Source organism: Caretta caretta, chromosome 1 (genome assembly GCF_965140235.1).
Source record: "Caretta caretta isolate rCarCar2 chromosome 1, rCarCar1.hap1, whole genome shotgun sequence".
Classification (NCBI taxonomy): domain Eukaryota; kingdom Metazoa; phylum Chordata; order Testudines; family Cheloniidae; genus Caretta; species Caretta caretta.
Genome location: NC_134206.1, coordinates 75,333,659 through 75,477,837, shown reverse-complemented (window position 1 = coordinate 75,477,837; position 144,179 = coordinate 75,333,659). Strand labels below are relative to the sequence as shown.

The 144,179-nt window shown below is 41.3% G+C and overlaps 1 long non-coding RNA gene across 1 annotated transcript; it reads left to right on the top strand.

Moving 5' to 3' along the window:
* The first annotated feature begins 29,467 nt into the window (after positions 1 to 29,467).
* Positions 29,468 to 129,140, top strand: LOC142069617 (uncharacterized). The gene is made up of 7 exons (XR_012665544.1): positions 29,468 to 29,696; positions 85,948 to 86,175; positions 94,690 to 94,879; positions 102,654 to 102,799; positions 105,807 to 105,898; positions 123,839 to 123,929; positions 128,862 to 129,140. It is a non-coding gene; the product is annotated as an uncharacterized LOC142069617 (long non-coding RNA).
* Positions 129,141 to 144,179: the final 15,039 nt, after the last annotated feature.

The window sequence follows — 144,179 nt, the reverse complement described above, 5'->3', positions numbered from 1 at the left end:
ATCCAAATACAGGGCATGAAATGGAGGGACGGTTAAATGTTGGAATGTCATCTTGTCCATGTTCTGTGTCAAGAGGTCTGGGAAGGATTGGATACTGATGGGTGGGAAGGCTTACAGCTGGGGAAACAAAACTGAGGATAATCACTGCCCTGTCCTGCTGGATATTCCTGAAAACTCAAGGTGAAAGTAGGCTAGGAGGTGGGGGGAAGCATATTGTTATATGTCTTATTCACAAGTTTAGGAGGATATTGTTCCTGGTGTACTGACCTTGATCCGCCATTGGAACAGCATATCCTGCATTTCCTGTTTTCTTGTGACACAAACAGGGCCCAGGATGGAGGTCCCCATTGTCTGAATATGCTGTTTATCATAGAATCATATAAGGGAAGGGAAGGAGGGGGTCTGTATGGACCACTGATGCCGCATTGCATGCTCCTTCAGATGTTCCTTATGTCTACAATCTGGTGCTTGCTAGGTTCAGTTGGGAAAGGGGGACAGATTCTGCACTTGATGAAAATATGTGCTTCTCTGAGGCAGTATAGGCACCTCTGGTTGTTGGTTGTTGCTGACCAGAAAGGACCTAGGCATAAGATACAATTTTTGAAGCCTGAAATCCTGCTAGGGGACTTGGAAGGGGTTGTGAATTGTAGCTAACTAAACTAGACTAAATTAAACTAACTAAACTAGTCTCTATACTATACTTCAACTTCTAATCTGTAAATATTGTAAACATATTTAGAGATTAGAAGTTGAAGTTTCGGCTCCATGGACACTGAAGAGGTTCTGTCACAGACCATGTAGATGTAGAAAGGAACTGGAGAAGTGGTCAGTCCACAACACCCCTGATACTGTAGGTTCAGAGAAGGAGGGAAGGAAGAGTGCAGGTATGGATTAAAGGGCATTGTTAGCAAAAATCTTCCAGTATCACATTATGAATCACATGTACACATGCAGTGGAAACACATAGGGACCAGCACTGGAAGAAGACTAGCTATTTTAGTTCAAAGATCTTGCTGTACTTTCCAAAGTTACTTAAGAATTATTACTCTCATTTTACAAATTGGGAAGAGGGGTAGTTAGGTTGAGAGTCTTGCATAAGCTCACATAAGGAGATAGTGGCAGAGTCAGGAATGAAACACAGAACCTGACTGGAACACAAAAGTCCCTTTACACCACTTCATTGTAAGGGGATGTTAAATGGGTGTAAATAATTGCAAATGAGAGTCAGGTTTGGAACACTAGACAAAACTGCTCTACTTAGATGCAACATTCTTTACATAAATAACTGGCTTGTGACACATAAATTATCTCAGTATAATGCACAAAATAATAAAAGAGCAATAGGAAATCTGATGCTATAAATACATACAATATAATTTAATAACCTTTCTCCATTTCTATGATGTTGTATTTGTACCAACATTTTAAAATCAATAATTTTCTAGCACACAACACTAATATTTTTAAAGGCAAAGCATTCTTTTTCCAATTTTTCCTAATTTACCTTGTGGAACAAATCACTAATTAGATATGCATAAGTGTCTACAAGAAAAACAAAGACGATATTTTTAACCATGTTTTTGCTGGACACATAGTATGTTGCATAGAGAACAGAAATGATCAAATTTGGTGTCCCCTATAATCATTTGCCAGCTTGGCATAGTGGATCCTCCCTCTCACTTGGAAAGGGCCTTTAGTTTTGGGCAGGCCTAATCATGCCCATCCCAGTACCCACAATAGGTACACAATATACTCAAATCCTGAGAAAAAGGTGAAATGTGGTGTTAAAAAATAGTATAATCCAAAACAGATCAGTCATTAAAAAGGAATCAGGATTCAACATTCTAACCTTTATAATGTCAAAGGAAACCCATTAGTAAATCCTTTTTTGCATATGTGGAAAAACCTATACAAACTTTGTAACCTTAAACCAGTTTTCCTTAAACTGAGCCATTTTTTTAACCCAGCTTGCTGCATAGAGCTATGTGAGATCTACAAAATAAGCCAATTTTGAACAAAATGTGTTCAGTTGTGTTTGAGTTATGCATGTGCAAAATTTGAGATCAGAACATGATGGAAACTCATATGCAAAACTCAAAGATGGCTGAATGCATTTTACTTAAACTTTCAAAAAATAAATGTGTGGAATAGACCAAAAATAAAAGTTTAAGACCAAAAGGAATGTATTTGAAAATTTAGGAACAATTAAAGATTAAATTTATAATGGAAGTTGTATTTCAATCTAAATTATTTGTATAGTGATAATGATGAGAGGCCCATATCAGTTCTTAGGGTCTCATTGCTTTTGGGTCTCCCAGTCTAAATATATTACAATTTCCATATATGATGAGACACAATATGTGGATATAATAAGCAGACAGGGGAGCACAAGGTAACACTAAGAGGACAGTGATTATTGCATTAAACAACCATTGAATTATAAACTATATTGAGCTAAAGTTTCTATGATGGGGCTCCACCACCAAAGTGCAGCTTTCTCTGGGGTGGAGTGTGGCAGCTATTATAAAAGCACCAGGACACAGAAATGAAGGAGAGGAATATACGTGTGTTTAATTGTAAGTGACAGGATCTATGACCTTAGAACACATAAAACAACCCACACTCGGGTTGGATGGGTGGTCTTGTAGTTGTGGTGCTGGGTTAGCACTTAGTTAGAGCTGAGTTCAATTCCTAGACCTCCACAGATGTAGTGACCTGGGGTGAGTCACTTTGGTGTAGAAAAAGATCATTCCCTTTTGCAGAGGATTTGGATAGTTTGTAATCTGGTTCCCCCACCCCCAATTTGGAATGAAAACCAAAAATTTAGAAATTCTCCATGAATTTGCTCCATTGCTCTGGAGCAGTCTTCATAGAAGGCTACCAAAGAGCAGGGTAGGAGACCTGGTGGAAAGCCAGGCAGGAGCCCAACAGAAACCTGCCTGCCAGGATTCTGTCAGAAATTCATTGAAATTGAACCATCTCTGCAAAATGTTTTGCTCTTGGCAACTTTGCAAACTTCTTTTGGTGGAATTTTTCTGCCCTCTACTTAGCCCCCAATTCATCAGTGCACATAAGCACATGCTCAAGTCTTGTTGAAGTCAATAAACCAGGCCTTCATCTCTCTGTATCTTAGTTCCCTGTCTTTAAAATGGGGATAACATACTTCTGTATATCATGAGGTGTTGTAAGCAGAAATTAATTAATGTAAGTGAGGTGCTGAGGTACTATGGTGACCACATAAGATCTAGGCAGACTCAGTGCACATATGGGGAACCTGCATTCTTGGATCCAAGCTTGGGATGTGCTCAGGGAAAGTTCCACTGTGAAAGTGTCTCCATAGGGTCAGGTCTATCTGACCATCAGTGGAGGGGAAAGTCCCAGAAATGGTACTCACACAGAAATAACATTCTCCTACTACCTGAGAAGGGGAGGGTGTAACGGGGTCCCCGGGGTGTAACCCGGACTGTGGGACTGCTGAGCCCTCCAAACACAACAACCTGGGCTGACTCTCATACTGTGATGCTAATGTCAAGCTACACATCTCTGACAGGCACTGCACTTATACAGCCTTCCACAGGCAAGGATACACCCAATGTAGTTACATGAATGATCTCCCTGCCACTCATGAACCATCAACAGAGAGGCTCCAATCAATTCCCCCCAGCTCTCCAGCCTTTCATCCCAGAAATATACTGTCTTGCACTGATCAAGGTTCCCTTGGACAGTGCAAACTCGTTAATAAGTTCATCACTTCTTCACAGGAAAGTGGACATGCACCAGCCTTTGAAACCTGAGCTGAGATTCTCTTAGCACTTCAACCAAAACCACACTGTTTTAGGTAAAATGTAAAACAGGTTTATTAACTACAGAAAGATAGATGTTAAGTGAATGTAAGTAGCAGGCACAGAAATCAAAGTTGATTACCTAAGAAATAAAATAATTTTGCAGTCCAAATTCTAATTTAAACAGACTAAGCAAGATTTGGATCAAGCAATGTTTCACACTAACAGATGGTACAAGCAGCTTACAGTTCCTCAATATACAGACCGGACCACTTTCCAGCCTGGAACCAGTCTTCCCCAGTTCAAAGTCCTTGTCTTCCAGATGTAATTCCAGGTGTTGAAATGGAGTGGGGGGAGAGAAAGAGAGATCAAGTGACAATGTCAGTATCCCTCTTTTATACTTTCTTCCAGATGGTAGAAAGATCCTTGCTGTGACGTGGTTTAGTCTGCCCCCCTGTCCTACATGCTTTCTCCAAGAGGTCTCCGGGATAGTGAATTGGGTGTTGATGAGCCATTAACACCAATCTGGCCAGTGATGGGAACTCCTTTGTTTTAACTGAAAGGCTGGTTGTGGGGGGTTCCCAACCTCACAACATATTTCAGTAACTTATATAGCAATACTTCATAACTTCACATACAATGATAGTACATATAATCCAACAGGATATCAATGGTCATCAGATTAATACTTTTAAAATGATACCTCACAAGGCATACTTTGTACAAAACATGTCATAATTATATGATAGTGGTGAATATGGGGATTCCAGGGTGCTACTTTGAGGTACAGAGTGTCAAGAGGGGCCACTACAAGACTGTGTTCACTGATTACTCAGGACAACTTAAACGTAAGAAAGTTGGAGTGAGGTCAAATGTTTAGCAAAAGCGGTGATGGAGGCAGGTAGAGCAGGATTGTCAGAGAAGCTCGGCTAGATTTTTTCCTCCCTCAAAAAATAAAAATAAGGCAGAACCCATCTTCACTTATTGCTGACTAAGTCATCCATAAATAGTATCACTTCTCCACCCATGAGTATGGGTCCAGGGGCGGCCATTGTCCACAGACTTCTTTGATGGCATGACTCCTGCAGAAGCCATGCTACCCAAGGGCCAGTGGGGCTGGGAAGCATTGGGGAGGCCAAGGGGCTCTACCTGGAAATCACTTGTCTCTGAGAGATTTTCTGAGATCTCTGAATTTCTTCTTCAAGGGAACAAGCCCTAGACAAATGACTGGAGATCACAGGAAGCTCACTGAATTGAAACTTGAATTTCTCACTCCCTTTTGGTGGGGGAAATGTGACTCTATATAGTTAATCTGTAAGTGATGCTACATTCAAAGCAGGCTAAAGTTAACAAAGAGTTCAGGGATAAAAGGGTTAAAGGATTTCATTTTCTTAAAGTGTCAGCATGTTCTGTATTTTCCTCTTTCTATAGAATAAAGCAGTGCTTCTGTAGATTGAGTCAAAATTTTATTTGAACATTCAGCAAAGTAAATTATTACTTTGGATAAGGCTTTGTAGTGATAAGATGTTGGCTAATATACTTGATTAGAATTGAGTCAGCAAATAGTTCTACTTTCTCATTTGTAGGGCCTGACTGTATAGAGAAATAGCTATAAAAATGCATGAAATCTGCAGCAGAAATCTGGCAAATTTTGTGAAAACGTCTTGCATTAGGTTGTGTCGTATCCCACCCTGCCTCATGGTTTGATACAGCATAATATCATATAATTAAAGGAAAAGCATGTTTTAAAATTAACCTTTTTGCCCCATGAATAGTAGAAACACTCTCCATTACTGCTGCTCTTCTCAAACCAAAAAAGCAGTACAGCTTAAAATGTGCATAAATCTACATTTGCTTCTATTGGCTATACTTGCAACTGCTAAGGGGTAGTGTATTTTTGGGTAAAGACTGAGGCCTATGAAGTAGATTTACAAGAGGTCTTAGGTGTTACAATGCTGAGCTAACCTAACTTTTAGGCACCTTGCCACCTAATGCAATTCACAGCTTTGAGTTAGGTACCTAGGCTCCCTACACAATGCACTGGGAGAGTGAGGTGGTTAAGGGTATGTTTGCAAAGCATTTTGGTGAAAGCCTCCCAGCCCGGGTTGAGAGAGAAGGCCTAACAGGGCTTACTCTTGTGCTTTAAAAATAGTTGTACAGACTGCAATTTGAAGATGGGGTTTGGGCTTGAACTCTAAAGCCTACCCTAGACTTTACATCCTAGGCTCCAGCCTGAGCCACAACTTCAAAGCACTCTCTATACAACTATTTTTAGGGTATGAATGCAAACCATGAACCCAAGTTGGTCAACCCAGCCTGAGAGACTCGTTCCAAGATGCTATATATACATACATTAAGAATGGGATTCATAGAAGCCAGTAAAATGACTGCCTAAGCTCTCCAGTAGGAAATGTCAGGAAGTTATATATCTAAGTCCAGGCCACAGGGAGGCACCTCAGCGGTATAATACTTACCTCCCTCCAGTGAGGTTTCTCAATCCCCCCACAGTAGCCTAGTAGCCTAGCTACTAACTCTTACTCATTTGCATTCTGGCACCAAAAATACTACCAACACCAGAATACCTTCTGGATCAGATGAGAGAGGAAGGGAAACATGCAGTTTGTGAATTTCCCTGAGGCTTGGGTGCCAAGCAACTCAACAGTGTCAGATTTAGGCAGGTTTGTGCATGCCCACTGGTAGAAATTTGGTACCTTGGGAACTTTACGTGTGGAATTTTAGGCACCTACAGGCTTAGACATCAGCTGAACAGGGTTTTTGAGGATCTAAGTGGTGCCTAAATGTTTGATTTAGGTACCTAAATTCATTTTTGGATCTAGATTATTATGTTTAGCTGAGCTCTCTAGACCTGCCCCTCTGTACTGTATTTGACATTACAGGAAATGGAAGGGGGGGGGGGGGTGGAAGGGAAGCTTAAAAAATAGCATAATGGAAAATGTAATCTGCCAGGGCATTTAAAACTTACAGGAGAAAAAGGGGGTATGGTCCTCACAACTACATGTCACATAAGGCACCACAACAGCCTTTCTTAATATACATGTTTTGGTTTTCAGTTCAATTTTTTTTTTCATTTTTTCACTGAAAAGTCAGTTTTCCAAAGAAAACAAATTTCACACGTTTTCCTTTTTGTTCCTCCATTTTCACTGAAATTTTCCACAGGAAAATTCCATTTTCCTATCAGTTCTATATTGTAAAATTGTTGATTGGCACAATTGAGCCCTAATTGTGAGTGAGGTCTCTTGGCACTCAGACAATAAATAATGATGGTGATTTACAAGTTATTTCAAAGTAGGGTGGCCAGACAGCAAGTGTGAAAAATCGGGACAAGAGATGGGGCGTAGTAGGTGCCTATATAAGACAAAGCCCCAAATGGCCCCATATGGGACTGTCCATATAAAATCGGGATATCTGGTCACCCTATTTCAAAGTCTTCATGTTCAATAGTTCTGTGACGAACAACAACATGAAGCACAATAAGACCATTGCTTATGTTCATAAATATTTTAAAACAAAACTCAGAAGAAATCTTCAAAATACCCTTTATGTAACCACAGTAACATACCTTGCCTTTATTTAAAGAACTACAATCCACGAGTGTTTCACATAACTATTGTGTTGAGTTTTGTGTTGGATACATACTGAGATAATACCTGTAATGGTGTCTACATCATCTTTATTTTTATATTAATATTTTTCTTCATGATCACACTAATGACTATGTTTGTTCATGTACTTTGTCTCTTAAACATGCCTGAAAATATAACCTGTCTCACTGTCAGCCCCTTATAATCTCTGTATAGAAGTGTTGTAAGTTTCCTGACAATCGATGTTAAGTTGTACACTTTCTTTGTGAATTTTTAATGATTTTGTTTATTGATTCTCTTTTTTGTGTTCCTTGATCTTTCAAATTCCTTATCTTTTCTCAGTCCTTGCAATCTTTCTGATCTTTTCAGTGTTTTTATGATAATACTTTTGTTCATCTCTGTTTTTTTCTGACTTTACACCCACTGTGGTTCCTAATGTGTTCTTTGATGCCTTCTATCTTTGTTTGTGGAGCTTCCTCTTGATTGAAAGGGCTTCTCTCCCTCTCTTCATTATCCAGGTCTGCAGTGAAGTGACAACTGAAAACAAAGGGAGCCTTTCAAAAACTCATGCTTTTCTGATTGCAAATATTTTCCTCTCCACTGGAGACACACAAAATAGTATTGAAAACCTGAGTGAAAACAATAAAATATTTTATTCTAAAATAAATTATTTCCAAAATGTGGGGATTTGTCATGAAGACTCTGAGTTCTGGAACAAGGTCTGTATATCCACTTTGAGGGTGTAGGTGGTCTAGCAATCTGCATGGAACTTGGAGGAGAGGAACATACGTTGCAAGAGAGAAAAGTTTATAGAAGGCACTAGCAAGTCAGTCTGTTTGGACATGGCTTGAAGGCTAGCTGCAGTTGCAGCATATCTATAAATAGTCATCTTACTAAATAACCACTTTATATTTAGAAATATAGAATCTTCTTGTGTTATTACCTGGGATCCTAGTTTACCATGGTAACCTCCCCCCCAAATTCTCTGATTAAAAAATATAAAAATCCACATTTTCCCATGATTACCCAGCATGCAATGTATGAAACATCACCATGGCAGTAGTCAGTGTAGTGAAACTCACAGAAAGGAAGAGTGTAATTAACAGGAAAACAAAGCAGCACCCAAAAACTAGAAGGAACAGGCATTGTGGAGGGACGTAAACATGGAAACAAGAACTGAGTCTGTATACAGAGTCAACCTTGAGGAATCATCTACTGAAGCCCAACGATGTAATGAGCGCTAGGACACAGAAACAATTATAACACCATGCTAGGCAAGCAGTCCACCACAACAAAGAAGCCAAGGACCTGAGGTAAGTATGCACAGGTGAGTGAGTGTAACTATTTTAGCTGCTCAGTGCTGTGGTACACCAAACCTCTAAAGTACCAGTAGCATCCAGGTGTACCACAATTTGGAGACAAGTGTTGAAGGCACTTCAGCTGCTAGGCCCTTCAGGTATTAACTCTGGTTTGCCCCAATCAGCTGTCAGACACATGACTAAAGTGAAAGGATGTTTTACTAGGGCGGGCACAAAAGGGAAGGGTTGCAGGTACCCTAGGTACAGTGGCTTAAACAGTTACAACTCAAAGTGGAACTATAACAGTTTTTATTTGCGCCTCTGGGGACAGTCCTGTCAAGTTTAAGGCTTTCCAGGCCTGGTACCTGGGATGCCCTCTCCAGTCCCGGCTTTATTCAAAGCAAATAGGACCTTCCAGGTTTCCAAGACAGGATCAGGTAGTGTTTAGGATTAGGATAAGAATTAGGCCCCTTTCCACTAGCTCCGTGCCCTGCTTCCCCATAAATCTCACACAGACTTGTTCTGAGCTGCAGTATCTGACAGTCAGAGCCTGTTCCACACAGCTCCCTGGCTTCTGATGCAGCCTGCTGTGATGATTTGGGAATATGTCTGTATAGTTTATGAACTGTAAACTCTATGTATCTGTGTCAGGCTGCACATTGCATTTGGACTGTACAGCTTTTTGCTTTCTCTATTGTCTGTTACCTTTCATGTTGGGCTGAAGTCCCAACATGTAACGATACAGGGCTGACAATATAAAGTAGTTGACTTTAAGTACCGAATTGTTGGAAATCTAGTCATTCTAGACAAAAGACTGATCCCTGCCCAGAAGGACTGCTTTAGAGTAGGGGGGAGGACACCTTGGCAACAAAGTCAAATGGCGTGAAGTTGTGCTCATGTGAGGAAGCTGATAAGGGTGTCACCTGAGACAGGTAGCTGAAAGTTTTATAAGGACAGAAGATGGTTAGCTCACTGGCATCTTCCTCCAGTCCATGAGGGAGAAGCAAACCAGTATGTGGCAGCCTACAAGCCATACACTGAAGCAGAAGGACTCTGGACAAACCCACGGGAGTCTAACCCCCCAAATGCCCTGGATGATGAGGAAACTGAACCAGGGATATGCATGTAGTGTTTATTGTTTTATATGATCTGTACTCTCCTGTGGTTGAGATGATTAAGTAGAAGAGCATGAATGTGTTAAACTCTGTGCAAACTGTGTGTGTGTGTGTGTGTGTGTGTGTGAGAACAGGATTTCACCCTGAGTTCTGTTTCCCGTCAAAATTTCTTCCTTTGCCGAGGTGCAATAATTCATAGGTCTGCTGAGATTGTGAAAATTCTACAAAATCATCTATCCCCAAAGCCTCTGGTCACTGCAGAGCTCTTCTGCTTTTGTAAACGGAATCAAAATGGAAACAAAACATTTACTGATTATGTGGATGTACTACAGAAATTAACACCATATTGTGAATTTGAAGAGATTGTAAATGATACATTAAGGGGTCGGTTAATGTGTGGTATGCAAAATGAAGCACCCAAAACTCAGAGACTGACTGAGGCTGATTTGGTCCTAAAATGTGCACTAGCAATTGCTGTATCAATGGAGACAGGTACTAATGATGCCAGGGAGGAGCTGCAGCAGCACCATGTGATCTGTGCAACAAATAAACTGGAGGTCAAAGAGAAAGCACAATAATTGGTAGCAAGAATGGGGTCCTCCAGGAATACAATGAAATCGAGTTCAAAGCCAAAAGGATCATGCTAGATGCACAAAAGAAGTTAGGCATTGTGACACTAAGCTAGCTCCTTGAGCTGGGAATCACACCTCAAGCTTCAAGTGTGGACACAACTTTGTGTAATTTGCAAACTTTATCAGTGATGATTTTATGTTCTCTGACAGGTCATTGATAAAAATGTTAAATAGTGTAGAGCAAAGGACCAATCCCTCTGGGACCCCACGAGAAATACATCTGCTCAGTGATGATTCTCTGTTTACAGTTATAGTTGAGACCTATCACTTAGGGAGTTTTTAATCCATTTAATGTGTGGCATGCTAATTTTGCAGTCAGTGACTGCAGAGGTCCAGTAAAAGTGAAACTAAAGGAAAGTGCAGCTTTCAGCTACTGGAAAGGTGAGCAGATAATGGATTTCTCAGTTCAGGATCTGAAACTAAACATCAGGGGAAAATAAAAATAAAATAAAAACCTAGAAAAAAAAAAGGTTTCAAGTGGAGCAAAACATTTTGAATCTATCCAAAATTATTTTTGTTTTTTGATTAATTTCAAATCAAACAAAATATTTTGGTCAACTCAAAATCAACTTTTTCGGGTTTTTCATTTTGATTTGGCCATGTAAGGTGGGTGGAGGAGGGTTAAATTGGCCAAATTTGAAATTAAAAAATATTTTGACTCTTGACATTTTTTTCCAAACAAAACTATGATTGACTTTGACCCTAATTCAGCAAATAATTTTGGGGCCCCAAAAATGCATTTTTCAGAAAAAAAAATGTTGAAAAAATTTGGTCTAGCTCTAACTGTGAGTAAACTGTTCATTCAAAAGATAAGGATTAAAAATGTCTGGCTATTTGGGAACAATGCACTTGTTTGGTAGCTCAAGAGAGGACTACTACACATATACTGAAAAAGTGGAACAATATAAAATGGGTATTGGAATAACTGATGACAGAAAGGTGGCAGTTTTATTGAAACTGACAGGGTTAGACTACTCAGCAGATTATAGATTTTAACAGCTCCTATTAAACTAGCCAAAGTAATAGTGTATATTTATAAGTAGCCCTTACATGTGGTATATATTTAGTAAACATGGTTATTTGGACATGTGATTTCTTTATATCATTACTGTTGCACAAAGAGCGAAAGACACAACATATTTTTAACAGAACAAATAAATACAGATCTGACAACATACTAAGGAATTTAAGGCCAATGTTCAGATCATTTTTTCTGAGTAAAAAAATAGTAGATCTTTGAAAATCAATATAAGATGCCTTTTCTAACAATAACAGATATCCTTTTTGATAATACGATAAGAGGGATGTGAATTTGTTTAAGGAACCATATTGTCCATCTTTTCAGCTCTAGGTATTTCCAAATTCAGTAGACAAGGAAGATGTTCTTGGAGGACATTGCACGTTTAAGATATATTCTTGTAGGAACAAACTCATTCAACTCAAACTTTTTTGTTTTTGTTTTTTGTATTCTCAATTTCTGCCCTAGAACCATTGCTGGACTTCAGCTGTCAGACCAAAACCATCTCCCCTGCTGCAATGCAGAGAAATGATACTGTTTTCAGATATGAAACTACGTCTCAGTTCTATGCCCTAAATAGGTCCTCTTTTGTTGTTTTCTTATGGCTTTACTGTGTCACTTATATATAGCTCATAATAAGGACCAGTGAACAAAAAAATGGCCATATGGGGTAATACCAATGCTCCATCTAGCCCAGCATCCTGTCTTCTGACAGTGGCCAGTGCCAGATGCTTCAGAGGGAATGAACAGAGCAATTATTCAATGTTCCATCCCTTTCCTGTCATCTGGTCCCAGCTTCTGGCTATCAGAGGTTAAGTAAACCCAGAGCATGGTGCTGCTCCTTGACCATCTTGGCTAATACTCTTTGATGGACCTATCCTCCAAGAACTTGTCTAATTCTTTTTCACACCTAGTTATACTTTGGGCCTTTGCCACATCCCCTGGCAATGAGTTCTACAAGTTGACTGCGTTGTGTGAAGAAATACTTCCTTATGTTTGTTTCAAACCTGCTGCATATTAATTTCCTTGGGTGATCCCTGATACCTGTGCTATGTGAAGAGGCAAATAACAGTTCATTATTCACTTTCTCCCCACCATTCATGATTTTATAGACTTATCATATCCCCCCTAAATCATCTCTTTTCTAAATTGAACAATCCCAGTCTTTTTAACCTCTCCTCACATTGAATTTGTTTTATACCCCTCATCATTTTTTGCCCTTCTCTGTACTTTTTCCAATTCATATATATATATATATATATATATATTTTAGATGGAGTGACCAGAACTTCATGCAGTATTCAAGCTGTGGACATATAGTGGAAAATGAAGAAGTTTTGACCCCAGGCTAGGAAATCAGTCAGACTGGAAGTCACCTGATCCAGTACATTAAATGTGTACTATAAAAATAAAAAGAAAAAAAAAATAGAATTAAAAATTCTAAATTAAAAATCACAGTAAAAACGGACGAAGTGCTATACTAGAATCACAGATGTAATTGCTAAAACTACTAGCAGCTATTTACTTATAAATATGTTCAATGATTATTTGAATATAAATTAAATAGAATCATAGAATATCAGGGTTGGAAGGGACCTCTGGAAGTCATCTAGTCCAACCCTCTGCCCACAGCAGGACCAATCCCCAACTAAATCATCTCAGCCAGGGCTTTGTCAAGCCTGACCTTAAAAACTTCTAAGGAAGGGGATTCCACCACCTCCCTAGGAAACGCATTCCAGTGTTTCACCACCCTCCTACTGAAAAAGTTTTTCCTAATATCCAAATAGCACAGTGACGTCCATTTGCACAATGTTGACAAAGGTAAATGATGGTGTGTTAAGAGTAATAAAAATAACATTTTAAAAAGTAAACCATTAGAAGGAGCAAAACTATATTTAAAATGGATTACAAGAAAGGAACTGCAATTCAGGGAACTACAGCAGCAGATAAGACACATTTGTGAACTGCTGTGAGACTTTATGCAAACATATAAACTGATAAAGGATTCTTTTAAATACTCAGACTGTGTGACATATATTTTTTGGGGGATGTATGTAAAATATTTGACTGAATAAAGTCTCCTATAGCACCTCAGCACATTATATGAGATAGAGAGAAGCTGCTGTGTCTAAGCATTGAGTTGTCTGTGCCTTTAAGAACAGAGCCCTGGGAAGCAGATTATGAGACATACTCTCTTGGAGAAGGTGAAATAAAAAAGTCCCTCTTCCTCCTACCCTATTTTTGTTAACCTGGCAGGTACTTCATTCCATGGGGTAACTGTTACCCCTTCTGCATCTCCCTGTGCTGGGTTTTTTCCCTCTGTTCTCTGCCTCCCTTAGGGTTGCCAGGTGTCTGGTTTTTGACTGGAACACCCGGTCAAAAGGGGATCCTGGTGGTTCTGGCCAGTACCACTAACCGGGCTGTTGAATGTCCATTTGGTGGCACTGCGTGGTGGGGCTGGCAGGCTCCCAGCTAGCCTCCGTGCTGCGTGGCTTCCCCGGCATGTGCGATAGGCTTAGGGGCAGCCAGGAGGCTCTGCGTGCTGTCTCCACCCAGCCCGCAGGAGCAGCTCCCATTGGCCATGTCGGGGCAGGGGACGACCTAGTGCGACTCTCGAGTGCTCAGCAGGCAGCTGTTGAGGAGTTGTAGAGCACCTCTCCTGCTTCTGCTGGTCCTCTTCTCCTCCTTCTGCTCCTCCTGTGGCTGGGCTTGATCTGCAGCACTTGCCCCTGTGGCAACCCACGGTCTGTCATCCCATCACTGGCAGCCAGGAGTTAGAGGTATTTATCCCCATCTCCGAGTGCTGGGAATGGGGCTGCTGGAAGGGAGAGGAGGAGAATGAGACTGCCCCTCTTGGGGCCCTGTGGGGACTCCTGGGACCCCTCTCCTGTAGGGCCCTGAGAAAGTGTATGAAAAAGTGTCTCTGTGTAGGCAAGTGTGTGCATGCATGCATCGTATGTATTTGTGATCTTGGCTCCTACCCTGCTCTGGCCAGAGTCAATGGGCCTGAGATCCTGCAGGGAGGTGGGGGCACTAAACATTCCAGGTTCTGGCCAATGCTGCTGGGCCCAATCCTGTGGGCGGAGAAGGGGTTGACACCACTGGGCCCAATCCTGGGGGGGAGGGTGACACTGCGGGGCCCGATCCTGCGCTCTACCCCATTTTTGTGCCCCTCCTAGCTCTGCATCCTGGGTGGCTGCCCCATTTGCCCTACCCTAGTTATGGCCCTTTGTACTCAAAACAGTGGGTAAAGGTTATAAGGGAGAGTTGGGTACTCATCCTCAGTTTTGTGTGAAATTACATGTGCTCTGAGCATGCCTAGCAGATAGTGTCCCACAGGCAAGATAACCACTTAGCATGCTGACTTTTGTGGATCCTATTCTAAGGCACCTGTCTCTTCCCATGCATTGTGTGCCCAGGAGCCTAACTCAGGCTTTGTGGATCCCATTGTTGTTCCAGTTATTTTCTAAGCACCTAAACAATAGATATTGCAATGTTTAAATCATTTTGTGGATTTGGGCCAAGGTTCCATCTGCCCACCCCACAGTGCACCCAGAGAAAGATCAGACAGAATCTGACTCTTAATTAATGTGCAAGAGAGCTCTTTATGGAGATAACTAATGACTCATGAATTTTCTAGCTAGAAACACATACAAATCAGCAACCAAATATCTTTTCAATGCCCAATGATCATCTTTTTGGACATCAGGACTGTAACAACTCATTCTCTTTTTGAGAACTCAAGGATGGAAATCGTAAACCCTGGTACTCTATTCAACCCAGACTTTCTGCTAATTCAGTCAGTGAGAATAAGCTCAGCCACCAAAAATGGGCACTTCCTAAGGAGAAGAATACAATTTAATGTATTCTCAAAGAGAAAACTTCATCCAATGACGTTATTAAGGACATTGATTGGATGTACAGTAAAAGAGAAAAATGTCCTACAACAACAAAGTCAGGCAGCCTATAAATAAGGGATTAGATATTTTTCTGATAAATCAGGTGGTGAGTAACATTAAGCAGTTTATTATCAAACATTTCCATTATTGGCTACATGGTAACATTTTACTCATAGAAGAAATAAGTGACCTTGTATAGATAAACCTCCAAAATGAAATAAACTTCCCTATCTGTGAAGTATCTGTGACCTCAAGATAGGCTGTTTTAAGAGACACACAAAGTGGAGAGAAGTAGATTAGAAATCCTTGCTTTACCCCTGAATGTGCTATAACTTGACATGATCTAAGCAGAGAGACTTCAATGGAAATAAATGATAAAAGCAGCACGTGCAGTTTTGTGGATGTTTGCACGCCACACCACACATGGTAGTGAATGAATTTCTCACAGAGTCTTCAAGTTAACTCTCATCTTGCACGCTACAATAAATTAAAATAGTCCTTGTAACCTTTAGCTGCACACATCTTTACAAGCCTTTGTTTAATCTGTCACTGCTTTTTTAAGACAGGCTGCAAAACTACAGGGACCTACATTCAGTCCTGGAGTTAATGGGAGCTGAATTTAGACTGAACACTGAAAAACAAGCAGGACTGGGGCTGGCTAGAGCTTGAAGGCTTCCTATGTCAGTCATCGTCTCAGCTATTAGCTCAGGATATGTGGCCAGGAGAGACATAACCATGATGTTTTTATGTCTTGGTGGTTCCTAACTACTGGAAAGGCCTACTGAGGACATTCGCAGCTGGAAAGCATTAGAGTAGCCTTTAGGCAGGGACTAGCCCAGTGCCAGGACTCCATCAGAACTGGGGTAACACAAAGATGTCATGAAGCCACCTTCACATTCCTTTTCTCCTGAGCTATTCTGAACACTCCACAGCTGTAGATCAGGGTCTGGATGTAATATTTTAATTGAAATGTATGAATGCAGCCCTCACACACAGAAATCGGTCTAGTCCAGGGGTCTCAAACATGCAGGCCATGGGTCGCATGGGGCCCGCAGGGTTATTTTCTGCAGCCCGCCAGCTCCCCGTGGCACCCCCCCCCCACAATTACCTATAGCGGCTCCGGCCCGGCATGCACGGGGGCAGGGCAGACTCCCTACCTGCCTTGCCCCCGTGCCGCTCCAGGAAGCGGCTGGGACCTGGGGGAGGAGGGTCACAGGGGTCTGTGTGCAATGGGAGCTTCAGGGGAGGTACCTGGAGGAGCGGCCAGGGCAACACACAGACCCTTGTGCCCCCCTCCCCCCACCCAGGTCCCGGCCACTTCCTGGAGCGGTGCGGGGACAGGGCAGGCAGGCAGGGAGCCTGCCCTGCCCCTGGTGTGGGCCGGGCTGGACCCACTCCCCTGAACCTCTCCTGCAGCCGAACTCCCTGCCCTGAGCCCCCTGCTGCACCCCACAACCCTCCTGTACCCCAACCGCCTGCCATAAGCCCCTGCTGCACCCCACATACCTCCTGCACCTCAACCCCCTGCCATGAGCCCCCTGCTGCACCCTGCACCACTCCTGCACCCCAACCACCTACCCTGAGCCACCTGCCACACCCTGACCTCCTGCCCCACCCTGCACCCCGATCCCCTGCCCTGAGCCCCCTGACACCCCCCCCACCCCTCCTGCACCCCAACCCCCTGCCCTGAGCTCCCTGTTGCACCCTGCACCCCTCCTGCACCCCCTGGGAGCAGGGAGGGGGCAGAGTTAGGGGTGGGGATTTCAGGGAAGGGGTGGGAAGAGGCGGGGCAGGGGCAGGGCCTCATAGAAGGGGTGGAGTCGGGGCAGGGCTGGGGCAGCGGTGGGGGGTGGTCAGTGGTGCAGCTCTCGGGCGAATGTACTAGTGCTCATGTGGCCCTTGCAGTCAGTTGAGTTTGAGACTGCTGGTCTAGTCTGAGAGACATCCCTAAGAAGTTAATATTCTATCATTTTTAGAGGAAAATATGTTCACTAACTACTATGTTTCTGTAAACAAGAGGTTAGCATTTTTAATCTGTTCAAATTCATATATTCTCTGACTAGGTTTTAAAATAGGCTTTCATTTATTATTTATCCATGTCTGATACATTTGGTATGAATTGAATTGTTTTCCTACTTTAAAGTGCTCAGTACTTCAAATGTGCATGAATGTCAAGCCAGGGAAGAACCATTCTGCTTACTCAAGAAGGTAATACACAGGGTCATCTTGCTCTGGGGCTAGTGAGTACAGTTAATTATCCCTGCTGTTAATTCTGATGTTACAGTGGTAATTACCATGGAACATCTATCAAAATTATAGTGTGAAAACAATTTCATACTGAACTGATTACCACCTGGACTCGTCTGATTGTAATTGGTTAAGTAGTAGGCAAGCAAAGAAAGGAAAAAGTAAAACACAAAATAGTTTGCATCCGATTAGAGACCCCCTGAGGAATCAGTCACTGGGTAAACACAAAAGCCCTACAGTTATACTTTAGCAATGATACACAGTTTTTCATTCTGCAGATATATCCGTTTGTTCAAAATACATTTAATAATGATCTGGAAGAGAGAGAGAGCATACAGTGCAGAGCAATAGGGTGAACATTTAAAAGTGGCACAAAATCATTTAGGGCTAGATTCTGTCACCCTTTGAGGAATTTGTTGTTCCTGAAATACTATCACAGATTTCAATAGACTGTGAATGAAATAAGTTATCAATTACTCCATGTGAGTAGGGGCTTTGGGCCAGATTCTGGAAACCTTATTCAAGTTGATGAGCACTGACTCACACACATAGTCCCATTGAAGTTAATGAGCCTGCTTGGAAGAGTAAATTATAGATGACTCTGAAGCACTTACACAAGCAGACCCATTTGTGTGAGCTAGTGCTCAAAAACTTGAGTAAGGTTTCCAAAGCCCAGAGAGGTAGCACAATAGCAGGTGAAATTCATTGTTGCCAAATGTAAGCAATGCACATTGGAAAAAATAATGCAAATACCTTGTACGCTCCACCGAGTCCTTGATTAACTGTGGCAATTTAGGGGAAAGACCATCATTGTGTGCAGCTCAATGTAAACTTCCACTCAATATACAATTTTCAGGTAACAGCTGTGTTAGTCTGTATTCGCAAAAAGAAAAGGAGTACTTGTGGCACCTTAGAGACTAACCAATTTATTTGAGCATGAGCTTTGGTGAGCTACAGCATGCATGCATCCAATGAAGTGAGCTGTAGCTCACCAAAGCTCATGCTCAAATAAATTGGTTAGTCTCTAAGGTGCCACAAGTACTCCTTTTCAATATACAATGACAGTCGAAAAAAGCAAACTAACTGTTGGGATGTATAAGGAATAGGATGGAAAATATAACAGAAAATGTTATAATGCAATACATAAATCAATTATATACTCTCACCTGGAATACTATGTTCATTTCTGGTTACCGTATCTTAAAAAGATAGAGGAGAAAAATACATGGATCTCAGAAACAGGTGAGAAAAATGACTAGAGGCATCGAATGACTTTCATATGAAGAGAAATTAAAAAAGACAGATTGTTTCATTTAGAGAGGAGATGGATAAGAGAGGCTCTGACAGCAGTATGTGTAGGTATGTGAGAGAAGATAATTCAGGCATTCCTATATATCTTTTTCATAATACAAGAATGAAGGGACAGTAAATTAAAAGTAGTATGTTAAAATTGATAAAAGGAAATACTTTTTCATATGATATTGTGGCAAATTGCCGGTATGATTACGATGGGTCCCGCACGTCCTCTTCTTGTGGGGAGAGGGGTGTGTTCAAGGCACAGTTTTCTGCCCCTGAACTAGGGTATCCAATTTCCCACTAGTAACCCAGAGAAGGGTAGTGGAGAGGGAGGAACCCGGGCCAGCCCTCTACTCCAGGTCCCAGCCCAGGGGCCCTAGGGATAGTGGTAAACCACTTGAACTAGTGCTTCCTTGCCCTGGGCTACTTCCCTCTCCTGCTCTTCAGCTTGTGGGGCTTACTGCCCGCTCTCTCTGCACAAACCGGGTGTCTCTTAACCTAGGGTCTTGGTCTTCTAGCCAGCCACTGCACTTCTCCAAACTCTCCTCTACTTCAACTCCTTCAAACTGCTCTCTGCTCCAATGCCAAACCACTGCTCCAACTCCTTCCCCTGGCTGATTGAAGCAGGATTTTTTTATCAGGTGACTAGCTTCAGGTGCTCTAATTGGCTTCAGGTACTTTTAATTAATCTATAGAAACCTTTCTTCCCTCTACAGGGAATAAGGCTTCTCCCAGCCTGGGACTTACATATCTCTCCTATATCACTCTCCTGCTGCCCTCTGGCCTGGGCTTTCCTTGCTTTTTGTCCTTGCTTCAGATTCCCCCCTCCACCCCGACCGGGCCAGATGCTTTTTCTTTGTTTTGTTTTGTTTTTTGCTGTTTTGGTTTTTTTTTTTGCTGCCGTTTGAGTGCTGGTTGGCTGCCAGCTTGCCTGCCAGCCCCCTCACGCCTGTCCTCAGACGCTGCTATTGCTTCAGCTGCAACCCCCGGAGGAGGGGGGGAGGACTGCCGACCCGCTCCCTGGAGGAGGGGAGTGGACGCCCCCAGACCCAACCGTTTTGCTGTTTGTTTGTGGACCCGCAATTAATCGTCTTCTTATCTTTGCTTGGCATTTTTGGAATGCTCCACAAAGACCTAGAGAGAAGACAGCTGACAGAGAAATCGCCCAGGGAAGCTACAAATCATCATGGAGGGGGCCGTAAGACTGAGTAACTTTTGAACTGTACTCTCATGTGGGGGGAGTTTGACTGTGTCTTACCTGCGCTTGTAGGGGCACAGGGGGCGCGGCACGAAGCTGTCCCCCCCGGTCCATCGGTGCCCCTCCCACACTACTACAACCGTCACGGCCCCCCGCCATCCGTCCCTGCTGGCAACCTGCCATCTGCCTCTAGCGTCAGCTGCTTGCTTTGAATTCCATCATCCGGACCAGACACAACAGCCGACCAAACGAGACTCTTCGGACAAACACGTGTGGGTCCATGTCCCCCCTCCCCCCCCCGGACTGTTTACCCCGCAGTTTGCCCCTGTTACTGGACCCCAACTCCTGTTTCCTCCCCCGTCCAGTCTGATGCATTTGGCACCCCCACCCGCCTGCAGCCCAGCAGGGAGGAGTGGTTAATCTGCTTCCCCCTCCCCTCTCCTCCTTCTGGTGTCTCCCCGTCTCTCCCTGCTCACAATGGCGGGGAATGAGAGGGGCAAGGCCCCTGTAACAAACTCAGTTGCCCCTCCCTCAGCTACCCCCCTGCCCAACCCCCAAACCCGCCCCACCACTGCTGCCAAAACACCTGCCACCGCTCCTGCTGGGGCATCGGCAGCAGGAGGCATCGGGGCGACTACTGCCGCTGCAACGCCCACCGCCCCCCTAGATTCTAGGAAACCCCCCGCAGTTGGCCGGAAAGGCCAGGGTGTGAAGAAAGGAAAGGGCTCCGCTAAAACCACCGGACCCTCCATGGCAGGGGCTGTCCCCACCGCTGTAGCCTCATCATCGACCATGGCGTCCCTCCCCGCTGTTCCCTCCACCAGCTCTGCGAGCGTCCTTCCCCCGGCCCCCAGGATGTATGCCTGGGCGGTGGCAGCCCCCCGCACGCCTGCCGCCTCGTCATCCCGCCCACCCACGTCTCCGCTACCATCACTAGCGGCCGGGGCCCCTTTCCCACCATGACCAGGAAGCACGGCATCCGTTGCCTCCTGGTGCCCGCCTCGCCCCACGTGGAGACATACGTGCAGGCGTTGGCGAGGGTGGTAGGACCCACGGCTATTGTGGCGGCCTCCAAAATGCACAGGAAGGTTGTCTTTTTCCTGGCATCAGAGGCTGCCACCCAGGAGGCGGTGGAGAAGGGCCTGGCAGTGAGGGGGGTGTTTGTGCCCCTGGACCCACCAGAGGACCTGGGCGTTCTCCTAGTCCTCACCTCCGTCCCTCCTTTTCTACCCAATGCCGCCCTGTTACCCGCTCTCTCCACCCTGGGGAAACTCGTTTCTGTCATCAGCCCTCTCCCGTTGGGCTGCAACGACCCCACCCTCTGTCACGTCCTCTCGTTCCACCGGCAAGTGCAGCTTCTACCGCCGGCAGCGGCGCATGACGGAGAGGCGCTCGAGGGGTCCTTCCTAGTCCCCTCCCAGGGAGCCCGTTATCGGGTCTTTTACTCCACGGGAAAGGCCCAGTGCTACCTCTGCCGATCAGCGGGGCATGTCCGAAGAGACTGCCCTTTGACCAAGCGGGGAGGGGCACCCGAGACCCCCGAGACCCAGCAGGACATCGGCTCCGTCGTTGCCGATGCCCCTGGCTGCCCGAGATCTGCAACCACCTCTCCTCCTGCTTGATCCACCGCTGCTCCTGCCCGGGCCCAAGAGACACCTCCCCTACAACGCCCAGATGAGCGAGGGAGCCCCGCTCTTGCTGTTAACCATCCAGCAGAGCCTATGGAGGAGGGTGCAGCAAAGATATTACCGGGCATAGGAGAGGGCCTGCCCTAAGGAGAACCACCCTCCCATCATGTTGCCTCACCGTTACCCCCCCCCAAGCCCCTGAACCATTGCCTCTGCCCCCCGACATGACCCCTGCTAACCAGCCCCCAGACGATTCTATGGAGGGCTGGACCCTAGTCCAGGGAAAGTGAGGCAAACGGAAGGCTCGAGCTCCACTGCACCCATCCGATGCGGAGGCCCCCCAGAAGACCAGGAAGGGAGGCACTGACACTGAGCCTTCCGCTATGTCCACGAGCGAGATCCATCCGCCGGTGTCGGGAGGGGAAGACAAAACAGCACTGGAAGGTAGAATCTCCCCTCCATGGGAGACCCTCCCCTCCGAGACCCCTGAGGAAGCCCCTTCTGCCCGAATATCACCCGAACCCCCCGCAAACCTCGAAGCGACCGTCGTAGCGGGCGCCAGAGTGGAGCCACCCGGGGTGGCAGAAGACGACCTCTCCTCCATGTATGAGGAGATCGAGGCCCTAGGTTTGATCCCGGTCACCCAGGGAGAGAATGACCTACAGCCGGCTGGCCTCGATCTGGGCAACCTTACCCCAATCCCCCTTTCCCCATGCTCCCTCCCCCTAACCGCCTTCCCGGGCGAGCACCCTGCAGAAGGTGGTCCACCACCTGAGGCCATGGGTGCCAAATCCACCACAGAGCCTGCACCTAGCATCACTGGGAGCCCCCTCCCCACCCCCTTAACCCTCAAATCTGTTCGGGAGGCACCACCTCTCAGCTGCTTGCCTCCTGAAGCCCAGAGCCTTGCTTCTGCCCCCGCCCCCACTCCCACCCCTGTCCCTGCCCAATCCACCTCCTCCTGCAATGCTATTGCCACCCTGGGGTTATTTCCTTCCTGTTTTTTTGCGGATCCCCCGCAAGGAGCAGCCTTTGCATTTTCCTGCTGTGACCCATTAGGAGCTGCAATTTTCCCTCCGCCATCCTCTTCTACCCCAAGGCTTGAGACGGACCTAATAACTTTAGCCTGTCAGACGCCCCGTCGGTGGTCTGCACCCTGCCTGCCCGCCTAGCGGACTATGAGGCTGCACCAAGAGCCCCACCAGGGAATAACCCGGAAATCGCAACCCCACCCCCCCATGAGCTGCAAAAAGCATTGCAACAGTTTTTAGAAGACATCCATGGCTCCCGCAACAGGGTACAGCTAGCTCTCCAGCTATGGGGGGACTTTGATCAAATCCTTCAGGCCACAAGGGCCCTTATAAAGGAGGGTAAAGGGAAAGGAAGGCACGGTGCTGCGGCCTACGGGCGGGCCCGCAGCTTCCGTGACGATTTACTCACTTATGGGATGGGTCACGGATTGTTGCGCGACCCACCGGGGGCTGCGAACACCCCCGCCAACAAGGAACCCCCACCCCTCCCAGCCCTCCGCATGACGCCCCTCATTATTGCAACCTTGAACACCAGGGGCTGTAGGAGGACTCTCTGCAGGTCCCAGGTGCTCTCTTACCTTCGGGAAGGGGGGTACTCTGTGGTTTTCCTGCAGGAGACCCATACGGATCCGACCGCCAAGGACAGCTGGCTGCTGGAGTGTGGGGACGGGGTCTACTTCAGCCACTTCACGATCCGACAAGCTGGAGTGGTGACCCTGTTCTCCCCCAACCTACGGCCCGACGTGCTAGGGGTCACTGAGGCCGTGCCGCGCCACCTGCTGCATCTCCGAATCCATATGGAGGGGCTTGTGGTCAACCTCCATAATGGCCTCCCTCCGTGCAGAGAGGCCAGAGCCGGCCTATTGGCACTTTAACAACAGCCTGTTGGAGGATGAGGGCTTTGTGACATCCTTCCGGGAGTTTTTGCTGGCCTGGTGAGAGCAGCAACGTGCCTTTCCCTCGGCGCGGCGATCTAGGGAAGGTGCGCGCCAAGCTCTTCTGCTATGACTACACCCGGGGCACCAGCCGACGGAGAAATGCAGTGATAGAGCAGTTGGAACGGGAGATCTTAGAGATGGAGAGGCGTCTGGCCACCAGCCCCGAGGACCCGTTCCTCTGCGGAGCGTGCCGGGAGAAGCAGGAGGAGCTCTAGTCCCTCAAGGACCATCGGGCCCAAGGTGCCTTTGTTCGATCCCACATCCGCCTCCTTCAGGAGATGAATCGTGGCTCTCGTTTCTTCTACACCCTGGAGAAAACGAGGGGGGCCAAGAAACACATCACCTGCCTTCTAGCAGAAGACGGCACCCCCCTCACGGATCCGGTGGAGATGTGTGGGAGGGCCTGTGACTTCTACACAAGCCTTTTCTCCCCGGATCCGACCGATCCTGGCGCTTGCAGGGTGCTCTCGGAGGAACTCCCCACGGTCAGCGTGGGCGACCGAGACCAACTAGAGCTGCCTCTCACCCTGGCCGAGTTCTCGGAAGCCCTCCGTCGCATGCCCACCAATAAATCTCCAGGCATGGATGGGCTGACCGTGGAGTTCTACCGCACGTTCTGGGACATTCTTGGCCCAGACCTAGCCACTGTCTGGCCTGAGTCTTTGCAGGGCGGGGTCCTCTCTCTTTCGTGCAGGCGAGCGGTGCTCGCCTTGTTGCCGAAGAAGGGGGACCTCCGCGATTTATGAAATTGGCGTCCCGTCTTGCTCCTTAGCACGGATTACAAAATCGTAGTGAAAGCAATCTCACTGCGGCTAGGGTCCGTGATGGCAGACGTGATCCACCCAGACCAGACCTATACTGTCCCGGGTCGCAGCATTTTTGACAATCTATTTCTAGTCTGAGCTCTTTTGGAACTCAGGCGTAGAGATGGTCTGTCGTTCGCCCTCCTGTCTCTTGATCAGGAGAAGGCGTTCGAAACAGTGGACTATGGGTACCTCCTGGGCACTCTGCAGGTGTTTGGATTTGGACCTCAGTTTGTGAGTTTTCTCCAGGTGCTGTACGCTGCCGTGGAGTGTCTGGTTAGGCTCAACTGGTCCCTGACCGAACCGGTCAGCTTTGGGCGAGGAGTATGTCAGGGGTGCCCCCTCTCTGGCCAGTTGTACACTCTGGCGATCGAGCCCTTCCTCTGTCTCCTCAGCAGGAGGTTGATGGTGTTGGTGCTGCGGGAGCCGGAGCTGTGGCTGGTCCTGTCAGCATACGCCGATGACGTGCTCCTTGTGGTCCAGGACCCGGGGGACTTGGCGGGGGTGGAGGCTTGCCAGGCCATCTATTCGGCAGCCTCCTCCACCCGAGTCAACTGGGTCAAGAGCTCTGGCTTGGCGGTGGGGGACTGGCGGCGGGTGAGGTCCCTCCCACCCGCGCTTCAGACCATCCGGTGGAGCGTGGGCCCACTGCTCTACCTAGGCGTTTACCTTTCTGCCACGCACCCTTCTCCGCCGGAGAACTGGCAAAATTTAGAAGGCGGGGTGATAGATTGGCTCCGGAAATGGACAGGGCTACTCCGATGTCTCTCCCTCCAAGGGAGAGCACTGGTGCTTAACCAACTAGTCCTGTCTACGCTCTGGTACCGGCTCAACACCCTGGTTCTGGCCCCGGGTTTCCTGACCGACCTCCGGACATCGATTCTAGAGTTCTTTTGGTCAGGAATGCACTGGGCCCCTGTTGGAGTTCTTCATCTACCCCGAAGGAAGGAGGGCAGGGCCTGAAGTGTCTGCACACTCAGGTCCGTGTCTTCCGCCTCCAGGCCCTGCAGAGGCTCCTTTATAGTGCAGGTAGTTCGACGTGGAGCATATTGGCGCATGCCTTCCTGCCCCGTTTCCAAGGGCTCCAATACGACCGGCAGCTCTTTTATCTTTGTCCAAGAGGTTTTCCGCGAGTCCTCTCTGGGCTGCCGGTCTTCTACCAGGACCTCCTCCAGACCTGGAAACTTTTTTCTCCGTCTTATTCTCTATCCCTTTTTTAATGATTTCTAACATCCCGTTTGCTTTTTTGTCTGCCGCTGCACACTGCATGGACGTCTTCAGAGAACTATCCACGATGATCTTTCTCTTGATTAGTTGTAGCTAAATTAGCCCCCATTATATTGTATGTATAGTTGGGGTTATTTTTCCCAATGTGCATTACTTTACATTTATCCACATTAAATTTCAATTGCCATTTTGTTGCCCAATCACTTCGTTTTGTGAGATCTTTTTGAAGTTCTTCACAGTCTGCTTTGGTCTTAACTATCTTGAACAGTTTAGTATCGTCTGCAAACATTGCCACCTCACTGTTTACCCGTTTCTCCAGATCATTTATGAATAAATTGAATAGGATTGGTCCTAGGACTGACCTTTGCGGAACACCACTAATTACCCATCTCCATTCTGAAAATTTACCATTTATTCCTACCCTTTGTTCCCTGTCATTCAACCAGTTCTCAATCCATGAAAGGATCTTCCCTCTTATCCCATGATAACTTAATTTACATAAGAGCCTTTGGTGAGGGACCTTGTTAAAGGCTTTCTGGAAATCTAAGTATACTATGTCCACTGGATCCGCGTTGTCCACATGTTTGTTGACCCCCTCAAAGAACTCTAATAGATTAGTAAGACACGATCTCCCTTTCCAGAAACTATGTTGACTTTTGCACAACCCTTTATGTTCTTCTATGTGTCTGAGAATTTTATTCTTTACTATTGTTTCAACTAATTTGCCAGGTACTGACATTAGATTTATCGGTCTGTAATTGCTAGGATCACCTCTGGAGCCCTTCTTAAATATTGGCGTTATATTAGCTATCTTCCAGTCATTGGGGACAGTAGCTGATTTAAAGGACAGGTTACAAACCATCGTTAATAGTTCCGCAATTTCACATTTTAGTTCTTTCAGAACTCTTGGGTGAATGCCATCTGGTCCCGGTGACTTATTACTGTTACATTACTCAATTAATTCCAAAACCTCCTCTAGTGACACTTCAGTCTGTGACAATTCCTCAGATTTGTCACCTACAAAAGACGGCTCAGGTTTGGGAATCTCCCAACATCCTCAGCCGTGAAGACTGAAGCAAAGAGTTCATGTAGTTTCTCTGCGATGACTTTGTCGTCTTTAAGTGCTCCTTTTGTATCTCGATCATCCAGGGGCCCCACTGGTTGTTTAGCAAGCTTCCTGCTTCTGATGTACTTAAAAAACATGTTGTTATTACCTTTTGAGTTTTTGGCTAGCTGTTCTTCAAACTCATTTTTGGCTTTTCTTATTACATTTTTACATTTAATTTGGCAGTGTTTATGTTCCTTTCTATTTACCTCAGTAAGATTTGACTGCCACTTTTTAAAAGATGCCTTTGTATCTCTCACTGCTTCTTTTACATGGTTGTTAAGCCACAGTGGCTCTTTTTCAGTTCTTTTACTGTGTTTTTAATTTGGGGTATACATTTAAGTTGAGCCTCTATTATGGTGTCTTTGAAAAGTGTCCATGCTGCTTGCAGGGATTTCACTCTAGTCATTGTACCTTTTAATTTCTATTTAATTAACCTCCTTGTTTTTGCATAGTTCCCCTTTCTGAAATTAAATGCCACAGTGTTGGGCTGTTGAGGTGTTCTTCCCATCACAGGCATGTTAAATGCTATTACATTATGCTCTTTATTTCCAACTGGTCCTATTATAGTTACCTCTTGGACCAGATCCTGAGCTCCACTCAGGACTAGATCGAGAGTTGCCTCTCCCCTTGTGGGTTCCTGTACCAGCTGCTCCAAGAAGCAGTCATTTAAAGTATCAAGAAATTTTGTCTCTGCATTTCGTCCTGAGGTGACATGTACCCAGTCAATATGGGGATAATTGAAATCCCCCACTATTATTATCTCTAGCAAGCTTTAGTGAGTATAGGCAAATGGCGATTTACAACAGGTGGTAAAGCACCTCAAAGCACTCTACCACCTTGAATTAAACCTCGGAACAGTCCTGTGGTATGTTTTATTACAGTACACCCTCTATTTTACAGACGCATAAACTGATGTACGTAGACATCTAGGACAAAATTTTAAGGAGCTCAGATTTTGGATGCCCTAATGTTGACACCTTGGGCTTGAAGTCAGTGAGAACTGTGGATATCATGTGACCATTGTTAAGAATCACAAAAAAATCACCTTATTGTGACATTGAACAAAAACTTTTAATTAGAATGATAAAAATATTATTATCCCTAAAGCTACACAATCACTTCTTTACTGCAGAGCATCTGCCTAGAATTTTCCACAGACCCTTGTTGTCTGGCTTCTTGCTAGGTTTTAAATAAACTATACTCATTCTTATAGCAGGTGCTCAATATCGCAGAAAAATGGACCCTCAGAGTATGTCTGCATGGCAACTAGACACCCTCACATCTCACAGGGTCCTAGAGCCCAAGCTCCAGCCCAAGCCCAGATGTCTACACAACAAAGAAACAACCTTGCAGCACGAGCCCTGCAAGCCTGAGTCAGTTGGCATGGGTCAGTCATGGAGGTCAAGTTGCTGTATAGACATACCCTCAGTGTTTTAAACTTACTCCTAATTCCTTGTCCTGTGGTCCAACCAGTAGACTGCCTAAATATGCCAACAGTGTGCTTGAATTGTAACATTTAAATTTGACAGGTGCAGCAAAAAGGTTTAATTTGTTTTAAAGAATGCAATAACCAATGTAAACTTTTTCTAAGCTGGAAAATCTTCATCCTAGGAAGAGACTCAATTGACATTTCATACAGTTTGCAGTGTTGTTGTAGCCATGTTGGTCTTAGGATATTAGAGAGACAAGGTCGGTGAGGTAATATCTTTTATTGGACCAACTTCTGTTGGTGAGAGAGACAAGTTATAGAGCTCACACAGAGCTTTTCTGGATTTCTTCTTTAATTTCATGTAGTAACACCTACTGGTAATCTAAACCAGTGGTTCTCAACCAGGAGTACGTGTACCCCTGAAGGTATGCAGAGGACTTCCAGGTGGTTTATCAACACATCTAGATATTTGCTTAGTTTTACAACCGGCTACATAAAAAGCACTAACAAAGTCAGTACAAACTAAAATTTCATACAGACAATGACTTGTTTATACTGCTCTATATACTATATGCTGAAATGTAAGTATAATATTTATATTCTAATAGCTTTATTTCATAATTATATGGAAAAATTGATTACTTTCTCATTTTTACAGTAATAGTTTGCGCTGACACTTGTATTTTTATATCTGATTTTGTAAGCAAGTAGTTTTTAAATGAGGTGAAACTTGGGGTGGGTATGCAAGACAAATCAGACTCCTGAAAGGGGTACAGTAGTCTGGAAAGGTTGAGAGTCACTGATCTAGACTTTTCCTGCAGGAAAGCAAATGTTTTGACATGCTCTGCTTAGGAATTGTTTACATGATATTGCCCCTTTCTATGTTGCTTGCAGTAAGAGACTGGTTCCCATAAAGGCACAGATGATACTGTCTGTGATTTGATATGTGAATCATTTTGTATGATCAATATGAAACACTTTAATTGTAACAGTGAATTCTGTCTCTCTATGTTTTTGCTACAGTTGAGCTGCCCCTTCTTTTCATTTTTAAAAGAAATGAGTACTGAAAGAATAAATATTTCTGTCCTGTATAATTAGGGCTCACATGCTCAAAGTTAATTACTTCAAATATAATAATAAATTGGCTCAGTGCTAACAAAGCTGTCACTTGCAAACAATCTAAACTGAGAGGCAATCTGCACTCCAAGTTGAATCATAGACTTTCATCTCTCATCCCTGCTGTAGTTCTTTGCAGCCTGCATTCTGCCATGGCAATAAGAAATAGAAGGGAAAATCCTCTCTTGATCCTTACATTTCAGGAGCAATGGCTTACAATCTTATTTCTCATTGATGGTGCAAGACATTAATTATAAGATACATAGGAGAAAAATGGTCATAATGAGCAAGCGTTTCAAAGCAGCTTGGGAGATGGCTACTTCTGAAAGGTAATATTGAATACCAAAACCTAAGTACTGTTGTCATTTTCATTTTATGTTATGTAAATTGGGTACTGGGTTCTCAGGGGAAATCATGGAAGTGAAATTTAACATTCATCTCTCTTCTTAATCCCTTATTCACAATCCTACCGAGTTTCTCACAACTTTAAATGTGATAGTAACAAAAGTGGTTTGCTTGGTTTTTTACAAAGAACTGTACAGTTTTTGTTTGTTTCTTTATTTATTTTAAGTAATGCTGCTGGGCTCCTACTAGTTCCCACTGAGATCAATGGGAGCTATTGGATGTTTGGTGCTTTTGAAAATCAGGCCACACAGCTCTTTATTGAGCATATATATGCGTCGGTCAGTTTGGTTTTATAAATATGAACTATAATCAGATGACTGTGGTTCACCCTGCCTTACTTAATGCTGTATCAACATTCTTATGACAGTTCGTGAGTGAAGATAGTTTTTATATAAAATGCCGTGAAGTTATTTACCATATTTTGCAACTAGTTCTATGAATTAACCACTAGAACTGTATATGGGAGCATCTATTACCAGACAAATTAGTGAAATGACTTCTAGTGTGAGGGGTGCAGTTAGAGATGACTGAATATGTCCTTAGCAGACCAGTAATGATATTTTGATAATGTAGATAGAGCCCAGATAATGGGGGGGGCAGGGTTTTTAAAAATATATAGTCAATCAAAAATCCCAAGTGCTGAAGTGAATGCTAGTCTCTACATTAGACCCTAAATTTCAAATGATAGTAAATTTTGTGAATCTTACAGGAAACCATACTTATTAAATTTTCATGATTTAACTCGAATTCAGGTCACTTTAAGGTGTCCCTTTGTGGCCACCCAAAAATTCCAGCATCCCAAATCACTAGTTACTTTTAGAAATTTAAATCCAAATATATACTGTGTTCAAAAATGGAAGATAATCACAGAATCATAGAATCATAGAATATCAGGGTTGGAAGGGACCTCAGGAGGTCATCTAGTCCAACCCCCTGCTCAAAGCAGGACCAATCCCCAATTAAATCATCCCAGCCAGGGCTTTGTCAAGCCTGACCTTAAAAACTTCTAAGGAAGGAGATTCTACCACCTCCCTAGGTAACGCATTCCACTGTTTCACCACCCTCCTAGTGAAAAAGTTTTTCCTAATATCCAACCTAAACCTCCCCCACTGCAACTTGAGTCAGGTGGGGACTCAGTTGAGACAACTAATTGTCAGGTGTATTTTGGCAATCTTGAATGGCCATATGGTAATGTAAGTAAGGCCATCAGAATTCTAGTGAACATTTGGTTGGTCAAATCCCAGACCTGTTAACCTTCCAGCCATGCTGCAAAGTCCATATTTATTCCCAGGTTTCTTGGCCCCGTCAGATGGGTTGAAAGTTTCAGAAAGCGTTTCTTAGGAGTTCATTTTATTATTGTATTTGCTGGAGAATATATGCCACTTCGTATGTATAAACAGTCAATTGTATATATTTCTGCAATGGCTGCCTAGACTGTAGGATGTATGCCTATAGAGTTTTATAAATTAAAATAAATGATTAATTTAAACAAAATCAATTAAACATGGTGATGGATTTTCTAGTACAAGGAGCCTGTCGTCCTAATCAGGTGAAAAGTTTATCTAAATTGCAGCACACTGTAACCACCATATAAGGTATGTATGGAGCTTCATTAATGAAGGCAATTTAAAAAAAATGGGGGTGAGATTGGTTCTCATAAAAGTTAATGACTGTTGTAAGACTACTAGCTAGAATTAGACATTGTTGCAGCATTAGCTAGATTCAGACAGACTGGAAGAAGTGATCTGCAAGTTTCCACAATTCACTTTTATCTTGACCTGCAACACCCCTGCTTTTCCATTCCTTCACTTCCCTTAAGCAAAGATTGACAACCGTGCCAAATTATGACAGATTGTGTTGTTGATTTGTAATGTGCACTTTTCTTCCCCCAGGGACTATATAATTATAAGCATAACATAGCAATAAGAGAAACGAATTGGAAACCAAATCCTAAGGAAGAGTGGTATTTTAAGAGAATTGAGGTTCTAAATAGAAAGTAGGGATTTATAAATATAAAATTAGTTATAAGACTTAACTCAAACTGGTTCTGCAGCTTTAGACAATTTAGCACAATAAGCAGTCAAAATAAAATTCACCACTTCCCTGTTATAAAAACTTAATTAACAAAATATATTAGAGTCTCACTTATTCTCCATAGCCTGTTTATTTTGTGTGTATTATTTTCTAATGTTTTATCTTCCTATACTTTCCTCCCAAAGTCTGTTTCTCTCTGTCACCTAATGTAAGTTATGTCCATCTTTACATGCACTATTTAATTGTAGCTTTTATATTTGCCTTAGTCTCTCTTTTTCATTCTGTACATTTGTGATTCATTTCCTTTTCACGGCTGTATGCCTCTTTCTCTTTCCCCTTGTCTCTGTGTTTATCCACTGTGCTCTTTGACAACTCTATCTTTCTCCACTCTGTCTCTCCTGCCTAGTTTAGTCTCTTCTGCTTTTTTTTTTCTCCATGTGCTCTCATGTTCATTACCAGTTGTTTTTTGTCTATATCCTTGTTTTTCCCTTTGCTCTCAGCTCCCTCTATTTCTACCTCCTTTCATCTTTCAGTCTCTTAATTTTCCTTCCTTTGTGTTTTGTTTTTCCTAATGGAAATCATCTAGCAAACTAGTCCTGGAAATATGGTGAATTCAGAATATAAATGAAGTCTCATTCAAATGTTTCCATCTTAATACAGTTTTGCCAAACCAAGGAGAATGCTTATTGCAAGGACTGTCCATCTGCTGCTTATGAGAAAGGGGATGGACCACCATAAGCACACAATGTGAATATTTTCCATTTTAGTTTAATGACAGATACATGTGAACATCAAAGGGTAATAAAACCCAAAATGCAGTTGCTCATTGACATCTGATGATTGCCAGTTTATGAGTTTGAGCATATGTAGTAAAGCCTGACAACAGGAGCAGTACCGGTTCAAGAAAATAAGTCCCTCCAAATTCTTTAAACTGAGCCCGCTGACTGTGAGGCAAAAAATTCACTCAGCGACCTCCTACAATTCCATCTGCTTCAAATTCTTTTGCTTAGCAAGCTATGGAGTTGGGTATGCATGTGTGTTTCTTTCCATTGCGGGGTGATGAGGAAAATAGAATGTACCCAGATCTAGTGCATTTGTAAAGATCACTAGGGGAACAGTGGATGGAGTTCTTCTGGTAAAAAAAAAAAAAAGAGGATCGGAGAAAATGGGTCCAAGATACGTCTGTGATATAAGGGAGAGGCACCCTGATTTGCCACCAACAAGTTTTGCCCTTAACAATGTGCAACACCATAGCATGAGTAGGAAACCTAACACCAGAATTTCAATCTGCCCTGGTCTCCATGCTGCTGCAAATCTGGCTTCACTGTCTGAACCAGCCCTGAACAGGAGGTTTCTTTCTTTTTCTTTTTTTTTTTGCGAAATTCAGGCAGAAGGAGCTGCATAGAATGCATTGCTAAAAATATGTGTGATGCTCAGTAAATTAGAATGTTAGCATATCTAAGAAAATAGTTTAAATAGAATGGAATTTAAAAAATCTACATAGGGCCCAAAACAGAAAATAAAATTATATGTTGACAGGTGCTTATTGTTTCTTGGAATGCAGTTGACCAGTTGTACAGTATAATAGATATGGGAAGATAGTTTGGTATGTTCTCTATGGTATAACTTAAGAAAGTGCCTTATCTGATAGCTTGGTACCTTCGTTCTTTGCCTTTGATGTGCTGCAGTGATAACTAGACTATAAGAAATGCTGCATAGGAGAAACTATTTCCTTCAGGGAATTTAAAAATACAGATAATTCATCAGTGTGCCCCTCACAGTCAAAGTACTGACCTCCGAGAATGATTCATAAAGATGATTGCTGCTTAACAAGGCAGGTAAGGTGTTGGCTGGATATCACTAAGTAGGCTTTCTTCAGCAAGGGACAAGCTAAGTGTTACACGGATACTACTATTCTTTTTTTTTTTTTTAACCTCAAACAGAGTTGCTCTCTCAACTAGTGCCCAGATATATCTTTTCCCTATGGTCTTGATTTTGTCCTGGGATTCCTAATATTGCTCCTTCATAAGATTGCAGGATGAAACTTCTATCTAGGCCTCCAACTCTCCTGACTCTAACCCACTGTTTCCACCTCACCTCACCTAACATAAAATATAACCTCAGCCTCCCCCCTTAGACCTGAACTGGTTTAAGCTCCTCCCATGAGAAAGAACAGAGCTTAACCTCTTTACAGAAAATTTCCATGAAAATTGAATAATCACTCAAGGATGTACACAATGAAAACGGTAGCACTGCAAATCAACTCCCAAGGAATGGTTTTCTGCCTCAAGACTGTCTCTATTTGGTAAATATCATGTATTGCCAAAGAAAGAATGTGTATGAAAAATCGTTCAGAAAAGATCAACGGCAAAGTCAGAAAAGTGACCACATGGAATGGCTTTAGCCATTCTCTGTGCCATTCACCTTCCCACTATACCACTCTTAAGACATTCAGGCATAATACCAGCAAAACTTGTGGTTCGTCATGAGTGATAAAGGGATAGAATAGTTACTCTGTGAGTGACCTGATAATGAAACAATTTCACCCCAAAATGAGCTCCCCTTTTGGAGGATTAAACACAATCACCACAAGATGGCTCCCCAACTTCTCCAGATATATTGTTTTTCTGTCAAGCCACTCTCCAGTGAAGACATTGATTATCTTTTAGAAGTCTGGAGTATAACTGAGTGGACTAAGGATTAGAGCCTTGCCTAATAAAATAATAGCTATTTTTACATAAAAGCCCAGGAGATCTCTGTGAAAGGTAATTCTGTTACTTTAATTTCTGTACCCCATAAAAAGCTGTTATCTAGTTTGTGCCTCTGTTCATTTTTTTTTTCTAACAGACAAAGATTGGCTCAGAGAATTCAAACTGATTTGGAGTTTTAAGCCTCTTGCTTTTAAAGGCTAAAGCAGCTTATGCTCCTAAGATTTTTAAGTTTTTTAAGTACCGAGAATTTGAATGTCAGAGTTTTTTTATTATATTTGCTTGTCCTAAATTTGTGGAAAGTAGATATAAAATAAAAGGCCATGAGTCATGGTGTATGGTAAGCTTTGGACAGGATACAAATAATCTGGAATCAAAGTAGATGTATACTATTCTGAAAAAAACAAAAATAAAACAACATCATCTTCTCTCTTCTTATCTACCTTGACGAGATAGAGACCTTGCAATCAAAACAACTTAGAGATGTCATGATTCAGTTAGTTACAACAGTTTACATACTTTTTAAAACAAGCTAGCAGTTCTGCGTGAAATAGGTGTGGTGTTTCTCTGCAGCTATCTACCTCTGCTTGGAAGAGTAAGAACTAGAAAATGTATCATTACAAAATAAGTTGATAACAGAACAATATCTTAGTTGTGGCACTGGGTAGAAAAAGACAGACTTTTGTTTATGCAGTGGAAGAGTTTGTTTTCCTTATAAGATCAGATGCAGCAGTTCTGGAAACTTAATTTTTCTGATGAAGCAAAATGCACATAATTTTTATGCTTCTTTGAGTGGCAGGTTACTGACTGTTTTTGGACTTCCCAGGTAGAGACAGTGTTTCTTCTCAATAGCTCAATTTACCAAAATCAATGTACTTCATTCAGATTTACAAGGGGCTGGACATCCAGTTGTCTCTTTGTGAGCATGGATGGGTGCCTGTGCATGCCCGGAGAGAGAGATGATAAAAATGTAGATCTTTATTAGATTACTATATCACCTGGAATGACTCCATTTTAGCACCAGGAGGATATCACAAGTGGATTAGATGTGCATGCCAAAACCTTTTCCAACTTTTTTTTGGGGGGGGGGGGTCTAAAATATGTGTAACAAAATTACATATAGCTAACCTGGACCACATGCAATCTATTTTTTATCAAAACAATTATTAACTATGTGCTAACATTGTATTATGGTACAATCTCAATAACTGATAATGGGCCAACTTTTCAAATGTGGCTGCATGAAGTTAGACATATAAATCAGAGTTAATATATATAAATGTATATGTGACTGTGCATTTACCAAATTTCTAATCTGTTTATTTAAAAGTGTAACCTTTAGAATGTAAAGGTTTTTTTTCAAATTTGGGGATAACTTTTTAAAAAGCGTTTATATGGGTAAGCAGTCTAAATCCTACTGACTTTCAAAAAGATTTAGGCTCCTATGAGACAGATTTACAAACTATGTATTAAAACTGGGCAGGAGACAGGTTTTCCATCCCATGAACATTTTGCAAGATTTCAAAAAATGTTCCCATTGAAAATCACCATGCAAACATTTTTTTTTTTTATGATGGAATGAAGAGAGTCCAATTTTTGTAGTGTACAGTAGCTCCTACTACAATACAATCTATGCAGGAATATGCTGAGTAGAACTTTACAAAATAGTCATAGCAAATAATGTATCTAGTGAACTTAGCTTCTCTTCTGTTAATGAATTAATTTTGAAGAGACTCTGATTCATTTATTGTGATTCTTCAACAGGAATCTTATGTGAACACATTTCTGCCCCTTGGTTGCTAGTGAATAATCAAAAAGTTCACAATGATGTATTAATTCTTCATGGTCTGTGATTGGTCACCTATATCACATGGCATTTTTTTCTCCTCCCTCACTGTCTAAGTGAAACTTGTTAAATATCTGAAAAATGAATAGTATAGCATATATTTAAAAAAGTGAATACCATATGCTTTTATTGTATGCAGTGTTGTTGTAGCCATGTCAGATTCAGGATATTAGGGAGGCAAGTTGGGTGATATAACATATTTTATTGGACTAACTTCTGTGGGTGAGAGAGGCAAGCTTTCCAGCTTACTCAGAGCTCAGGTCCTGAAGAAGAGCTTTGTGTAAGCTTGAAAGCTTGTCTCTCTCACCAGCAGAAGTTGGTCCAGTAAAAGATATTTCCTCACCTACCTTGCCTCTCTAATATGCTTTTATTCACACTCTAATATTCATGTTCACATGAGAATACAGGCATTTAAAAGAAGATCAGCCATTGTTCATGCAAACCTAAAATTGTTTGACTAAATGTTTATGAATGGTACATGACAAGGGGCACAAATATAATAGAAGCATACAGCCGTTTAGTGTAAACACTATTTTGCAGAATTTATCTAGCTCTAATGCTTAAAAATCATCCAGTTGAAAATGTAGCCTCCTCTTCCTGCTGTCACAAAAGCTTTTCTCTAGAGCTGATTGGAAGGTTAACTAGTCTTTATATTTCATGACATTTGACCTGTTGAAACTCCCATGTACCCAATCAGTTCTTAGCTTTTGTTAATATAGAGGTAATGGGTTACAGCAGTCTGTTATAATATCCGGTTTCTGCTTCTTTTCAGGGCCTGTCTAATGCTAATTCTGAGGCAACCTTGTTTCACACATGTTACTCTCCCCTCTCCTTTCTTGTAATGATCTAAGTCACACACTCCTCTTTCTTAAACATCAAATAAATTGTGTCAACTGTGTCAAAGCTTTATTTCTTGAAGGTGAGGAAATCTCCTCTTCTTCAGGAACTTCATAATTGAATGAGATTCTCCTCTCTGGTGGGGTTTGTTTTTTTATTTGTCATCAGTGTTGAAGTACTTGTCTGATTTCTTCCTTTCTATGTTGGCCACATCTTCTCTTTTCTCTAGCTTCCATCTTGTTCTGAAGGTGTGTTATGACCTGAGTTTTTCACACCAACAACTTGCTCTCATTTCATTCTAAGCTGCAGTCAGTCAAGGATGTGCTAATTTATCACTCCCAACAGAAAATCGTGCTCAAAACATGAAGAACATTTAAAAGTAACAGGATCCCAGGAAGTCTAATACATTTCTAGTCTCAACTATTTTCACCAGTCTGTTTTAATTTAATGTTTATTTAAGTAGGCTGTTGCAGAATGTGATTATTGTGATTGTTTGTTGTTTTCCTTAGATCTGTAACTCTCTTGTTCTTTTATTAAGAGTAAAGTGTTTGTGTCTAAAAAAAGTTCCTTTTAAGTCTGTGTTTCTTGCTTTCCTGCCACATTGTCCCTGAAGGCTTTATCTAGAAACCTGAGCTCCCACAACCAGTACTATACATTTGGGAGAATGTATATAAGCAATTGGAGCTAGGGAGGGTTATGTCACTGGTTCCAGGGCCTACACAGCTGGATGGTAGGGTCCCACTCCCCAAGAAGGTGATCAAGCATGGGGTCTTCACCTGGAAGTGGGCCTGAGAGACCCAGAACTAGGAATAGTCACCAGTCCCTATCCCAAGCCAGAGGATTTAGAACCACACGGGAGTCAGTGTTTAGACCAGTCACAACAAACTGGGGTTCATCCAAAGGGAAGGACTGACCAGATTGTGACAATCCTAAGGCCAGATGGAAAAGAAATTTCAAGGGTCTTCCAGATTGTAAAAAGAGCCAGGGAACTGGGAAGTTCAGGTTCAATTCAAGATTAGATTGGCTACGTTAGTGTCAACCCAGAGTAACTCCATTGCCATTGCTAGAGCTACTCTGTGTTTTCATCAGAGAAAATGGAAATTCTGGCCCAAACAGAATGTTACCATTAACTTTAAAGGGTGCCATATTGGGCCCATTTTACACATATATTGGTTTGTCTAGAAATAGAAACCCATAGGGATAGTTATTTTTAAAAATAACATGCTAGATAACAAGCAGCATTCTAATGTGCTTGCATTCTTCCTCGGGATCATGTTCTAACCCTTGTTTCCTCTTCCCCACCCCCATTCTATAATACATACTAGAATACAATGTATAGCATAGGCTTAGTCTCACAAAAGGAATTATTTCAACTGTTGTTTGATTATTACATAGATTACACTCAATTCTGAGATAGAATTAGTAAGCTCCTTTACTAATGACTTCAACAGGACCAGGATTTCACTCCTTATTTTTAATAATTTTCAAATATATGAAATTTACAAATTTTGATTTTTTGACCAACTTGAATTAACCCCTTTGTTGTTCGATGACTTTTTCTGTAATATGACATGAAAACACGTACGTGTTGACGTATGCCACGAGTAAAGTGAGTGCTGCCCATGTGGCCCCTGGAAATATTTGTAATAATAATACTGTAATAATTGCAGTAATATTTGTGCAAGGCCCTCCAGCATTCCTTGTATGCAGCATTCAAGGATTTAAGTATTGTGGGTGTGATCCAGAGTTAATTGAAGTCAGTGGGAACCTTTCTGTTGACCTCAATGAATTTGGATGAGACCCTGAGACCAAAGATGGGATTATGATGAGACACAATCTTCAACATTAGCAAACCTGTAGCAATATGTCTTCAGCCTGAAGATTCATTCAATGAATTTATTGTTCCACAAGTGAACTTGGAAAATCAGTAAGCCTACTTCTCCATAGAGTAACTCCATTACATACTCTCAAGAATCTTGGGAATTAAGGGGTATTGTTTAGGGACAAAGAGTCATGTAGTTTCATGCCATCCTTTTGTTCTGTTTTGTTTTAAAGCAGAACTCCCCATTGAAATTGTTTTAAATTGTCTCTAGTGAATGATGAAAATCACTATTGCTGTACATTTTTTTCTCCTAATTTTGGAAAGTATGGGCTTACTTTTAAAACTCTTCAGCAAGGACTTTTTTGTGTGTGTGCAATGTGCTAGTAAATATGTGTGCAAATATTAACCCTTGGTAACTAACTATATGATTTGCAGTTTAATGAAAATTAGAAGCCACTCTTCAAGATCAAGCAATATGTTTTTTTTCAATTCCAAACAAAAATATGGTCCTAGATAAAATTTATTCTCGATGGTGACAGGTGGAATGTAACCCTCCAGCACCTGTCAGGGAAGATATTTCTTCATCCCCTTGGCATAATCCTTGACCGAAGACATTACAGGTAAACTCAGATTGGACTTCTCTTTCTACTCAAAATGGATTTCTCTTAGCATGAGTCACTGAAATTTACAGGAGTTCCTATAACTCTGCAGCTACTCTATCCCTGTTCCCATAGAAACACAGTACCTAGTATGGGAGATAGTGCTTTAAAATAATCACTGTTTCATGAAAGGGAAACAGGTGTTTGTAAAGTGATGATTATCTTAAAGCACCTGATCCTGTTTCCAGTGAGTCTGACAGCAGTTCCATCAGCATGGGAACAGGAGTGCTATCCAGCAGCAAGATAGATTAAAATCTTTTTTCAGTTCTCTGGCTAAAGTTCAGTGCTGCAATGCAAGTTTCCCCAGAGTTCCAAAATACTTCACAATCCAGTAGGCTCCTGAAATTTCAGCCTTCTTGATTCTGCTTTCCACTACAGCTTCTCTGCTGCAACAAAGTGATTTGGCATTCATCTGAAGGACAAATTTTCCAATGGAATGTTGGCATGTCTGTATGGCATACCCTATAAATAGGATAGCACTGAAAATAAGTTTTGATGAATATACCTAGTACCTCATGCTGTATTCAATTGGTTAACTTTGGTTCAAAAAGTAGTAAAAAACACATTAGGCCTGAATTACATTCTTTATGATTTCAAAATTCTCATTTGATTTATACAGTTATATAAAATTAGTTCATACTGTCTGAATGGATGAAATGGTGAATACCAAGCTCCAAATAAAGCTAAACATAAAATCTTAACATTCTTCTCCTAATTAAGAATTTGGTTGAGAGGTGTCCAAAAATGTATGTACACTAGATTCAAACTGTACTTTTAAAGCAACACATAGACCATGTGTACATGAGGAAAAAATGTGTATTTTTAATATACTAACATCTTAAAATCCTAGTGTAGAAAAGGAAAGTCATAGATTTAACACATTAACTGGCTGAAGTAAATCTATGTAATATGTGTTTAAAAATATACCATTTTACCTAGTGACAATAAGGCCATTAAGAGCCAGATTCTGTTGCCTTACACTTAATATTATCTTTCCCCACAAGCAGGTCCATTGAAAGCAATACTTTCAGTGGGAATACTTGTAGAGTAAGGTACTACTCACTGTGATTGAGGGCGATAGAATTAAACCCAAAATGAGGCCAAATCTCGCTTTTAGTGACACCAGTATTAATTGGGAGTATCTTCATTGAAGTCCCTAAGATTTCCAGCTCAATGCACTCCAGACTTATATCCATTTAATGGATAGCAGTATATGGTACAGTATTTTTTTTTTAAATTACGGTAATATACTGTGCCTTTGGAACATACAAATGGCCATGCCATGAACTGAAGAATGGGGTATTTTCATTTTTTCATGTTATTTTTATTATGGGTTTTGAGCTACTGTTCCTGAATACTGGAGTACAAGAAACATTATATGGCTTTTTCAAGTGATTAAAGGCTGAGATGTTAGATAACCACAAAAGCCATTTATTTTAAATATAGTCCACTTCTGTGAACATTATTCCTACTATGACATTATGAGTGATCAAAAAATCCGACATTTTAAAAATATATGAGCACTGATTTTTCTTTGAGGGTTTGAAACTTCATTGTTGAGACCTTGTTTTCAGATTATCCAGTTCTGTCTTTACTCAGATGCTGTGTGAATGGGTCCATGTAAGCCAGACAGAAATAGAGTTGACACTTGGGCTGTAACTCAGATACTGGGTCTTGGAATTCCATAATGATATGGGGTACATGTCTCAAGTGGGAGCAACATTTTGTCTTTTAATATTGAATCCTGGACTCTCTGTTTTTAAGGATTGTGTCCCAGGTACTATTTTCCAAATTCTGTGATATACCAAGGAAATTGTTTTAGCATCCCTTTCATAGCAAAAGTTTGAGGGCTGTTCTATTAAAATAAATATGGCCTTCATGGTAAGTGCAAGTAGTTCTAGAGTCCTTAATGTACAGGTAAGCAGTAACAGGTCATGATGATCAGCAGGTAATGTGGATGGATATTCAGTCAATAACAACAGAAAAATGGCTGCATGTATTCATGTAAGACAAATATTCCAGCAGACCCAGATACAAAAATTTCTGCAAATTCATACACTAGCCTGTTGAACTTACACAATCCTATCTAAATACTGTTTGAGAAGATATGACTGTTCAGACTGTTTTGGTTATGAGCCTGGAAATATAGTATTGTTTATCAGTGAAGCTCTGAAACTATCAGCACCCTTGCCGAGAAAGAGATTTTTGGCTAACTTTTGCTAGGTTAGTGACAATAACACTAGGAAAATGTTTCTTACAGAAAAGGCAGCCAGGTGGTTTAACATGAAATTAGATATGTTGCCAGACTCAGCAGATAACTGATAATATGATTGAAATTCAGGATACTTATAAATAGGAAACAGTGCCTGAAATAGAGTCTGGGTCACTGAAAAGCTGCTTTATACTGTGATGTCATCTGCATCTTACATTAGTTCAGAAACATTGATTGTGTCACAAGGATGACTTTAAGAAAAGGAGTACTTGTGGCACCTTAGAGACTAACCAATTTATTTGAGCATGAGCTTTCGTGAGCTACAGCTCACTTCATCTGATGACTTTGATTCACTGTGCCACTTTGGAACTTTTCAGTTCCAAACTTTTCACTTCTAGAAAAGAGTGGAAAAATAAGTCTCAAATATGAATTATTCAGCCTCTCCACAGCTCTGGAGAGCCCTGGCTGCATTATAACTAATATAGGTCTGTTGCATGAGGAAGCAAGATTTGATGAGCCTGCTGATGCGATCTTTACCTCTTACATACGATGTAGGTCAGCTCAGCAAGGCTTGCTGGTCAGAGCCAAAAAGGGGGAATTGAGAGGGGCGAGGGTAGAAGGATCTGCATGTTCATGGAATTGCTGTCTACATGCCCTCTAAGCATGAATGTAAGCTGAATGGAAACTACTGTAGCTGCAGCTTAGACCATAGAGTGGCTCTACTGCTACTGTGCAGAAGATGGGGATTTCTCAGCCTGCGTGACACCAGCTACTTGACCTTGGAAAGGAGAGGAAGGTTTCCCCTTAAGTGCAGCACTCAAGTATTTAAAACTAAGATTGAATGCCACTTTGGACAGGGATTCTCAGCATTGGTCTTACTGTTTCCTCACAAAAGTTGCTGATATGGGAGCCCAAGGACCACAGTAAGGACACAACTGTACTAACAGGTAACACAAAAGAGAAGTCCTGACTCCAGAGAATTCACAATCTAGGCTTTAGAGACGATGTAATATAACACTTCTGGAACCTTTTTTCAGTTTTGTGAAATTAGTTTTCTTATGTTTTTCACATATAGAGTAAAGGCAGAGAGGGTGCAAAAGAAAGAAGTTACAATGAGCACCTTCTAGTCCAATAATAAATACATTCTCAGGGTCAAATGTGCCCAACTCCCTGTGTGGGTGGATAGGGCCTCAGCTGCAGCAGAACTGATGAAGCTTTGCTCCTCAGTGGAGCAGAATTTGGGTATCCCACAAGGAGATCAGAATCACCTGTTTGCAGTGGAGCTCAGCTCCTCAGAAGCATCTTGTGCCCAATGCAATGGGGGATTGGGAGAGTGGGGATGGAGCTAGTGATTTTGTGACTAGATGGAACTGTCTTGTATTTCCAGCCTGGATGGAGTGAAGGGCAGACTAGCAGTGGGGGCTACTAGTGGCTTTCATGCAACTTTGGGGAAAGGTCTTTCACTCTTACCCCTTTGCCTGCCTTTCCAGAACACGGCCCTGTACCTCAGGCTGTGTACTGGATTTAAGTTTTGTCAATTTTAGAGGCTTATTAACAGCTCTTAACTACTTGTCACTGATAAATAATTAATGAGCAGGATACAAAATATTTGTAAGAATATTTTTTTTTCCTATCAGTGAAGATAAGGTATGAATCAAATACTTTACTATTCATATAGACGTAAAATGAAACCACAGAGACAAGGAAATGATCTGCTTCGTGCAGGGACATAATGTCCTTTCAGATATGCTCAGGTTATACTTGTTTCGGAATCAAAACAGTCAGAAATATACACACTGTAGCCAGGGTTACTCATTAATCAAGAATGCTTTAAGTGCACAGTTGTTTCAGGAATGAATGGGTCAGGGACCACAAACAAAGTATAGACCAATCAATCATATCTTAAATCACCATGAGCTGATCAATAAATAATAAAAGTGCTTTTAAAAAGAAAAAAAATGACAGGATGGTCTTGTGGCTGTGTCATTGGAATGAAACATAGGAGGTCTGGAGCCCTGCCACAGACTTTCTTTGGGGCTTTCTGGGCATATTATTCAAGCTCTATGAGTATGTCTACACTGCAGTGTAAGCACAAGGTTAGTGGGACTTCAGTCAGCAGACCCATGGTAAAGAACCCTGGCTTGAGCATTTACACTGTTTCTTAAGCCTACATTAAGACTTCTCTAACCTGTGCTCAAACCTGGGGTTTTGGTGTCAACACTCCTGCATACAGACCCAAGTCAAACCAACAATACCACAGAATCCCTAGCTTCTTCCTGAAATGTGCCCACTCTCGCCCCTTAACTATAATGCACTGTGGGAAAACTTTACTGCCCACCCTGCACGTTACAAGAAGTTTGAACAGCCCGCTAATGCAGTCAGCAGATCAGTGGGTTTTGTCTGTGTATTCCCAGCTCCCGGAACCAGCAACAATGAGAAAGTATCTTCTGAAGAACTTCTTTTGTTTGTGCTTTCACTCCTGTGTCAGGAAACCGGCAGGTGTGCTGGTGGTGCTGGTGGACATTATAATGGCATTCTATGTCCACCAAAGGCATCTGAAGGATTTAATGATGAAACAGCAGGCAGAGGAGGAGTAGCAGACAAAAGAGGAGGAATGGCGTGGCATGGCAGACTTGCACTGGCAGAATGCTGCTCAGTACAATTGGCATAACCGCTGATGCCCCCTATGTAGACTGGCATTTCTGCTGCCGGGACACAAGCACTGGCTGGTGGGATCACATCATCATTCAGACCTGGGATGGCCAGCAATGGGTCCAGAAGTTTTGCATGAAGAAAACTACATTTTTGGATCTTTGAGCAGTTTGCCCCCACCCTCCAGCATAAAAAGACACAACTGAGGACACCCTTGCTGTTTCAGAAGCAGGTTGCTATAATCAGCTGGAAACTAGCTACCCCAGGCTGCTATAGGTCCATTGCCAACCAGTTTGGTGTTGAAAAGTTGACTGTGAGTAAAGTGATGGCAGAGGTTTCTGAGGCAATCAGTTGTGTGGTTTACCCCAAGTTGGCTGGCATTAAAGATATAAAATGACTGGTTTTTTTTTTTTTTTCAAATTTAGCATCCTAAATCCTTTAATGGGATATTCTGTATCTGAAGTTTCAGAGGACGGTAACCTTTACTCCCATAATCTCACAAAACCAGGCCAATTTGCACAATGTTGTCATGAGACAAAATTACTTGAGGATCTTTGTTTTGATCAGTTTATGTGCTGATGCATGGAACTGTTTACCCCTTTTTCAGTGAGCATAATTACAAATGTTGTTATTGATCATAAAATAAATCCAGTTTTATAAATCCAGTTACTGGATTTAAATCTATGCTGGTGAGTTTTCCAGACTGACTATATACTATATGATGTATTTGCTTTTATTTGTTTTAAATTTGTTATTTTCATCTAGTGATCCATTATTTCATTGCATGACCTCTTAACAGTATTATATATGTGTATGAAGCATGTGTGTATGCATATCCACAGATGTTGTGGTGTGATACTTGTTCTATTAATCACATAATCTCATGTACCAGTGACCACTGCACCTATATAAATTCTTCTCCCCTGGGACTACTTCCAACATTCCTAGTCTCTGAACAGATCCCTATAGCCACCAATTTTGTTTTCAGATCAACCTTCCACAGAATTCTTCTCTCCTCTTCTTCGCTTCAAATCGGAAAGTTGGATGGGGAGGGTATGAGGCAAAGTTAAAAGCATGGTTCTAGAGAAAATCAGCATTGATCTTCCTTTTCAAAATCACTTACAGGATTTTCAGGATCTGACCAAGCAAACTTCCATGAAACTGGCACTGATAAATTGGACAGAATAGTCATTATGCATCTGATAATGCTCATCATGTATATTAATGATACACTGTCTCTCCTATATGAGACTCATGAACTGTTTTGTATAATGATTTTTTGGGGTGAAATATATCTTTTCCACAGTATGTCTAGTATATTGGCACTCTCAGTCCTCAATAACATTTGGAAAGAGTTGACTTATCTCCCATTGGTCTTTGAATAATTGTATTGTTTTTTGTTTGTTTGTTATTTTTCTAAGCACATAGAAGCTCTTATTCAGGAAAGCACTTAAGCATGTTCTTAAATTTAAGAAAGTGCATGCCAAGGTCCCACTGATTTCAAGCTAAGCAAATAAGCTTAAGTGTTTTCCTATACAGGGATGCTCTACTGAACTGGACTCAGAAGCTGTATGGCAGAGATTGCATTTCAGCTCACTTATTCATGTTGCACTCCCTGTCAGTAACTGGCCCAAGCCGGGGAAGCTAATGAACCAACCAGCAGACCAAATTTGGTGATGTATCTTGGTCACGTGCCACCTGAGCTACATTGTGCATATGCTAAGAAGAACACCAGTAGGGAAAGTGTTATTATCTCATTTCCCTTTACCCTTCTCTTTATCTTGCCCTTTATTTATTCTTTGTTTCTCACCCTGTTCACTTCTAATTTTGGAACAAAATGAGAAAAAAATCAGAGTCCGAACTCTCATGTTACAGATCAGAATTCAGTTTATGATGCCTTATGAGAATTTTTGAACTATACGTGGGGTTGGTTTACTCAGTACTCAGTGGTGGTTCAGGAGCCAAAAGAGCCACAGTAGTGTGAGTTTATTGTTTCATTTACTACAGTTCTATGTATTCATATTTAAACAGTCTGACAGGGGAAATATTTAGTGTTATATATAATTCTAACATAAACATGACCGACCAAGTATTTTTATTTTATCGGCTATAATTGGTTAATAACATAGTAAAAACATCTTGCTTGGTTAATAATTAAAGCCTAGAGTGCTGTATATCATGTGCTGCAAAGAGCCACAGGAGACACATTGAAGCACCACTTGCAGCGCGTGATCCTGAGTCTGAATATCACTGGTTTAAAGTATCACTCTATCATGCAGGGGTGGGCAATAATTTTCACAGGAGGGCCACTCCACGAATTTTGGTAAGTCATCATGGGCCACACATTTCTATTATATGAATGGAGATGGTGCAAGGTCTGGGAAGGAGTTAGGGTGCAGGAGGGGGCTCCGGGCTGGGGCAGGGGTTTGGGGTTTAGGAGGCAGTTCTGACCTGGGGCACAGGGTTGGGGTGTGGGAAGGGGTGCGAGGTTCAGGCTCTGGCCGGGAGGCACTTACCACAGGTGGCTCCCGGCTGGTGGTACAGCAGGGAGCTCAGGCAGGTTGCCTGCATGCCATGGCCCCACACGCTTCCGGAAGCGGCTGTGGCCAGTTGCTGCTGGCACATCTCTGCGCTCCCCTTGGAGGGAAGGGAACATTAGGTCTTCATGTGCTGCCCGAGTCCACAATAACCACCCCCACAGTTCCCATTGGCCAGTTTCCAATCAATGGGAGCTGTGAGGATGGTCCTGGGGGTGGGGACAGCGTGCAGAACCACCTTCCCCCATGCCAGGGGCGTGCAGAGACATGCCAGCAGCAGCCAGCTGTTTCTGGGAGCAGTGTGGTGTCATGACAGGCAGGTAGCCTGCCTGAGCTCCCCGCTGCACCGTGGGACTTTTAGCAGCCCGGAGATCGTGAGGGGGCGGCCAAAGAGCCTGGTGGGCCGCACAGAAATTTTAGATGGGCCGGTTCCAGCCCGCAGGCCCTATTTTGCCTACCCCTGCTATAATGGAACGACATTCACTCATGAAATACTGAGAAACTGTGCTACACTTTGTTTTCTGAGCTGGCACAACATGCTGTCTCAGGTTGCAATAGCAAATGATACCCAGATGCCAGTGTATCATTTGGAAATAGTTATAAACTAGTAGTGACAATTGGACTTGCTATTGGAGAACTGCTCTTGCATTATTCTGGGAAGACACAATGAATAATGTGGGTTCTTCTGTATGCTGATTTTCCAGGTCTAGATATTTTTTGCTCAGACTTTGGTGCCTCCCCAGTTTTCCAAGATAATGAAATAAAATAAACTGTGTCACTGTAACAGTAAGTTCATTTGCTAATTCCATTAATTCTCACAGGATGCATGTCATTTGGACCAGTTGATGTATATATCTTCACATTTTCCAAGCACCCCTTGTTTTGATTTTCAAAGGTACTGAGACCCTTCAGTTTCCATTGCTTTCAGTGGAATTAGTGTGTGCTCAGCACTTATGCAAATTAGGCCACTTACATTTGTCTGAATATGGACTTAGGTGCCTAATTTTAGCCTCTCAGGTTTAAAAAATATTTGCCTTTAATTCTCCAGTCTTGTTTTAAAGACACTATAATGTCGATCACAGGGGAATTTTTAGCAATTTCTTTGGCTGTTTTCTGAACATTGAAAAAGTTGTTTGATCTTGAATGAGCAAAGTCATATGGTGACATAATTCTTTCTCCTAATTCTTTAATGTTTCGGCACTGAAAGATATCCCAGGTGATGTAGGCAATAAACATATTGGTGTAATGCCTATTGAGGCCTACTTATCAATGATCTATTGCTGCCACATTACTGGCATCCATAAAATTACTATGCCATTGCAATACTTACTACCAAGGTAGTCAAGGAAATTAAAGTTTTACCACCACTGTCCTAATGAAGTGAAGACACTAAGTAAGAAAATCTTGGTGGTAAAGAATCACGCATGTGGGCAGATTTTGATGCATTTGCTCACGTTGAGTGGTACCTTGTTCTGTGAGTATGTCCATTTAAATGAATAGGGCTACTCATGGTGTAAGATACCCAGAAAAAATACAGCTATTAAAATACGATCCTCAAATGGTACTGTTAGCTTGCTGTGTGTCAAGAAAGAATATTGTGTTATTCCATTAGCAGTACTTTATAGTAATAGTAATTTAATAGTGTATGGGTCCAAGAGCTATGTGTTCTCAACTCCCACTGAAATCAGTAGGAGTTGAAGGTGCTCTGCTCCTTGCAGGACTGGTCCCTATAACACTTCTTTATATCATTAATGTTGGCCATTACCAGCTTTGTCTCAATAGTTGTCAGGAAATTCCACAGAGGGCAACAGTGCCCTCAGTCACCAGCTGTGCTGCCTTTTATATTCTCTCCTATTATCATTTTTAAGTCTTTCTTTCACTGTTTTATTTTTTCATAGTACTCTATGAAATGGGGTTTTACATTTCATGAAAGCAAGTGATGAGACTTGGTTCTTACATACCAAGTATGGATTTCTCTCAACCCAGTGGAGTTTAGACCTGATAAAAAGGGAGGAACAAAAACTTCCTATATTTTCTGGAGTTTGATAGGTCAGCTTAATGGCTTTATTGAAGCAGGGATGCATCATCCAATCAAGCAACCCTGGCATTATTTGATGTGAAAAATATTATACCTGTTTTTCTTCATACGTGTACTGGGGTTGCCCCTGCAGTTTTCATTCAGATATAGATTTTCTAATTCATTTTTCTATTTGGATAATAGAAATTAATTAAATTTGTGGGGCTCAGATCTGTGCTACTGGGATTTTCCATTGCAAATATTTCAGTTTCCCAATAGAGATTTGGTACTTGACAATGTTTTTTTTTTTTAATTAAAGTACCTCTTCCCACAAGATTTGCTATGCAGAGAACTGCTATTCAACCAGTCAGCAAGCTTATAAAATGGAGACTCTATGTATGATTGAATCGTTATTCAGATACCCTAAATCTAATATTCCATCATTTATTTCTTATTAAATACACTTCACAGCCATCCAAAAAAAAAAGCGTCGAGCCCAAGTTTAGGAGTTCTCTAATGCAAATTGTTCATCCATATTATAGGTGCTCAGGCACATGTAAAGAAGTGAGGCATTATGAAAATGTATATACAAATCACTATGTTTGTGAGTGGCATACATATATTTACTAGTGTTTACTTTAAATGTTGGAAAACAAATAATTAACATTGCTATCATTTTCCTTTAAAAGTCAGTTCAAGTCTATATAAAGCAAAGTCTTTAAAGTACTATAAGTCTTTTTTTCATCCATGGTGCTCACAATATTAACATACTTGAACTGTATTTACATTTCCTCTCTTTCTATGACTCTCCACTTATTTGGCAACTCACATATGGCATATTGAAGAACATTAACAGAATACATATTTGTGGACAATATCGGTATGCTAACAGATAAATCTAAATATATAGGTATTTTGGGGACACCCATATCTCTGTTATCCGAGATGTTTATTTTTTAAGCTGCTGTAAATAATTGTTACAGTTAAATCTTGCTTTTTATTAACATTTCTATTCTAAAAAAAGAAATAAATGTTATAGAACAGATACTTGGATGATCTCTTGTGAGAATCCAAAATGATGTTCATCATAGTATTCTTCATAATTTTAGAACCTTTAAAAGCTTAATTTTGATAAGTCTTTCGAGGCAATATCAGACACATGCTTTTGTTACTTTCTTGATTACTGATTGGCTGAACGTTTTGCAGACACAATGACTATCTAGCAGTATATTTTAATTAAACAAAACTGGGGAATGCTGATGTTTGGTGGGCGGTATAAATCATCCAAAGTGAGAGTGAATGGATGAAGGATTACATGCCTGGGAGGAACCAGATGGACTCCTTAACTATGTTTATTTTGTAAAAAGGTGTTTGGTGTTGTGCAGTGAAGCTATGCCAATGTATATCAGCTGAGGACCTGACCCTTACAGGGGAATTGCCCATTTAAAAATAGAAGAAAAAAAATCACTTGGACTACTAGCATACTTAAGCTAACCATTTTGTGTCTACAGAGCTGAGACTTCCAGAGTTGTTTGTAACAAAAGTAGATGAACACTTTTCAGACAGAAGTTTTATTTAAGTACAGTACTTCTTTAAATGACAGTTTTTAATTTAAGAAATTGTTGTGCTATCTTAAAAGAAAACAATAGATTTGACTAATATTTGTGTCATATATGCTAATGTCATTTCCTTTTTTCTATTATCTCTATATCTGTCAGATTTCTTTTATTTCTTTCCTCTGATTTTATCATGCAATGATGTATTTCTCAGTCAGTGACTTTTTGATGTGTTCCACCACCTTAAGAATAGAAATTACACACAAACAATAGAACAGACACTCAGCTATGTGCTGATGGGTGCTAATGTGAAAACTGAGAGAAATGAATATAATTAATCCACACCTCATCCCCATTCCCACCAAGAATGAAATTGTGTGGAATACATTAAACTATTGAATTGCCAGTTATACATACTGTAAAATACATAATGGGCCAAATTTATGAATCCATTGAGTTACATCAGGGATGCTTTTTCTGAGTTTTCCTCATTCTTTAAGTGTATGTAGAGATTTTAGCTGACAAGCCTTCAAAAAGAGGTTTGTCTTACTACTGAAATTTGTACCAGTGACCTATAATTTAGTAATGATTCATAGGAAAGTTACAACAAAATACTATGATTCAGGTTATGAAATTGTGTTGTAAGTGGGGTGAGGGGAGAAAGGGAATTTAAATTATTTTGAACTGTGCTCTATTCAAACTGCTTGAAATGTTGGTTAGCGAGAACATCTGCAACTGGGTAATTTTGAAAACATAATGACAAAATATCTGTTTGTAACATTGGAAACAGAATTTAGATTCTAAGAACAATGCTCACAACACGCAAACTGCAGATTTAGAAACACCATCAATGCTCAAAGCAATTTGATAGAGCCATTCTTCATGAGGATAATTTTTTTTTGTCGATATAGACTCTTCTGGATCTGTGAGTAAATAAGCACTTTAGAGTTCTGTAAAAAAAAGGCAGAGAGGTTTGAGAGGAATTGTTCTTTTATATCCAGCAAAGCCAGTTACTAATTTTTAGAAGCTTTGAAATTCTTGATTTAGCACATGCCTGAGATAGGGATGTGCTCCAAAGATTTGTATGCTGGCTAATAGGTAATTCTTGACTTGTATGGTTTATAAGCATTTTAGTCAGGACTAGAAACTAAGTATAATTGTCCTACATTCTCGCAGCTAACTGATATATTTTCTGGCTATAATGTTCTACATCTCTTCCAGTTGCAATATACAATTTTACTTTTTAAGCAACATGACCCAGTTTTCTAACAATGTGCTTGCAAAGCCTGAATAATGTGAAGAAGAATAATGCTTAATGTGGGTACTTTGATTCCATTGATTTTTTTTTTAAGAGGAGATGTGTTTTATTTTTATGTCTTGTGCAGCTTAGTTGCCTTTTGCATTGGTCTTTCTTCTTGAGGCTAAGAAAGCTTAATGAGAAACTGGACCACAATGCAGTAGGTTTGCTACTATCTCTACTTAAAAGAGTAACTGGATGTGAAAAATAAATATTTACTTTTACTTTTAACAAACATTTTTAAAGATCCTAGCTTTCTTTAGCTTGCTGTAGAAAATCAAACTCAAATCGTGGGTTTTTTTGGTGGGGGAGGCGGGACTTAAAGATGTATTTTAGCAGACCTGGATCAAAAAACTGAAAAACCTGAAATCTGGTTTGTTTATCCATATTATGACATATCAGAATGACTAACTGTTAATAAACAGACCCTTTTTGTCTGTAGGGGAGGTGTATAAGAGATTCAAAATAATCTTCCCCCATTCCACAGAGATTCCCATTCTCTTAGCTGAACTGAAGTCTGGAGTCGAATGAGGAATAAAGTGATAAATCTATCAGTGGGTTCAGCCTTAAGTGTACATATCAAATTACAAGTCTTGGAATAACTGTGCTAATGAGATGATGTAATGGTAGGATTAAAATGACTGCTAATGCCTGCATTGAGCCTCTGAATATACCCAGTGAAGAATTAGAAGTTTTGAGGAGCCTGCACAAACTCAGTCTGAGCTGGCTACTCATGCAGTTGTTAAAAAATATCTTGTCTCCAATTAACCTGCCCCCTGAGTTCTTACTAAATATTACACACTTACACCTGTTACCCGTTCAATTTAGAGCACCCCATCTACACCCTATTGAGGGATCAATGCATGACCCAATCAATTTAGGACACCCTGCCTATACCCTACCGAGGGCTCAAAAAGTGACCCAATCAATTTAGGCACCCCCACCCTTTCCCTTCCAAGTGCTCAGGGTGTATCGCACCCCTACTTACTCACAGGGTTCAGGAAGAAACCTGGTCAATTTAATTACCCACCCTTTTCCTCGGACTCAGGGTTCTATGGGTTTTGCAAAACCATTTCCCAGTGAAAGAGCCTTACACAATTGTGCTCTAAACATCTATTTATTAGCAACACACACAGAATACATATACCAAGAAAATCTCTTATGCTCTCCACTTCCAATATACAGAGAAATTTCACCCGATGGTCAGTCAGGATCCACTCATCTGCGGGTTCCCAGTGATGCCTCTGTATGTCATAATCGTGGATTACTCTGGAAGTCCCATGGGAGAATTTAACAGACTCTACACCTGGACTGCCTATTGGACTATAACCTTTTAAATTGATTCCATAAATACTTTTTAACAAATGTGCAGCCTCACCATCTCTCCTATTAAAGTGACCTAAGGGCTTTACACATATTTGTGTGTATATTGATCTTTTAACCTTTTGCAACTCTTTTCTTTATTTTCCTTTTTTTTATTAAAACCTTTAGTTTTTGTCACTAAAGAATTAGCATCAGTGTGTTTATTTGGTAAGATCTGAGACTCATATTGACCTGGGGGTAAATGTCTGGTCCTTTGGAATTGGTGGACCTCACATATGGTGAATCAGGTTTTCAGGAACCTCTCACTATATTAGACTTGGTTGTCTAGATGGGAGTCAAGGGCTGGAAGGCTTAAAGGGGACTGTATTTGGCTTTTTGTTAACCAGTGTGGTATTACAGGGGCTGTTTTGTTACTGGCTTGGTGAATAATTATAGAATAAACCTCCAGTCTGGGGAATTGTCTGCCTGATTCCTTTCAGTTTTCCCTGAGTGTGGCATTTTCAGTGTGGCCCTGCCAGTCACCCTGGTCACAGCTGGTGAACAGGGAGAAGAACTGCTTGAGAATGCCAGGTGGAAAGAGACACCATAGGAGAAAGATAGCTGCTGGTATCCGTAGGTGAGCCAGAGGAAATGGGCCGGTTATGTGACAGTGACAGTTATGTGACAGTCTGGGACATTTTTTCAAAACAAATATAGTTATGTTTTGAGTTTGGGAGTAATAAAATGTTATCCCTGTTGAGAAATGGAAGATGAAAGAGGTTCACCAAATGTGCCTGGGGCTAAGGGTCACCCTGAGACTGCAGTCAGGCACAGTCGAATAGTGGTGCCTGAACAAGCATCAGTAAGTACAGAGTGGAGAGCCTGGTTCTGCCTTCCATTGGGAAGGCCTGCCTAGTGGTAAGAACTATGTTAGGAGTCCTATAGGCCACTGATCCCTCTCTGAAGACTCAGAACAGAGAAAACTCCAAGATAGTGGATGGATTCAAGTTGGTGAACAGAGCGGAGGCAGTAGACAGTACAGAGGTGGCACTGAGGTGTTTAGCAGTGGTATAGTGTTAAAACGGGGGAGAGGGAGATAAACTAACCTAAAGAAGAAAAGGAGTACTAGTGGCACCTTAGAGAATAACCAATTTATTTGAGCATAAGCTTTCTTGAGCTATAGCTCACTTCATAGGATGCATTCAGTGGAAAATACAGTGAGGAGATTTATATACACACAGAACATGAAAAAAAGGGTGTTATCATACACACTGTAAAGAGAGTGATCACTTAAGATGAGCTATTACCAGCAGGAGAGTGGTGGTGGTGAGGGGAGAAAACCTTTTGTAGTGATAATCAAGGTGGGCCATTTCTAGCAGTTCACAGGAACGGCTGAGGAACGGGGGTGGGGTGGGGAAATAAACATGGGAAAATAGTTTTACTTTGTGTAATGACCCATCCACTCCCAGTCTCTATTCAAGCCTAAGTTAATTGTATCCAGTTTGCAAATTAATTCCAATTCAGCAGTCTCTTGTTGGAGTCTGTTTTTGAAGTCTTTTTGTTGTAATATTGCGATCTTTAGATCTGTAATCGAGTGACCAGAGAGATTGAAGTGTTCTCCAACTGGTTTATGAATGTTATAATTCTAGACATCTGATTTGTGTCCATTTATTCTTTTATGTAGAGACTGTCCAGTTTGACCAATGTACATGGCAGAGGGGCATTGCTGGCACATGATGGCATATGTCACATTGGTTGATGTGCAGGTGAACGAGCCTCTGATAGTGTGGCTGATGTGATTAGGCCCTGTGATGGTGTCCCCTGAATAGATATGTGGGCACAGTTGGCAACGGGCTTTGTTGCAAGGATAGGTTCCTGGGGTAGTGGTTCTGTTGTGTGGTGTGTGGTTGCTGGTGAGTATTTGCTTCAGGTTGGGGGGCTGTCTGTAGGCAAGGACTGGCCTGTCTCCCAAGATTTGTGAGAGTGATGGGTCGTCCTTCAGGATAGGTTGTAGATCCTTGATGATGCGTTGGAGAGGTTTTAGTTGGGGGCTGAAGGTGACGACTAGTGGCGTTCTGTTATTTTCTTTGTTAGGCCTGTCCTGTAGTGGGTGACTTCTGGGTACTCTTCTGGCTCTGTCAATCTGCTTCTTCACTTCAGCAGGTGAGTATTGTAGTTGTAAGAATGCTTGATAGAGATCTTGTAGGTGTTTGTCTTTGTCTGAGGGGTTGGAGCAAATGTGGTTGTATCGTAGAGCTTGGCTGTAGACAATGGATTGTGTGGTGTGGTCAGGGTGAAAGCTGGAGGCATGTAGGTAGGAATAGCGGTCAGTAGGTTTCTGGTATAGGGTGGTGTTTATGTGACCATCGCTTATTAGCACCGTAGTGTCCAGAAGTGGATCTCTTGTGTGGACTGGTCCAGGCTGAGGTTGATGGTGGGACGGAAATTGTTGAAATCATGGTGGAATTCCTCAAGGGCTTCTTTTCCATAAGTCCAGATGATGAAGATGTCATCAATGTAGCGCAAGTAGGGATGGAGCATTAGGGGACAAGAGCTGAGGAAGCATTGTTCTAAGTCAGCCATAAAAATGTTGGCATACTGTGGGGCCATGCGGGTACCCATAGCAGTGCCACTGATTTGAACGTATCCATTGTCCCCAGATGTGAAATAGTTATGGGTGAGGACAAAGTCACAAAGTTCAGCCACCAGGTTTGCCGTGATATTATCGGGGATACTGTTCCTGACGGCTTGTCTTCCATCTTTGTGTGGAATGTTGGCGTAGAGGGCTTCTACATCCATAGTGGCCAGGATGGTGTTTTCAGGAAGATCACCGATGGATTGTAGTTTCCTCAGGAAGTCAGTGGTGTCTCGAAGATAGCTGGGAGTGCTGGTAGCTTAGGGCCTGAGGAGGGACTCTACATAGCCAGATAATCCTGCTGTCAGGGTGCCAATGCCTGAGATGATGGGGCGTCCAGGATTTCCAGGTTTATGGATCTTGGGTAGCAGATAGAATACCCCAGATTGGGGTTCCAGAGGTGTGTCTGTGTGGATTCGTTCTTGTGCTTTTTCAGGGAGTTTCTTGAGCAAATGCTGTAGTTTCTTTTGGTAACCCTCAGTGGGATCAGAGGGTAATGGCTTGTAGAAAGTGGTGTTGGAGAGCTGCCGAGCAGCCTCTTGTTCATATTCTGACCTATTCATGATGACGACAGCACCTCCTAAAGCACCTCCTAAAGAAAACTCCATATTCCCCAAATGAGAAGTTTTCCTGTGTTTAACCTCAGCTACACTACTGGGGTCTTGGCTGAAACTGCAGAGAGCAGCAGTCTACCCAAGGGATTCCGGTGTGGGTCCTCATACCAAGCAATCAAAGCTGAAATCTCCTCAGGTGGCAGAGGCACCAGGCAGCACTTCTCTTAGGGGATATGAGTGGGGGAGCTGGAGAGGAAGAAAGTGGCTGGAATGCATTATCCACTCACAAATGCGAAGGAGCAGTGAGGTTGGGACTGTTACTAAGACACCCTGGGGAGAGGTGTGTCTTACCAAATATTGTTCATCTATTAACTTCTGGCTTTCTCAAGTTTATTCTGTTGTCCTCCCTTAACACCCCTCTTCCCCCCACCCCACACACCCAAGATAGCTCTCTTTATTTTAAATCCTTGGACTCAGTACTTGCAGATGGGGAAATATTACCTCTCAAGTGTGTCAGAGGTATATATACTTCTACAGGTTTCTGGTGTTCATGCTCGAGCTGGTGTTTAGTTTCAGAAGGAACCCGCTAGAAAATTGAACACGGCCCTTTTTGCTGCTGTGCTGACAACAGCTAGCAGAAGGATTACATTAATAATAATACATAATAACAAGTAAACTACAGAAAGAAACATAGGGCATCAAGTGAAGGGGTTAATTCACTAGAAAAATTAAAGATGATGCACATAAAGATTCTTAGAGCTGGATTCACAAAAAGACTTACGCGCCTAACTCCGACTGCAGATGCCTAAATCCTACCATTAGGGCCCACTGGGATTCACAGTTCCCTCTCTCACATTCAGCTGCTGCTGAACACTATAGGTGCCTAAACAAGCTATTATCTTAATTTTTGCAGTAAAAGTTCTCAAGGTGCCTCTGTTTCTGCTTCTGCACATGCATCACTCTAAACAACTAGATGCCTATCTCCCGGTTAAGCACCAGTGCAATTCACAACCGGGGGGAAGGGCAGGGCTCTTAATTTGCCAGCAGGGCTCAATCCAGTAAGTGTACGCTGCGATCATCTACTGGATCAGGCCCCCATACGTGAGCTCGCAGAAAATGTTTGCGGGGAGAAGGAGGACCTCTTTATAACTTTTAATCCACTGGTTAGGGTACTCACTTTGGATGTGGGAGGCCCCTGGTTCACGTCCTTCTCCCGTTCAGGTGAAGATGTGAGGGCTCCACAGTCTCTCCTGCTAAGCTGTTCCACTTTGGATAAACAGTTTTAAAAGTCATTGGTGTAGGAGGAATATATGCTTGATCTCCTAGCTGTGTGCTTGAACCACCAGGCTACAGAGTCATTCTCATGCTCCCTTTTACTCTCTGGCCCAATGCTTTTTCATTAGTGAAGCAGCTTTAACAGGAGAGACTGAGAGCTTTGCAGCTTGGACTATCCTATAGCTCAAAAGTTAGGGTACTCACCTGAGACATGGCAGAGCTCAATTCCAATCCCTTTCCCCCCCCCAAACAGAGAGGGGACTTGAACTGGGGACTTCCCCACATCACGGGCGAGCACCCTAACCACGGGGCTAAAAGTTACGAAGAAGCAGTCACTCTTCCTCACTTCTGGCTTCTTGCAAAAATGGCACTGGTGCCTAACACCAAGAGAAATTTGCAGTGAATAATCTCAAATAGATTAGAATATATTTTTTGCAAAAATACTCTCACCCTGGATTTAGGCACGGAACTCTCTGAGTGGAACAGGATTCAGGACACATCCCTTGAGTTGGCAACTCCAATTGGCTAGTTTAGAGGGGGAGCCACATACCATGCTAGCTTTTGTGAATCCATTCTGAGGCACCTATCTCTCCCCATTCTTTGTATAGGGAGCCTATGCACTTTACTCAGGCTTTATGAATCCCAGTGATTTTCTAAATGCCTAAATGCAAGGTGTCCCCACACCTAAGTTCCACTGTGAATCTAGCCCCTAATATAAGCATAGGCTATCCAAAAGTAGGAGCAAAAATGATGCAAGTCACTGGCAAGATACATCATGTGTTTCAAAGTAACTCAGTAAATAATTGCTTAATTTAACCCAGATGATTTTATAAAGCCAAAACAAAAGGATCCTCCAAGTTTAGTCCTCAACTACTAATTACCTAATAAAGAAATCAGCATTCTGCATAGAAGTCTAGATTGATTTACAAACAAAAGAAGAATACAGTTTAGCATCTGTATTGTCAAGAAACAGCAAAAGAACAAAACATTGATGGAATAGTTAATTACAGAGTAGTACGATAAAAAAGGGAAGTTTCTGGAATTTGTTAAAAACAAAGAGTATGTTCTTCATTAAAAAAAAATCAAGGAACTGGACATGAAGAAGCCCCCAGATCTTCATGAAGAATATAATAAATACAAAGTGCATATCTTATAGTACATGTCTAACTTCCCCTCTGTAAATATTAGATGTGACCATAGGAAGTTAAAAGTCACAAACTAGTTGAAGCATTAAAATAGAATAGCAGAAACTCATGAGAGGAAATAATTAGCATGGATCTTGAAGAGAAAAACATGATTATGAGCTAGAGAGCCATAAACAAATCAAATCTGTGAATTAAACAAGAGCCAATATTAAAAAAGAAAGAATAGAATATGAACAACTGACAAAAAGTGTGTAAGATGAGGAAGCCAGGAGAAAAAATGTCTTCTCTGAAAGACCAAACAATCAGAAACTATAATGCATGGAAACTAATCAGGGTACAGTATAAGATTTGCTCACCCTGTATTGATTGATAGAGTATGGTCCTTATTTGTTTCTATAAACTGGTTCTGAGTGTTCATTTGTTTGTTTGTTTGCGTGTCAGCTATGTTTACCCACTTTCCGATGTCCCTCCCCACCTCTGTGCTTAAGACAAGCAGAGAAATGAAGAAAGGTTTTGATATCATAAATAGGATAGAATCCTAGTTTGTAAGGTCTTGAGAGGCAAGGGTTTGCCTTTGTATGTGATTGTACAGAGCCTAGCACAATGGAACTTCAACCCTGATTAGACTCTCTGTGGGCTTCTGAAGTATACATATTTAATAATAACAAATACAATCTTAGATATTAGAGTACTGGGATGAAACTATGAGTGGGGAAATTTAGACTGAATATCCTCTGAATCTGTGAAAAGTTACTTGCTGAAGGTGAGCATCACACATTTTCTATATTATCTTTTTTTTTTCCAAAGAGAACACAGATTTTAGATGGCTGCTGCCATTCTGTAATATTAAAGGTAGAAACACATAAGGAATTCTATGGTTCAATACAAAACAACACAGAATACAAAAAACAAACAAACAAAAAAACCCATGACAGTGTTTCCCTCCAAAACAGTTTGAATTATTTTTTTCATGAAAGATTTTGTGAAAAAGAGAATAAAACCCACATACAGTACATCTGCTGCATATAGTTTCTAAAACAGAGAGAAGAAAGATTAAAGGAACTAAAATTGTGGTACAAGACAAAGATGTTAATTAAGTAATTGACAGGGCAAATAAAAATGAGGGAAAAAGAGCCACTCAGCAGTGTATCTGAAAATGTGTTCAATATCCCCTCTAAAGTAGTCCACAAAGTATTATTTTATAGATCAAAAGAATAAATTAATTTTAAACGTCAGTAGACATTGTGTATTGTTGAAAAGCTGAAAAGCAAATGAGGGAAAGTCAACACTTTCATAAAGTCCACATGACAGTAAGTACCTGCTGCATCAAGAAGGAAGAGTTAATATTCTATTGAGAGGCAATGGCAAGGCAAGTACTAGAACAGTGTCTGTGCTTGCAAATGCAGGTTTGTTTGTTTCTTTGTTTTTTTAAAGACGAACATCCACTCTGGTTTGCAAAAACACCACTTCTGTTGACTTTATGGACTGTCAATTTTATGGGATTTAGCCATATGTCTGGATCCTCTAGGGAACAGTTCTCATGAGAGATGTAGTTCCCTTAATATTTGGGTAAATGGGAAAAGGATAAAGGATAAATAGAAACACAGTGTAGTTGAGAAATCTAAAAAGTGTTTACATGATCAGCTAGCTGTCTTTAAATTCTCAAAATGAAATCAATCATCAGAGTATATGGCTACCTTCCAAGAGATAATAACCAATCACAAAATGAAAGTATTATACTCAGTTACCATTAAGGGGTCTGTTCTAGGGTTTGCAGCCATAAAAATGTTAAGGCTAAGAAAGTGTAGATATGCAGACCCTGAGCATCAATGACAGAGGAATTTTGCATATGGATTGTTAAGGCAAACATAATGCCTTCAGTCATGCTGATGAGGAATTTGCACAATAAGGGTTTTTATGTTTTCTTATTGGAGGTGATTTGGGCGCTTCCCACAAGAATTGGCTTTTGACAACTAAGCAGTGCATTGGTGAAGACTTACCCTCACACCATCCAGCTTCATATTTAGGGTGTAGCACATTCCTGCCTTGAGTCTGCTATTGCAAGCACTAGCATTCTAACTGGCTTCCGCACTGGTCTGCAAGTGAGGGAAATGGACACCTTGGGCCTTCTCCCTCTCTATTATGCACCCATATGGGGCAGTCAAAATCTAGGCCTACGTTTCTAAAATGGAGGGGAGAGATTAATCAGAAGCATAGAATTAAACGGGAAAACAATGGCTCACTAAAATACTTTAGCCCCTACCAAGCAGCGAAGTTGAAGACATCTGAAAGCAGCTAAGTGAATCTAAAGGATTAAGATGAACTCAGAGCTTAATTGATGGCCGTGGATAAACATTTTATTATTGTATCCAAATGCAACAGGGTGACTAGGTAGCTTTCTGGCCTTTGCTGCCCACCTACTTCTATCATTTGAGTGTTTCTGAATCCTCATCTCATTCATTTTCCCCACCCCCTCCTCAGGTCCACTTTCTGCCTCCCCATCCATCAGCAAGGCCCTTCTCTGCTCTCCAGAATAATTGAGTTGTTTGTATTATCTCTCAAAACTGGGTTAGGATTCTCCCAATGTGCAAACAGGAGTGGAAACAGAAATATAACAGCTGTTGTGAGGACTAGACCCTTGTCAATATGTGTGGGAAAGAAGAAGATGGGGAAGGGTGGGGGTGTTTTTATGCTTGTGGGGATGGGTTTAAGTCCAGGGATTTAACTATTTTTCAGGTGTTAGCTCCATTTTCTTTGTTTGTTTGTTTGTTTGTTTGTTTGTTTTAAGTTTTAGAATGTGTCTATATCAGTTGAAGAAAATGAGAAGCTGAAAGTGCATCTTTGTTGCTGGTAAACAGCTTGAACAGCTTGAACTATTGAGAAATAACTGTACAGTGATTATGCAAATCAGATAACCACAACCAACCAGTGTGCAGAGAATTGCCTAGCTAAGGGGAAAATATATGGTTATGCATCAATAGCTATACATCTTCTCTTTGTTCTGATTGGCTAGAGCAATTCCATTTCTGTATAATATGCTATAACTGGCACACACCCAGATGATTTTCAAAATGTTTGCAAAGTTGATTTGATTGCCTGCAGAATTTGGTTGGTTGTGCAAGAGGCCAGTTTAGCCACCAACTTTGGCCTTTTTTGTGGATTGGTTACAGAAATACTTGTTTCAATCACTAACTTCTATTTAGTGCTACAGTTCAAAGTCAGTGTTACCTTCTAAATGAGGCAAAAGTTAACAATTAACAACATACAATGAGTTTGGCAAATTTGATGTTCACAAATTGGTCACCCCCAGAGTGTGAGTTTTACAGATTAGTTCAGTATTTAAAGTTGTTTGAATGTGTAACATGAACAAATGTCAGCGTGTGGATTTCTTGTTAACTCTTTGGTCTGAGGTTTTCTGTTAAATTGGGACTGGCTTTGCTGGTTGACTTCCTTAATATTTATCAATTATTTTCATTCTGAACAAAATAAAATTAATTTTGGTAGCATTTTCAAAAGCACCAGTATGATTTGGGAACCTACCTCCCATTTTCAAAAGTGTGGCACTTAGAGGCAGATTTCCAAGGGTACTGTTGGCATTACACCACCTATCTCCTAGGTGCCTAGTGGAATTCTCAGTCCTGACTTATATGCCCAGATTCTTCATACTATGCATGGGGAGGTGTAGGTGCCTAAGGAATGGATTCTCAGGAACCAGTAATCTGAACAAGGAGCTGCCAAAATTAACCATTGGAAATGCAGCGGAAAGGAACCAGGCTTAGGCCCAGATCTTCAAAGGTTTTCGGGTGCCTAGTTCCCATTGATCTGGGTTAGAAGGAGTTGCATCCCTCCACTTAGGGTCCACAGATGTGTGCCCTTCTCTTGGAGTTACGTGCTTAAGTCAGGACATCCCTTTGTCATGAAAAATCAGAGAGAGAGACCCCAATGCCTGAACAGTCAATAGCAAAGTGGGGGCGGAAGGAGAGAGAGCAGGAGCCTGACCCCATAATACAGCAATAGCACAGTGGCTACTCTGCTTGATTTAAAGCAGAGGCTTGAACCCCTGTGCCAGATAGTGGTTACTAGGCTGTTCTGGAGTGGGTCTCTCAAGCTCTTCTATTGGATCTTTTCTGTATTGTATACATAATTATTTATTGGAACAGGGACTTAAACCTGATTCTGCCACATTCCAGGTGAGTGCCCTAACCACTGGGCTTTTATTACTGTTTCTGCCTGATCTAATTGATATATATTTAATTTGGCTTGACGGCTTCTGCATTTTTTTCCTTAGGTTCCCAAATCTCCCCATGCATTAAATGGGGAACCTGGGCACCTAATACAGGGCTGAAAATTCCTGAGGTGCTGGGTTGGCTAGATATTGCAACTCTGAGCACTGCAGAGCCTAAGTATTTTTGTGGACTGGCCCTTCTTCCTAAAGGCTAGATTTTTAAAAGGTATTTAGGCTCCTAAAGAGCCAGATAGGTGCATAAATAACCCTTGAAAATACAACTGGGTGCCTGATTCCTATTGAAATCAAATAACTTTAAAAATCTAGTGAAAATGACATTTAAGTCAAGCCATTCAGGTAATTTAAAAATGTTATTCTTTGTGATTGTGTAAATCTTGGATATGGGCCATAATTTGCACTCTGTGAACACTCACACAAGCAAATGTTTGTATGAATATGGAAAAAGTGAATAAAAAGGGCCATGAATACACTTGAAGCAAAATTTTGTTTAGACCTCACCAACGCGCTCACAAATTATTTTGCTTACTATTTGCTAGAGATTGTGAATAAGTGGTTTTTCACTTTGCTAGCTGAACTGAAAAATAAAAAAAAAGAAAAAAAAATGGGGCGTTTACCCAAAACTTTTTTTTTTTTGGTGAACCAAACATTTTGTTTCATTTTCAGGTTACTTCCAGAGTTTAAAAAGATAACTTTTTACAGAAAGCATGAGTCTGTACAGTCTGGAACTTCAAAAAATTCTTGTGGGATGGGAAAACCATTTTCTGCCCAATGTTAGTATTAAGAACATGTCACCAGCATTATTTGCTCTGCTTCTAAACCTATAATTATATTTAATAGTGGAAGATGTTCTATTACCTCAAATCCATTAACACATACAGTAGTAGAAATGATGACTAGTCAGTTTTGCCAGCCATGAACTGTCACCTGGAAATCACATAGCATATATGCTAAGGAACACTGGACTTATTGAGGGAAAAAATAATTTCAGTCTTTCAACCATACATCATAAAGTTTATTGACTTTATGAATTGCTCTTGTGGGATTCTGTCGTAGGTCTGAATATCCTGAAAAATAACTGTGATATGTCTCATTATTCTTTGCCTTGTCAATTACTTAGGGTAAGACCACAGCTAGCTTTTATGTGGCCTCTTGTGGAAGGAATTCACTTGAATGTGTCTGTGGTGGGGGACTAAGGAATGCAATGTCAGCCTAAATACTAATGTGATTTATTTTTGTTAACAAAATAATTTCCCTTATCTAAATTCTGACACTTTCACTTGCTTTGACATGCCCATACCTTTTGTAAACCACAAACATTGATAACTAACATCAAAGGGAGTACTGCTCAAAGAGTGGGGCTAGACTAGGGCTCCATGCTAGAAAGAGAGCCTTAGACACAACACATTTAAATCAGTCCCCTTCAAAGTAATTTCAAGAAGCTGTACTGTATAGAAAAAAAAATTATTCTAGGAGTATTAGTATGAAGATTGACATTTTGGGCACATGGCCTGTGTCCAGACAAGAAAGGTGGCCAAGATATTGTTTTCCTGACTAATTCTTCGGAGTTAAATGAGTTTTAACATTTAATGTTAAAGTGTTAATCCTTGACATTGTTTTGATCAGAAGTAGGTTAAAACAATGGGCAAGTTCTACTCACACTTACTTGCTCTGCTCTGAATTTAGGGTTTGATTCTTCTCTCACAGCACAAAAATGGGACTTTTGCCTGTGACCTCAGTGGGAGCAGAGCCTTATAGTATAAACTCTTAAGAGCTAAAGCTAGGATTCTACCTTTATTTGTTTTGTATATTGATACTTGCATCTTTGGTGCCCTGTAAGTAACTAATAATAACTAAGTTACTAAATAATTAAGAGCAGTCAAGGGTGTTTTCAGTGGGATAGCATTGGTCCAGTCATTGTACAAATGACTGGTATTTATAATAAAGAATTGCCCTTTGGTATAATTTTATCATACCAGAGCCTCTTTTTATTTTATTATTTATGTATTTATGTTATTTTGTTATTTGATTTTGGTAAACTATTTAATATTAGGAATTATGTAGTATTTTTCTGACATTTGAGTGGTAACCTTGTATCTCCCTCCCTCCACAAATTTGTTCCTTCTCTTTAAAGGCTTATGACAATTTTAACCAAAAATAATTTAAAACAAGACAGAAAGAGAACACCTGATTGAGCTTTTAAGTATTATACATTCATGAGACATCTAAATGTACAGACATTTCTAGCATAGCTTGCAAATTACTATAAAACCAATTCTGAGGCCACCTAGATATTAACCAAAATCCTGGGTTAGCTTCCTGCTTCTTTCTCTTCCAGCTTTGCTCCTCACACGAAAATATATTGATTATAACAAAATTCTCTTTTGTGTCTCCAGTGCTTGAACACTACTTTATAGATTTTTTTTCATTTTTCCTTCCTAGAATGTGATACCGTTTCTTGCTGAGTTGCAGAATATAACAGCATGATGCACAGCATATCAGAGCAAAATACAAAATATGCATATTTGGCTGTTTTTGCTTTCTGTTTGAGTTTTTTACATGGCTCTGGGAGGACACATTATCAGTGCTCGTGACTTAGCAATCACAACTGCTTTTCAGTGGAGTAAGAACCTAAATTAACATATTCTGAACTGCTGAAAATCAGCAGTAGGCCCATTTTATTTCAATTGATTATGAATTGGAAATGGTTTTAAACTTGTCTTTGAATCCACTGTATAAATTGCTCCAAAATGGATAGCTGGAATATCATGAGAATGGAGTAACCACTCTACTATATCAAGAGGCGGATGGTAAATTTTCTTGTTTTACTTGTCAGCCTAACAAACTTGCCATTAGTGCCTCATGCTGGAGCAGACTGTGGCAGAACTACTATAGTACTTAAAAATTCTCTAATGTAATCATGGTAAACGTTGGGAAAAAACTTCGTATTTACAGACCGTTCTGCTGACATAGCCCATATTTTCTGTATTTCTCATGTGCTGGATTTTTATGTCTGGAGATAATTGCATGAAAATAGGATTCTGATTGCATGGGCATTCATTTGTTTTGGCTGCTTAGTGCTTGTTTGGATTCATAATTTTAGGATGATGACATCACAATTAGTTCTGTGAAGATGCTGCTGGTGTCACAAAAGAGGAAAAGCTTCAGAATCAGCTAAGCATTACATCTACAAAGGAGACTCAGACTCAGCGTTGCAATGTCTCACTTTTGAGGTGGCCTGATGTTAATGGAATGCACAGTGAGCTAGACACCCAGACTCCCTCTACAATGGATGGGGAGACAGGGCACTTGAGATTGGAAGTCACAAATACCTGAATACTAAGTAGGGAGCTGCCTAAGCTATCCAATGGGAAATGCTGAGGAACCTAAGACTTGACCCTCAAAGGGCATTAAGTGTCTCACAGGAGACAGTTCCCTCCCCTCCTCCTTCGGCACCTAAGCCAGGTTAGCCCTTTCTCAGAGGAAAAAAAAACATGGGAAGAGGAGTCATCCCCACCCTCTTTTTACTTAATAGTCCAGAGGTTAGAGCACTCACCCAGGAAGTAGGACACCTAGATTTAAATACCCACTCTGCCTGATGTTAGGCAGGGCCTTGAACCCAAATATCTGCCCTAACAACTGGGCTATGGGATATTCTAGAGTGGATTTTTCTCCATCTCTTGTTGAAGCTGACCAACTTGTTATAAGATAGTGAAATAGTCATTGGAGGTGGGAGTGGACTATGGGTCTCCCAGGTGAGTATCCTAATTACCAGGCTACAGAGCCACTCACATGGTCTCCCTGACCCAGTGATTCTATACTTACTTCATAAAATGGAACAGCTTGAACGGGACAGCCAAAGTATCATTTTAAAATGTGACTTAGAAGTCAAAGTCTCATTGACTATCAATGAGTCTTATACTCCTAAGTGTTCGTTACTGTTGAAAATGGGACTTTAACTCCAAAGACACTTAGGTGTTTTTGAAAATTTAACTCTGCTACTTCAAGTGAAGAATAAATGGCAGGGAAAGGTTAACTCCAAATCGAGAGATCAGGTGCGTGAGCAAATGTCCTTAGTAATAAAAATATGAGGGCAAAAGAAAAGCTTCAAAAATGACTCTATAGAAAAAATATTAAAAAATAAAATAAAATGTAATTCAGTGTATTCCATTAGGTCTTTTCATTTACAATTGAACTCTGTGCTGGTGTACCTTAATTGCATGGGTAAGCTTCATGTTCCTATGGAGTGGGGTATAAACTCCATTCTCTTCCCTGTGTTTCTGGCCTCAAGCCATAGGCAAAATTTGAGACTGTGCATGATGGCCACTTCTCAAACAGTGCCTCAGTCTAGTGGGATATTACTTTGTCCAAGTGAATCACATTCCTTACACTGCCAGATTGATCTACACCCACTTCAGCCCTTCTTAAAGTATGTATAAATTATATCCAGGAGGATCTGTGAAGGGGTCAACTTCCCTGCTACCAAATGAAGCAGACACAATCTGTTATTATTTTCTACTTTCACAATTCCATCCAGACTCAGAAGAGAAATAGATCACTCTTTGTCACTCTTAGCAAGCAGATCCTCAGCTGGAGTAAATTGTCATAGCTCCATTGACTGAAGCTGTTTTGTAACCCTAATCATATTTCGCCCTTCTCTGTAGTTTTTCCAGTTTTTGAAATGGAATGGACCAGAACTGCATGCACTATTCAAGATGTGGACATATCATGGATTATATAGTGGCATTGTGATATTTTCTGTTTTATTACTTTTCCCTTTCATAATGGTTGCTATCTTTGTTAGCCTTTTTGACTGTCACTGCACAATGAGCAGATGTTTTCAGAGAACTTTCCATGATGACTCTGAAATCTTTCTCAAGTGGTATCAGCTACTTTAGACTCATCATTTTGTATGTATAATTGGGATTATGTTTTCCAATGTATATTACTTTACATATATCAACACTGAATTTCGTCTGCCATTTTATGGCCCAGTCACCCGGTTTTGTGAGATCCCTTTGTAACTCTTCACAGTCAGCTTTGGACTTAACTTTCTTAAGTAATTTTGTATCATCTCCAAACTTTGCCACCTCACTGTTTATCTCTTTTTCCAGCTAATTTATGAACATGTTGAACAGCTATTTCCCTCTCTCCAAGGTGAAAATTGACCATTTATTCCTATCGTTTGTTTTCTATCTTTTAATCAGTTACTGATCCATGAGAGAACTTTCCTTCTTATCTCATGATGGCTTACTTTGCTTAAGAGCCTTTGTTGAGGGACCTTGTCAAAGGATCGAAGTACACTCCAACCACTGGATCACCCTTGTTCACATGTTTCTTGACAACCTAAAAGAATTCTAATAGATTGGTGAGGCATGATTTCCCTTTACAAAACCAAGGTTGACTTCCAGCATATTGTGTTCATTTATGTGTCTGAAAATTCTGTTCTTTACTGTAGTTTCAACTAATTTGCCTGGTAGTTTTCTGACCAGTAATTGCCAGGATCATGTCTGGATCCTTTTATTAAAAATCAGCCTTACATTAGTTATCCTCCAATCATCTGATACAGAACAGTGTTTTCCCCAGGGGGCGTTCTAATTTACAGGGGGATGAGAGCCAACAAAGGGTGACACTGTGAGGATGAAGGTGGTTTATATGGCACCACAGTAAAAACTAAACAATGTTTCATGACCATTTTATTAGATTTAACTCATGTTTTAAAATCATCACACAAATTAAAGCTGGCTACTCAAGCCTCTATGAAGCACTATATCTACATCCTTCTTGGTTTCTTGTAATTTTGCATAACTCTGTTAATGTACTTCTTAAATGCAGTGCGTTCATCTTTGATGGCTTCTCATGTGTCTAGTACTTCCAGTCCTTCCTGATATGCTCATGATCAGGCAGAAGGCAACTTCTTTCAGAACACAAAATTCTATTCAATAAGGAAAAAGAACATTCAACTGTAGCTGTTGTGACTGGGAGTAGCGAGAGATGTATTCCTACTTCTTTCATCCCAGGAAACTTAACACAAAGTTTGGGTCAAACCACTAGTGATAATAAAGAAAAAGTTGAAGTAAAATCTTTGTTCATTCACCGTATGACATTCCACTCTGTGTTCAAGTTCTCTAGTCTGTCCTGATCAGATGGCAGCCCCATTGCTGATAGTGCCTCACTCCACTCAATGCTCAGTGTTTTCTAAGACAGGCATCGATAAAACCTACCTAGAAGTTGAGTAGAATGCAAAAGTCACTGTTGCAGATTTGTAAGAATCAAGTCTGTGTACTTTTTCAGCTGGCTTAACAAATACTTCTTGTCCTCTTCACTTAAGGATTCAACATACTGACTTCATTAGTCAACTTCTGGACTGAAGCCTTTGCTTCTTCCGGTAAGTTTTGAATGGATCTCTCTCTAATTGATCCAAGTGTAGCTTCAATTTGCTGTACAAAGATCTACTACTGTTGGAGGAGATGACTGGATGGCATTGTTTAATGATCCAAGTGGTTTCATCAGTAGACTTACAAGAGAGAGAATGTCAATAGTCTTCTTTGAACTTAGTAGCAAACGTAATCCACCAGCCTCACTACTTAGATCCATCCCATCTCTGTAGATACTTTCCAAAGCCAGTAATTACAGTTATAGTAATTTTAAAACAACAGCCAAGGATCGCTCAGGAGAAAGCCACTGGGTTTTCCCAGGTTGGATTAATTTGAACTTCAGTCCCAGTGTATCTTCTGTTTTTCCTAAGACATTCAGTTCTTTTGGACTCTTGCTGAAAAAAAAAAGAGTATAGAGAAGGCATTACATTTATGGCTTTTTTAAAGTCTTTTGAAGTTTCTGCAGCTTGTAGTGGTGCTAGTTCGAATAGGTGGCCTTTGCAGCGTGTAGAGGAGAGATTAGAGATTACATTTTTCTCTGAGCAAACTTTGTATTCCACTATGTCTTCCAGAGAAGTTTGCAGCTCTATCAATTGCACAAGCAGCCATCTGTGTGGGGTTCAATTTACAAGCATTAAATTCTTGTGAGATGTGGGTTGTCACAGATGCAGCCAATGTGTCTTCTATAACCTGATCATCTAGAAATGCATCTACTGGCCTACCCCTGACATGAAGATCACCACAGTGACCTAATACTTGATGCCAATTTCCCTCAGTGCATTCATCAGCCATATATGCACATTTTTTGAATATGGTGAGAGAGTTCTTCACTTTTTCAACTGTTGAGTCTTTCACTGTTGCACCACATGCTTCTTACCAGTCAGTTGAGCTTCTTGCAGAAAGATAGTGAGCATTTTCCAGTCTTGTTCGGAACCAGTGTCCAGCTTCAGGATTAAAAGTGACAATAGATTTAACATTGGCCTCTAGTTTGTAGTGTGTGATATCTCTTGCTTAAATAGAAAGTATGATGCGACAGCCATATTTGTTCATGTAAACTGTGTTTGTGTATCCAGAATTCTCAACAGTCTCATTAAGTACTTTTAAAATTGACTTTAGTGGTTTCTGACTTATATGGCTTTCTGCATGTCGATGCAGTTCAAGGGCTTGGTGTTTTACAGCCTTTTCATGTAGGTTGTCAGCATTGGCTTTGCTAATAGGTCTAGCAAACCAAGCTCCATGGTACATAAATCCATGGCACTTTTACTATATATGCTCACATCTTTCATACTATGGGCAGTTCTGGTCACCCAATCTCAAAAAAGATATATTGGCATTGGAAAAGGTACAGAGAAGAGCAACTGAAATGATCAGGGGTATGGAACAGATTCAATATAAGGAGAGATTAAAAAGATTTGGACTTTTCAGCTTGGAAAAGAGATGACTAAGAGGGGATATGATAGAGGTCTACAAAATCTTGACTGGTATGGAGAAAGTAGATGAGGAAGTGTTATTTACTCCTTCACATAACACAAGAACTAGGGGTCACCCAGTGAAATTAATAGGTAGCAGGTTTAAAACAAACAAAAGGAAGTATTTTTCACACAACGCACAGTCAACCTTTGGAACTTTTTGCCAGGGGATGTTGTGAAGGCTAAACGTATAATAGGGTCAAAACAGAACGAGATAAGTTAATGGAGGATTGGTTCATCAATGGCAATTAGCCAGGATGGGCAGGGATGCAGCCCCATGTTCTGAATGTTCTTAGCCTCTGTTCGCCAGAACCTGGGAGTGCACGACAGGGGATTGACCACTCGATGAATGCCTGTTCTGTTCATTCCCTTTGAAGTACCTGGCATTGGCCAGAGTCGGAAGACAGGATCCTGGGCTAGATGGTCTATTGGTTTGACCCGGTTTGGCCATTCTTATGTTCTTATGTAAAAAATAAGTTTAAGAGAATAATAAAAAGGTTTAGCACAGAAACTCTCCAGGATGGAGATATTGTGAGATAACCTTGGCAAATAATGCATTTTAAAAATCTTGGCCTACTAGGAAGTGTGAACGTATATTGGTTTCCCAGACACAAATCTAGCATTCTGGAGCACAGTCACTAAAATTTAGTCCAACAAACAAAGTTTTCTTCTATGTGCCCCTCCCTTCTCTTGCCACCACAACCCACTCATAGTTGTTGTCCTTGGTCAGTGAAGACACAGACTTCAGAGCTGCTTTCTCCTGAGTTCACCTCCCACCTGGCGGGGTGGGAGGGGAAAAACACCTTGCTCATTCCTTCAGCTGCTTGCCACTCACTCTGCTCACTCACTCTGGCTGCTGTTGTTTGTCATGCCACCGTTCACTCCACTGTCAACATTGTCAAAAAAATAGCTGTGTGAGGAAGCTAATCTTTGTTCAAATACTTTGTTCAATACTTTTCAAACCTATCATGCTTTCTCAGGTAAAAGTATTTTATCATATAGTGTGTGTGCTTTTAAAGTGTGTAATAATATTTTGATTTCAATTAAAATTTCCAACCAGACTAAATTGGCCATACTGCATATAACTCGTTGAGAACCAGGGGGCAGGGGAGGGGAGAATGTTGGGGAAATCCAGGGGAAGCGTACACCCCTCCCCCAATGGGATGTAGGAAAATTCCTGGTAGAGAGGCTGATTTAAGTGTTATGTTACATGTCACAGTTAGGAGTTCTGCAATTTCATATTTGAATTCCTGTAGAATTAGTGAGTGAACACAATCTGGTCCTGGTGACGTGTTAGTTTATAATTTTGTTCCAAAACCTCCTCTATTGACACCTCAATGTGAGACAGTTCCTCAGATTTGTTATCTAAAAAGAATGGCTCGGGTGTGGAAATCTTCATCACATCCTCTGTAGTGAAGACTGATGCAGAGAATTCATCGAGCTCCTCCACAGTGACCTTATCTTCCTCGAGTGTTCCTTTAGCACCTTGATCATTCAGTAGTCCCACATTTACATTATGGTTGTATTATGGAGCAGTTCAGCTGTATTTACCTCTTAGACTGGACCCTGCATGCCACTTAGGACTAGATCTGAATTGCCTCTTCTCCCCTTGTGGGAGTCATGACTGGTGTCTAGAAAGAGTACACAAACAAATGAAACTAAACCTAAGTGACAGAGTGGTAGAGTGAAGTCAGGCAGGTTTTGATTCAAATGCCAGATTGCATCATGCTACTCAGCAAAGAGGATAGCAAGAGTGTGACAATTGCAGTTCAGAGTGTGGGAGTTCCCTATAGAACAGCTTGGAGGACCTTGAACTTGTCAAAGTCACCCATCAGGGCCTGGAGTATTCAGCTGAAGCTAGGGTTGAGCAGATGGTGGATGGATATCAGCAGTACCAGTGTTGTGTTTGTTGGTACAAACCCTTTGCTATATTTTCATGTCATGAAGGATCTGTGGCCAGCCCTGTTCCATGTAGTTGTGCAACCTGTCCCCACTCAAGTATTTATTCTGAGAAGCTTTTTAGCATGGTAAGTGCAATATCCATCCACAGCATGCCTGACTGCTCACAGCCAGGATATGCTGGCTTTCATTACACCACCTTTTTCTATGCAATTATCAAATGCCAGATAATTTCATTAGTTGCAGCAAGGACAAATAAAATGTTGAATAGAGGCTGTGGAGGAGGGAAGCAAGTGGCCTCTTCAAGCATTAATGTGTTCCAGGGAGAAAACCTGTCAGTGATCTCTTTTATTTTCAAAAATACACATGCTGCCTTTTGCTTGAAAAACATCGGACTGGGTTGTCTTTAAGATGGGACAGAAAGAAAGAAAAAGAGAAAGAGGGAAAGAGTACTAATCTCAGTATGCTGGAACTGGCATTTGGAGAACACATCTAGGAAAATCTAGCACTAGCAGTAATCAGTTTGCCAGAACTGCTTCTCTACATGCAGTGGGTTCACTGGAAGTTTCTGGTAGTTTGAGAAAGATCTGTTCTATTGGTATTCTACGTTTTCAGTAGAGTCAACAACTCTCCAGCTGGTAGAATCTTTCCAAACGGAACAAACATTTTGAGTGGGACCACTCCATGTGTGTGTTGCCTTCATTAAACACAGCCATTGTATATTTCGGACATGTTTGTAGGAGTAAAGGATACATCCTGCTTCTGTCCTGTGAATGCTTGTTTCTGGTCACATGGCATTGACGCACATACAGAATTAAGCACACAGTGATTATGCAAATCAGTCACTCATAACCAAACTGAGTTCACAGAATCACATAAATGAGAATGCACTGTGTAGTTACAGGTCACTAACCATCCAGCATCCTTACATTCTGACAGCCTGAGACAATTTAATCTCTACATATTTCCATTTACTAAAAACTAACTATTTTTCAGGTGTTGTTTTTGCAAAAAGTTACAGTTTCAAAAACACGGCAGGGTCTAGGGAGATCAATTGCTCAAAGATGTTTAACCCATATTTTATTTAATTCCACAAGATTTGATAGAATAATTTATCTGGTGAAAACATATTCTATCTACAGGTGAATATATCTGTGTTTCTACAGTAAATATATTCAGTATTTTTAAAGATATACAAAGAATTGAAAATACTTGTTTACTAATTACAAGGGAATATATATGTCATAAATATAAAGGGAAGGGTAAACCCCTTTAAAATCCAGAGAAAAAAATCCTCTCACCTGTAAAAGGTTAAGAAGCTAAAGGTAACCTCACTGGCACCTGACCAAAATGACCAATGAGGAGACAAGATACTTTCAAAAGCTGGGAGGAGGGAGAGAAACAAAGGGTCTGGTCTGTCTGTCTATATGCTGTTTTGCCGGGGATAGACCAGGAATGGAGTCTTAGAACTTTTAGTAAGTAATCTAGCTAGGTATGCATTAGATTATGATTTGTTTAAATGGCTGAGAAAAGAATTGTGCTGAATAGAATAACTATTTCTGTCTGTGTATCTTTCTATAACTTAAGGTTTTGCCTAGAGGGGTTCTCTATGTTTTGAATCTAATTACCCTGTAAGGTATCTACCATCCTGATGTTACAGGGGGAATTTCTTTACTTCTATTTACTTCTATCTCTATTAAAAGTCTTCTTGTAAGAAAACTGAATGCTTTTTCATTGTTCTCAAATCCAAGGGTTTGGGTCTGTGGTCACCTATGCAAATTGGTGAGGCTTTTTATCCAACATTCCCCAGGAAAGGGGGGGTGCAAGTGTTGGGAGGATTGTTCATTGTTCTTAAGATCCAAGGGTCTGGGTCTGTAGTCACCTAGGCAAATTGGTGAAGCTTTTTACCAAACCTTGTCCAGGAAGTGGGGTGCAAGGTTTTGGGAAGTATTTTGGAGGGAAAGACGTTTCCAAACAGCTCTTCCCCAGTAACCAGTATTTGTTTGGTGGTGGTAGCGGCCAATCCAAGGACAAAGGGTGGAATATTTTGTACCTTGGGGAAGTTTTGACCTAAGCTGGTAAAGATAAGCTTAGGAGGTTTTTCATGCAGGTCCCCACATCTGTACCCTAGCGTTCAGAGTGGGGAAGGAACCTTGACAATATACTAGAGGCCTCTGTAAATTCTCCGTTCATATAGCAAGCTATGCCCACATTTTGCAGCAGTTCTGCATTGTAATATAATGTCTTCCTGCAGTATCAGTAAACACAGCAGCAAACCAAACAGCAAACAACAGAATTATAGCTTCAACTGTTTAACAATTCTCATCTTAACTTCCTTGCTTTTATCATTATTTTAATTTCAAATGGGTTGATTAGAATAAAGTAGTAAGGTCGAAGCAGATGGCTGTCAGAAATCTGCTTACCACAATAATGAAATTGAAAGTTAGTGAGCAAGCATTAGCAACTTGGTACAGTATAAAACATCCCTACATTAAGATGCCAAACGAAATCAGGCTTGGAGAATATTTTACAATTTAATTCAATTTTTTATTATTTGTGTTTCAGAAATATCAAATACATAAAATACATATACAAAGAGATATGCAAAAGCCTATAAATAAAATAGACACTAAGCACAAGTCAGAAGATTCAAACCATACATAAACTCTCCAATTAACTTTCTAAACACTCTGGAACAATTTATTCTGCTGAATCAAAAGCAGTAAGATTAATTAGATTAAAAATAACAGAAGAATATTTGGCCAAATACCCAGCAAACTGATGTTTGATTTGTAAATGTTCTCTGCCAACATACTATACTATTTCTCTGTGACAATCCCAGGGCTATTGTTGTTGAGTGATTGATTCACTTGGCAAACAATCTTGAATTTGTGTGGATAATTAGTATGTTTTAAATCCACCAGAAGCAGATACTGCACATTTCTAGTACTTGGAAAAGGAGTATCATAAACACAAAGAAAGGAAAAAATATAGGCATTTTTATTTCAGAAGTAGATGGATTCAAATTATAGCTAGACATGACCAACTTAAAAATCATACAAATCCACCCAATATATGTTTAATAGAACGTACAATGTGTGCCTCTCTTCTGATCCACTATAAAAAGCTAGGGTTGGCTAGAATGGTGTATGTATGCATGCACCCCATGCTCTCTAGCCCATTGGGCCACAATGGAAGTGGGCATTAATTAGGAAGAGCTGAACCCTAAAATATCTATTTTCAATGATTGGCAATGGACCCACTCCTAAGATTTTTGTCTCCAAGGCGAAGACACCCCCACTTGCTACTCACCCCGACTTTGCTGTTGGGGAGGCCCACTGCTTCTTGTCTTCTTCCCCAATCACCAAGTGGCCACCATCCCTGCAGCAAGACCTTTGATAAGAGTTCCTACTCCTGCTGCCAGTAGCTACCGCACAGAAAACGGGGCACAGGTGCCACACAAGCTGTAGAATCATTAGATACACTGCAAGTGTTTCCCAGGCATCTGTTGTGGATTTTCCCAGTGGTTCTATATACCAGGCTAGGGATGTCTATGTCTCTTCAGCCACAGGTTTAATCACTGGCAGAAGGGGCAGGAGTGTTTCTCTATTTCTGTTGTTCACTGTGCAGAAGAAGAGGATAGTCAAGATGGGAGGACATGTTGGATTGGGGGATTGTGGCCCATACTTGACAGAGTACTCAAAAACCCAGCTGTTAGGATAAGGGGCACTGGGCACCTGCTGAAGTCTAAGCTCCAAGAGGAAGCAGGGAAAGACTCTAGACATGAATGTAAGACAGAAGTAGGGTAGGTGTGCCTAGGGTTAGGGCTGCTAAAGATGAGTATGGACATGACAGTTAGTTAGCTGATAAGTATAAAAAGCAACAGCCCAGGTCTGACAAACATGTGGATCTCAGTGGGTGTTCAGGACTGCATGTGAATCTTTTGCACAGTCCCATCATTAATACACTGCAAGAGTGACTTTGTAGGTACCAAGCCAAGGTCATATGGACTATATCTAGAAATGCAATCTTGTCTAACAAAACAATTCACCAATGTTGTTATGCAAAGCACTCTGTCCCCTCAGGTGTGAGCCAAAGAAGACAAAAGTTATATTCCACTTCCCTGCATTATGTGTGTTAATACCTTAGCATTTTCCCCTCCAATAAAGAAGTTAGTAATACTGTTTCTGTGTTTGTAGCACTGACAAGCCCCAGCTCTGAGTGGTCCTCCGTGCCTACTATGTTCTCCACTTACACAAAGGATGACATGGTTCCTAAATACAAAGGCTGTACAATCTACAGATTTTACCGCCCATTAATGGGACTAGTCACAGAATAAGTGTTATTCAGAATGAGTAAAAATGGCAATATCTGGCCCTAGGAAAGTACTAGAAATGTGGAAATGATGCCGATGTTTTTCATTTCTTCCCCCACAGTGCAGAATTTATTTCTGTGGCTGGTTACCTAGGAAAGGGCTGTAGAATTGAATTTGTTTAACTATGTTGTCAGGCTGATTGTCAGAGTTTTGAGCAGGGGACAGGTGGATGATGCTGGAAAAAAAGTAAAGACAATTTGGATTTTTTATTAACTGTATAAAAAAACTATAGTACACTGAGCATTGCTTGGAAATACCTTAAATACTAGTGGCTTAATTTGGTTGCAGTGGGAAAATATTTCCCATTCCTACAATAACATGTCAGAATGAAAGGCAGCAAAGTGGCTCATCTAAGTCTGTCTAATGTTTGTAACTTATAATTTTTTTCCCTGTAAAGGCTTGTCTAACTCTATGATAAATATGTGCACAGTAGGAAATTCTATTGGTGTTTGTAGTCCATTCCACATATTAATTACCTTCTGCCTAAATAGTCTTTCCCAAACTCCCTTAACGCCCTGTCCTTTCCCTACCTTAAGATGCTATGCCCATCTTGATTTTGAACTTATTGCGTCTGGAATGTTTCTGTGACATTTATCTCCTTTATTTCCATCATCGTCTCTCAATCCTATACAACTTAATCCAATTTTCTCCCATTTTTTTTATAGATTCAGTTTATATGAATTAAAAACTCTATTGTTATCATTTTCCAAGTTCCTTTTTCATCCTTGTTGACTATTTATTTCAATTTATATAAGTGCCGATCACAATTGCTAGGTACATTGTGAACACTAAGAGTCTGATTTTCCACTGACTTACACCTTGTGTCATCATTTATACCTGTGCAAAGTGAACATAAATTGCTACCAACTCAGAATGCCATAATTTTATACCAGTTTAGCAGAGGTGTACCTGACAATAGACGGACATTTAGGCCATAAAAACTGCTATTTTATGGGGGGCAGGGGAATCATTAAAATCTCTTCCAAATCACAACCACTACATAAACAAAATAAAACAAAATCAATAAACTGAAACCTCCTCTAGATGTCCTCTAAAATGCCTGAATAAATAAATGAAAGAACTTACAACATACTTTGGAGGTCAGCAAACTTGGGCTGTACTGGGAAAGTGATTTCCAGGATTGAGGGCACTCCATTGACAATTCCAGTCTGCTCTGATGTATATATTGAGGACAGTTAGCTCAAGCATGCCAATAAATCTCAAGGTAGGGCACTACCAAATCACAGTCCATTTTGGTCAATTTCACAGTCATAGGATTTTAAAAGTCATAAATTTCATGACTTCAGCTATTTAAATCTGAAATGTCATGGTGTTATAATTGTAGGGATCCTGACCCAAAAAGGAGTGTGTGTTTGCGGGCGGGAGTTGCAGTACTGCTACCCTTACTTCTGTGCTGCTGATGGCTGCTGTGCTACCATCAGAGCTGGGTGGCTGGAGAGCGGTGGCGGCTGGCCGGGAGCCGAGCTCTGAAGGCACAGTAGCCTCCAGAAGCAGTTCGGCAGCAAGGATGGCATGGGATGGTATTGCTGCCCTTATTTCTGCGCTGCTGCCTGCACAGCTGGGCCCTCAGTCAGCAGCCACCACTCTCCAGCTGCCCAGCTCTTAAGGCAGCAGCACAGAAGTAAGGGTGGAAATACCGTGACCTGCCTAAAATAACCTTGCGACTGCTGTCATAAAAATAAAGGGAAGGGAATGGTAACCACCTTTCTCTATACAGTGCTATAAAATTCCTCCTGGCCAGAGGCAAAACTCTTTCACCTGTAAAGGATTAAGAAGCTAAGATAACCTCGCTGGCACCTAACCAAAATGACCAATGAGGAGACAAGATACTTTCAAATTGAGAAGGGAGGGAAACAAAGGGTCTGTCTGTCTGTCTGTGTAATGCTTTTGCCGGGAACTGATCAGGAATGCAGTCTCAGAACTTCTGTTAGTAACTAATCTAGCTAGAAATGCGTTAGATTTCCTTTTGTTTAATGGCTGCTAAAATAGCTGTGCTGAATGAATGTGTATTCCTGTTTTTGTGTCTTTTTGTAACTTAAGGTTTTGCCTAGAGGGATTCTCTATATTTTGAATCTGATTACCCTGTAAGGTATTTACCATCCTGATTTTACAGAGGTGATTCTCTTATCTTTTCTTTAATTAAAATTCTTCTTTTAAGAACCTGATTGATTTTTCATTGTTCTTAAGATCCAAGGGTTTGGGTCTGTGTTCACCTGTACAAATTGGTGAGGATTTTTTTCAAGCCTTCCCTAGAAAAGGGGATTGGGGGGATATTTTGGGGGAAGACGTCTCCAAGTGGGCTCTTTCCATGTTCTTTGTTTAACACGCTTGGTGGTGGCAGCATAGGATTCAAGGACAAGGCAAAGTTTGTACCTTGGGGAAGTTTGAGGTAGTTGGACTCTTCGGGAGAGACTCTACAGAGACAGTCCCACCTTGTGGTCCCCACCAACAGACAGAAGATTGGCTATTGGAAAGCTGTCACTGAGCCACTTGAGAGCCACACCCAGCTTCAGTTTTTATTGAGGGTTGGGGGAGGGGGAAGGGTTTACTAACCTGTTGCGGATGTGTGTAAGTGCTTGAGACTAAGTAAAGTTTAGCTTTAAGTGAAAGCACTCTTGTGTTGTCCAGTTTGTGCCAGCCATCTATCGGTCAGACAGCCATGTCTCCCGTGATTTATTTCCTGGCACTACCTCGCAGAGAGTAAAAGTTACCAGGAGCTTTAGGTTGAAAGAATGCCAGGTAACAAGATCCAAGAGCAGAACAGAAGATGTAGAATGAAACAAGCACCGAGATATTGGCAAAGGCAAAGAAGTGCAGCACACTGAAAATAAGGCTAAGCAGGCATACTGTATGTACTAGAAATACAGACAGTATTTGCTGTACAGGGCTAGCCCTTGATGCCTACGGCACAAAGACTGACAGGGTGGGGGGAAAAGGAGAGAAAGCAAGGCAAAAAAAAAAAAATCCCAAACCCTCTCTGAGCTTTAGCTCACTCCCTCTTTCATATCTGATTCCTTCTGCTCATCATCACATTCCCCCCTCTTCTGCTTCCAAGCAGTTAGCCAAATACCCAATCAATGAACATAAAGTAGAAGTGAAAACCGGCATATGCAAAGCACAATGCAAATTGAGAGAAAAATGCTGGAAGGCCAGTGTGACAGAGCAGGGACTAAAATAGAAAGAGCTTTCCTATTGCAGGGTCCAAAATATAAAGGACTTTTCTCATAGTGTCAGAAACGATCCTGTACTTTCCATCACAAAGCAGTGGTGGAAAAACTATGCATAACCCTATGTAAAGAGAAAGAGACTGCTAAGCTAGCACCAGAGCTATGCAGCACCCTGCCACAAAATCAGCAATGAGCATGAATAACACATGGACAAAAAGGATAAAACCCCAAACACACTATCCTGAGGAGATGCTTAATATATTTAATCTATCTGTGCCAGAGACCCGAGGGGTTCTGACATTTTCACAGCTGGGAACACCTGTGCTCTTTGTCATGTCAATACCCTGCTATTGAAATGAATTCAGTTGGCAGTGTGTGTCTATATAAGGGAAAGGGTGTCTGCAAGCGGAAAGGAGGCAGTGTGTACCTGGAGGAAATTTGAATGATGGGATGTGTGTGTGCAGGCATTGGGTGTAGGTGATGGGGTGACTGGGGAGCTGTGAAAAGAAATGGAGGGATAAGAAAGATACAAGAGGGAGACCTGAAGGGGAGGACTGAGATGGAAGCCGCACATATCATAGAAATAAGGGAGGAAGGGGAGTGGTGCACTTCCATACCAATGTGCTGTGCAGTATGAATGTAACATAGCTGAACAGAAATATTATAATGGAGGGAGAGAAGAAAGGAATGAAAATTTGAACACTCTACAAAAATGTTGCAAGTGAAAACAGAAGAAGGAGAATAAAAAGATACAAAGAAATATACAACTGACAAAAAGATAGAGTGAAGGAAAGGGAAAGGACAACAAACTTTACATTTCAAGTGCATAGCTCAGTGTTTGCATATTTAGGCCTATATCCTGCTTCCATTGCCACACATTGTACAGAATTGGCCCCCAAACTACCTGATTGCAAATGCAAGCCAGCTATTTGGAGAAGCAAATACTTGACTGTCATTTTTCAAACAAAAATAACGTGGATGCAAATTGTGTCTGAAAAAAGTTTTTAATCTACATCCCTTCTGAAAGCTTATCACATAAGTTATTTTGAATTGTGCGGTAAACTCTAAGTAATTTAACAATATACTCAAAGAGAAAATAGTATTCTATGTAAATGACAGTCAGTTTTGCATTTATTAAATATTATCTTCTTTCTATCATATCCCAACTCCATACACACACTCGGTGATAAATCATATATTAACCTGTCCTGAAATCAAACTGTAAATAATTCAAAATGTATTTGATTTTCCTCTCATAAAAAAACAAAAATAAACAAACAAACAAACAAAACTTCCTTAAAGGAGACTCTTCAAAGAGGAAGGAGCACTGTGTCTGTGTAAAACAAAAACAAACAAACAAATTCTATGTGAGCCAACTAATATAATAATTGCTACATTGGAAAAAAGTGAAGAATACTGCACATACCTTGTAGGGCTCTAAATTTTTTTGTCATGGTTATCATGATCTCATCAGAACCCCTTGCTGTATGTATATAGCCTTAGAGCTCTCTGCTTGCTGTATGTGGTGTAGCCTTAGAGCTTACCTCTGTAAGCTCAGTAGCGTGCACTGTGGGCTAAATTTTCAACAACACCAACTGAGCAAGTTGAGTCCTTGATCTACAGTGCATGCGCATACAGATACATTGTGTAAGTGTACAGAACTACCCCTCCCCTCCTGGAGTTTTCCTTTATTCTTAAATTAAGAACAACAAACATAAACTTTAACTTGAGCCTCCCCCTGACCTGGAAGGTATAAGGTTTTCCCTGCAAGACTTTCCACCTCATCCCCTATTCACCCATTTCCCTTAGTGACTCACCTGCACCTTTTGCCCTCTGGAGTTGGAGATCATAAGTAGAGATGGTTAAGAAATTTCCAATAGAACATTTTGCCATCAGAAATTGCTGATCTGATGGAACCAAAAAGTACAGTGGGAATGCATCGATTCCATCCAAATTTTGGAGGGAAATCAGGCAGGTAGGCTGACTAGTCCACTTGCCTGCCAGCCAGTGAACTATCAAGCAGACTCTCCGGCTCCCCGGCTCTCCGACCTGGTGGGCTGTAGTGGAGCTGAGGCTTCTTGGCTTCTTAGGTTACTGGCTCCTCAGCAGTCCTCCTGCAAGCTCACTTTCTGAAAGTCAGGTACTTTTAAGATTCCGGACTGTGTGTATGTTGATGAAGCTGACCCAAAAACATAACACTCATTCTGTGGCAGACCTAGCATGGATTTAGCTAAAATATTCAGTCATTCTTTTTTGCTATTCCTTTCCCTCCAGTTTGTGTGTTACTCCCGTCTCTCCCACCCCACCCTCCACTGGTTTCATCCTTTAGGTATGGTGATATATGCAGATGAGAGGAAACCTGGTACTTAATCTGGTATTCATAATGGGGTAATTTCTTCCGATAAGAAACTCCGAGCTCTTTCTCTTTTTTTTGTAATAGATATTGTTGCATATATATATGTGTGTGTGTGTTTGTGTATTTTGGTGTTACCTCACCAAGTTGGGTGTATAAATCCTGGATTACATGACAGTAAGCTTTTCAGGAGTGTGTACATCTTTAGCTTTGCTGTGAATTGTTTTTGTTTAGTGCTATTTCATATTCATTATTCTGCATGTTATTTGCCACTTCATTTGCTTCAAAAGGTGTTTTCATATTGAACTACTGTGTTTGTTACAATTTATAGCTACCTTCTCTTTACCTGAACTCTTGTCAGTGATTCTATGACTTATTATCATGTGACATACCTTTAATGAAACTTAATCAATCTGCTATTGTTATCGACTCTTTGAATCTCTTTACTGCTGCAATCATACTCTTGGTGGAGCTTTTGTTTTATTTATTGGATTTTGCCTTACATTGGTATGCACAACTTCTTTTATCTGTATTTTAACCATATATAAAGCATTGTCAGCAGAGGAAAAACGATCTAATAAATCTTATTGTTTTTCAAAGAGCAAAAATGTGTAGTACACAATGTCATAAATATAAAACTATTTGTTTCCACAGCCAAAAATGTATTTTTACAGTTATGTCAATGTTGGACTGTGGCTATCACTTCTATTTTCAATAATTGTAAAGCAAACATTTCAAACAATGAAAAGCAGACTAGTAAAGTCTACAGAAATGGCATAATTCATATTCTTCTCTGTTGAACAAGTCATGAGTAAATAATCCTTATGTAACTTGGTCCCATAATTGAAAGCAAGACTGCACATGTCTGCTCACAACATGGGAAACTTTAATGAATGTCCACCAACACTGACACAATTGCGATAGTCTTTTGGGTTACTAAATAAAAAAAAACAAACAACAACCAAAGCTCTATTTTATTATTAGGCAGATTCCTTAGATATATATTTGAATGGGAATGTACTGCATGGCAGAATCGGATCTTTTTTTGCCATAATATTTCTGAAAAGTTCAGATACTGCAATACATGTGTAATGCTCATGCCCCTGGATGGGTTGCCAACAGCAGAAATCAAAGTTTGGACCTTGGGATCTAAATGCCTTCTACTGCCTGATCTAAAACCCCAGTAGAGAAATGACACACCCGAAAGTATAACAAAGGGGGACTTTACTGGAACAGGAAAATAGCATCTGGGGAAGGAAAGGGTTAAACTTAACTAGTAAGTACTCAACATTAATACATAAACCATTTCCCCACCTTCCAAGACGTACAGCTATTCCCAACACCTAGCAACCTCTCTGGCACCAACACAGGTGTCAGAATCCAATGGCCCCCTCCCCTTAGGGAGTCCCTTGGGAAGGCATATCAGCACTGTATATTGCTAACTCTGTTGCAAGCATCACAAAGCATTCTGGGGAGGGTCAGAGGTGTGTGAGTGGGGAGTGGAAGTTTCCTTTGCAGGTATGAGAGGCCGAGGGGGGAGAGAAAGAAGAGAGCAGAGAACCTGTTAACTCAACACTGCACCTCACAAGCTCAGTCCAAAGATAAGAAGCTGACTTCGGCCCAAGTCCAGCTGCTACCTGCTGTTTTGGGATGTTTTGGGAAACCGAGAAGGCCACAGCAAGCTTGTTTGGACTGACACAAAGTGCACCAGGAACAGAGGTCATGGAATGGAACAACCCGAAAGGAGCCCAGGGCTTAAAACCGTCCTGAGAGCTTGAGCAATTCGGAGAACACAGCAGATCTTTGGACAGCCTGGGCCCAGGACAGCACTCCCGTCCACCTTATTCCCTCTCCCCTCCACCTTCTGACATTACACCCAGGCCTGGCCAGTCTTCGGTAGTGCATATGTGAGTATGAAAGTGGGTTAGAGCTTGGGACACTAATGCTTTCTTTATTCCCCGAGTGTTGTAGGAGCATTTCCAACACTCTCTGCTGTTGTTTTATTATTTTATAAATAAAGCTTTAAAATGTACACACTTGGTGTATCATCTCCTCCCTAAAAGGATCCTGTGGCCCCAGCCTGATCAACTGTGGCCCAGGCAGATTGGTTGTGAAAACCTGTCACACAGGAAGATGGCACATTGTGGTTGAGTGCTGCAGGGTTGTGAACGTTGGCTGGCTTAAAGAGAAAGGGTCCTCTTACTGTGTTTTTGCCCCTGGATGGGGCAATGTCCACTCCAATTAGGCTCGCTAGCTCCCTGGTCTGGAGTCCTGTGGAGGCCTTATCAGATGGATCTCAGTAGCTGGTACCAGGTCAGAACTCTGATACTATACACCAGTCTCTGCAGGGCTGGAACTGCCTGACCCATGCACTAGATCCCACAGCAATTCATAGACTCCCTTTGTAGGGAGGGGAGTTAATCAGAGACTCCCTGAGCTGCTCTGCTTCTCTCCCAGCTCCCAAATTCAGAATGGAAATGAAAACTAGTCTCTTTGTCTCTATGGCTATGTCTACACATCTGTTCTTGTACCATAGCCCCCCTCCTGTCCATATCTGAAGCCCTGAAGCATATTCCTGAAGGCTAGCCCACACCTCTGCTGTGGTATGGCCTCACACCTACTCAGTGCAGTGTGAATGGGGGCACAGAGTGTGTACCAGGTCATGGGTATGAATAATCCTCCAAGGCCATTTCCACAATGCATTGATCTCTTTGCTGCCTGACCCTTACCCAAAAGGTATAAAAGTCCCTGACCACTCATTGCCAGAAGTAATAGTGACCGGCTCTGTGCACCTCAGATCAGTTCTCCTGTGAACTCTCTTGATCAGCACAGGTGATTATGAACCATATTCCAAGAGCTGCTGTCTGGTCTCTCGAGCATACCCGGGTGCTGATCAACATGAGATCAGAGTGCACCATCCTCCATGACTTTGCACAGATCGGCAGGAACATATTTTGTTCCGCTACATTTTACAGAGGCTGGAGGAGGTAAGCATTCACCCAATGCTATCCCCATGCCAGGGAGTGCATAAAGCACCTCAGGCGCCAGTACCAGCTTCTAATAATTGCTCCAGGAAGGGACTTAGCACGTCTATGCTACGATGAGCTGGACTGGGTGCTCTACATAGCTGCAAGTGTGGAGCCTGAAGTGACTCACAACTCCCTTTCTCAACCCCCACCCCAGCCTCACCCTATGATGGATGTCAATGAGGGGCAGGGCGAGGAGGCAGCCGGGATCTCAGAGGAAGTCCCAGAAGAAGGTCTCGGAGACCTGAAGGAAAAGGAGCATGTGATTGGCACCTTTACCAAGCAGACCTGGTTGAGGAAGTCCTGCTCCCTGCTCCTGCCCACACACACATCGAGGATCCTGAGGAAGATACCAAGCTGCTGCAGGAATCAGAATCAAAGGCTGGTAAGTTACAGTACACCCCCACACCCCGCAGAGGTATCCCCACTTGCTCTGGTAATACATGCCTGAAGTCCCATTCTCCCCCCTGGCCACCCACCATTCCTGCTGCATCCTTACTTGGTCCCCAAGCAGGACATAGTTGAAAATGTATCAAAATCTCATGAACCACCATAAAGCATTTAACAGAAGCTGTAACAAATTACTAACAAGCAGTCACACTGCCCCTGCTTCTGTGCACTTCTCAGCCAGGACTCTGGCAGTGATAGTCTCTGGGACAGGCACACTGGTAGGGAGAGGGAGGTGCAGGGAGAGGAGGGAGGGTGCAGGTTCTGAAAAGGCATGGCTGAAAAGAACAATTTTATGACACAAGTACAAAAAATCATAGAATATCAGGGTTGGAAGGGACCTCAGGAGGTCATCTAGTCCAACCCCCTGCTCAAAGCAGGACCAATCCCCAACTAAATCATCCCAGCCAGGGCTTTGTCAAGCCTGACCTTGAAAACCTCTAAGGAAGGAGATTCTACCACCTCCCTAGGTAACGCATTCCAGTGCATCACCACCCTCCTAATGAAAATGTTTTTCCTAACATCCAACCTAAACCTCCCCCACTGCAACTTGAGACCATTACTCCTTGTTCTGTCATCTGGTACCACTGAGAACAGTCTAGATCTATCCTCTTTGGAACCCCCCCTTCAGGTAGTTGAAAGCAGCTATCAAATACCCCCCCCCATTCTTCTCTTCTGCAGACTAAACAATTCGAGTTCCCTCAGCCGCTCCTCATAAATCATGTGATCCAGTCCCCTAATCATTTTTGTTGCCCTCCACTGGACTCTTTCTAATTTTTCCACATCCTTCTTATAGTGTGGGGCCCAAAACTGGACACAATACTCCAGATGAGGCCTCACCAATGTCTAATAGAGGGGAACGATCACGTTCCTCGATCTGCTGGCAATGCCCCTACTTGTACAGCCCAAAATGCCATTAGCCTTCTTGGCAACAAGGGCACACTGTTGACTCATATCCAGCTTCTCGTCCGCTGTAACCCCTAGGTCCTTTTCTGCAGAAAGACTCAGTACTATCCCTGTCCCCTTCCTGCCATCTTTCCTTCCCCTTTTGAATTGTAGCCACATGGAAGGGGTGGGGGGCGGACTTGGTTGCTTGTGTACAAGTTCACCTAGGTCTGGGAAGGGAAGGGGAAGCATTTGGTTTCCGAGGAACATCATAGCAGTCCATTCTCCCTGTGATTATTTCAGAAGTTTAATACTGTTCCCAGTCCCTAGTGTCTGGTGTCTCCCTGCACTCAAACACTCTACAGAAGCCGGGAGAAGTTGGGGCAGGTAAAGAATCTACTCTGGAGCTTGCTTAAACACACTGCTATAGTCCTTGGCAATGGAGAAGTAACTGTCTTGTGGTGTGAATCCAAAAGGTCAGGAAAGACAATATACTTGTGATGTGACTCTCTGTTTCCCTGTCCCTTGCAATGCTGTGTTCTGGACACAGAGGCTGGATTTTCTGGCAGGGCGGGGGGAGTAGGGGGTGGGTGGACATTTTCTGTGGTTCTCTGTTCCTCTTCTCTGGGAACACAATACAGTCAATTTCCTTTTGGAATTGCCCTCAGTCCTGTCAGCACAATTTCAGCAAATTTTCGGTGTAGTCAAAATTCAAGCTGGTTTTTCAGGTTTAACAGCAGGGCAAATGTACTGGATCCACATTCATAGCTTACCAAACACCTCCACTCAGAAAGATGTAGAGGGCTGACCATGAGCAGAAATGTCTCTCTGGTTGGGTGTCCGCCACAGAACAGGAAAGTAACTTCATTTTTCCATTCCAGCACCTCGAACACTGCTATGATCTCCGAATGATGGCCAGCCCTTAAAGAAGAAATAGGTAACTAGTAACCTCTTTACTCTCATATATGTTGTGCAAAGCACAGCACACCATGGTAACATGAAGTGCATTGGCTACATTGACATCCAGATGTGTCTGCTGGCATCTCTGACAAGCTTTCTGACACTCAAAGGTGCACTCCACTACCGTTCTGTGTCTACTCAGTCTAAAGTTGAATTCTCTTTTGTTCGGGTTGGCAATATCAGGGTACAGCTTCATGAGCCATGGTCGAAGGGGATATGCGGGATCTCCCAAAATAATTGTGAGCACAGAAACAGCGTACAGAACCATTTCATTTCTGGGGAATAAAGTCCCCTCTTTTCCCCCCTCCCCAGTACAGTCCTGACCTGCTGAGCACCCTAGCATCATGGACCTTTCCCATGTGTCCAAAGTTGGTGTTCATGAACTAACCCCTGTGGTCCACTCAGGAGAACAGGTGAAGAGTAATGTTTTTGGTTCATGTATTCAGTGGATCCTTTTAGGATGTGTGTTCTGTTGATGGCTTCTACACAGTTCAGAAACCCATCTTCGGAAATTCTGCTATAATTTAAGGGACTTCAGTTTTGACAACCACCTGGGGGCAGATGACAGTATTGATAATATGGCAAACCTGTACGGTCACCACTCCAACAGTTGACTTTCCATCCACAAACTGGTTTTCAACTGAGCAGTAGCTGTCAGATGTTGCCAGCTTCTAAAGGGAAATATCTACCCACTACTATGCTGCTATGGGTTTCCAAAAACAAGTGCTGCTGGAGGGTTGGTGCAAGCTGCTTGCACAACTTGATGAAAGTCTGCTTCTTCATTGGGTCATCATCCCAGGTTTCCAAGATGATGTGGTTCCACCACACCATGTGGTTCTCCTGGGAATACCATTATGATCTTGGCATTCAAAATATCTGTCCCATGGGCCCGCAGTGGATTTTCATTCACCCTCTCAGTCAGCTGTCTTCAGTGTCTCAATTTTTTCTGGACCCATTAAGTCCAGAATGTGATACTGAACTTTATGAGCTGATCCGACAGGAAGAGCAGAACCACATGGTCATGGACTTGCTCACTGTATTCAACACAGTTTGGCAGAAGAGTGAGATCAGTGGGAGCTGATGTCACCAAATATGCGAAGTTAATGTACAGTACCAGCAACACACAGCAAGGTACTTCCCAGAGTATCTCCTGTGATGAAAAAGACTCTGGGATACTGTCCCTGAAAGAGTAGTGCTACTAGTGCACATTGAAAAGGGAAAGTGTGGATGCAGGTTTATGCCTTTGCACATCATAAACACATGGCCAGCTCAGCATTGATAGACACTCCGTGGAAGTGCAGGGTACATATGCTAGCAGTACACAGACAAGTACCCAGGCAAGCAAGCACAGATGTAGCCTGTGGGTATGGCTACACTTTCAGCCACATTAGGAGTACAGACACTGCACACCCAACTAGCATGGGTACAAATAGCAGTGTAGATGGTGAGGTATGGCTTAGGTGAGTAGAGTAGGGTACAGTGCCCTACATGCCTGAACCCCCAGGTTATGTATCCTACACAGTTCTCTGCATGCCCAAGTAATGCCTCCCTGCTGCCAGAGCCTTCCCCCGCTGCCAGAGCTTTTCACTGTCACATGCAGCTACACACCCGGATGACAAATGTGGATGCAGCTTGCCTTTCACGGGGGCATGTAGCTGTGTGTGTAGTGCCTGCACTCTACGTGCCACCATAAATGAACAAATAGCCTGAGTCAGGTTGTTCCCTCCCACTGAGGTGGTGAACAGCTCTGGCTCATCAGTGGCCCAGCAAACTGCTTGTCCAGGTCATTCCATGCAGAAGCCTCCCTACTGGCCTCAGCAGGAGTTTCTAGTCTATTCGATCCTCTCTGACTCAATGCCTACTGGGAAATAGTGTCTGAGTGATCTGGCAGCCATTACAGTTGTAGTCCCTTGGATAGGACCACCTAGAAGTTCAGCCTGGCACTCCAGGAACTAAATAAATATAAATAATAATAAAATAAAGAATTGCAGACACTTAGAAAGGTGCATAACTTTAATCCCATGTGTGGTCTCCTTTATTGCAAGGGTGAACATCGCCTAAACTCCCAAATAGTTTAAGTCATTCAGATTAAACATTCTGGTTCTTCTTCATCTCTATGGCCCGGTACTGTAAATCTGACACCACAAGTATTTTTCTCACATGGAGTGCAGGAATGTCTTGGCTATTGACCTTTCCTTCAGCTGTACCTCAAGTGCTAGCCACAGTGGGCAGGTGGAGTGTAAGGAGCTGCTACAGCAGCTTTGCACTCTCCAGGGTTCCTGCTACACAGGGAGATCCCCTGGGGCTGGATCCAATAGGTGTAGGATCACTATTCATTGTGGGAAAGAAACAAAGGGGCTGGAGAGCAGCCCAGCATTAAGGGCAAAATATTTTAAGAAGTGCCTGAGTGGAGTAATTATTGGGTAATCCAAACAAGAAAATATGAACAATTGGCTGGATACTAGTATGCAACACTTCCTACCTTTGCAGAAGAGATGAATGTCAGACAACAGTGACCCCCTTTCTAGCTTTTTTTAAAAACAAACAAAACACACAGACAAACTTGAGTAAAGCTTTAATGCTATTTAGACACAAGTACACATGATCTCTTGGGATCACTTTTGACTTTCACAAATTTCAAAAAGAATAACAAAAATAGATAAAAAATTCACTGAAGTGTGAGCCTTATGTAGGCAAAAAAACCATAAATATTAATTTCTAATTTTTGCCTCATGAACTGTAGAAACCACAGCAAAGTTTAACCTAAATAAAGTAGAACTTTAGATTCAGGGTTTTTTTGTTTTGTTTTGTTTTTTAATGTTACCTTGTTTTATGGTAGGAGTATGGACATATAACATTATTTGCATATGATAAGCAAATGTCAACAAAAACGAGTGCACAAGGTTGACTCAAAGGGAAATATAGCATGCAGCACAATGAGAGCTAAAATGATGCAAAATAAAAAAAAATCCATAGACTGCACATATGAATCAAGAAACTTTTAATGAGTTACAGAAATTAGCTCTTAAAGACTATAAGACCTCACAAACAAAACATATTCAAGAAAATTAAGAACTAGGAGCTGCCTTTTATATTCAAAGAGAGAGACATGAGTCACCTTGTCACTTTGGATGGGCTATCACCAGCAGGAGAGTGAATTTGTGTGGGAGGGTGGAGGGTGAGAAAACCTGAATTTGTGCTGGAAATGGCCCAACTTGATGATCACTTTAGATAAGCTATTACCAGCAGGACAGTGGGGTGGGAGGAGGTATTGTTTCATATTCTCTGTGTGTATATAAAGTCTGCTGCAGTTTCCACGGTATGCATCCGATGAAGTGAGCTGTAGCTCACGAAAGCTCATGATCAAATAAATTGGTTAGTCTCTAAGGTGCCACAAGTACTCCTTTTCTTTTTGCGAATACAGACTAACACGGCTGTTACTCTGAAACCTATGCTCCTTCTAATTTCTAACCTCCATGTGTGTTAACCAGCCACCTGCAACACACTTTGAAGTAAAAGTAACTCTTAACCCTAACCCTGCATTGTTGGAGCATAGTTTTTTGCTCCTCCCCTCCAGCCCAAGATGTGAGAGGATTCTCATTGCAGCCTACAATAAACAATGTACCAGGATCTTGAATAAGGCCTGGATATGAAGCTGTACAATGTTGTGACCAAATAAAAAAAAAAAAAGAGAGAGCAAACATTCTGGAGATATATCAAAAGACATACACTGGCAGCCTGAAAAATACAGATATCATGGCAGCATTAACAGACCAGATCAATACTACCTGCTCTCCCCATTCCCCCCTCTCCACAAAGTCTCTTCCTCTATTTTAATTCTTTTTAAGGTTTTCCTAAAATAATAAAAAGTAGATGAAACTGCATTTGGAAAAAGATTATTGATCATACAAGGGTAAAATGAGGATAGCAGTTTTCTCAAACTTTCTATAGTAACAGTTTATACATATTTAATTCAGGTCTCATAAGCACTATGGCCTAAAAGCACAAAAAGGCAGTAGATACCTAAGTACCTAGTTTAGGTACCATCCTGGTTTTGGCACCACTGCAATGCATATAATTCCCCACCTAAGCCCGTAGGCACCTAACTTTTCAGGGTAGACGTTCCCTAAATGACTATGTAAATTTCTACAAGTGCCTACATTTCTGCCTGTGGGCCTGCACACTGTTGCCTCACTCCATGTGTGATTCCTATCTCTCACTTGAGTGAGACACAAAGCACCTGGGGATAGGAGTGCAGATGCCTATCTTGCCTATAGGACCTGCTCTGTCAGCAATACCAAGAGGATGAATGGAAGAAGAGGTGCCCCAGCCCCAGGGCAGAAAGCCAACCCCCTTACCTCCGATGCAATGTGCTCTACCACACATGCATTTGCCATACATGCTCCATCCCCACATGGATCAGCATATCCCTGGCCATACTGTCCTCAGGATCTTTCCATAGCATCACCACCCAGACCATTGGAATCATCCAGACTTCAAGGCTACTACAGTAGTCCTCAGCTATGTGGGAGAATACATCCAGTTCCCCTCTGACCAAGCCAACTAGAGGCAAAACATGGTAGATATCTACCACATTGCAATCTTCCCATGTGTGCTATGAACTGCAGACAGGATTTATGTTAATATCATAGAATATCAGGGACCTCAGAAGGTTATCTAGTCCAACCCCCTGCTCAAAGCAGGACCAATCTCCAAGTTTTGCCCCAGAACCCTAAATGGGCCCCTCAAGCATTGAACTCACAACCCTAGGTTTAGCAGGCCAATGCTCAAACCACTGAGCTATCCCTCCCCCCATGACTCCTATCACAATCATTTATGTTAATATCAGAAAACCCCAGCATGATGTGCACATCTATGGCCATAGGCATAGAACCTAGGCCACGAACATGATGGTCATCTGTAATGCAAAGATAGTCTTCACAGATGTTGTGGACAAGGACTCAGGCTCATGCCATGTATATATGTGGTCACAGTCTGCAGTGAATGAACTACAAGGTGACTTTCACAAATATAAGGTGAAACTATATATAAGGTGAACTATAAGGTGGGTAGAAAGTTGGCTAGATTGTCGGACTCAACGGGTAGTGATCAATGGCTCCATGTCTAGTTGGCAGCCGGTGTCAAGTGGAGTGCCCCAGGGGTCGGTCCTGGGGCCGGTTTTGTTCAATATCTTCATAAATGATCTGGAGGATGGTGTGGATTGCACTCTCAGCAAATTTGCGGATGATACTAAACTGGGAGGAGTGGTAGATATGCTGGAGAGCAGGGATAGGATACAGAGGGACCTAGACAAATTGGAGGATTGGGCCAAAAGAAATCTGATGAGGTTCAATAAGAATAAGTGCAGGGTCCTGCACTTAGGATGGAAGAACCCAATGCACAGCTACAGTCTAGGGACCGAATGGCTAGGCAGCAGTTCTGCGGAAAAGGACCTAGGGGTGACAGTGGACGAGAAGCTGGATATGAGTCAGCAGTGTTCCCTTGTTGCCAAGAAGGCGAATGGCATTTTGGGATGTATAAGTAGGGGCATAGCGAGCAGATTGAGGGACGTGATCGTCCCCCTCTATTCGACATTGGTGAGGCCTCATCTGGAGTACTGTGTCCAGTTTTGGGCCCCACACTACAAGAAGGATGTGGATAAATTGGAAAGAGTCCAGCGAAGGGCAACAAAAATGATTAGGGGTCTGGAACACATGACTTATGAGGAGAGGCTGAGGGAACTGGTCTGCGGAAGAGAAGAATGAGGGGGGATTTGATAGCTGCTTTCAGCTACCTGAGAGGTGGTTCTAGAGAGGATGGTTCTAGACTATTGTCAGTGGTGGAAGAGGACAGGACAAGGAGTAATGGTCTCAAGTTGCAGTGGGGGAGGTTTAGGTTGGATATTAGGAAAAACTTTTTCACTAGGAGGGTGGTGAAACACTGGAATGCGTTGCCTAGGGAGGTGGTGGAATCTCCTTCCTTAGAAGTTTTTAAGGTCAGGCTTGACAAAGCCCTGGCTGGGATGATTTAATTGGGGATGGGTCCTGCTTTTGAGCAGGGGGTTGGACTAGATGACCTCCTGAGGTCCCTTCCAACCCTGATATTCTATGATTCTATGATACTAGCTTAGGGACAGTTCCCGCATGGGTGGCTGCTAGGTAAACATCAGACAACTTCCTCTCCCTCGCTCATGTTCAGACACAACATTCCCCTACTTGCCAGTGATCAAGTCATACACAGTCCTGGTCACCACTGCCCACTTACCATAGGCAATCCTACCGGGGGACAGGTATCTTACCAGCCATATGCTAGTGCCCTGCACATGTTGCAGAGCATATCCCCTATGCCCATGGCTCCTCATCCTCATCATCAACATGACTAGTGCAACAGAGGAGCAGTATGCTGTGTCCGTAAAGCCACCTAGTCAGTGATTGAGAGAGCCTTCGGCATCCTAAAACTGTGATGAAGGTGTCTCCATGAATTCAGTGGTACACTTCAATACAGCCCCAACACTACCCCTAAGATATTCCTGTCCTGCTGCACATTGCATAACATTGTGATGCAGAGTGGAATACCTTTAACTGAAATGGAATACCTTTAACTACAGGCAGACAAGGGGGAAAAGGAAGACGATGACAACAATGACTACCATCAAGCATCTGAGGAGTCAGAGAAGTCAGAAGAGCCATGACCAATGGCTCCCCATGAGGACTGACACCAGCATAACCCGAGGGCATGTACACAGAGGCAACCATCCCTCTAGTATCTTCTGCAGGAGATGTTCTAGGCCACAGAAGGTACCCACTGACTTTAATGGTTATTAGTGAGAAAGGATGACAGGTTCCAAAATGTGTGTGCAACAAAATTTAACTGCAAAGTGGAGGAGAAGAGATTTATAGAAAAAAAAAAAGATGGAGGCCACAGGTGAGATTGCAGACACATTTTGGAGAACAGAAGGAAATGTGATTAAATTAGTTTTTGTTATAAAATGTGCTGTACGGGAGAATGGGATTGACTTTCGAGGGGAATCACACTGAGACTGAGAAGAACCCATCTCTGCCAGGACCATGGGAGTGGGTGGTAACAGAACATTAGGGCAGCCTGACAGGCCAGGGTCTGGTTTGGGTGACAGGTAGTGGTGGCAGCAACAGGAAGGTTCGGAGGGAGTCAATGGGGCATCTTTCTGCGGGGAGGTCAAGGGCAATGTGGCTTCTCTCTGTCAAGGAGGGGACATAGAGAGGAGGATATGAGATGGAGACTGGACATCAGACACACTGGGAGTGAGGGCAAAGATGCTAACAAATGGAACATATAAATATGCATATTATCTGAAGACTTCAGTATTTTTAATTACTAACTTTTCATTAAAGATAAATGGAATTGATGACATTACAAGGCATTTTCTTAGACCAACTATAAAATGGAGGGTATCAGTTATTAAAGATAAGGGAATATAGCAGAGTTAAAGTGGTATGTATTATGAGCTACAGAAAGTATACACAATGCTAGTTATAAATATTATATCAATGGGTTTTTGATCAGTTCATCCTATTTTTATCCATACTTCCTTAAATTTTTCAGCTGTTAAGCTAATGCAGGAATCAGGTCATTTATCTTGATTCTTTTATTCTTGGCATCCTCATTTAGCAGAGTGGTTATTTGGTTTTGCAACCATAAAACCAGATTATGAGCCCCTAATTCATATTGATGTGCAGTTACTCACCTAAATAGTCCCACTGAATTCATTGGAACTAGTTATGTGAGTAACCACAGATTAGTGAGAGTAAGAGTCTTGCAGTCAATCTGGCCCACAGTGATTAAATGCATTTGTTATTAGCTTCTGTGCTTGTTAAAGTCGTCTATGTATTGTTTATATCTTGGTGAAGGAGGATTAGCATTTAAAGGCCAAAATCCTGTTTCCAGCACACAGTGAGAGTAAGTGAGCTTTGGACTGGAGTGCCCCATCTATTGTACTATCAGGGATACAGTAGCCTCTGTAGATCCTGCAGGTTTTTTCTATAGCATGCTTAATGGCAGTTGGATCCAGTTGGTGACAGATCCACGTGTCCAATGTTACTCAAACCTGGGCCACCCTGTGTTACACCTCCAACCCCTGCATGTTGGAATAATTTGATTCTCCTTATTTTATGTGGCTGCATGTGGGTGGAAATGCCCAAATACCATTGCAATGGGTGCAGTAGGTGAACCTAGACAGAATGACTAATGTATTTAAAGCAACTGAAATTAATATAATTAGGAATCTTAATTTTGAAAACTATCTATAAGAAAACTATCCCCTGCAGGGAGGATCATGTGAGTCTTTTGGTAATACACATTGCCCTTGAGCCTCTTGAAGGAGAATCTCAATCTTCATTTTTTTTTTTTAAAGGAAATCTCTAGTACATTTCCTTGTGACGATAAACTTTTTAGACAGTCTAAAAAGACAGACAGAGTTTTAGAAAGTCTCTAGGGTGGAAAGGAGCAAGCAGCTGGCCTCCACTTCTTCAGCAGGAGGCTAAGGGGGGACCCTAAACATCACACAAACACACACTTTTCATGTAAAGCAAGTCAGGGAAATATAGAATGCACGTTAAGAATCTCATTGTGAACATACCCCTGAAATCTTCAAGCCAGCCTTACCCACACTGGTCTGACCTCCGACCATGGCACTCACAAATTGGTTACACTGAGGTGCAGCAGCTAAATATTGTTCCCATTGGGCCGCATTCTATTGTTAAAATGTGCAGCCTTCTGTGAGGCTGGAACTGAGCCAGGTGCTGCTGACTCAGAGAGCTGTTGTACCCTTTCTGCACTTACCAATGACTTGGCTACAGCCACTGCCCCAACTGTCTCTTTCACCATTGCCACCCTGGAGGATGTAGCATGGAGTCCTCCTAGAGGATCACCCCATGCTGGTAGTTCTAATACTGCATGAGGAGGAGGAGATCAAATGGAAACAAGATATTGCTGCACAGAGTGGAAGTCCTGCCCTGTTGTAGCTCACGTTTGCCCCTGCCTCCCTAGTTTTTGTTCAGTTTGAAGGGCTGGTACTTGGAAGGAACCTGGAGCCCTGCACCCTCCCAAATCCTTCATGCTCGCTTGGGGAAGTTGATAGCAGTCAGTAGAGCTCTGCCCACGTCAGGACCAATTCTCCAACCCACCATCAAAAAGGACATGTATTGCTGAGTGATACAGAAAACTTTAGAATAAAAACCCTTTTATTAGCACATCACCACTATCTTGTATTTCCTTCTGTCCTCATTAGATTCCTCCATTAGATATTTTTAGATGCATTAGCAGTACAATTCAGCTCTCATGTTTGCCTTGAACAAATAAATATTATGTTCTGAGAGAGTCACTAGAATTTCAAAATTGTTTACTGCATGTGCTCAATTTTGGCTTTGCATTTAATCACATATTTTTATAAGACATGAGTCATTAATTTACAAAGAATTGTACTGTTGATATACAATATAACAACACATCCTAATGATGTCTTTTAAGTAATTTCTGGGTTTACCTCAAAAGCCATATTTACTGTAATTAAGCTCTTTACTATATGAATGGTTATGATAATTGGAAAAATAACAGTAATTACATCAATTGTCTTCAAGTGGAATGGAGAAGCTTGTGGAATTCTATCTAGGCTGCACTAGGCTGTTGGATCTTCTCGGTTTGTTCACTGTGCTTAAGAGTTATTGGAAGTGGATGGAGGAGAGGTGTTTTTTCTCTTTGTATTTTAAGTTACTGCTCTGTTGTTGATAACTGTGATGCTGGCAAACCAGGTGCTAGCTCTTGCCAAGGCTTCAGACCTCAGTCGAGCATTGACAAATTCATTGCTGGAAACTAGTCCAGTTCCCCTGTGTGTTAGTATGGTTAAGATGGGTATTGAACTTATAACAATGTGTTTAGCCTTTATGAAATGCTTATAAGTTGCCACATGCATTAATCTCACTTACAATATCTTTGTCACATGCTAAAAGGTAATATTTGGGGTTTTTTTACTTTATGACTGTTAAAATGTTTGTCTGAAACTCTGAACCCAGGCAGGAGGGATCATCTTCTAATAATCAAAAAAGCCTCTCAAGACTAAATGGGCTATTGTGGGACATCATAATACAAAGACTTTGCGAATTGCACTCCACACCCATGAACAGGTGTGGTCAAAAGGGCTCGTTCCATAAGCTTAAATTCTGGAATAAGGATATAAAGATAGGGACAAAACAATTTTTCACCTCTCTTTCTTTGGCTGTTTGGACTCTCACAGGGCCAGAGCTATGAAACAGAAGCAGAGATCCGCAGGGTCAACCTGGCTTAGCCCCAAAAGACATTCAGTACTGATAGATTGCTATACCTCTGTCACCTTTTGGAACCACAGCCTATGACTAATCTATGTATATATGTTTTCCTGCTTTAGCCTATAAATAACTCTCATTTCTTTTACATAGTTAATACATTTTTAGTTAGTTTACTATAGGATTGGATACAAGCATGGTCTTTGGTGTGAGATTTGAGGTAAAAACTGACTTGGGGTAAGTGACTGGGCTCTTGGGATTGGAAGAAACCGGAGTCTTTTGTGATCTTTGGTGTATAGCAACCAACTTTTGCTAAGTCCAGCTTGCCTGGGTGGCAAGATAGACTGAAATAGCATCTGTGGTCCCATAGTAAGACTGTTATAGAGCTTCAGGACTTCACACTTGTTACTGGGTTGGTGAAATCTAATTATGGAACATACAACCAGTTTTGGGTGTCTGCCCTGAGGCTGGCACTCACAGTCACAAACCATTTCAGACAGCATGAGAAAAATCTGCAAGCAGAATAAAGGAGAAGACAATGCGTAGGGCAGAGACATGTCTGAATCAAAACCTGAAATCCAAACATCCATGAACTTTAGAGTATTCAGAATCCAGATGTGGATCCAGATTGTGTGTGAATCCATCTCTAATGCGTATGGATTTACTTAAGGTTCAAGAAAACACAATAGAGTGACTAAAATCATTCAGAGTTTAACTCCTGTGATGTGTACTTGGAAAGAAAGATCTCCTTGCTGCAAGCTGTGGGAGAACAAAATACTATGGTAATATTACTGAAGACAATAAATGTCTGAAACATAATTTGGATGTCACTTAGCATATACCTCAGATTATAAATGTGAACACTACAGGTGCCTTATACTCTGCTGTCTGTGAGGGCCTTGTAATTCTGAAGAACGAATCACAAGAGGTCATAGGTTGCTACAAAAAAGAACCCAGATGATTACATGAAACTTATTCGACCTCTGTGGTTCTACATACTTGGATTAGAAATCTTACTTCCTACTTCTACAAAAAGAACAGGAGTATATGTGGCACCTTAGAGACTAACAAATTTATTAGAGTATAAGCTTTCATGAGCTACAGTCCATTTCATCGGGTGCATAGAATGGAACATGTATTAAGAATATAGATATATATCTATATCTATATATATACCTATATATATTATATACACACATATATACACACACACATACAGAGAAGGTGGAAGTTGCCACACAAACCGTAAGAGGATAATTAATTAAGATGAGCTACTATCAGCAGGAGAAAAAAAACTTTTGTAGTGATAATCAAGATGGCCTATTTAGACAGTTGACAAGAAGATGTGAGGATACTTAACATAGGGAAATAGTTTCAATATGTGTAATGACCCAGCCAATCCTCACACCTTCTGATAATAGCTCATCTCAATTAGTTAGCCTCTTACAGTTTGTATGGCAACTTCCACCTTCGCTGTATATGTGTGTGTGTATATATGTATATATGTACTGTAAGAGGCTAACTAATTGAGATGAGCTATTATCAGAAGGAGAAAAAAACTTTTGTAGTGATAATCAAGATGGCCCATTTAGACAGTTGGCATCTTCTTGTCAACTGTCTAAATGGGCCATCTTGATTATCACTACAAAAGTTTTTTTCTCCTGCTGGTAATAGCTCATCTTAATTAAATATCCTCTTACGGTTTGTGTGGCAACTTCCACCTTCTCTGTATGTGTGTGTGTGTGTGTGTGTATGTATATATATATATATTCTTACTACATGTTCCATTCTATGCATCCGATGAAGTGGACTGTAGCCCACGAAAGCTTATGCTCTAAAAAATTTGTTACTCTCTAAGGTGCCACAAGTACTCCTGTTCTTTTTGCGGATACAGACTAACACGGCAGCTACTCTAAACCTTCTTAGTTCTAGCTGAGCTGAAAGTACAACAAATACATCCTTTATTGTAATATCATAGTGCCCCTGCTTTTAGTCTCAGCTAGGCCATGGAACTGCTAAGGTGCTTTGTTTTCTTTTAAATGAAAGAAGTTAACCGCACTGTTTTAAATTTGCAAAAAAATGTTCAGCTTGACATTGTTTTGGCTGTGGAGAACATTTGGGGTTTCTTCCTGAAAGACTTATCGTGATTTGCAGTATTGTCAACCCCAACTGTTTAAAAAGCATGAGTCAGGCCCTAGCAAATCATAAGACTAGCTTAAAAATTATGTGGTTAGAGACTCTTTCACTGCCCAGATAAACTTGCTATGCACTGGAGAATTTCAGGGGAAATGGTGTTGCGGGGAAGGAAATCTTACTGATGAGTGACATATGGCACGTCTAAACTGCAGCGGCAAACTCATGGCTGGCCCAGGCCAGCTGACTCAGGCTTCTGGGGCTCAGGATAGGGGCTGTTTAATTGTGGTTTAGACATTCAGGCTCAGACTCTGGGACCTTCCCACTTTACAGGGTCCTAGAGCCCAGGCTTCAGACTGAGCCCAAACTTCTACAGTGTGATTAAACTGCCCAAACCCCATGAGACTGAGTCAGCCGGCACAGTACAGCAGTGTAGACATACACATTGCACCTTCCATGGCTTCTCATGGTGGCCATAACCCACTACCAAAGTAAGTGGCTTCTGTGATTTGTATGTGATTTGACTGATGGATCCATTTACTCACAGATACACTTGTCAAATGCCAAAATTGTGTCTATATAGGCAGCTCATGTGGAGCTGTAGAGCTGTGGTCTGCAGTGGACAGGTGTCAAGGCTAATTCCCCACTCTGGCACTTTGAATGCAGAAGGTGGGGGCCCACAAGGACTCTAAAAATTAATACTGGCCACTGTAGGCTTGTATTAAACTCCCAAGGTTACAGCTTTTCTCTGACCTTGGATTGGTAGATGCTGCCACAACCCAAGTGCAGAACCCCTTTGAGAGACCAGGAAGGCGCACTTGGGAATTCCTTCCTGTGGGGTACCCGCAAGTCCTCTCCACTCCCACCCCCCCTGCTCTGGGAAGAACTGAGAAAGAAAAGAAAAAGGAAATCAGCTGTTGCCACCAGCTAACTAAACAACATGTGCACAAACCTCTTAAGATACAAAAATCCAATTCTGTTCTTAAAAAAGGTAAATTTCATTAAAAAAAAAAGAAAATACATCTGGGAACTCAGTCTATTGCTAGATTTTAAAAGAGCAACTACAAGGATTAAGCACCAAGAATAGCTTACTTGAGGTCCAGCTTAAAGATTACAAGCAAAACAAAAGCACCTGGAGTTAGCGCAGAGGAATCCACAAGCCATAATGAAATAAAAGGGATAAACCTAATTGCGTCCTCCTTAACTTTTCCTGATCCACTTACATATCTGGAGTTTTAAATGAGTAGTTTCTAGATATGATATGGATGATTTTTTCATACCTGTCCTAAGCTTCTTACAGCATAACTGCTGGCCTGTCTGCCTCTCCCCAGTAGAACAACAGACAGACAGACAAAAGGGGAGTCTTTTCTCAATTTAAAAAAGTTCTAGCCTTCCCATTGGCTCTTTTGGCCAGGTGCCCACTCACTTCTTTTTACCTATGCATAGCAGTGAGCCTTTTTAACCCTTTACAGGTAGAGCAATTAGAGAACAGCTACTAAGAGGGATTTTATAGCTACTGGCTGGCTGGGTGTTCATAAAAGGGAGCTACCCCATCCCCCTTTCAACTATCACAACAGGGGTTGAAGACCTCCTCACCTTACCTTCTGTGCTACAGAATTGTGCTGATTCTACTGCCCAGGGAACTAGGGGTAAAAAGGAGAAGGCATAACTTACACCTTAAGAAAGCTGAAGAACTTAAGCGTCAAAACTCAATCCTACACTGAATCACTACAGCAGCATGTTTAAAGCTATTAAACCCATGGAAAACAGCATCTTATACAGGGAGTAAAAAAAATGTTTTCCCACCTTGTTCCTAATTAATGTTAAAAGGTTTAAAAATATTTTTGTTGACCAATTGATGACCATTTTGTATCCAAGACAGAACTTCAATAATGTGCATGTAAAAGCCACAATCTTAAAAATTATATTTACCCACAAATGAATAAAGAGCTAGATCCACAAAGGGATTTAGGCTTCTAACGGCCACTTTAGGAATCTAAATTGATAATTTAGAGTCTCAAAAGGTGACAGTGTTGGCGTAATATACTTTGATTTCTGTAAATAGCACACAACATTTTGATTAAAAAACTAGAATGCAGCCAGTTATTGGGAAGTGGTTAATAAACTCTCTCTCTTTCTCCAGCTGGAAAGAGAGAATGGGTGAGATCTACGGAGCTACTTAGGCACCTACGCCCCAATTTTAGGCACCACTTCAACCCACAAAACTCCTGCTCAGCTGCTGCCTAACCTTCAAGTAGCCTGAACTTGCTTGGTGCCTAAGTTTGTGCAGTAAGTATTCCCTAGATGCCTATGTTTTGGACTCTGAATATGCACACTGCTGCCTCACTTTAGGGTCCTGGGCACTTTTCATGTACCTAAGTTCCAGAGTGATCCACAAACCAGATGAAAGACAGGTGCTCAGCTGCCTTAGCCTTTACCTGCGCTACAGGGTAGGAGTGTGATTCCAAGCTCCCATAAACATACTCTTGTTAGCTGTCATCTTAGCTAGCAAGCTAAAAATAGTCATGCAGCTGCAGTAGTATGGGCAGCAGCAGAGGAGGCAGCTAGATGCTGCAAGTACAAACCCACCTGAATCCCATGTGTATATTTAATTGGGGAAGCAAGTCTGTACCACCACTCGCTACTACCCAGAAAACCCCCTTCTGTCACTGTAGCAAGTGTCTCTACTACAACTGCTTAGCTACAGTATCACTGCTGTGCTACTGTAGTGCTTGTACAAAGACAGACCCTGAGCATCAAGATGCCTCACCCCTTTTTTTTTTTTTTTGGTGTGGATCTGGGACCCTAGCTACTCTTTCTTCCCTAAGCAGAGGGGGAAAAGCGAAAACCAATGAAACCAGAGTAAGGCTTTCTGATTATTGGGAGATTAGTCTCTCTCTCTTTTTACTTGTTACAGATGGAGTACGCCGTGTTGTAGCCATGTCCGTCCCAGTATATTAGAAGCAAGGTGGGTGAGGTACTATCTTTTACTGGACCAACTTCTGTTGGTGACAGAGAGACAAGCTTTCTGTGTAAACTCAAAAGCTTGTCTCTCTCACCAACAGAAGTAGGTCCAATAAAAGATAGTACCTCACCCGCCTTGTCTCTCACAGATGAGCTACATCATTTCAGGAATTGGCACATAATTGAACTTCACACACTGTTGTGGTTTGAATCTATGTCCAGGTGACACCATATTATATTTTATCTACTTGACCTGACAACACTTTCTGTTACAAAGAAAGCTGGATGAGATGTACATGATGTGTGCCCTTTAAGTGACATGCTTTTGTACTATTAATTAATACTCTGAGGTTGTTTGTGTTTAGCCATCAGCTTCATCTGGGGCAAGCAACAAGGTATGTCACAACAGCACAGATAAGGAGCTGGTATAGTTATATATAAATGTTTTGTAGTTTGGAATTGAATGGCAAGCCCATTCTGACTTTAGGGGTGGGAACAATGCACATAATGGCAGAGCATGTGTGGAAACAGAGGTATTAGGCCTTTCTGAAGAAAAATCTTAGCAAGGAAGGGTGAAAGGGGGGATCCACAGAAGCCTCTGTTAAATTAAACTCACTGGTCCCAATTCATCATTGCCTGAGTGTCCCTTTGCAGCTATCCTTGTCAGAGATTCTGGGCAGACATCCTCTTCAGAGATTCTGTACCCTTGCAAAGCCTACCACAGCCATTGGAGCAAACATGCAACTTGAGGGCTATCTAGCCTGTGTTGGGGACTGCACTGGTCCCTGGATGCTCCTGCCAAGTGGAGGTTCAAGCTATCTCACCTCTGTCCCTGCAATGGTGAATCTGCCCTGCTGAGTTTTGCTGCATGTTCTTTTCCGGGGAGACCCCATGGAAGAAGCCTGGGGTAAGGCCTATAAACCCAACATTATTTCCAATCTGTAGGCAAATCTTCTGGCTTCCATGTCCTCTATTCATGGAGTTACTTTGCTCAGTGGTACTCCCATCACTTCTTGTTGGTATTGGCTTTAATTTGCCTTCCTGTCCTATGTCTGAACGAAGGCCCTCCTCTCTCTTCTGAGGTTCAGTAGTGGTCTGAGAGTTATTGGGGGTTAGAGTAACATTAACTGTAATAGCTAACTACTAAAATAAGAGGTAGCATTCACAAACATCAGATGGTTCCCCCAGACTTGCTGCCTCCTATTCTCACCATGCACCTTCCAACCCAGAGAACCCACATTCGATTGGGTCATATTACAGGATCCTCTGCATTTATAGATTAATAGATTTTAAGGTCAGAAGGGAACATTTTGATCACATAGTCTGACCTCTTCCATAATATAGTCCAGAGAATTTCACCTAGAAATTCTGCCATAAAGCTCATCCATATCTTATAATGGAGCTGGAACATATATGTTTTCAAATGGACATCAGATCTGAATGACAGAAAAGTCAACACCATTCTTAAAGCAGAATCCTTCCTACAGACCCCCCCTTGGGATATGTGGCTTTGCATTGTCCTGTGTCTAAATAGCAGACTTAGCCCAGTTCTTCAAGAAAGAGAGGACAGGATCTATAAGTTCTTCCCTGCCTTATGCTGAGGTCAATGCATAAACTGAAACTTATGGATCTTCTTCTTTAAAAGCATAGAATTTCTCTCTACATATTTAACTCAAAGGTATTTTTGCTGGGCCATGATGGCATGTGTGTCCTTTTAAACGTGCTGTCTTTTCTCTGCAACATTTATCTGGGAGAAAATAACTTACTCTGGTTAAGATTGTTCACCTGTATGCTTTATTAAAAGAATGCTCAAGCTTTTGCAGTGACAAATGTCATTTATCAAATGGCCTGTGCTTTGTGTACAGGGCTACATTTGGGGGAAAAAAGTAATATCTTCAGATATGGGCTGACAGGAGCTCATTTTGTAAGCATTACAAATGGATGCTCACAAACAAGCAAGTGGTGCTTACCTAGAGTGAAAAGGAGATAAGTCCAGCTGACAAGAGAACAGAAATCTAATTGTCAAATTACTCCAATGGATTTTTTTGCCGGTCAATTAAAAGAAATTATTTGCTGCTATGACCTCTCTAAATAATGGTTGGCCAAAGAAAAATCAAAGAATTCCTGGCAGAAGATAATCAGCAAAGATATTAATTTAATAGTCAGAGCCCAGAACAAGACAGATTGCTTTATTGACTCTCTATATATGTAGGTTAGGCCTTTGAGCTTGCATGTTCATTTAAAAACAGCCCTATCCTTATAGCTGTGTAAAGAATTATTTTTCTGAGGGTATTTTGTATCCAAGGTTAATGCTCTCTATCTGTTACCACAGGAACCTCAAACAGCAGGCTTCAGTTTAAAAAAGAAAACAACATATTGATCTGACTTACAACCTTCAGTACTGTCTGGATGGTGCACACAAAGGTAACTTTTTAATGGAAATTACAGAGTGTACCCAACTTGAATTTTGTTTTTTGTTTTTGTTTTTGTCATTAGTTTATAGAGAAAAAGGAAGAAAGAAGAGAGGAGGAAAAAAAAATCTTCAGTGCCATGGTAGATATATTATTCACATCTATGCAGTACACTCTTGATTGCTGACTGCATGTGTGTTTCATACTTGTATCATAAACTGATCAGTCCCATATGGATGAACAACAGTTTGTTGTAGGACCCAGTAGCTGGGTTCACTCACATGCTTCCAAATTATCTGGGACTGGGCCAAGTCTTGTCCTTGTTCCTAGCTCTGGCTCTCAAGGGCACATTCCCAGACTCAGACACCTCATCAGATCCCTTGCTTGGGACACCCAAGAACCCGTGCTTCAGCCTTCCTCAAGCAAACCTCTACCCCACCCGTGCCACCAACTGAATATTGCTTCAGAGTTTCAACTAACTCTGGGCTTTCTGACTTCTAGTTTAACCCTTTTTGGGGACAACGTGGCAGGGAATCAAGGAACATAGGCTTAGCCTAGGAATTTCTTAACCACAGAAACTTTACTTTTAAACACAAGAGTTACAAGTTACAGACTTTTGCCAAATAACCAGAGCCCTTTGAAGCACCCTCTCCTAGTCGGACATCGCCCCTTCTGTGAGTCTAAGGTCTTCATCTCGCTTTCTCCAACAAGTTCTTCTACCTGGTGGTGATGGATAGCTCCCCTCACAGAGAAGCATTCCTCCTTCCCTTAAATATAGTCTCTGTCTCTTTTTGGATGTGTTCCACACGTATGCTTGTCCCTCCCCTCCACGGGACTCCTGTGTAAGATAGTCCATTGTTCCATGGGGATGGGCTAGTAGCTGAGAGGTAATCTAAGTCAATGGCTCCTTGATGGAGGTCTTCTCAGAGATCATCCTTCTAGGAGATGTTAAGTCCCTCCAAGGGGAGGGAGGCCATTTGGAATGCAGTTAAATAAGCTTGCCTTGGGCAAAGTTAAACATGAGTTCAGCACATAACAAAAAATTGATATCCTAATCCAAAATGGAGACTATATCAGCAAACTGAAGTTCACAATTTGCCCCAGATATATCTCCCTCTGTCACAACTTACATATTTACTGTATCAATGCCATTTTATTTCAACCTTAGGCTACGTCTGCACTGCTGTAAGGTCCCCTGTGTGGCCGTTCTATGCCAGTGGGAGACAGCTTGCCTGTTGGCGTAATTAAACCACCCCCAACAAGTGGCAGTAGCAATGTTGGCAAAGAGCATCTCCTGCTGACATAGAATTGTCCACAATTCTATTTTGTCGGTGAAACCCATATCAGTCGGGGGGGTGTTTTTTTCCACTCCTGACCAACAAAAGTGCTAGTGTAGACGTAGCCTTAGTGTTAGTTGTTTTAGCAACTTCTAATGATGGCTAACATACAGGCCCATTGACAGGGTGGGGAAAGGGGACAATTGCCCAGGGCCCCGGGTGATTTAAAAGGGCCTAGCGGCCGGGAACCCCGGACGCTTTTAAATTGCCCGGGTGGGCCGCTGGGCTCCTTGGCATGCATGATCGCTCCGGGGCCAGGCCCTGTGCTTTGAGGGCCCCACAGGCCAGCGCAGGGTCAGTCCTGGAAGTGATGGGAGGTTCCAGAAGTGACAGATTCGTCGCTTCCACCCTCTCCTCCACAGGATGGCCCTGGCTCTGGCTCTGGCCCTGGGGCCCGGAATTCCTGTCAGCAGGCCTGATAATGTATCTGAAATGAAAACTGAAGTCAAATGGGAATGGTTAGGAATTGTACAACACAAAGCAAAGGAAAACAATCAAGATCCAATGTATACTATAATTTGAATGTGAATAATTGACAGAATCCCCTCCATCAGTAATGCAAAGAGAAACAAAAACAGGTGAAATAAAATATTTAAATAAAAAGATACAAGAACTGAAGAGGACTGGTTTAAAAGTAAAAAGGAGAGATGAAATTATTTCGTTCCTTCAGATAATGAAAACTACAGGTGAGATTTTTAAGGGACACAGCTCGTGTAAGCTGATGTTGCTCAATTCACTTGAAAACAAAAGAACTATTTCAGCTTGAACACCAGCTGAGGATCTGGTAACTTAGATCTTCATAACACGCAATAAAGGTTATCTGAAAGGATGGATCAAATTATAACCCCCCCCCCGAAATACAGAATTAGTTAATTCCCCCCCCCCATCCCAATTAGCAGCAACTCTCACAGCAGTCATTGGGAGCTGATGGCACACAACACTTCTTTGGAGGCACTTCACACCTTGCAAGATTAGTCCCTTGGACTTCACATTAAATGCAATGCATATTAACATAAATAGCTGATAGTTTTCCATTTGGGGTAGTTTGTGCTCTTATGGTATAAATGTTGCCTCAGGAAATGGAAAGAGTGGATTTTGTAAGGGATGGTAACAAGCATGATTATTTTTCAGTGAACATGGGAAGAGTGAGCTAATGCCTGATCTGTGCCATTTTCTCAGCACCTTTTAAATCCCCTCACACATCTTTTCCTAAGAGGGGGGTGTTGTTTTTTTTAATATGGTTATATTAAAATAGGGTTTTTACGAAGGGAACCATTCAGGTAACTTGAGCACTGAAGGGATGAGTATGCAAGTATCAGACATGAAATGCAAAAAGAAAGTGAGTAATTTTAATTATGCATGAGCATGAATGGGTATTTAATGAAATAGACCTTAAGGGTTTTTATTCTAGTTGCTATTGCAAAATGATTCATATTTAGGATAGAAGTTATATTATAGGAAAAATCATGAAGGACATTCAAATCCTAATAATGTTAAACACTATGTTACAATGAAAATGCTAATAGTAGCATGAAAGTAACAGAGATAATGAGAATAAATTAAATTACTTGAATTAGTCTTAAATTAACCACAGATAATGTAAACTTGTAGATCAAAAGCTAGATTATTGAAATATTATTCTTTTACCGCAAGCACTCTGTTGGAAATCTTTTCAAATAAGTTTTGTTTTAAAAAATAAATCTTTATGCAAGTTAATATCTATAAACAAGTTTACCATACATGTAATATTGGGTGAAATTTCTAAATATCTATTTGATGCTTTCATTACTAAATCACTGTAATCACTACTAAGATCTATCTTGCTTTAAGATTAAACTCGATAAGTTTATGGAGGAGATGGTATGATGGGATAACATGGTTTTGGTAATTAAATATTCATGGTAAATAGGCCCAATGGCCTGTGATGGGTTTTTAGATGGGGTAAGATCCAAGTTACCCAGGAAAGAATTTTCTGTAGTATCTGGCTGATGAATCTTGCCCATATGCTCAGGGTTTAGCTGATCGCCATATTTGGGGTCGGGAAGGAATTTTCCTCCAGGGCAGATTGGAAGGCCCTGGAGGTTTTTCGCCTTCCTCTGTAGCATGGGGCACGGGTCACTTGCTGGAGGATTCTCTGCTCCTTGAGGTCTTCAAACTACAATTTGAGGACTTCAAAGCACAGATATAGGTGTGAGGTCTTTTTTAGGAGTGGTGGGTGAAATTCTGTGGCCTGCATTGTGCAGGAGGTCAGACTAGATGATCATAATGGTCCCTTCTGGCCTAAATATCTATGAATCTATAAAACAAGTAACATATTCTGATTATTTCAGAACTACCCATGCTGCCGCAAAGAACAGGCAGAAACAGAAATGATTGGATAAAGCCATTAGGAGAAGGTGACACTTTATAGTTCGTTCCAGAAAGATACAGATCACAAATGCTATTACGTAGTATTATTATACAGTAAAATTGAAAAAAACAAATGTCAGATTGTTTATTCTGATCTGGCAGTGTTATCTTTCTTCAAAGACAACAGACACTTCAGTATTGTTTCCTTTTAGAAGTTTTTGGTGTCAAGCCAGAGGGTCAGGTTGGCATGCAGTTTAACACAGTATAATGCAAGAATCAGACAGTATGCCCCAGTTCAAAATCGCATTTAAGCATGTGCTTAAATTTTGTCTCTATTCAGGATAGCACTTAAACTTGTTCTTGCCTTCAGCAGGATTTAAGTAGATGCTTAAATAACTTTCTTGAATCAGGATACTTTCTTGAATCCTGGACCTGTTGAACAGATTCTGATCTCACTTAAACCAGCACAAAGCTGCATTCCATTTGCAGTTCCTCCCAAATTAAACATACATAAATAGAGATCAGAATCTGGCTCTGAGATCTAAAGATATAATCCTGGCTCTCTTGAAATTACTGGAAGTTTTGTCATTAATTTCTTTGGTATCAGGATTTCATTCTAAATCTTTAAGTAAATGGGAGTTTCACCTGAGTATGAACTGGAAATATGACCCCCTTTCCCACTGAAGTCCAAAGATAAACTTCCATTGACTTCAAGAGTACCATTACTAGGCAACACAACTGACACATCAGCAAAAAACTTAAAGACGACTACATTTTCTTTCTAGGTCAGGCCTTCGCTAACATTTCATATAGCTCGTATCCAACTTCAAAAAACATTTCACTAAGTCTGAGTAATGTTTAAGAATATGAGCTTGTTTTGTGTTCCTTGATACTTTAGTATCTGCAGCATCTCAACACTGATGCGTGCATGGTTGAATAATGCATATTTATAGTTTCACATAAGCTATGTTTATGAATATTCATGGTCAAGCAACATTATTAGTATATGCTGGATAATGAATATCAATGAATACTTTGTTCACAGGAAAGGAAGCCAAGTACAATATGAGATGAACATAGATATTTTCATTAGGAAAAGACAATGGGTAGCCAGCACTTTGGGATCAAACCAATCTCTTGCAGGCGATGCCACCTTTGGCACCTCTAATGTAAATAGTGTTAAATTGTTTTACTAGAAGTTTGCTTACTTTGCCAGGAAGGTTATGGTGGTTTGTTAGTTACACTGACCTTTTATCTTTTTTCCAGGGCCACAATAGGTACAAGTTTGATTAAACCAAATATTTGATAACAATCAAAATAAAACAATTATGCTTTGCATTCAGTGAATTAACATTGTCCCTTATCTCTATAAGCTTCTAATTTTATGACTTTACATGGCAGATTTAATCCGTATTAGTTCCCATATCAGGCTAGTTGACAAATGTCAACCAGATTCACACATTATAAGCAAAGATGAACCACAGAATCCTCCATTACATATGTATAAGAATGATTTCCATAAATGTGTCACATTCAGAAATGTTTTACAGCTAATTTCTCAGCATTAAACCAGGAGTAAACAAACTGCGTTAGCATGAAAAATGGTAAAAAAAAACCCAAAAAACACCTTTACATTTTCAATGTAGGTCACTATAGATTAACACTCATTAATACTTCCTGGAGAAAAGAATGCAAAATGGCTTTTACATCAGCATTAGATTCTTTTTCTTGCAAAATGGAATGTGGATGACTAAAGCTTATAAGGAAGGACCTTTTCATTTACAATTGTTCATCTTATCTATGTTGACACAAAATATTTCCTTTCAGTCAGTCCTCCTGCATTCTGAAAGAACAAAGCCAGCTAATAGTCTGCAATCATTGAAATTAGAGATGAAATGGATGACTAGGTCTTTTCCATCTCATATTTTGGTATGTTTTATTGTTGTTCTTCCAGGATAAAACATACAGTAGCTTTTTTATTTTAATTTCTATTATAATGCTTCTGAAAAGCTCCATTCACTAGTTGCTCTATGAGTACAAAGCATTTTTAAAAGGTGTAGATTTTTTGTAATGTATCTCCAAATCTACCTTGCAAGAAATGTCACTTACTCTTTCAGATGGATGTTCATCACGTTACATAAGCAAAACTGTTCTCAGTATAACTGCAGTGGAATCAGTCTCTTTAAAAAACTAAATCCTCATCTTTGAGTATCTTCCATAAGATCAACTGGAGCTGCATTAAGACATTTTAACCTAGGAATAAAGCTGAAGGAAACTAAGTTTACAGTGCTTGAATGCTCTTTAAAATTGTTAGAAACCATTGTTCATTCCCTACTTATCTCTAACCCAAACTATAGCAACTTCCTGCTGTTTGGCCTTACAGTCTCGCACGAGACAACCTTCAAGCCCATCTAACATGCAGCTAAGATCTTCTTCCTCACCAACTGTGTTGTCTCCACCTCTCTCTGAATTCATGCGTTGGCCTAAAATATTCTTCTGCATCAGATTCACAGACTTCATCCTTGCCTTCAATAGATTCTTTGATTGCTACATCTTGGGCAAATATTTTGTCCTGTGTTAGGACTACTTTGTGCCACTGGGGAGCAGTACACATTAATATTAAAGCGCCCCCAAAATGGCTGAGGAATCTTTTTGTGATGTACTGTGAATACAAGAGTACTTGCATGTATAGGGATGGGAAGGGTTCATCACATGCCATTACAAGCCAGTGCAGAGTACAGCAGCCCTTAGACATCTCTTACCTGTGCTTGGCACCAATTTGCCCTCCCAGCCAACACTAAGATTGTGGAAGGTGGATTAGATTCACCTTTGCTTCCTTCCTAGCTGCACTGAACTTTGCTGCATCACATCCAGGGACTGAACCCTTGCCTCTCATCTCCCATCTCCTCCTGTGCCTTACACTCCCATCTTGACATGTCTTAATTCTTTCTTAGTCTATTCCCCCACAAGTGACTTGGATCCACATCCTCAAAGGTATTCAGGTACCTAAATCCCATTAAATTTAGTGGAAGTTAGGCACCTAAATACTTTGAAAGACTGGGCCTTGGTGTCTTTTCCCATGTCAACCCCCACACCACAAAACCAGATCCTATATGTCAGTCCACCTCCCTTTCCTCCCTCAAACCCCTCAAGATTCCCTCCTTTTAATTAGCCTCATGTGCTCAACTCCATTTCCCTGGCCATGCCCGACTTTGCTCTCTTGGTCATTAAATGTAAATAACATTAACAACACCAAGTACAAAATATTGTTCATTTTATAAAGAAACCAACTACACATTTATATAAAGAAGCATCCGGAGAGCTTTCTGTAACCCTTGTCTTTATTGCCTTTATCTCTGTGTTTACAATCCTATGCGCTCCTCATGTAGGGCTGGATTCTGATTCCACTGAAGTCGTTGGTGGGGGAGGGGAGTTGCCATCATCTCCAATAAGAACAGGATGAGGCCCTTGGGTTACATAGAAACTCCTTGAGATACTGACTTGTCTTTTTTTAAAATTCATTTTTAAGGTGACACCAGCACATGCCACCATAGAAATAATTACCCATATTGCTAATAATCTTCCGATTTGTCCAATCCATTTATTCCAGAATTTGTGAATTTGGCAACAAATGAAATTTCACTATTATGAAGGCAGCAATAAAAATTCCATCTCTCTGCCATGAGCTTCAGGGCAAGTAGCATCATAGATAAGAAAACCCTGACATTTTCCCCACCTTTCTCCAACTCTTTAGTCAGTATTGGAATAGACAGCTGTAAAATAGAGGGAAGGCAGTCGTGATCTCCATTCCATTTTCTATCTGTACCAAATAAATTTCTGCAGTAAAGAACAGAGAAACAGGGCCTCCTAAAGGAGAATGGAAACTGGCTAACTGCCTGGTCCACAGTGAACAAAAAGCAGAGTCAGGTAGAGTTACAGTCATTTATGCTCCAGCCAAGCATGGCAGAAAATTCTGAAACTGAACAAACAAAAAGTTGGGGAGAAAATAGTCACAACAACTCTATCCCTTGAAAGCAATTAAAGAAAATATTTTAAAAAGTCAGAGGAGTAAAATTACTATCCAGCTGGACTGCCTTAAAGTAGAATTGAAGTAAAATATCTGGTCATACTAGAGTAATAGAGAAAAGTGAGGATAACATTTACTAAATTGGAATCCTGCTTTACAAAAAAGGTCACAGTGATGGACTTTGTCAAGCTTCTCTAATTTATCATGACAAGTTTTCCTGGACTTAATATGCATCTTCTTGGACTCCCAGAGGGGAATAAAGCTGAAGATGATATTTAAAAAGGTACTAAAATACTTTCCACTGAATTCCAAACAACCAAGACCCAGCCTTGGAGTTTGCTGAATCTTCTCAACTCTCACTGAAATTAATTGGAGGTGCGGGCACTCAGCACCTCAGAGGATATGCATAAGTTATTGAAACGGAGAACTGATTACCATCACAGTGTTCCACACCATGTGGCTTGTTGCTTAACATCTCCATTTTATTACTAGCATAGGAATTGACCTTGCAAGGTGTTGGGTGTCCTTGACTCCCATTGACTTTGATGTTCCTGTAAAGTAATGAGGCCCTTCTTCTCAGTGCTGAGCACCCTCTTCTCCAACTGTTATCAAAACGAACTTAGTACTTTCAGCACCTTGCAGGGTAGAACCCTAGTGAGTCTGGCCTTAATACACACTGACCAAATATTATTCAGCTAAATTATTCCTGTTGACAGATTATCTACCTGAGGGTGACCAAGTCAGATGAAATTTCATAAAGGTGGAAAAAAACTGAGATAGAACATGACACTAGATACTCCTGAGGTACCTTCCAACCCTGATATTCTATGATTCTGTGTTCTTTCCTGCAAAGCTTTGGGTTGAAATTCAAAGGACACTTTCATTTGCTACTGAATCAGAAGTGGTCCTGAGTTTCTTGGAGTGTTATCCGTTATGATACAACCAACATGGACCCAGTCACTGAAAAAGCTTGAAGAATCTCTCCCACACATGTGAAAAAAAAATGGCACCAATTCAGCAAGGTACTTCAGCACATGGATAATTTTAAGTACCCAAGTATTCACATTAAGTTTGACAGGATTGCTTAAAGTTAGGCACAAACTTAAGTCTGTTGCTGAATCTGGACCTTTATCATGAAGATATAATCAAGAATGAAGGTCTGTTGTGCTTGTTGCTGGTACTGCTGATCTGTGCAACAAGTCATGTGCAAGTTATTTCCTTGGTAATGAAATAATTGGGTAAAAAACTTTGAAAAAAGAAATTCACACACAGAAAAATACAGTTAATTAGGACTGTCAGTCTGGGGCAAAAGGAAACCTTCATTTTTAATTGTTAGTCTGCTATTATTCATTTAGCTTCAGCAAATGGCTGGGAATTTGAATTTAGAGAGTTAGTATGCCCTTATTAGAGGATCCTTATAACACTTAGGTGCCTTTGAAGTAAGGTGGAGAGATCCTTATTCCTTTCTGTCACACCAGTTTGTATCACAATTGACTTACTTGGCTCTGATCCAGGAGAGTATTTAAGCATGTGTTTCACTTAAAGCAGGATTATCATTTGCTACTGGGCAGTTGCCTCTCCCCCTGCTCCACCCCCAAGGCTTTTCATAGGTCTATATGCTCCATTATGACTTCCATTTTCTGCCTCCCAAAGACTTTTCAGTATATAACAACATATCAGATTCTCTAGTCTGACACATCCTTCCCCAGATGCCCACCCTGGAATTTTTCTGAAATGACACCCCTTATGTCAGAAACATGAGTAGTTCTGTCAGTGTCAATGAGACTACTCATATGTCTAAAGTTAAGCAAGTGCTTTTTTGTTTGCTCCCATATGAGAAGGGTGTATATCCACATGTAAACAAATTATTGATGGAAAACTAACTCAAAAAATGTTTCATGGTAGCATTTTTTGAAACACTTCCAGTTCCACATACAGGATCACTTAGACATGCAGAACTGCAGGATCTCAATGTGTGGATGAGATGATGATGCAGAGAGAAGGGGTTAAGGTTTATTAGGGTCTGGGGAACTTTTTGGGAAAGGAGGAGATTCTAGAGGACGGATGGGCTCCACCTAGAACAAAATGAAACCAGATGCTGGCATGTAAATTTAAAAAAAGTTTAAGATGAGTTTTTAAATGAAGGCTTAGAGAAAAGCGGACAGGGTGCAGAGGAGCATACAGTTTGAACAGAGCCATCCCTTAGGGGAGAATCTATTACTATGCATTTTCTATATCTAGTAAAGAGGATAGGATAGAAGTTGATAAAATATAGTTAGGAACTGAAGAGAAACAAAGTTAAATGAAAAAAAAAAGCATCAGATAATGGTATACAGCTAAATAGTGACAAATTTTATAAGTGCTTGTATAAAAATGCTGGAAATCTAAACACTAAGATGGGGGAAGTTGAGTGTCTGATATTCAATGAGGATATTGACATAATAGGCATCACAGAAGCTTGAGGGAACAATGATAATCAATGGAGCATAACATTACCAGGAGTGTTAAAAATACATAGGAATGACAGAGTAGGTCATGCTGGTGCAGGAGAGGCACTATATGTGAAAGAAAACATAGAGTCAAATACAGTCAAAATCTTAAATTAATCAAACTGTACCATATAATCTTGCATAAGAAGAAGATAGCAGTAGGAATATACTACTGACCACCTGACTGGGATGGTGAAATGGTTTGGGAAATTAGAGAGGCTATAAGAATAGAAAACACAATAATAATGGGGGGTTTCTGCTGTCGCCATATTGACTGGGTACATGTCACCTCGGGGTAAGATTCAGAGATAAAATTTCTAGACACCATAAATGACAGCTTCTTGGAGCAGCTACTCCTTGTGGAACCAACAAGGGGAGAGGCAATTCTTGATTTAGTCTTAAGTGGAGCTCAAAATCTGATCCAAGAGCTGAATATAGCTGAACTGCTTGATAACAGCGACAGTGATATAATTATATTTATTATCTGGGAGGGGAGGGAGAATACCATAGAAGCCCACCACAGTACCATTTAACTTCAGAAAGGGGAACTTCACAAAAAATGAGGAAGGTAGTTAAATGGAAATTAAAAGGTATACTCTCAAAAGTGAAATTGCTGCAGGCTGCATGGAAACTTTTAAAAAAAAAAAACACCATAAGAAAGACTCAGATTATATATATCCTAATTCTTTTTTAAAAAAAAAATAGTAAGAATACCAAAAATGTGCCACCATGTCTAAACAAAGTAAAAGGAGCAGTTAGAGGCAAATAGGCATCTTTGAAAGATTGGAAGCTAAATCCTACTGAGGATTATAAAAAGGACCATAAACTCTGGCAAGTCAAGTGCAAAAGTATAATTAGGCAGGCCTCAAAAGAATATGAAGAGCAACTAGCAAAAGATTCAAGAACTAACAGCCTAAAATATCTTAAACAATTAGTGGGGTCACTGGATGATCAAGATGCTAAAGGAGCACTCAAGAAAGATAAGGTCATTGTGGAGAAGCTAAATGAATTCTTTGTATGAGTCTTCACTTCAGAGGATGTGAGAAAGATTCCCACACCTGAGCCTTTCTTTTTAGGTGATAAATCCGAGGAACTGTCCCAGATTGAAGTGTCAGTAGAGTTGATAAATTAAACAGTAAATAAGTCACCAGGACCAGATGGTATTTGCTCAAGAGTTCAGAAGGAACTCAAATATGAAATTGCAGAACTACTAACTATCATTTCAATCAGATGCTTTGCCATAAGACTGGAGAATAACTAATGTGACACAAATATTTGGAAAAGGCTCCAGAGGCAATCCTGGCAATTATAGTCCAGTAAGCCTAAATTTTATGTCCGGCAAATTGGTTGAAACTATAGTAAAGGACAGAATTATCAGACACAGAGATGAACATGATTTGTTGGGGGAAAGAGTCAATGTGGCTTTTGTAAAGGGAAATCATGCCACACCAATCTGTTAAAATTCTCTGAAGGGGTCAACAAACATATGGACAAAGCCAATCTAGTGGATATAGTGTACTTGGAGTTTCAGAAAGCCTTTGACAAGGTCTCTCATCAAAGGCTCTTGAGCAAAGTAAGCAGTCATGAGATAAGAAGAAAGGTCCTCTCATGTTTCAGTAACTGGTAAAAAGTCAGGAAACAAAGGGTAAAAATAAATGGTCAGTTTTCAGAATTGAGAAAGATAAAATAACTGTGTCCCCCAAGGGTCTATATTGGGACCAATGCTATTCAACATATTCATAAATGAAAAATGGAGTAAACAGTGAGGTGGCAACAAGTTTGAAGAAAATACAAAATTACTCAAAGTAGCTAAGTCCAAAGCTGACTGTGAAGAGTTACAAAGGAATCTTACAAAACTGAGTGACTGGGCAACAAGGCAATAAAATGGCAGATGCAATTCAACATTGATAAATGCAAAGTAAAGCACCCCTGGAAAATTAATCCCAACCATACATACAAAATGATGGGGTCCAAAGTAGCTGTTACCACTCAAGAAAGACATCTTGAAGTCAGTGTGGATAGTTCTCTGAAAACATCTGAAAAATGTGCAGTGGCAGTCAAAAAGCTAAGCAGAATGTTAGGAACCATTAGGAAAGGATAGATAATAAAACAGTGAATGCCATAATACCACTATATAAATCCATGGTACGGCCACACCTTGAACACTGGATGCAGTTCTGGGTGCCCAAACTCAAAAAAGATATATTAGAATTGGAAAAGTTACAAAGAAGGGAAACAAAATGATTAAGGGTATGGAACAGCTTCCATGTGAAGAGAGATTTAAAAGATTGGGACTTTTCAGCTTGGAAAAGAGTCGACTAAGGAGGGATATGTTTGTGGTCTATAAAAGTGAAAGTGAATAAAAAAAAAGTTATCTACTCTTTCGTGTAAGACAAGAGCCAGGGGTCACCTAATGAAATTAATAGGCAGCAGGTTTAAAACAAACCAAAGGAAGTACTTTGTCTCACAATACACAGTCAATCCGTGTAACTCACTACCAGGGGATGTTGTCGAGGCCAAACTACAACTGGGTTCAAAGAAGAATTAGATAAGTTCATAGAGGATAGGTCCATCAATGGCTATTAGCCAAGATGGTCAGGGAAGCAACCCTATATCCATAGTGTTCCTTGCTTCTGACTGCCAGAAGCGGAGAGTGAACAAAATGGGATGGATCACTTGATGACTGCCCTGTTCTATTCATTCCCTCTGAAGCACCAGGCATTGGCCATAGACTACTGGTAGATGGGACCATTGGTATGTATGGCAGTTCTTATGAGCTCTGAAAGAAGTTAGTTCCATGGTCATTCTTCTCTCGTACAGGGAATAAAAACAACAAAAAAGACTGAAGTTTTTATTGTTTTTTTTCCACGTTTCTTCTTTTATTGTGTGTTTGCAGGGATGTGAGGAATTTACTGTAACAAATGTGATGTCAGTTTATCTAAACCTTTTTTAGTATTAACAGTGGGGTGGAGGAGAGGGAGGCGAGTCTGAGAATAAATAAATAAATAATAAACAGAACGTGGGACTTGGACCTTTTTCAAGTCCAGCTAGTTCCTGATTTTCTTAGTAAAATTCAGATTTGACACAAAAGTGAGATTATGGAAATCTTAAGTTTTTATTCTTAAAGATGACTGACAATATTTTCAAACTTAGGGCCAGAATGTGAACTTCACACTCGCAGTGGTGAGCAGTTAGTCCTAGGAGTAATCCCACTGAAGCCAATAGGACTACTTGTGTAACTACACATCAGGGCAATAAGCACTTCACAAACTGGCCTTTAGAATCCTATGCTGTAATCTGAACATTTTCAAGTAATTTATACATGACCATGTACTTCATTTTATAGTAGGACAATGGCCTGCACAAAAATTAGAAGTTATGAGATTAGGGGCAGATAGGGAGGTAACAGAGTGTCTAGGGATGTTGGGGTAGGTGTGTGTTTGGAGGGAGTTCTGGCTGGTATCTGAGTTTCCTGGGTGGAGTCTGCAGTAGGTACATGCTGAGAAAGGGGGAGTGCTATTTGGAGTGCATCCTGGGATGTCAGATAGTGCTGGTTTTTGCTGGGGCTGAGTGAGTTCAGGGATGCCTTTGAGTGCTGGAGTAGATGGGCAGATGCTGTCTGGGAGGGAGGCTAGCATCTGTAGCTGGGGAAGTAGTGGCTAGAAAGTGTAGATGATAGAGATGTAGCTGGGTTCTCTCTAGAGAGCAAGGGTTGGGGCTGGGTGTCTCTGTGACCTTGGATCTGGCTACAAGGCAGGGGCTCCTGCTAGGTCTTCGGGGCAGAGTTTAGCTTTGGGAGCTGGTAGGAGGCAGGAGTTCAGGGGCTCCAAGGGAGAAAGGAAGCCTTGTTAGTCAGGCAGGGTGTTGGTGTTGGGTCTGTCTAGGGCATCCTGGAGTTAGCAGGGAGCCATCTTGCCTTCTGTCCCCCAACCCAACTAGCCCTCACAGCTGCGATGCCACTACCACATCCCACCTCCTAGCACTCACAGAGTGGAGGTCTCCAGCCAAACAGAAAGAAGCATGCAGTCCCCTCAATGCCCTTGGATGGTCCTACCTTCTCTCTACGTCTTGCTGGTGATTAACACAGGTGATCTTCTCAGTACTACCATTATATATTTGTGGATTATACCTTGCATGAAGAGGGGAATTCATTTTTTGAGGACATGAACAATGTGTATAACAGATTGTCTCCTTCCTATTACAGTTTCTCTGGTCAGTTATCCATTAACTGTTCAGTGACTAAATATATAGCTGTCAAGGTGCCTTCCCCACTCTGAACTCTCAGATACAGATGTGGGGACCTGCATGAAAGACCCCCTAAGCTTATTCTTACCAGCTTAGGTTAAACGCTGCCACCACCAAAGTGTTACACAAAGAACAGGGGAAGTGCCCACTTGGAAAAATCTCCCCCCCAAAATACCCCCCCCCCAAGCACTACACCCCATTTCCTGGGGAAGGCTTGATAAAAATCCTCACCAATTTGCATAGTTGAACACAGACCCAAACCCTTATATCTTAAGAACAATGAAAAAGCAATCAGGTTCTTAAAAGAAGGATTTTAATTAAAGAAAAAGCAAAAGAATCACCTTTGTAAAATCAGGATGGTAAATACCTTACAGGGTAATCAGATTCAAAACACAGAGAATCCCTCGAGGCAAAACCTTAAGTTACAAAAAGATACCAAAACAGGAATATACATTCCATTCAGCACAACTTATTTTATCAGCCATTTAAACAAAACAGAATCTAACGCATATCTAACTAGATTGCTTACTAACTCTTTACAGGAGTTCTGACCTGCATTCCTGCTCTGGTCCTGGCAAAAGCATCACACAGACAGAGAGAACCCTTTGTTTCCCCCCTCCTCCAGCTTTGAAAGTATCTTGTCTCCTCAGTGGTCATTTTGGTCAGGTGCCAGCAAGGTTATCTTAGCTTCTTAACCCTTTACAGGTGAAAGGGTTTTTCCTCTGGCCAGGAGGGATTTAAAGGTGTTTACCTTTCCCTTTATATTTATGACACTAGCTCTTGACTCTATATACCTTACTATAACAGTTTCTAAATGGTGGTTATTACTGTAAGTTAAAAATCCACATTTCATAATGTCCTTGTTTTGTACTTATCATTAGCTTGTTTGAATCCATTACAAATTGTTGTGTAAATATTTCTAGTCTATAAAAATAGATTAGGAAAACAATAAGATTACATAGTTAAGCACCCAAAAGTCAAGAAGTGCCAAAAAGTAAAGGATGCTTGTACAACCTATGCTTTCTACTCTTTATACCTATGCATGATGATACACACTTCAATTTCATGATCACATCCTTTTATTTTGGCAGATCCCTTGCCTCATTCATTGCACATGTTAGACAATGCATAGTGAATCGAGAAGATATGCAACATTTATTTTCCTGAAACTTATTAGAATAGAAGAGAAAAATGGCATTGAAGATGAATCACTATCAACCAACAATAAATAAATTAGCTTTTCTATGGACATTCAGTTACACTTATTTTTTAAATATACCTTATTCAGTTATCTATAAATATATATCCATAGTCTGACTGCTAAGGATAAAAATAATGTAGTAATGTTGTACACATTACATTATTTTTCCTTAGCATTTTAACTATGGACCCCTGCTTCATTTACTGTGTGCCATTTAAACTGTGCTCTGAATAAGGTAGGGCCTTTTTAACTATTATTTGTATTACCATATGATGTAGGAGTCTTAGTCATGTATGAAAACCACATTGTGTGAGGTGCTGTACAAACCCAGAAGGAAAAAAAAAGACTAAAATTCTGATCTTTGCAGTGTTGTTAAATACTCCAAGTGGGCCGACTAAAAATAATTTTTATGTTGAGAAAAGTAATTCCTTTTTGATTTGTATCTAAGTGCAGCATGTTAAGAGATGTCTGTTTTTTATTCTGCCATATAAACCACTTATATTATTCTACGTTTAGTAAAAAATATTGATTTCAATCTATAAGGAAACAGAATTTGATAAAGAATGAAGGTATGTTCATTTTTAATAAAGCATTCCTCCCAGGAAGGATACAGGAAGACTGGGCCCTCTCTTGATGTCTGCCTGTATGTGTTGAATCAGCAATTCAGTATTTATCTTTTGCATTTTTAAAAGTCAGTTTGCACTTTTAGGGCTGTATTATCTTTTCTAAAGATTCTCTCTACAAATGAGGAGGAGGAAGAGGAGGAGATGATGTGCATCAGAGACCTTTAAAACCTGGAAAAAAATATTTGCAGCATTTCCATTATAATGAGACTTATTATAGTTCAAGACTCGCTTTAGCCCCAGTCATACATTTATGATGTCATTGTGTGAGAGAATTTGCTTGCTCTCTAAATTAAATAGACATGAACATTTTCTTTCTTTTTTAATACTAATAAAATGTTTACTATGTACGTGTCAGCATTTGGCTTACAGAATGGATAGCCATTCTCCTATCCCCAGAGTGTTGACAGTACTGGAGTACCTGAGTCCCTATGTTTAGGCAGAATCCTCAATGCAAGGAGAAAGCCTGTGCCATGTTAGCATCTCTTAGGTCAGGGCCGGCAGCTTCTCCAAAGTCCATATGTGACCTTGGCACTGCTATTGGATGCCACTCATTGGCTTTTCCTCCTATGAAAATAGCATCTCCATTGTCTCCCGGGGAAGACAATCAGCACATGTTCACCAATACTAATGGCTAAATGATAATGGAAGGCTAACCGGCATTCTGTTTATTTAAGAGTGAATGGAAAAAAAATAATAAAAAAAAATCATGTAGTCTTATTTGTGTGTGACAAAACTGAAGCAACTGTGCTATTTATTGGCCAGAAAAATAACTTACAACATTTAAAATGAAGTTACCACTATCCCACATCATAGTCCTTTTCTGATCATCCTGGTCACGGAGTGCCTTGTCTTTCCCTCAATTTATTACAAGCTCCCCTAGTCAGAGCAGTTTTCTTGTGTGTCCCTAAATTGGAAAGTTTTACATACATCTCTGTTAATATCATCTCTTCCACTCCTACAGGTTCATTGCAGAGTTGGTCTCTAATCCACATTCCTGAGGCATGTAAAGCTTCTTCTACTCGCCCTTTCTTCAGAGGGTCATCATGTAAAAATAACTTATTTCTGCTTACTAGCCCGCTTGCCTCTACCCCTCCCTCCAACTTGCCCTTTCTCAAAAAAGCATATGCAGTACTAAGTCTGCAGTACTCAGGAAAGAAAATAAGTATTTGCAGAAAATGGTACTGGAGACATAAGCTCTGGAGACACAAGCCTCAGGAACAAGCAGGATCTCATGATTTATATTGAGTGCATATAAAACTAATGAAAAAGAGTATATACAAACCAATAAACTTGCCCAGTGCAAAACCAAAACAGTCTAGACAACTGAGTGCTTGAAATAACTTTTTCCTTCCTTTTTACTAATCTGCCTATCACCCTTACCCCTGAGACTAAGCAAGGAAGGAAGCTCTCTACTCAAAAACCTCTTTCCAAAGTCACTTCCTGCCAGGGCAATCCACTGCTAGTTACTCTTGGTCCTCTCTTCTCTACATATATACAAGAAAGGGGTGTCAAACGGTAAGCCCACCAATCTCTTGTAAAGGAAAGGAGCCATTTCTCCTCAAACTTTTAATTATCTTTTTAAAAAAAACAGCTACAAGTGGTGAATTTTTTGAGGAACAGAGATTTTTCCTGTTCTAAGTGTAATATATACTGTTTTTTGTTTTATTTTGTTTTTAAAGGAAAACTTGAGAAAAACTGGCTTCTACACTTTAAGGATCCAGAGTTCTGAAGGACTGACTAGTGGGCCAGAACAAATGTGAATCAGAGAAGGTACAATCTCTTCATGTGTGTTTGTGGACCACCTACCACACTGGACTCCTAATCAGGATCTTAGGGGGCTACCATAAATATACATACTAAAACAGTAATAAGAATGGTAACGGTAGCAACCTACAGACATTCCTCTACTAACCAGCAATATTCACTCAACTAGAACAAAAATAGTTTAAGCTAACAAACCCCTTCAGGGAAAAAAAAATTTACAAATATAGGTCTTGACCCAGGCCCTGAAAATTAAAAGACTGTGGTTCTGTCACAGAAGGTTATGAGTTACAGAGTTGATGGCCCACTTCTGTCATCCTGACCCCTTCAATTGACATTCAGAGACTTTCCAACATGATCTTAACCACTGGAATGACATGTTCTCTGGGTTCTTCCAACTATAGGAAAGATGGGACATCATCAAAAAATAGTTCAGCTGTTTGTCCAGTGCTTATTCACATTATTCATAGCTTTGCAATCTGAAAGATTTAGTTGGTAATCTTGTAAGAAAATGCTTTTGGTTGAACTTGAAATGCTTCAAGGATAGCCCCTTTTATCCCTTTTCTCCGGTTCTGGTTCCCAGTACAACTGGAAACCACTAGTGCAGAAGTTGACAGGAAGGAAAAATAGTGGGGGGAGAATTAGTCCTGAAAAAATACAAAGGTGGAAATGTGCTTATTGTTTCCTCAGACTAGTTCACATATTCTTAAGTATTTTTGAGTGGGAGGAATTGATTTGCTATCAACCAGAAAAATTGTATGATTGCACATCAGCCTGAAATGTTTTTTTTTCCAACTTTCCTTAATAATTGTCTAACGTGTTCCCATTAAAAGTTTAACATTGTTGCATTATGGTGCAAGACTATTTAAGATGAGCTATGAACAATTATAGAGCCTTGCTAAATCAGTTTAACATAGCTAAATTCCTAAGTTTCTTTCCAAGCATGTGACAAAAGTACTGAATGCTGATCTATTATTATAAGTTGACATCTTTTGTAGCAAAACTATTGTTGTACTAATCCTGCATTTTTGTAATCTTTTACAGTTCCTAATAGAAAAAAATCACTCTTACCTTGAAAACTATTTAAATTTTAAATGCAGACAACTGTCTAGTTGTATTATTTTCAGAAAAAAAAATCCTCCCTTTCATTAAGAATCTACTGAAATGTAATACATCTTAAAATAGACTAAATGAGGCGGTTCACAATATATGTAATATACAAAGAAAACATAAAAGTCTCAGTATTAAGGCACTAAAACTAGAACAGGTGTAAGTAGATAGTTATAATAAAATAAGGGATAATAAGACAGACAATCTTCACTCAAAGCACTAAAAATTGATACATTTGCATATCGATGGTGGAACTAGCATAGCTGCCATGGTAATACAGCTCTCTTTTAACTGGTTCAGCATTCATTTCCTAAGGTATCAGACTTAAGATTTTGTAGTTTACAGTATGAACGCTTATATCCTTATCACAAATATCTGCAATGTGCCCAGGGGATTTAGTTATTCTCTGTCTGCTGCAACGTTCTGTAAACAACCAAAGAATGAATATTGTTTATTATACATTATTTTTGTTACAGTAGTGTCTAGGAGCCCTAGTTATAGACCAGGACACCATTGTGATATAGAAAAGAGTTCTCGCAATCACAGACCATCAACTTGATATTAGCAAAGTTAACCAAAGAAATGCGGCAGGCACTCAGGACTACTTCCATTGCAACTGAGCTCACATGCAGTTACTAGGGCGCCCAGTTTAACACCCTTTCTCATTCTGAGTAGCATCTTACAGCCAGTCTTTTAAAGATATAAGGTGCCTATTTGCACTTAAAAATCGGTCCCTTACTCCATAAGGAATCAATAGGTCCATTCGTAAAGGAAGGTACTATTAACTGAGAGTAGAGGTGGAAGAATTGCCCCCTAAATTGTTACTGTGTCTTGAATTTCAGAACTTTGCATGATCTGTAAGGGCTGTGTCCTATGATGTGCACAGCTAGAGAATGCACGGAATTTGAAGTTAGACAAGTGGGCCCTGGTTCTTCAAATGCTTCAATGCTATATGAAGTAAATGAGAAGTTAAATCCTTAGCAAGATAAATACTGCATATCTTCATGAAAACATAGATGATAATTGACCTTGCAAGTACTCCTTTATAATCAGGAGTACAAACAAAAAAATCTACTTTAAGTACAACACACCATGCCATTATTTGTGTCAGAATTTTTCTTCTTAAAGTATAGCAGCACAGATGGAAGTTTATCTCTCATCTTTCATACAGCACACACTCTGAGTTTCTCTTTGTAGCAGTACAAACTTTTTGCAGCAGCATCAACTGCGAACCTCTTTTCACTTTTTTTTTTGCAGTTGCACATAATGTGTAAAAATCATGCTGTGAAGAAGAATATAAGTCAATGATTGACATATTCTATAGAACTGTCTGTTCCTGGGTGCAAGGATACTTAAATCCCCAGATATGCTCTGTCAAATGAGTGTTTCATCATATATGACTAGCACTTTTCAGAGACCGAGCCTAGTTTGAACAAAAATGATCCAGTCTCTTCAACAGGGTTTATCCATTAGTATTTTCAGTGGCAAGGACAAAGTGTAACATCTTTAATCATAACTTACAACAGTCTAGAATGATTATGTAAAGCACTTTGGGCAAGAAGGGAAAAAAAGACCTCTAGATAAATGAAAGACATGTATCTTTGTTTGTTAATTAATATTAGCTCACCAGGGTGGTAGACAGACTCTCCGAAGTGCCAGAACTTCATGGGTCTCATTTTCAGAAAGTTGAATGCATGAAGCTCTAGATATGCATGTGCAAGTGAGTGTGTGAAAAGAAGATATGCACAGACATTTTCAGAGGGGCTGTTTAGACATGTACAAACCATATGCACATCTATAGATGGACATGTATGAATGGGTATTTACTCCATATAGCATTGGATCTCAACTTTTCCAGACTCCTTTTAGGAGTCTGAGGCCCGAGCCCTGCTACCCAGGGCTGAAACATGTAACTTAGCTTTGCGGAGCCCCTTGTGGTGTGGGGACCCAGGCAATTTGTCTCCTTGCCACCCCCTAATGCTGGCCCTGCACTTATGACCCCCTCCCCAGCCCATCCTGTGACCCCCACTGGGGCTCCCAAGCCCCAGGTTGAGAAATACTGATCTACATGAGTTGATGTATCCCCTGGAAGACCTACATGTACCCCTAGTTGATAACCACTGCCGTATCGTACCCAGGTTGAGGTTCTATTTCCATTTTCATCTTCTGCCACTTAAAGGAGGCAGTGGCTGAAGCAAGATATACATAGACACCTATTCAAACACACATACACACTTGAGTTCGGAGGCAAGTGCACAACAAGAGTAAAGATAGAGATTTAGGCAGTGGAGGTGGGAGACAAGAGGGGAAAGACAGCAATCAGAGGTACAGGAAATCAGCAGGTCGAGGTACAGGCACAAATGATGAGCCTGTTTGTGAGTTGAGGCAGATGAGAGGAAGGTGCAGGAGACACTTGCACCCTCTAAATAAAACGTGTAGGCCACTGAGCTCTCAGCACATATCAGAAGAACAGGTGCTTCAGAGCCACAGATTAAACAAGCAAATCATCCATCACCTCTGTGCAGAGCTGTGCATGCTGCCAGAGCATGGGTGGCCTACCTAATGGGTGGAGCAGGACGTTGCCTGGTGATTGCGGTGGCAGTTTGGAGTAATGGCAGATGTAGGTACAGGAGTCCGGCACCAGGAAGCTAGAGACAGGGTTGAGGAGCCTAGCCAAAGGTCAGAACAGAAGAAGTCAGAATGAGGAGCAGGGAAGGGAAGGAAAGACTGGATTGGAGCAGACAGGAGTCAAGGCTGGAATGGGACTAGAATGAGAATGGAAGCAGACTGGAGAAGGGTAGGAACAATGGCTGGAGCAAGTGGCTGGAAGCTGCACCAGGGCAAGCACAGCCGCGAGTGTGGTCCACATAGAATAGCTGTTGTGTTGCTGCCACTGCAAGGCTCAGATAGCAGTCTACTGTCACCCATGCCCAATCAGAAGGCTTATTAACCTCGCTGATCTTGCTGGGTTGCCTAGCAACCAGGCTGGAAGTCAGCTGTGGTCCTGGCAGCCTGGAGAGCTTAATAGACTCAGTCCAGAGATTTACACTTTATAGGTCCTCTTATCTTCCACTAGGACTGTTTTTGCCTCCTGTCTGGCTATATCTAATTTCAAATCTAGTAATAAATACACTTGTCTTCTGTTCCCCGCACATCCACTCAAGATTTTACTATGGAAACCTCTCTCTGAGGAATAATATGAGCCTTGTAAAAATTCCAGATTATTTTCCAGTGCATCTGTTGTTTCAGGTCCTCTGCAGGTTCCCACAGGGAGTTTTACCACTGCAGCTTTTGAATGCACCCTTTATTCTCTTTAGGTATTGTTGTGACACTATGAGTATCACAATTATCCCTAAATATGTTTTCAAAATATACTACAAAAACAGGTGTGTAGTGGAGATTGATGTGGTAATAAGAGCCCAAGGTCAATTTGTGATCTGTTATCACTTAAGTATTTGTAACTACAGTGTTTAAACTCTGTTTCTAATTGAGTAATTTAATTTAAATAATTGGTGGTTATAATGTAACAGTCGCTACTAGCTAGTAGAAAGAGAGTGAGATTCAATCACAAAAGAAAGAATGGGACATTACACAGTTATGAACTACATTTTCCATGTGTGAAAAGTTAGAGTTAAAGTCTATGTGATATTCTCTTTCTAGGAGTTGGAATATATTCCATTTCAGGGTGCTAGATAAGCTCCATGTAAGGCCTCTGTACTGCATAATGCTTTACTCTCAGTTATAAAGAAGGAAGGAAGCTTTGCTTAAAGGCTCTTTGTTAAAAGTAAAAGAGGCTCTGAGTTAAAATTCCTTTTCTATATTCCATTTCAGGAAAATGTTAAAGAACTGGGGAAAGAAGATATAAGTTTTTTCATGGCTATTCATTTTATAATTTGTTACATAACCAGGATGACTCAGTTACGCAATGGAGGAAGGAGAGTGGCACTACTTAGAAACAAAAACAGTATGTTTTGACAGTCTTGAAAAGTAACCCTTCATTTAAAGAAGGGTGTTTAAACTATTGTACACAATTATTTTACTCGTATGACTTGTTTAATTCTATTGTTGCTGATGCTCCCCTTTGTATTCAGAACACAGATGAAAATCTTCAGGGCCATGGACTATGTCTTCCTTTATGCATAGCACCAAGAAAATTGTCAGTTATTTCAACATTTAAAATAATAAAGAAAGACTTATGCTCAAATAAATTGGTTAGTCTCTAAGGTGCCACAAGTACTCCTTTTCTTTTTTTTTAAAGAAAGACTAATTAAAGCTACCTCCATCATTTTAAGGGACAACATGCATCCACTACCACTGCCTTCACAGCAATTAACATCCAATCTTATATATGTGATAGTGTACCAGTGGCTTCTCTGTGGTCTTTAAAAAGGTAGGTATCTAGCTTACACCACCTTTCTGAGTCTGCCATTTTAGGTTTTCTAAAGAAAATAAACTAAGGATGATTAATGAGCAAGAACTGGGAGCCACTGACTGGCTGGTCCCTCCAAGATTCACCTCCAGATGTGTAGATGGTGCAGCCAGCAATGCAACAGCAAGTGTCAGGTGCTGGTCAGTAAACCTGTTTCACCCAAGGAAGCTCCAATGGTGCCCAAGTGTGGGGTAGTTGGACTCCCTGGGTGAAGGAAATGTCCCCAGAAAAGCGGATGAGCCATAGTCCTGTTGGCGGATGCGATAAGGGGAGGGGTGCTTCTTTTAATTTGGAGTGATGTTCTGGCTAGAAGCTGCAGCAGGGCTATATGAATCATCTTGACCTTCATCTTGCCATTGGGGTTCTATAGTCCCCGATGAGAGAGAAGGTGGAGGGCCTATGGCAACCTCTTCCTTCTTTGTTTTGCCTAGGTTTACACATCAAAGGTGTGCTTGATGATTGCTTGCCCTGGTGGGGGAGAACCCAGGTATCAGCAGCGGCTCAGAGGTCCGAGGGTGGCCTGCTTGCCCCTATTTAGGGAAGGCCCTAGAAAAGGTGGGCTAAAAAAACCTCCCTTTCTTCTTTCCAGGCTCTCAACTAATCATTGTTTGTTAACCAGACTTGAACTGAAAGACCATGAATTTTAGGAAACAGCCAAAATTGATAAAGAACTACATTAATGGGGTGTCAATATTGCAGCCCTCAGGGACACAAGACTTTTGGAAACTGAATCACTAGATGAAGTAATCTACCACTTCTGCTGGGTTGGGAAACCTGAAAATGAAACAAGGATATACGGTTTTGGATTTGCTGTCAATAAGTTTGTCTTCAGTGCAGGTACCCCTCCCTCCAGTATTTATCACTAAGAGGATCATGCAACTGAATGTGAATATGAACTCAGGAACCCTGACTCTTGTGTCCATCTACAGAGCAACAACTCCTAACAGCAAAAAAGTGAGTTCTGTTCTCAACTGAAACAAATAATCAAGAATGTCCCCATAAGGAACAGACTTGCGGTTCTTGGTGATTTCAATACCCGTGTGGGTAAGGACTGGGACTGCTGGGGGACATAATTGACCAACACAGCACAGGTATCCTCAATGAAAATGCCCAGCATGTCCTTCAGTTTTAAGCCACTTGTGAGCAGATAGTCTTGAATGCCTATTTTTTCTGGCAGCAGTGGCAGCAAGGTCACATGGAGGCACACCTACTCAATTTCAGCATGGTAATCAGAATCAACAAAACAGTTGTCATGTCACAGAGCACCAACATCCCATCTAAAATCTACATCAATAATGAAGCTCTGGACAACTAGATCACTTCTGCTATCTTGGCACAACTTTAACCAATTCACTCGGCCTTGATAGGGACCTTGATAGGGGAATCAACAAAGCCTCTGTAACCTTTCCCAAACTTACCTCACATGTCTGGAACAACAAGCTGCTAACCCTGACCATAAGTGTCCATTTACCATGATTGTGTCCTCAGTATCCTCTTTTATGGCTGTGAAAGTTGGGTCATGTATTCAAAGCAAGAGCAGAGATTGAACAGCTTCCATCTTTGCTGCCTCAGTAAAATTCTTGGAGTCACTTGGGACCAACTGATCACTAACAAAGAGATCCTTGAGAGAACCGGCCTACAGTGTATGCAGACTATGCTTGCAGGCTTCACTGGCTGGGACAGGTAGAGTGTATGCCTCAAGATTGTCTGCCAAAGGCTGTACTCTATAGCTCAAGAACTATCCACAGCACAGAGGAAGGCCAAAGTTCCTATACAATGTCAAGTTTAAGCAAGGCCTCAAGAAATTCAGCATTCCCACTGACAAATGGATAAAGCCTGCCCACAACTACTCAGTCTGGACAAGCCAGGTCAAGGCTGGTGCAGTCATCACAGAGAACGAGAGAGCCAAGGCTGAGGCCCATAGCCAAGCCAGGAAGTAGAGTGCACTCTAACCTCCGTCTGGTAAGTGGATCTGTAGTGACTGTATGAAGGTCTGCTACTCGCACATTGGGCTCTTCTCCCACACTACTGTCAAGCACCACAGACTGACTGACTTCACTGTGTTTCCTTTCATCTGTCAAGATGTTGGATGGCCATAAAAAAGCTGGTAGCCATAGTACAGGAGTACCGTAAAGGATTGCAGATACCATACAGATCCTTATAAATAGTGTAGAACATAATAACATGAGTTTGTCAAAATAGTGTTTTTTTTCTTACAGTGGGGAAACTAAGGGAAATAATAAGTACAAGTTTGCCAGTTCAGAAAGTAGATCTGATTCTACACTGTCTTGTTCATTTGTGCAGGTACTATGCTTGTGTAAAATGGGTATGTAAAACCTTTCATTATTCAGTTTTGCTCAAGTGTAAAATGACTACATAAGGTACAAATGAGAGAATTATGGTCTGGATGGACTTAAAACCTGCTAATTATATATATAGTCATTCTGACTTTTTTTCCCCACCTCAAAGTACCCAATGCCTCCTGAATACAGGACTTTAATGGAGAGTTGCAAAATACTTCTGTGTGATCCTGAGTCCTTACTAAAGTTTCAGCAACAAAAAGTGTCAAAACATTTTCAGAGTCAACAATATTATAAGACATATTCTTGTTTTGGCTACATAAGTATAGTGTAATAGTCCATCACACAGGAAAACCTGCCAGAATTAATTGTGCTGCATGAGTAAAGAAGGTCAGAGACAAGCTGTTCACATTTGTCAGCAATTTGCAGAGAGTGGGAATCTTTACATCTTTACCCCAGATGAAATGCACAAAATGTATAGAGATAGATATAAGAACGGGGTCAGACCAATGGTCCATCTAGCCCAGTATCCTGTCTTCTGCCAATGGATGGTGCCAGATGCTTCAGAAGCAATGAAGAGAACAGAACAATTAGTGAGTGATCCAGCCCTTGTCGTCCAGTCCCAGCTTCTAGCAGTCAGAGGCTTAGGGACATCCAGAACATGGGGTTGAATCCCTGATAATCTTTGATGGACCTATCCTCCATGAACTTAGATACATTCTTTTTAAACTCAGTTATAGTTTTGGCCCTCAAACTACCTATCTATCTATACACATACATTTAAAGGCAAAACAATCCTATCTGACTTCCCAGCAAACACATGGGATAACACGCCCTTATGTGGTACTCCCATATTAATCAGGGAGCAGACTCTCAGCTGCTGGGCTGAAATATCCAAGGATTAACTTGTCCAGTTTTGCTGGAGGTTTCTGGGAGAATAAAATAATTTCAGATACTTTCTCAAATCTTCTGGCCACTCCCATTCCCCTATCAGGTCACCCTCCCTCAGCAATCTCTACTTCTGCCCCCATACTCATTTGATACTCTCCTGGCTCGTCCTCCTCTCTGAGACTCTCCAAGGCCTGATAATTTCTTATTTGACAAATTGAGTCTTCAATATCACATTGCTCCTTAATGCTCCCCAAATCTGGCCAATTCTCTCCATTTCCAGAAGCTGCCCAAACTTCTCATATGCTCCCTATTAGAGACACCTGAGAACAAGTCATTTTGTTCAGAACACCGATATGTGTCAGTCAAAGAGGTCAGATATACACTGTATTGCAACATAAATCAGATGCTTAACACAATTAATATTAACAACAAGGAAGAAGGATTTCAGACAAGATTAGGGAAAGAACAGGTTAAAGAATACTTAGATAAATTAGATGTATTCATGTCAACAAGGCCTGATGAAATTCACCTTAGAGTACTGAAGGAAAACAAAGCAATCTCTGAAATATTAGTGATTATTTGTGTGAACTCATGGAGGACGGGTGAGGAGCCCAAAGGAGGGGAGAAGGGCAAACATAGTACCTATCATTCAAAAGGGGGACAAAGAGAACCTGGGGAATTATGGACTAATCCACATGGAAGGTTACTGGAACAAGTAACAGATACATACACATTCAATTTCTAAGCACCTAGACTGCAATAGAGTGATAAGTAATAGCCAACATAGATTTCTCAAGAACACATCATGCCAAACCAACCTAATTTCCTTCTATGACAGAGTTATCAGCCAAGAGGATCAGGGGAAAAAACAGTAGATGTGATACATCTAGAATTTAGTAAGGTTTTTGACACTGTCTCCCATGACATTCTCATAACAAACTTAGGAAAATATGGTCTAGGTGAAATTACTTTCAGGTGGCTGAAAGACAATACTCAAAGAGGAGTTATTAATGGTTTGCTGTCAAACTAGGAGGACATGTCAAGTGGTATCCCACAGGGGTTTATCTTGGGTCCAGTTCTAGTCAATATTTTAATTAATTATTTGGATGTTGGAGTTGAAAGTGTGCTATAAAATCTGCAGATGACACCAAGCTGAGAGAAATTCTCAGCACTTTGGATGACAGAATTAGAATTCAGAATAATCTTGATTAACTAGAGAATTGGTCTGAAACCAGTAAGATGGAATTCAATAAAGATAAGTAAGAAGTACTATGCTTAGGAAGGAAAAAATCAAATACCACTACAAAATGGGAAATAACTGGCAAGGCAGAAGTACTGCAGAAAAGTATGTAGGGACTATAGTGGATCACAAAGTGAATATGATTCTGCAGTGTGGTGCTGCAGCACAAAAGGCATATGTCATTCTGTTAATGAAAGTGTTGTGTGTAAGACATGGAGGGTAATTATCCCAGTATACTTGGCACTGGCAAGGCCTTAGCTGGAGTAGTGTCTCCTGTTTTGGGCGTGGCACTTTAAAAAAGATATGAACAAATGTGAGCAAGAAAAATATTAAGAGGTTTAGAAAACATCTTCCATGAGTAAAGGTTGAAAAAGCTGGACATGTTAATCTAAAGAAGGGGAATCTGATAAGTCTTCAAATATATAAAAGGCTGTTACAAAGAAGACTGTCATTTGTTGTTATGTCTGCCAATGGTAGGGCAAGATGTAATCAGCTTAATTTGCAGCAGGGGATATTCAGGTTAGATATGAGGAAATACTTTCTAACAATAAGGATAGTTAAGTACTGGAATAGGTTACCATGGGAGGTTGTGGAATTCCGGTCACTGGAGGTTTTTATGAATAAGTTAGAGACACCTGTGAGGGATGGGGTCTAGGTATATGCGGTCCTGGACTGGATGACCTCTTGAGGTTCCTTCCAGCCCTGCATTTCTATGCTTCTATAAACCCTGATTTCACAAGCAGATGTGGCTATGGTACAGCCCCTAGCACACTAGCTTGCAGTTAGAACATTATGCAGGGGAAAATATAGACACACCTGTTACAGCCCTGGCTGAGCTCCCTCTTGTGATTGGACTTTAAGCTTCCGTATTGGACCCAACTTCTGGATCACAGATACTTCTATGTCTACTGGGTCTGAGCAGTGTCCATCCACTGTTTCTGTGTCCAGCTTCTCTGGCATACTCATGGGATGCAGATCTCATGTTTAGTACCCATTCTTGGGATGTGGGACACCATGGTCCATATGACTGATGCCTGAAGCCCACTGCTTACTGCTCATGTCTCCCCAGTAGCTTCAATACACTCTCCCCAAAGCCCCACCCTCATGGGTACTCTGGTTTACAGTTTAACTCTTTGGGGACTACGTGACAGGTAAAACAAGGAACTACTAAAATCATACACACTTTACTCACAGAAAAAGCACAAGAGTTACTAGATCTAAGCAAAACTAACACCTGTACACAAAACCCCTCTCTCCAGGAATCTCACCTCTCTGAGAACCTTTAGGTTTTGGTTAGTGCCCTTTTAGGAAACCTTTCTGAACATCACTCCCCCTGCTCCATATTCCTGTTGGCAACTGTTGGATGGATGATCAGAAAGACACTAGGCTTGCAAAGGGCAAGTCCTTAAATAGAGTTCTGGACCCCTCTGTAAGGTGATTACCTTCCCCAAGCTGTTTCAAAACCTTTGGCAGGTGATCAGTTGCTTAACTCCTGCTCCAGTCACCCAAGAGTCCAAATTGAGAGAGCTAGTTCTCCTGGACTGAAGCCCACCTTTTTTTCCTACAGTAGAGCTATCTGAATGCAGGACATCTAAGCTAAAGACTCTTGATGCCTTTCCCATAGTTAGCTGTTCTTCTAGGTGTTAAGATTTCTCCTAATAACTCCTGGGTGTCTGGCAGGGACTGGGACATGAGTAGTCATACCTAGTGGGTAGAGCCAGAGACAGGCATCAGAGCTGGGTTACCTGGAGTGAGGTAAGAATGAGGGCAAACCAGGAGCATAGCCAGGAGCACGCAGGTACTATTCTCAGCCACAGGCAAATGCACTAAACAGCCAATGAACTACTGCTGAACTGAAGAGCAAGCCTGCTAGTTTCTTCAGCTGATCAAGTGAGGCATTCTGTCAGGTGTCTAGCTGATGCAGCCCAGCTGTGCTCATTAGGCTGTCAGGAGATTGAGTAGGTTTAGCTGCAGGGCTTTATTCCAACAGCCTCTCAGAACAAATAGGAGGCTTCTGTGCAAGAGTAACAGCTTTAGCACCGTTTACAGTCAAAATGGTATTCATAAAACAGAATGGAGCCTGCAGATATAGTCATATACAAAGCCATCACAATGCCTTTTCAAAATATGTAGTCTGGGCCACTGGCATGAATGGAAAAAATCTTCCTGAGTTAATCCACAAACCTACTTTCTACATTTGGGGGTTAACGCTGCACCTTTTGAAGTAAATGGACAGACTTCCCCTGACTACCACTTGTGGAGCAAGGTGTTGCTCAATGTAAGTACAGGTGTTAGAGTCTGGCCCTTTGCTTGTATGCTGTATCCCCTTCCTGCATCTTTTAATGTCTTATTTTATTCAAGTCTCCAGGGCAGGTGCTCTGGGACTGATTCAAAGCTAATAAAACTCAGTGGAAATATTCCTATTAATTTCAACGGGCTACTGATGAAGTCTCATGTCCTACTCATGTCTTAAAGTGCCTAGAAATTATTGCAATATAGGACAATAAATAAATTCATGCTTTCCCCATTATTTAATCTCAGGAAGTTCACTTGAGAGACACTATTTCATAAAATAGATTATTCCCACAGATATGATGTCTCCAGACATTGCCTCTCAAGTGGTGCACCTTCTCCTTCCCTTCCTATCTCCAGTAGGGCTGTAATTCTAGGATCAATGGCTGAGTCCATTACTGTAAAATTCTGTTAATCTGGATGTTTTGTATTTCATTGTATTTATATATCATAGAGAGAGTTATGTTTGGATTGCAGACCAAAGCAATGGTTTTACTGTATAAAATGTTAGTTAAAAATTAAAAGTATTCTCCAGAGATTATCCAGAAGAATTGCCTTTCTTTCTGAAAGTTCAATTTGAGGTTTAAATAGATTGACAGTGCCCTTTAAACCAAGGTAAATAGCTCTTGAGTTAGCATAAGATGCTGGAGAATTACAGCTACAAGGCCAATTATTTATACATTCTTCCAAGAATCTTGTGACAGATATTTATATCAATATCTACAGGGTCAGCTTTCTATCACTTTATAGCTTTTAGAGGAAGCATTACAGATTTTACAATATAACATTTTAGTCCCTCGCAAATCCTGTAGGACAATGTTGCATGTGATTTAGGTTTATAGGATTACTTTACAGTCATCTAGAAATTCTTTTAATCCATCAGAAAATCCTATAGGATTGTTTTTGCAAAGGCAAAAGGAAACATAGCTCAGACCCATCCCACTTCTCACAAGAGAGTTCCCTGAGAATCTACACTATATTAGATTCACAATTACCTAAAAGTTTTGTGGCATTACACAGTTCATCTTAATAAACTCCCTTGTTCCCATAATTGGGAACCAAGCAAAAACCACATTTATAAATGTACAACAGCAATCACTTTGAATGAAGGGTTCAAATAAAACATACAAAAACAACCTATATATTTTTGCCCTTACCTTAACCTTAATTTTACCTTGCAAGCTTTGGTGAGTTCCACTGAACCCAGCTTCCGCCATTTCTGAGTTGGGAAAAGCAGACTGATTTTGTTCCCATTGAAGTCAAGGGCAAAACTATTATGGGAGAAATATTGGGGCCCAATAATCTTACATTTATTTTACACTGTTTTATAGAGAGGAACCCAAAGTATTCTACAGAATAGGTTGGAATCATTTCACTCAGTACTGCTGTATAGTCTGTTCTAGAGGTGTATGTTGCAGGCTTTCAGAAGTGTGAGCATCACTATGCACTAATGTAAAGCAGGAAATGAAGAACTTATTGAAGAGAAACTGTCGGGAGGACATAAAGTAAGAAAGGCCTGAAATCCACAAAGGAACTTAGGAGCTGTGACACTGCCTAGAAAATTGCTAAGATTCCCAAATTCTGAATTAGGTGCCTAGGCTACTGACACAACACGTGGGGAGAAACAGACATATAAGAATAGGATCCACAAAAGCTAGCATACTAGGCAGGGAGCAGTCTAAGTAGGCCAATAGCAGATGCTGAGGATAGCGATGTGTCCTAAGTCCTGTCCCTCTCACAGAATTAGATGCCTAAGTCTGGGCTTCAAGAACGCACCTATCTGTGCTAGTGAGCCACTAGGTGGCTCACTCCTCTCCTGGAATCAGGAACCTAAACTGTTTCTTGTGAGAACAGCTTAGGCGGATGCATAAGTCCACGCAAAATAGCCAGTGTGGAGTAGATAGCATTACCTTTAATCCAGTGATTAGGGTACTCATGTGAGATGAGGGAGACCCCCATTCAATTCTTTCCTCTGCCTGATGATGAGAAGGGATTTTAAGGGGGGTTCCACACCTCTCACGTGAGTACCAGGAAACTACAGAGTCATTCATACTCTTTGTCTGACCCATTTAATGTTCAGTTATTTAATACAAAGTGGAACGGCTTCAACAAGAGATACTGTGATAGATCCACATCGGAATATTCCACGGTATAGTTGTTAGGGCACTCACCTGACAGGTGAAGGACCCCTGTTTTAGTCCCTTCTCCTTATGAGGCAGAGGGGGAAATGAACTGGTATCTTCCCATCCCAGATGAATACCATAAATCATAACCTGGGTAAAGCTTAATGGGAGGTTGCCTAGCCCTGGGTGTTATGTGCAGAGTTCGGCACACTCTGAGTATGCCTACTGGATTGGGCCTTGCAGATAAAATAGAGATAGGAAGGAGAATGCCTAACTGGTTAAAGGCTCACTCTGTGGCTTTGTCATAGGCAGTTGTCCAGGTGCCTGCCTGAAACAGCAATCTGCATGCCCAGAGGCAGTAACATAGGCAGTTAGCAAACTTTATAGTGGAAAAGTAGGTGTTGATTCAGCTGCATTTGAGTGCCTACAGGATTAGGCAGCAGCTGAGTGGGGGTTGTGAGGATGGCAGTGGTGCCTAAATCTGTGACTTTAGGCACCTAAACCCCTATGTTGATATAGGCCAATGTCACAGGCCATGTAAAGATTTGGGCAGCACAATAGCACTGTTGTCCTTATGTCTCCGCCAAGTGCCCTGGCATCCTGAAAGATCATTAGTGATCACTGGTTTTATAGCTGAGATTTGTTTTATTTATATGGATTGTTTTATTAATGCTAACAACAACAAAATGGACAGTACCACAAAGTTGATTTTTAGGAATGAAACTGGCTGATTAATATTGTCATTTGAACATGCAACTCTCTTCCAATAATTATCAAACTTTTCATTGCCTCACAGAGGTCAGCAGCAGTCCCTTATACTTACCGCCACATATTTCATGTGGAACTGGTGCCTTTTCTAGTGCAACAGAGCATCTTTAAAGTCATACTTTACATGCTCTTCTCAGGAGAATGAATTATAATTAATTATAGCTATCAAAAAATGTATTTGGCCAAGGGTGTACTCTTATGTCTAGGAATAAAGCTGTTCATCCGAATAAGTCATGACCATACTGTGTAAATAGGCAAGACTCATTCCAGTGGTATATTTTCTAAAAACTTGCTTTCTTGTTAACATCCATAGCATACATGCTTAAAAGAAGTACCAACCTTGAAACTTAGTACAGCCAGAAATTGTGATATGGTTTAATCATATGAGATTAGAGAGGCAGCATGATACTAGGGGCTAGGATACCAAGGGGATGGAGGGGAGTAGATCCTTAGCTGGTGGAAGCTGTCATGGCTCTATTAAAATAAATGGACACTTTACACCAGTTAGAGAGTTACCCCAGGAAGACAAAAAAAATCTGAGTTCTATTCTAAACTTTGCTACTGACCTTCTGTGTAAACTTAGGTAAGACAAGACAGTGCTTGGTGCCTCAGTTTCCCCATATGTAAAATGGAGAAACTGATACAGCCATCTTCTTTTGTAAAGCACTATGAAATCTATCATACAGAAGAAAAGCTCTACATATGATCTAAGTATTATTAATAACAATCAACATAGCTGGTAGGGTTTGGTTCTTTTGGGAAAGATGATATATAAGATGTCACCGTGTTATTTATAATTACAGAGCATATTATAATAAATATTACAAGAATTGAAATATGAAAAATAAATACTAATTCTTTAATGAGAGAATGTTTGTACACTTTTACCATTTTAAAGGCACAGTTTGTATTTTAAGGTCTAGACTAGAATGATGTTTTGCTAATAAAGCTAAAAATACACTTTATTAACCACACATGAAATTGCATTGCTCCTTTCCATCAACAAAGTGGAAATATAGTGACAGCTGTTCATTTTTCTACACGTTTGCTCAGTCAGGCTAAATGACAAAAGCTTAGTGATCTTAGAGAAATGCTACCTCTAGGGCATATTCTGTGTTACTTGCCATGGCCTTCCTCTTAAGCTTCAAAAAATAAAGCACAGTTTAATTGTGACACATCCTCCTCAGTCTTCTTTGTTAATATTTACAGGTGTGGAATCAAAGCTGAAAATGTCAAAAACGATGGAAAGACAAGTCTAGCTGATGGCTCTTAGCTTAAAAAAGTAAATAATCTAGGAGGGTGTTATGGCAGAGGAATGGGGAGGAAATACATGGGGGAAAACCCCCTGTTCCCTTATGGGAAAATACTTCATCCATGCACATAGCCCTCATAAAGGTGCTCTGTAAGGGTCAAGGAAAATGGAATTCTCCCTCTCTGAACCACTTGGCTCTCTCTATATATACCATCTGGGGGTTGGCAGGGCAAATGGGGGGTTGGTTGTTGAGTCTACAAGTAATGGATCCACTGTCCATGCTCCTAACCCATTCATAATCCCTTCTTCCATCATACCTGTCACATTTCAGAGCAACTGCACCTGTATTCCTCCTCTGTGGTCCCTCAAGGGCCCTCTAAGGCTTCCAGCTTTCCAGCTGTAACCAGTCTTTGATGTGTCTCTCTTCCTCCTGACCAGGATATTTTCAGGTTGCACCATTCCCTGCCTTCACTGTAAGTTCCCCAGCAAGTCAGACTGCCTAAGCAACCCCCCTTTGCTTTCTCCTAGAGGCTAAAAACAGCCTAACTGCCTACAGGTATAAGCCCTTTCTAAGCAAGCACATTTATTATTAAGAGGAAAGCATTACAGTGAAAATGTATTAAAACCATAAAAGAACCTACACGCAGGGCAATAAGTTTACCAGAGATCATCCCAACTCCAAAAAAGGCAATCTCTTTTCTGTGGTTCAGCAATCAATTTGAAATTATATGAGGGATTCAGTCCAGTGACTATGCACACCACAAATCCATCACAACAGCTGGTCAGGAAAAGTACACGATGCTAGCATATTTAATTAAGTAGGCCTTTTCAAAAAGCTGCAATCACAGACAATCTTTCCTGACCAGCAGATTATCATTTGTACTGTTGAAATGCCAGTAGTGATTCTGGAGGACCCAGCCTATCCCTTGATCCCATGGCTCATAAAGCCATATATGGGCCATCTCAACAGCACCTCAATAGGAAAGATTTTGCTATCAGCTCAGCAGGTGCAGAATAACTGTTGAATGTGCTTTTTGCAGTTTGAAGGGAACTAGTACCGTTTGCTCATTAGATTGGACCTCAGCGAGAAAAACATACCCATTGTTATAGCTGCATGTTGTGTATCCCATAATATCTGTGGGGTGAAGGGGGAAAAGCTGCCACCAGGATGGAGGGGAGAGGTAGACTGGCTGTCTGCTGCATTTGAACAGCCAGACAAAAGGACTGTAAGAAGAGCCAACTGTGGAACTATATGGCTGACGGAGGCCTCACAAAAGCATTTGAACAGTCAGCCACAGTACTGTTATCTGAGGCTTTTATGAAATAATGTCTCTCATGTGAACTTCCTGAGATTAAATATGGGTGGGTCTTTGCCTTCTGCTATGAATTCTGCAATGCTTGGTGTAAACTCAAAGACACTCTGAGTTTCCAAAAAGAGAACTTCATTGTGTGCAAAGAAACAGGCAACAAAATTAAAGTGCAAACAAACACACAAAGGTAATAAAGTTTTATTGACACTGTAACATAGAATCATAGAATCATAGAATATCAGGGTTGGAAGGGACCCCAGAAGGTCATCTAGTCCAACCCCCTGCTCGAAGCAGGACCAATTCCCAGTTAAATCATCCCAGCCAGGGCTTTGTCAAGCCTGACCTTAAAAACCTCTAAGGAAGGAGATTCCACCACCTCCCTAGGTAACGCATTCCAGTGTTTCACCACCCTCTTAGTGAAAAAAGTTTTTTCCTAATATCCAATCTAAACCTCCCCCACTGCAACTTGAGACCATTACTCCTCGTTCTGTCATCTGCTACCATTGAGAACAGTCTAGAGCCATCCTCTTTGGAACCCCCTTTCAGGTAGTTGAAAGCAGCTATCAAATCCCCCCTCATTCTTCTCTTCTGCAGGCTAAACAATCCCAGCTCCCTCAGCCTCTCCTCATAAGTCATGTGTTCTAGACCCCTAATCATTTTTGTTGCCCTTCGCTGGACTCTCTCCAATTTATCCACATCCTTCTTGTAGTGTGGGGCCCAAAACTGGACACAGTACTCCAGATGAGGCCTCACCAATGTCGAATAGAGGGGAACGATCACGTCCCTCGATCTGCTCGCTATGCCCCTACTTATACATCCCAAAATGCCATTGGCCTTCTTGGCAACAAGGGCACACTGCTGACTCATATCCAGCTTCTCGTCCACTGTCACCCCTAGGTCCTTTTCTGCAGAACTGCTGCCTAGCCATTCGGTCCCTAGTCTGTAGCTGTGCATTGGGTTCTTCCGTCCTAAGTGCAGGACCCTGCACTTATCCTTATTGAACCTCATCAGATTTCTTTTGGCCCAATCCTCCAATTTGTCTAGGTCCTTCTGTATCCTATCCCTCCCCTCCAGCGTATCTACCACTCCTCCCAGTTTAGTATCATCCGCAAATTTGCTGAGAGTGCAATCCACACCATCCTCCAGATCATTTATGAAGATATTGAACAAAACCGGCCCCAGGACCGACCCTTGGGGCACTCCACTTGATACCGGCTGCCAACTAGACATGGAGCCATTGATCACTACCCGTTGAGCCCGACAATCTAGCCAGCTTTATACCCACCTTATAGTGCATTCATCCAGCCCATACTTCCTTAACTTGCTGACAAGAATACTGTGGGAGACCGTGTCAAAAGCTTTGCTAAAGTCAAGAAACAATACATCCACTGCTTTCCCTTCATCCACAGAACCAGTAATCTCATCATAAAAGGCGATTAGATTAGTCAGGCATGACCTTCCCTTGGTGAATCCATGCTGGCTGTTCCTGATCACTTTCCTCTCATGCAAGTGCTTCAGGATTGATTCTTTGAGGACCTGCTCCATGATTTTTCCAGGGACTGAGGTGAGGCTGACTGGCCTGTAGTTCCCCGGATCCTCCTTCTTCCCTTTTTTAAAGATTGGCACTACATTAGCCTTTTTCCAGTCATCCGGGACTTCCCCGGTTCGCCACGAGTTTTCAAAGATAATGGCCAATGGCTCTGCAATCACAGCCGCCAATTCCTTCAGCACTCTCGGATGCAACTCGTCCGGCCCCATGGACTTGTGCACGTCCAGCTTTTCTAAATAGTCCCTAACCACCTCTATCTCCACAGAGGGCTGGCCATCTCTTCCCCATTTTGTGATGCCCAGCGCAGCAGTCTGGGAGCTGACCTTGTTAGTGAAAACAGAGGCAAAAAAAGCATTGAGTACATTACCTTTTTCCACATCCTCTGTCACTAGGTTGCCTCCCTCATTCAGTAAGGGGCCCACACTTTCCTTGGCTTTCTTCTTGTTGCCAACATACCTGAAGAAACCCTTCTTGTTACTCTTGACATCTCTGGCTAGCTGCAGCTCCAGGTGCGATTTGGCCCTCCTGATATCATTCCTACATACCCGAGCAATATTTTTATACTCTTCCCTGGTCATATGTCCAACCTTCCACTTCTTGTAAGCTTCTTTTTTATGTTTAAAATCCGCTAGGATTTCACCATTAAACCAAGCTGGTCGCCTGCCATATTTACTATTCTTTTGACTCATCGGGATGGTTTGTCCCTGTAACCTCAACAGGGATTCCTTGAAATACAGACAGCTCTCCTGGACTCCTTTCCCCTTCAAGTTAGTCCCCCAGGGGATCCTGACCATCCGTTCCCTGAGGGAGTCGAAGTCTGCTTTCCTGAAGTCCAGGGTCCGTATCCTGCTGCTTACCTTTCTTCCCTGCGTCAGGATCCTGAACTCAACCAACTCATGGTCACTGCCTCCCAGATTCACATCCACTTTTGCTTCCCACACTAATTCTACCCGGTTTGTGAGCAGCAGGTCAAGAAAAGCGCCCCCCCCCCAGTT